The sequence below is a fragment of the Scyliorhinus torazame genome, chromosome 5, assembly GCF_047496885.1.
Source record: "Scyliorhinus torazame isolate Kashiwa2021f chromosome 5, sScyTor2.1, whole genome shotgun sequence".
NCBI lineage: Eukaryota > Metazoa > Chordata > Chondrichthyes > Carcharhiniformes > Scyliorhinidae > Scyliorhinus > Scyliorhinus torazame.
The window spans coordinates 153,203,915-153,330,573 of record NC_092711.1 but is presented as its reverse complement, the minus strand read 5'-3'; the positions used below and the strand labels follow the sequence as shown (position 1 = coordinate 153,330,573).

Below are 126,659 nucleotides of genomic sequence, written 5' to 3'. Positions count from 1 at the left end.
TGGAATGCCTGATGTATTATTGAGCAATTCCTGTAGCTCTCTGCATGGCTTGTCGGATCACCTTCCCTGGGGTTTCGCCAATATACATCCAGTTATCCCACCAGGCACCAGACGAGTATCCGGACATCTTCCCGGACAGGTGGAATTCTCCCAGTTAATGCATCTGTAACTTGCAAACAGAAACTGTGATTACTTTCACAAATCAAGCCTCCAGAGATTATCTCTGTCTCTGGTATAATTAAGCACCACTGTGTGAGGCCCAACTGGACGGTTTTAAATGCCTCCTTTGATGGCTAAAGGTCAACAGTCACTTTCCTGTTGTTTGTTCGAGGCTCTAGGGTCCGACAGGCATCCATTATAAAATGTTCCGATTCTGAGCAGCAGTCCACAGTGGTCACATGTGCCAGTCCCTCCTTGGAGGTAACACACCCATTGGATCCAATTCAGTAAACCCCACCACTTTTCTCTGTCCCCAGTGATTCAAATCTGTAACTATCCTCAAAGATCCTGTTTGTTATACTCACCTGTGGAACCGTCATGATAAATTTTATAGCTCCTTTCACTGGGCCTCCACCTGGTCGATTGACCTCCAATTCATGTCCGTCTCGGTGAATATTAAGAAAATTGAATGGATACAAGAAGCCAAATACATGCCGGGGAATAGGTCAGAATTTGAATCCTCAATATCAGATAGTGCACCCATTATCAGGTCCCGGGCCAGGTCCCATTATCAGATCCCGGGCCAGGTCCCCATTATCAGGTCTCGTGCCAGGTCCCATTATCAGGTAATGGGCCAGGTTATCGCAAGCCTTCCCTTGGCCTGATTCTCAGTAGCTTCAATTATCCCCCTTGCTGCTCGGTTAAGTGTTTGTAAGAGCCCCTCACCCTGTAAATCTATGGCGGTCAGTGTACACTCGGTCCCATAAGCCCCATTTTGTAGCCCCTTTCCTACTTCTCTGGAGACCCAGGACGAGTAACTGTCCAGTTCAGACAGTTGTCCTGAATTGACTATTGTGTTTGCACTTCCATATAATCCCCCAATATCACCCAGTATACTCCTTTTGTTTCTAATTTGGGACTCAGGAGCAATCCTATGGGTATAATCATCAATGAGCTCCTGGAGCTGGGCTCAGCCCATTTTATAGCATTGGGGTGGTCACTGCACTTGGAATGTAAAATCTCTAATAACCCAGAAACATTGTAAGTTACCTCGAAGGACACTATTGTCACATCATGTCGCAAAATCTTAGCCTCCCCAATTCTAGCTAACCCATCGGAGCAGTGGGGTGGGGGTGTCTTCCGTTTTTGGACACTGAGTAGGTTTCTGATAACCACAGGTGCTAAAATTATAAGACTATAAGGCCATAAGGCATAGGAGCAGAATTGGGCCATTCGGCCCATCGCGTCTGCTCTGCTATTCAATCACGGCAGATATTTGTCTTATCCCCGTTCTCTTGCCTTCTCCCTATAACCCCTGATCCTCTTATTAACATCTGACATCAACACAATCAAGTCCGTCAACTACATGAATACACAATTCTTTACAATAACAACAATTGTACCTGGCTTCCCACACAAAAGGGGGAAGATGAATCCAATCAGCAATCACATTAATACCAGATGTCAGGATCTCTTGAATTCTAATATAATCCGAATCATTATAAGCACAGCAGTGGGACCATCTTCTGAAGCCCGTGGAATGATTATATATATTTTTAATGTCAAAACTGTTGCCTGTATCTTTCGCATCGGTCATATTGAAACCCTCGAGTGGCTGATTATTAAGCCACCATCCCAGTTCTTGATTGTTCTGCCCTAAACTGTCAGCCACTCATTTGTCCCTCTCCACCCAGGATTGCTGAGTCGGATTGGGGATCCCTGGTTTGGGTAGGACGATGTCTTTCACGCCAGTGTTGGTTGTGGACCCTCCATGGACCCCTGGCAGAGTCACTGCCTTAGTTCTGTGGCTGTTCAATGTTACCCCTATCCAATATCCAGATGTTGGGTTTCTTGATCCACTCTCCTGCTCCTCCGGCTGGTAGCTGAACATCTGGGATGCAGACAGGTGTTGTTCTTTACGTTCACTATCAGTGCCTTCCATAATCTCACAAATGTCACCAAAGTAAATAGAAACCTGTAAAAACATTAACATTGGTCTCCCCAGTTGGGAGGTTGTTGGTTTATTAGAATCGTTCCACCGACGACCCATCTTTGTATCAGCACATACGTATCACCTGTCAATATTACTCTATATGGTCCATGCCATCCCGGTTGAAAGCCGCTACGCTCTGGTCCTACCTTTACCTTCACCCTATCGCCAACCTGTGGTATTTTTGATCTTTCAAATTGCTGATCTTGCTCCAAGTCCTGCACTGCCTGTCGATCTCTGACTTCTTTCTTAATCAAGTGTAACTACTTGCTCAATTCTCTCTCATACTCTCGGATCCTATCTCAAAGTGGCTTCGCCATCAGTTCCTCTGGAAATGATTCCCTCAGGCAGTTGCATGGCTCGGCCAGTCATCAACTCAAAGGGTGTGAATCTAGTTCTCCGCTTCGGGGTGGCCCGTAGAAGCATCAGAATTCCCGGTAAGACCCAGCCTTCCCCGGTCTCCTGAATTGCCTTTGTTATTGATGTTTTAAGAGTCCGGTTCATTCGCTCAACCATTCTGGAGCTTTGCAGGTGATAAGGCTGATGACATTTCTGCCTAATCCCCATTTGTTTACACACTTCCTTGATAACTTCACCAGTAAAATGTGTCCCTTGATCAGAATCCATTTGAACAGTCACCCCCATCTTGGTATGGTTTCTTCTCGTAGTATTTCAGCTACGGTCATGGTGGAGCTGTCCCAACTGGGGAATGCTTATACCCACCTAGTAAATTGGTCTATAATTACTAAACAATACTTCTTGCCCTTTGAAAGGGTATTGTACCTATGAAATCGTTCTGTATCAGTTCCCAAGCTCCTCTGGGATGAGGCTGGTGGTGTCGCCTTATTTTTACTGCTATTCCGGGGTTGTACTGGGACAAGGTGATCCACTGTTAAGGCAAAATTCCGAATATCAACATAAAACAAACGAAACACGCAGATTCTCACAGCTCGTAAAATTTCACACAGCAGTTTTCTCTCACGGGTACAGATTCGGAAAGACACAAAACACTACAAGTTCACAAACTCTTGATTAAAATAATAAACAAGCTCCTCCATTCTCCTTCATTAAATAACTTCAATTATTCCAATGCCGATTTCATAGGCATCACTTATTCTTTGATGATTCAAAAGTATTCCCACCCAGACACATTACCACCTGCAAAATCTATTTTCTCTATCTGGGGGTGATTATGATAACACAATAACATTTTCACATTTGTTCCAATTTCCTCTAGAGCGTGCTCAAAATGTCGACTTTTAACTGATGTCATTGAGATTTCATAAATCCACAAACTTTATATCAAGTAATTTAGACAATAAGTTTCTGGGAAATTTAAAAACACATCAATTGACTGCTGAAATAGTTAAATTTTCTGCTACAATTTGTTTTCCTCTGTCCTGTTCTTTTCCTTTAAACCAATTTCAATTTAGTTACTTAACAAAGTTTGAAAGAAATCTTAACAGCTCATTTTTAACTTGTTTTGAAAAATTCAAATTGTGTCTCTGCCGAACTGCAGGCTTATATTTGACCTTGACTCAGAACTGAATCAAAGAATTGTTCAACACAAGCTTGTATGTCATTTACAACTTAATTCATTCTTGGATTTTATCAATTTATAGTAAAAGGCACTGTTTCAGCATTCCTTATCTGGCTCTATCCATGCAGTGCTTTCACCACCATTTGAAAAGGGGCTATCTGTCCTCGGGGTGGTGGTCGGCTGCCTCTCCCTCCAAGTCAGAATCAGTGTTATTGCTGGGAGGAATCAGTCAGCTGCACTGACCTGCACCACAGCGAGGGGAGCCGTGGTCCCCAATTTGGGTGGTCTCCACGGCCGCTAGACTGTCAACCATGGGATTTAAACTTTGTAGATGCATCAACTTTGTTGTTCGTACACTCAGAATGATGACTATGGCTTTCTTTGTCTTGTCACTGGTCTGAACCTCCCACCATTTCTTACTGTGCACTGGAGGGTTGGAAGGAATCCATCCCTGATTTTGCATTTTGCCGATCAACCTTCTCGACCATCGGGCAAGGTGTAGACAGAGACATAATCCCCTCACCTCCCCAAACTGCGGCAAACTCGACATCGGCTTTCTCAGCGCTCGCCCCCATCTCAAAATCCGGATTTCTGAGACGAACCTCGTGATTAATCCCGTCTGTGAGATTGTGGCCCTTACCCTCCCACAGTCCCCGAGACGTCGCCCTCACTCTCACAGTTGTCTGGCCCCTGGGTACAGATCCGCCTTTTACTCAGTGCTGACACAAGTCTGACAGTGGCCGGTCAGAGTACCGTCAAAGAGTAGATAATACTCACCAAACCGTAACTCTGCCTTCACAGCTTGCCTGGGCAGATCACATCATCAAAGCCATTTTGTTGTGAGAGATTCACACCGATTTGACTGTAGTTGTTGAAATTGAGTTCTTTCTGCTCTCAGCCTGGTCTCAGTCAAACGCTGAGTCGGATTCGTAGGTATCAATGTATTTTATTTTAACCAGCTTGCAAGCTACTCTCACCCTGACAAAGACCGGAGTCCACAGCCTCCGACTTCTCCAGAGTGAGCGAACAAAGAGAGACAAAGCATGCGTTTTCATATATATTCATGTAGCATCAAGTTTCACATACACACGTCCAAATAAGGTAATGGTAACAAATGCATGATTCTCATAGGTCTTTCTCACATATTCCTTGACCTGGCCATATAAGCTGATCTTCACAATTACCGATCCTGATAGGCCCACTCTACATTCCTCAGCCCTGGGTTCCCGGATTTCTGAGACGAACCTCATGATTAATCCCGTCTGCGAGATTGTGGCCCTTACCCTCCCACAGTCCCCGAGACATAGCCCTCACTCTCAGTTGTCTGGCCCCTGGGTACAGATCCGCCTTTTACTCAGTGCTGACACGAGTCTGACAGTGGCCGGTCAGAGTACCGTCAAAGAGTAGATAATACTCACCAAACCGTAACACAGCATCCTCTGCACAAAGAACCGGTCCTAATGGCTGCCCATCCCCCCCTCCTGGCTATGCTTTGCCCAGCCCCTTTGTTCACTCTCTGCATCCTGGATTAATGTCTAAAATGCACTATCCTAATCTTCTGCTCTCCTATATTAGGGTCTACCTCTACATATCCTAGCTGGGCATTCCAGTCTAGTAACCTTCTCTTTAGTTCAATTCCTCACAGTGTTCCTCACTCCCCAACTGACCAGGCAACACTTAGGGGGGATTTACTGACCACCCGCCCAATGTTTTACAGAGTTGGAGGAGGCCCGCCAACGGGATTACCAATCCCGCCGCTCTCAACCGGATTTCCCGGTGACAGCACTCCTCGTCACTGTGAAACCCATGCACCGGCGTGGGACCGGAATTTCCTGCCAGAGTGAACAGCCAGTAAATCCTGCCCATAGCTTCAGTTCAAGGACTTTATTACAGCTATAGCAAGAGAGCTAAGCACCCACTAGGTGGCTTACCAGCTCTCCAATCATAGAAAAAATAGAGTCATTATGGCTTTGCTCATCTTTCACGTAATTAACATACACCAATCAAAATACACTTATTTAAAAATTATCTATGTCCATTCACAACTAATAATTAGGATTATATAATGTATGAAATATTAGTACAATTACCAAATATAATTGGGGAACGTATATTTAATTATAATATCAGCAAGCACGTATTTGTCTTAATTTATCTGTTGACTGCTGAACATAAGTGAGATAAAGATCTGCCTGAGCTGTGGTGCCCCATACTCCCGTCCCATTATCCAGTGTTTCCATCAGGCACATGAGCTGAAATTGTGTGTGAGCTGTGTCTACAGCCTCGCTATAATTAATATATCAAGGATCCTTGGATTTATAGACTGTCTGAGCTGAAGCAACTGGTTTCTCATCATTAGTTTTCTATCTTTAAGAATTTACCAGCTGGCAAGCAGCAGTCTGTGCTGTTGCGGGAGTTTTAAACACGTTTCATCATGGAGGAAAGACTTTGTTTTTAAATATTTGTTAATCCCAGACACGAGTGCTTGCGTACGGGAAATCTGAAGTAAACACCTTTATCCATGAGTATCCAGGTTATAACAACCATCGAGCCTGGGCACTGGAAATTAGAGGTGATGAATTTGTTTTTATTCATACAAGTTAATATTCTAAAATAAAGATTGGAGAAAAAATCTGACACGTAAAAGGGATTCCAAGAAAACAATAAAAACAAACTCACACAGTTTAGGTGGTTTCTATGGATATAAGAGGAAAAGAAACAGACATTGACAGAAATCTGACAGCCAACAGCACTGTTGTTTGAATTTGGTCAATTCTGAGGTGTGATATTACATTTAGAAAGTTACTTTTAAAAGTTATGGTGTCAGCCTATTGAAGGGACACTAGTCTCCTCACTTTGCAACTGGTGGTACTGGAGTCCAAGTCATGAGGCGTGTGATTCATTGCACAAATTTCCTTAGTTTCCTGAGGAAGTATAGGCGCTGTTGTGCTTTCTTGGTGGTAGTGTCGACGTGGGTGGACCAGGACAGATCTTTGGGATGTGCACCCCTAGGAATTTGAAACTGCTAACCACGGCCCCGTTGATGCTGACAGGGGTGTGTACAGTACTTTGCTTCCTGAAGTCAATGACCAGCTCTTTAGTTTTGCTGGCATTGAGGGAGAGATTGTTGTCGCTGCACCACTCCACTAGGTTCGCTATCTTGCTCCTGTATTCTGACTCGTCGTTATTCGAGATCACTATGGTCATATCGTCAGCAAACTTGTAGATGGAGTTGGAACCAAGTTTTGCCACGCAGTCCTGTGTGTTCAGGGAGTAGAGTAGGGGGCTAAGTACGCAGCCTTGCGGGGCCCCGGTATTGAGGACTATTATGGAGGAGGTGTTGTTGTTCATTCTTACTGATTGTGGTTTGTTGGTCAGAAAATCGAGGATCCAGTTGCAGAGTGGGGAGCCAAGTCCTAGGTTTAGAGCTATGATATGAGCTTGGATGGGATTATGGTGTTGAAGGCGGAGCTGTAGTCAATAAATAGGAGTCTGATGTAGGCGTCCTTGTTGTCGAGATGCTCTAGGGATGAGTGTAGGGCCAGGGAAATGGTGTCTGCTGTGGACCGGTTACGACGGTATGCTAATTGCAGTGGATCAAGGCATTCTGGGAGTATGGAGGTGATGCGCTTCATGATCAACCTCTCGAAACACTTCATTACGACTGAAGTAAGGGCCACCTGACGGTAGTCATTGAGGCACGTTGCATGGTTCTTCTTTGGCACCGGTATGATGATGGTCATCTTGAAGCAGGTGGGGACCTCGGAGTGGAGTAGGGACAGGTTAAAGATATCCGCGAACACCTCTGCCAGCTGGTCCGCGCAGGCTCTGAGTGCACGACCAGGGATCCCGTCCGGGCCCATCGCCTTCCGAGGGTTCACTTTCAGGAAGGCCAATATGACTTCGGAAGCTGTGATGGTGGGTAATGGGTGAGTTATGGGCTGCTGGGGCACTCGACAGCAGATTGTTGGTTACCTGCTCGAACCGAGCATAGAATGCATTGAGTTCATCAGGGAGAGGCCGTATTGCAGTCCCAGGCTCAAAGAGCATCAGCCTACCAGAAGCAAAAGTGTGAAACTGGCCAGTCCAGCAGAAAGAAACCCTCCAACCCTCCCACTTCACAAAGTGTCAGAATGAACATGGTTCAGTCCTGGATGTGATTAACAGCAGCAATAACAGCAGAGTCCAACACCGATCATCAATTGTGAACTCGCTGATGTCTCAGCAGATGTGTTGACCGAGAGAATTTCTTCTCACACAAAGAGCAGCTGAACGGCCTCTCCCCAGTGTGAATTCGCTGGTGTTTCTGCAGGCTGGATAACTGAGAGAATCGCTTCTCACAGTCTGAGCAGGTGAATGGTCTCTCCCCAGTGTGAACTCGCTGGTGTGTCTGCAGATTGGGTAGCTGAGTAAATCTCTTTCCACAGTCAGAACAGATGAACGGCCTCTCCCCAGTGTGAACTTGTCGGTGTGTCTGCAGGTGGGATGACCGAGTGAATCCTTTCCCACACACAGGGCAGATGAACGGCTTCTCTCCAGTGTGAACCCGCTGGTGTCTCTGCAGGTGGGATGGCCGTTTAAACCTCTTTGTGCAGTGAGAGCAGTTGAACGGTTTCTCCTCAGTGTGAATGCACTGGTGGGACATCAGTTCCTGAGACCTTTTGAAACGGCTCCCACAATCAGAGCATTTAAAGGGTCTCTCATTGGTGTGAATGGCATTGTGGCTCAGCAGGTTGGGTAACTGAGTGAATCCTTTCCCACAAACAGAGCAGGTGAAAGACCTCTCCCCAGTGTGAACTCGCTGGTGTCTCTGCAGGTGGGATAACCGAGTGAATCCCTTCTCACACTGAGTGCAGGTGAACGGTCTCTCCCCAGTGTGAACTCGCTGGTGTCTCTGCAGGTGGGATGAGTGACTGAATTTCTTCCCACACTGACAGCAGGTGAACGGTCTCTCCCCAGTGTGAACTCGCTGGTGTCTCTGCAGGCTGGATATTTCACAGAATCCCTTCCCACACACAGAGCAGGTGAACGGCCTCTCTCCTGTGTGACCGCGTTGATGAATTTCCAGCACAGATAGGTACCTGAATCCCTTATCACAGTCCCCGCATTTCCACTGATTCTTCATGATGCTGCTGTCCTTGTGTTTCTCCAGGTTTAACACAGAACAAGTGCGTAATGATTTTTGAGGCTGTGTCACAAGATAAAGTTCTTTCCACATACAATAGACTGGAACTCTCTCACCTGAGGAAATGCTTCTCGGTGCTATTCCAATCACACTGCTGTTTACAGCCTTTTGAAGCCAACAGAACAAGAGAGATATTTCTCCTTCTAGATTCAAAGGCCAAAGACATTCACGTCCCGACGAATTCAGTGACTGTCAGATTGTGACGTTTTGTTTGAGATTTCTGTCTGTAAATCTTCACCTTATATCCTGGTGTTGTAAGACTTCTTATTATATCCTGGAAAAGGAGTTTACAAAAGTCATCTTTGCCAATACAGAATAGAAATTCAGGATGGACAATTCTAGTTTCTCTGGAACATTGTTTCCTCTCTCATTCCCCAAAAGTGTTTAAAGCATGCTCATTGAAATTCAGGAGGTGGATGGGCGGCTTTGGAACACTTTGTGGATCCGCAAAACCCTATGAATAATTGTTAGCTCCCTGGTTCGACCCTGCGGGATTTCTCCCTCCCGGGACCAGGCCCAGGTTAACGGCCGCCATCTTGATTGGGCGGGCAGAGGATGGGGGAGGGGCGGATACAATGAGGATAAGCCGCGCCCTTCTTCACTCTGATTGGCTGGAGAACCTCCCGTCTGTCTCAGTCCTCCAGACCCGCCCCTCCGTCCTATTGATTTGCAATGGGGACACAATCAACCGGAATAGGGCCCGCCCCCCATTCACTCTGATTGGCTGGAGGACCACCCGTCTGTCTCAACCCTCCAGGCCCGTCCCTCCGTCCTATTGGTTTGTATTAGGGAAGGGGAACAATCAACCGGGATAGGACCCGCCTCCTATTCACTCTGATTGCTGGAGGACCTGGGTTCTCTGGCTCTGCCCCTCCACCCTAATGATCCGGAGTGGGAAAGGGAAACATCCAATCAGGAAAGACAGCGTTCCTTTTTCACTCTGATTGGCTGGAGGACCATTAGACTGCGTCAGTCCTCCAGGTCCCGCCTCCTGTCCCCATTATTCCGGATGGGGGAAGGGGGGACGATAACTCAGAGGTTCCACTTTGGACTGAAATCAATGCGGATTCTGATCTCTGTGAAGGACTGAAACCCTGGGAGGTGGGCGGGGAGATATACAGAAACACCGGCTGGAGGCCATAGCCTCCAACGCCCCACACACACTTAGACTAATTGATTTTGTCAGTCTGCAGACAGGAACTGGAGTACTGAACCCAGACAGAGGAGAGAGATAAAATTGGGAGTGGAAGAAAGGAATGGTGAAGATGGTGAGATGGGTTTGGATTTCAGCCCAGGTAACAAAGGATCATAAGAATTAGGAGCAGAAGTAGGCAATTCAACCCTTTGAGCCTTCTCCGCCATTCAATCAGATCATGGCTGATCTCTTGGTCTCAAATTCATCTCCCTACCTGTTCCCCATATCCCTTTAACCAGTTTTTATCGTAATCATATCTATCTCCCTATTGAAACCAAGTACTGATTCGGATTCTACCACACTATGGGGCAGCGGGTTCCACAAATTCATCACCCTCTGTGACAAGTAGTTCCTCCTCATCTCAATTTTAAATCTACCACCTTTCAACCTATATCTGTGACCTCTTGTTCAAGATTGCCCCACAAAGGGGAACAGTTAGTCTACATTTACTTTATCAATCCCTTTTAGTATTTTATGCACCTCGATCAGATCCCCTCTCCATCTACTAAACTCCAGCGAGTACAAACCCAAACTGTTTCATCTCCTCATACCCATTCATCCCTGGAGTCAATCTGGTGAACCTCCTCTGAACTGCTTCTAATGCCACCACATCCTACCTCAAATAAGGAGATTAAAACTGGGCACAATACTCTAGATGTGATCTTACCAACATCACAACACTTCTCTACTTTTTTACTCCAGTCCTTTTGCAATAAACGTTAACATTCCATTTGTCTTCCTTATTACATTCTGTACCTGCATACAGACTTTCTGCGATTCATGAACAAAGACACCCAGATCCCTCTGCCCAGATGCATTTTGAATCTGCTTTCCATTTAGATAATAATTTGCCTGACTATTATTTTGGCCAAAATGGATAACCTGACAGTGCTGAGGACCTGGGTCTGATCCCGGACCCGGGTCACTGCCGTGTGGAGTTTGCCCATTCTCCCCGTGTCTGCTTGGGTCTCACCCCCACAACCCAAAGATATGCAGAGTAGGTGGATTTGCCATGCTAAATTCCCCCTTAATTGGAAACAAATAATTGGCTACTCTTAAATTTTTTTTAAAAATGAATAACCTCACACTTATCCACATTAAACTCAATCTGCCAAATGTTGGCCTAATATCCTAGTCTATCTACATCTGTCTGTAAAATATGTATCTCCTCTTCACTGCCTGCTTTCCCACCTATTTTAGTATCATTTGCAAATTCTGTTATGTTATACTCTGTCCCTGCTTGCAGATCACTTATATAGGTTATAAACAGTTGAGGTCCAAGATCTGAACCCTATGGCACCCCATTAGTTACAGTTCACCAGCCAGAGAAGGACCCACTTAACCCCACCCTCTGAGGAGGGAGAGTGTGTGGAACAGAGATTTACAGCTTTGAGGTGGAAAGAATGGCCCATAGAAACTGGAATTATTTGTTCTAAGTTTCGATCTGGGACTGACAGTGATAATTCTCGTAAACTAATTTTTCAGGATATTACAAGGGGAGGATTTACAAATGAGAATCTCAAATCAAACTTCACATCAAGATTTAACAGATTCATGATGTGGAGATGCCGGCGTTGGACTGGGGTGAGCACAGTAAAAAGTCTTACAACACCAGGTTAAAATCCAACAGGTTTGTTTCAAATCACTACACAACCCTGCCATGACAATCTCTGCAAGACGTGCCAGATCATCGATATGGGTGCCACCATTACACGCAAGAACACAACTCACCCAGGTACGCGGTACATACTCGTGCGACTCGGCCAACATCGTCTCCCTCGTACGCTGCAGGAAAGGATGTCCCGAAGCGTGGTACATTGGCGAGACCAGGCAGACGCTGCGACAACAGATGAACGGACATCGCGCCACAATCGCCAGGCAGGAATGTTCCCTTCCAGTCGGGAAACACTTCAGCAGTCAAGGGCATTCAGCCTCTGATCTCCAGGTAAGCGTTCTCCAAGGCGATCTTCAGGACGCGCGACAATGCAAAATCGCCGAGCAGAAACTTATAGCCAAGTTCTGTACACATGAGTACGGCCTCAACTGGGACCTTGGATTCATGTCGCATTACATTCATCCCCCACTATCTGGCCTGGGCTTGCAAAATCCTACCAACTGTCCTGGCTTGAGTCAATTCACACCTCTTTAACTTGGCGTTACCCCTCTCTCTGGATCTGTAAAGACTTTACCTGCAAATGTTCGCATTCAAAGTATCGCCTTGCATCTTTGTCTGTATATATGTTTCTGGAATATACCTCTTCATTCACCTGAGAAAGGAGCAGTGCCCCGAAAGCTAATGATCTGAAACAAACTTGTTGGACTTTAACCTGGTGTTGTAAGACTTCTTACTGTATCCACCAGGAAAGCAGTGCACCAACTCCACCAGACACGGGGGACCTTCTACTAACATGGGAAAAGGCTGGCCATGTACTGGCTCACCAGCTAAGAAAGTAGGCAGCCACGAGAGAGATAGCTCAGGTGAGGAACAGCAGAGGCAATCTGGTAATTAGCAAAAAGAGGTCAACCGAGTGTTCGAGAGCTTTTACTGAGGACTGTACACCTCCGAACCCCCGACGGGGACATGGGGATGAAACGGTTTCTTGATGGACTCAACATGCCAGTCATGGGGAACGATAGTTGGGAGAGAGTTGGAAGCACCAACAGGACTAGGATAGATCATAGAGAACTTCAGCTCCATGCAGGCTGGGAAGGCACCGGGACCCAATGGGTTCCTAGCAGACTTCTTTAGGAAATTGGCACCAGCCCTGGCCCCACACCTACAGGACATATTCGCAGGCTTGCTAGTGAGGGGCTCCTTGCCTCCTACACTAACACAGCCCTTGATATTGCTGATACCCAAAAAAGACAAAGACCTAACAGAATGTGGATCATACAGACCCATTTTGCTGCTTAATGTAGACGCGAAAATACTCGCGAAGGTCCTGGCCAAGTGATTGGAGAACTGCGTACCAGAGGTGGTCGCAGAGGATCAGGCGACTGATGAATGTAATAATGACCCCTCACAGGGAGAGAACACCAGAGGTGATCATCTCCCTGGAGACAGAAAAGGTCTTCGACAGAGTCAAATGGAAGTACCTCATAGAGGTACTGGAGCAGCTTGGACTGGGGGTAGGGTTCACCTCATGGGCGAAGCTCTTGTACAACGCCCCCAAGGTGAGCATTTGGACCAACACCACTAGCAACATATTTCCAGCTACACAGGGTGTGTGTGTGTACCATACACGGCTGCCACTGAGAGTTGGTGTTGGAGGGAGTGTTTAAGGTGTTGGATGGAATGCCTATTTCTCCTGCCAATCAAGTGGTCTACTTTGGCCCAGTGGCATCGAGGCTGTTGGGTGATATTGTGGCTGCACACATCCAGGGAAGTAGAGAGTATTCCATCACACTCCTGAATTGTATTTTGTGGATCATGGACAGGCGTTGGGGCGTCAGGAGATGCATTATTCACCACAGAATTCCCAGCCTCTAACCATACAGGTTAACTGGTCCTCACTAACATCTCACCTGAAAAATGGTAACACCAACACAGCAGCACTACCTCAGTATTGCACTGCAGTGTCAGCCCTGAGTTTTGTTCTCCAGTCCTGAATGGGGAGATGAGCCCAGAACCTTGGAACTCAGAGGTAGGAATGTAACCCACTGAGTTCTGGCTGACAGTGAAGGTGAATGAGACTGGGAGGAACCATGTGTGAAGCATCAAAGCCAGGTGGCCCGAATGGCATGTTTCTTCAATATCTATTCTATGTCATTTCAATCAATGAAACATTTCAGAATTGGAATTGCCAAATCCACACCTGGGATTTGTTTGTGTGCGATGCTGAACGCGAACTATTTTGTAAAATAATTTCAGCTGAGAGTCCCTGAATGAATAAGGAGAGGTTCTTAAAGATACACTGTTAACCCGGCAAATCAGAGTTCCAACTATCCCACATCAAGGACATGATACAGGGAGTTCAATCCAAATCTGGTTCATTGGACCTAAATCCAGAACATTAAACTACAGCCCAGTTACAGTGGTCTCTAACATCAGTGAAAATTAGCCCCAACCTTTCAAATGAATAAGGTTTGGTCCTGAACACCAGCAACAACAGCAGAAACCTTCTCCCTCTTAACCAATAAATCTCTGTCACCCACACACTCCCTATTGATTGCAACACTAATTCATCCCACTATGTTATCTTGCTTTTCCCCAATTCTCCTCCCCTAAAGGTGCTGAATCTCGGGTTCAGTTTCACATTCACCCATTGACCTCCCCAATATGTCACCCAGGTGTCTAAATCTTTACACCTGTAGTTGAGAAACTGTTTTGCTAAGGCTCATGAACCAATCCAGTGACCACCCATATGTACGTTGTGTCAGAGTGATGTCATCCCCATCTTTTCATTCCAGTCCCAGGAGACTGGGCTCCAGGTGAGAAATGGCGGCCATGCCTCCCACAATGCCCCCCGCTGGGCATACCTCTCTATCCGCCGCACGGGCAGGCAGCCCAGGACTGCGCATGTCGAAAGTAGAGGGGAAGCTGCGCATGTGCAGGACAGTCCTAATCCCATTGGCCAAATGGTCCGCGTTCCATGGGGTCAAAGGTTCATCCAGCGCCACGTGACAAGCGCCATTGTTTACAGACAGCCAGCAACCAATGGAAAATATTGGAGGACCGGATGGAGTCTGGTCCTCCAGCCAATCAGAGCGCAGGCATTGTTTGCATGCAGATTGACCTACACACAAACTGAAACCTCCTCCTGTCTCCAACATCTGTGAGTAAAGCACTTTCTTTTTTTTCCCCCCTTCCATTCCTTTTCTCATTCTGGCCTTCAATTGGTCACGTGCAGCAACTGAATAAAAAGGGAGTGAATCAAGTCTGTATATTAATCACATTTTTAGTTCAGTAATATAGTCATATCTGTCTGGCAGCCTGCATTTAAATTTTCATGTTTCTGTGCCCAGGACAGGAAGTAGGGAGCAGGGATCTGTCACTCAGCCTGAATCAGCACCTTCAGGAGAATTGGGAGGGTGAATATTAGATACAGCAGAGTGAGAATGGAGGGAGTGTGTGTGGGATGGAGATTTACAGATTTGGGGGAATGAGGGAGGGAAAAATGTTCCAGAGAAACTAGAATTGTCTGTTCTGAATTTCTATCCTGCACTGAAAGTGATAACTTTTGTAAATTGTTTTTCCAGGATATTAGAAGAGGAGGAATTACATACAGAAATCTCAAATGTAATGTCTCAGTCTGATAGACTCACTTGTTTCCTTGAGACCGGAATATCATCGGCCTTTGAAGCGGGAAGGAGAAATGTTTTCTGTTCTGTCTGCTTCAAAAGATTTTAATCATCAGTGTGACTGGAAAAGCACCGAGATTCACCCACCCAAGTGAGAGTGTTCCAGTGCACTGACTGTGGAAAGAGCTTTATCGAATTAAAAAGCAGAAGAAATTTATCACATCCTTCACAGCGGGGAGAGACCGTACATGTGTTTTGTGTGTGGATGACGTTTGAACTGATTGTCCAACCTGCAGAATCACAAATGCATCCACATCATGAAGAACCCGTGCAAATGTGGTGGCTGGGAAGGGTTTCAGATCTCCACCTGTGCTGGAAACGCATCGTCGCATTCACACCAGAGCGAGGCCATTTACCTGCTCTCTATGTGGGAAGGGATTCACAGCCCCATCTAAGCTGGAGATTCTTCGCCACAGTCACACTGGGGAGAGGCCGTTCACCTGTCCTGAATGTGGGAAGGGATCAGTCATTCATCCAACTTACTGACACAGTGACAAATTCATACTGGGGAGAGGCTCTTCACCTGCACTGGTTGTGGGAAGGGATTCACTCGTTCAACTCATCTGCAGAGACACCAGCGAGTTCACACTGGTGAGAGGCTATTCACCTGCTCCAGTTGTGGGAAGAGATTCAGGAATTCTTCCAACTTAGTGACACAACAGCAGGTACACACTAAGGAGAGGCCATCCGCCTGCTCTGAGTGTGGGAAGAGATTCTGTGATGCACCGGCCCTGCGGACACCAGCGAGTTCACACTGGGAAGAGGCCATTCACCTGCTCCGTGTGTGGGCAGCGATTCACTCATTCATCCAGCCTGCTGGTGCACCACGTCACACTAATGAGTGCGGGGGCGAGGGGCGCAAGCTGGAGGCTGGCCTAAGAAGGGTGATGGTTAATCGGCCGGGGTGGGGGGGTGGGGGGAGGTGCCTCTTGGTCAGGCTGATCACGTGGAAGGTTAAAGAGCTGAATGGGCCTGTTAAGAGGGCTCGCGTGTTCGCGTATTTGAGGGGATTGAAGACGAGCGTGGCAATGCTACACCTGAAGGTAACAGATCAGACTAGATTGAGGCAGGAGTGGGTCGGGCAGGTATTTCACTCGGGGTTGGACTCTAAGACTAGGGGGGGTCACGATCCTGATTAATAAACGGGTGTCATTTGAGGCGGGGAAAATAATTGCGGATCTGGGGTGCAGGTATATCATGGTCAGCGGGAAGCTGGAGGGGACACCGGTGGTGCTCGTGAATGTCTACGGACCAAACTGGGATGATGCGGAGTTTATAAGACGGATGTTAGGGAAGATCCCAGACCTGGATTCACACAAGCTGATCATGGGGGGTGGGCGGGGGACTTTAATACGGTCATTAACCCAAGGTTGGACCGGTGGAGCTCAAAGACAGGGAGAGTGCCAGCAATGGCGAAGGAACTAAAGGGGTTCATGGAGCAGACGGGGGGGGTGGAGGGTAGACCCATGGAGATTTGATCGGCCAAGAGCGAAGGAGTTTTCTTCCTTTTCGCATGTGCATAAAGTATACACCCGGATCGATTTTTTAATGTTGATCAGGGCTTTACTGGCGGGGGTGGTTGATACCGAGTATTCGGCGATTGCTGTGTTGGACCATGCCACACATTGGGTGGATCCAAGGAGGGGGGCCAGCGACCGCAATGGAGATTGGACGTATGACTGTTATTGGATGAGGGGGTGTCCAGGCGTGTGAGGGTGTCCATCCAGAACTATCTGGAAATAAATGACACGGGGTTAGTCTCGGCAGCAATGGTTTGGGAAGCGCTGGAGGCAGTTGTTAGAGGGGAGTTAATATCAATACGGGTCCATAGGGAGAAGTTGAAGAGAGCACAGATAGATAGGTTGGTTGGGGAAATACTCCAGGAGACAGGAGATATGCGAAGGCCCCGGAGGCAGGGTTATTGAAGGAGCGGCGGAAGCTACAGATGGAGTTTGGTCTGTTGTCTATGGGGAAGGCGGTGGAGCAGCTGAGGAACGCGAGGGGGGCGGTATATGAGTATGGAGAGAAGGCCAGCAGAATGCTTCCACACCAGCAAAGGAAAAGGGAGGCGGCCAGGGAGACAGGAAGAGTGAAGGACAGAGCTGGGAATGCTTGGACACTTGCTGCTGATAATTCAACGTGGGCAAGTGCGAGGTCTTGCACTTTGGAAAAAAGAATAGAGGCATGGACTATTTTCTAAACGGTGACAAAATTCATAATGCTGAAGTGCAAAGGGACTTGGGAGTCCTAGTCCAGGATTCTCTAAAGGTAAACTTGCAGGTTGAGTCCGTAATTAAGAAAGCAAATGCAATGTTGTCATTCATCTCAAGAGGCTTGGAATATAAAAGCAGGGATGTACTTCTGAAGCTTTATAAAGCATTAGTTAGGCCCCATTTAGAATACTGTGAGCAATTTTGAGCCCCACACCTCAGGAAGGACATACTGGCACTGGAGCGGGTCCAGCGGAGATTCACACGGATGATCCCAGGAATGGTAGGCCTAACATACGATGAACGTCTGAGGATCCTGGGATTATATTCATTGGAGTTTAGGAGGTTGAGGGGAGATCTAATAGAAACTTACAAGATAATGAATGGCTTAGATAGGGTGGATGTAGGGAAGTTGTTTCCATTAGCAGGGGAGACTAGGACCCGGGGGCACAGCCTTAGAACAAAAGGAAGTCACTTTAGAACAGAGATGAGGAGAAATTTCTTCAGCCAGAGAGTGGTGGGTCTGTGGAATTCATTGCCACAGAGGGCGGTGGAGGCCGGGACGTTGAGTGTCTTTAAGACAGAAGTTGATAAATTCTTGATTTCTCGAGGAATTAAGGGCTATGGAGAGAGAGCGGGTAAATGGAGTTGAAATCAGCCATGATTGAATGGCGGAGTGGACTCGATGGGCCGAATGGCCTTACTTCCGCTCCTATGTCTTATGGTCTTTTGGTCTTATGGATGAATGGGGTGTTTAAGGAGTTTTATAGCCGGCTATACGAGTCAGAACGCCCAGCTGGGGTACAGGGGATGAGGCAGTTCCTGGGTGAGTTGCAGTTTCCGAAGGTGGAGGAAGGGTTGGTGGAGGGGTTGGGAGCCTCGATCGGGATTGAAGAAGTAGCAGAGGGGCTGGAGGCTTTGCAGTCGGGCAAGGCCCTTTGGCCGGACGGCTACCCAGTGGAATTTTACAAAAAGTTCTCCAAGATGCTGGGCCCACTGTTGGTGAGGACATTTAATGAGGCAAGGGAGCAGGTGGTTCTTCCCCCAACAATGTCACAGGTCTCGATCTCACTGATCCTGAAGCGGGAGAAGGACCCTGAGCTATGTGGGTCATACAGGCCAATCTCCCTATTGAATGTTGACGCTAAACTGTTGGCTAAAATATTGGCCTCAAGGATAGAGGATTGTATCCCTGAGGTGATAGGGGAAGACCAGACGGGGTTTGTTAAGGGCAGGCAGCTAACGGCCAACGTTAGAAGGCTCTTAAACGTGACCATGATGCCCCCAGAGGGGAGGGAGGTGGAAGTAGTGGTTGCAATGGAACTATTTGTGGAAGGTGTTGGGGCGGTTCGGGTTTGGGCAGGGCTTTATTGATTCAGTCCGGTTGTTGTACCAGGCACCGGTAGCGAGTGTCCGAATGAATCGGTTGATGTCAGACTATTTTAAATTGCATCGGGGGACTGGGCAGGGATGCCCCCGCTCCCCACTGCTGTTCGCTCTGGCCATTGGCGATGGGGCTAGAAGCTTCAAGGGACTGGACGGGGTTGGTCTGAGAGGTGGTAGAACTCAGGGTTTTGCAACACGCCGATGACCTGCTCCGGTATATTTCCGACCCGGTACGGGGGATGGGAGAGATTATGAGGATTTTAGGGGGATTTGGATGGTTTTCAGGGTACAAATTGAATATAGGATAAAGTGAGATGTTTGCGATCCAGGCCAGGGGGCAGGAGAAGAGATTGGGAGAGATGCTGTTCACAGTGGTGGGAGGGAGTTTTCATTATTTAGGAATGCAGGTGGGCTGGGGGTTGTTACATAAACTAAATTTGACCCGGCTAGGAGAGCAGACGAAGGAGGACTTCCAAAGGTGGGACATGCTCCCGCTGTCCCTGCGGGGAGAGTACAGACCGTGAAAATGACGGTCCTCCCGAGATTTCTGTTTGTTTTTCAGTGCCTCCCCATCTTTATCCCGAGGGCCTTTTTTAAACAAGTAAACAAGGTGATTTTGGGTTTTGTGTGGGCGGGTAAAATCCCGCAAGTGAAGTAAGTGTTGTTGGAGCGCAGTCGGGAAGGTGGATTGGTGCTGCCGAACTTTAGCAACTATTACTGGGCGGCAAATATAGCCATGATTAGGAAGTGGGTAGTGGGGGGGGAAAGAGTTTGGGGGCATTGTTAACGGCACCTCTGCCCTTCACGCCAGCCTGGTACTCCACAAGCGCAGTGGTAGTGGCGGCCTGAGAGTCTGGGGGCAGTGGAGGAAGAATATGGGAGTGGAGGGAGCATCGGTCTGGGCTCCAATTGTAACAATCATCGGTTTGTACCAGGAAGGCTGGATGGAGGGTGGGGGTTTGGAGATGGCAGAGAGCACGGATTGAGAGGATGGGAGATGTATTTATAGATGGGAGCTTCCCCTGTTTGAAGGATTTGAGGAGCAATTTGAACTGCCAGCAGGAAATGGATTCAGATATCTGCAGGTGCGGGATTTTTTGCGAAGACAGGTTTCGACCTTTCTGCTCCGAGCGCCACGGGGGATACAGGACAGGGTAGTTTCCAGAATGGGGGTGGGAGACGAGAAGGTTTCGAATATTTATAAAGAACTCATGGAGTCGGAGGAAACGCAGACGGAGGAGCTAAAGCGCAAGTGGGAAGACGAGCTCGGCGGTCTTTGCACAATGTTTATATTTGGATTTGTCCTGCTTTCTGTTATTATTGTAAAATTATAAATGCCTCAATAAAATGTTTTTAAAAAAAACACAAGACTCTTTAAATGCCCTGATTGTGGGAAAGGCTTCAAAACCGCTCCGGTTCTGAGGGTCCACCAGCACATTAACACCGACAAGAAACCATTTAGCTGCTCTCACTGCGCAAAGAGATTGAAAATGTCGTCCAGCATTCTGAGTTCACACCGGGGAGAGCCTGTTCACCTGCACTGAGTGTGGGAAGGGATTCACTCACTCACACCACCTGCTGACGCACCAGCGAGTTCACAAGTGATGACAATGGTTGGATTCAGATGCGTTTCTGCTTTCAATTGGAGAGACTGGAGCTGATGAAATTTCTCTCTTTAGTGTGTAGGTTCATGAGGGCAGAGAATGGAGCCACTCGGGACCAGGCCATGCTGGCTCTGTGTAGAGCAAACCAGTCAGTTCTATTTCGCCGTTCTATCCCTATATCCCTGCAGGTTTATTTCCCTAAAGTATTGATCCAAATTCCATTTCTAACCATCCTGTCATCGAGGCTTCTCCCGGCCTCATAGGAAATGGGTCCCAGCTCATTACCACTCGGTTTAAATGCACACGAAGCTCAGAGTGCACAGGAGGCCATTCTGCCCAACCGGCTCATGCTTTTGCCGAGCTATCCAATTAAAACCATCACCCTGCAATTTTCCTGTCCGTTCAAGAATCTGTCCAGTTCCCTTTTGAAAGACAACAGTTGAAACTGCTTCTTGTGCTGTTTTCAGGCGCACATTCCAAATCACAACAACTCGCTGTGTTTTTAATCAAATCATTCAGGACACAGTGTTTGGATCTTCACAAGAGTTTTCAAAATGGTGACAAATATATGGGTATCACAGAAATTGAAGATTGAATTTTTATTAATCATCTTGATGAAGGAATTGAGTGTAATATATCTAAATTCCTGGACAATTTAAAATTTTGCACAGGACGTCCTAAAATGTTTCACAGCCAATGAAGTGTAATCACCGTTGTAATTTAGCAAACTGTATGTAGGCTTCGGTAATCAATTTTAGTTTTAAAATTAATCACTTTAATAACGTATTCGCTGTCATAAATAACAAGGTCAAGGAAGATAACAGAGATGAATGTGTATTTTAAAAAATAACATTGCATCTAAATGTTCCTAGAAACAGCAGAGCCACCAGATATCTGAACTAAGAGAATATTTTCTAATTTTAATAAACTTCATGACATCATATTCTGTCAAAGTCTGCGTCAAGATTAAGGCTAATTTCTGAATCCACTCAAGATTAGTAAGAAAGCAAGCTATTGTTTTCCACAAATTGTCTTTTTGAAACATCGGATCTTATATGAACCAAATGTGTTAATTGAAGATTAGTGTATCAATTAACTACTAGTCAACTCATCGCCGCTCATGGCTGTGCTGCCTCTATTGTGCCTGTAATGAAGCAGGATGGGACTATACGCATTTACGGAGATTTTAAAACAACCATCAATCTGGTTTTATGTGCGGATCAATACCTGCTACTGCTGATTGAGGTTTTGTTCACCGGCCTAGCAGGAGGATAGAAATTCAGTAAAATTGACCTATCGCAGGCTTAACTGCAAATTAATGTTGAGGCTGAATCTCCACATTTGCTCACCATTCTAACAGAAGGCAGCGAAGAAGATGGAGGCTTTCATGGAGGATCCATGACCAATGAATGTAACACAGTTAAGATCATTCCTCAGGTTAATTAACCAATATGAGAAATTTGATTCATAACCCTGCTTATACCATGACCTCAACCATGGTGTTACACATTGACTTTGCAGGGCCATACGAGGGGCACATGTTCATGGTTGTCATAGATACACATTCTAAATGGCCTGAGGTGGCCCTAATGAAATCAACAACTGCGGAACAAACCATTGAAAATCCCGATGCGATTTTCCCGCCAGATTTGGGAAACCAGAACAAATTGTGAGTGATAACAGTCCACAATTCACAGCTCAAGAGTTTGAGAACTATCTAAAGATGAGTGGTATCCAACACACAAAATCAGCACCTTACCACCCATCCACAAATGGTTCAGCTGAAAGGTTTGCCCAGTCCTTGAAGATGCACTGAAAACCTTCAAGGACCAAGGTTCATTAAATTGCCGTCTAAACATTTTCTTGGCGACGTCTCGCAATACCACACACACGACCACTCAGAGTTCCCCAGCTTTACTACTACTGAAGAGGAAGCTGAGAACGACATCTGATCAACATTTCCCCTGGAGACATCTGGGACAGTGGAACACAATCAGCAGTCACAAACCTGAAGAAGAGAAGGGAATCCCAAAAGGTGCTTTTTTGGACAAGGAGAGCAGGTTTTGGTGTGCAGCTGCACCACCAGCGAGAAGAGGGTCCCTGTAACTGTGTTGTCCAAAACTAGCCCTGTCTCCTACACTGTGCAAACTGAAGATGAGCGAGTGTGGAGACGACACAGATCAGTTGTTAGTGACACGCATCAATGTGCCAGTACCGTGTGTGCCAGAACTACCTCAGGATGAACCGCCATCCATACTACCTGATCATGTGGCTGCGACTTCTGGTCAATCCGCAGAAACCGAGATTGCTGAAGAACCCCTTGCTGCTCCTAATCTTCTGTCTGCAAAAGAGACTATAACACCTTCCAGGGGAGGGACATCTTCTGAAGCCCCGTAGAGGACATCCAAGGTCAAGAAGAACCAAATCCCTTAAGTGAGCAGGCAACCAGTGCAGAATAGACACCCGCCCGATTGTCTTTCCTATTGACTGTATAATTCTTTGCCTGCCCTTGTGTATATGTTTTGATGATGTAAATGTAGTTTTTTTGATTTGATTTGATTTATTATTGTCACATGTATTAGAATAAAGTGAAAAATATTGTTTTTTGCATGCAGTACAAACAATGCATACCGTAACTATGGAAGGAAGGAGAGACTGTAGAATATGATGTTACGTTATAGCAAGGTGTAGAGAAAAGATCAACTTAATACAGTGATTGAGGCTTTCTTAACCGGCCGAATTTTAGGGGGGTCGGTTCTATTCGGTTTTGTCCCGGGTGTTCAGAGGTTCACTGAAGGGGCTCAGCCAAACATGACCTCCGAAAAAGAGGAAAGAGAAAGGGAAGTGGAATGAGTCGGGTTCTGGGATAAATACATTCTGCATCCCACAACCAAACTGTGGAGCAGCTCCCTCAATAAGTTCACAGCTGATCTGATTGTAACCTCAACTCCACATTCCCACTGACCCCCTGATAACCTTTCACTCCCTTGCTTATCAAGAATCTATCCAGCACTGCCTTCAAAATGGTCAAATCTAGGATTTTGATTCTCACCAGCTGATTATGGGAGGGGGTGGTGCGGATTTCAATTGTGTAAGGGAGCCAAGGTTGGATAGGTTCAGCCTTAATTTTCACAGTAACTTCATTGCAGCATTAATGTCAGCCTACTTGTGACACTAATAAGACAAAGGAGCCGAATTAGGCCACTCGGCCCATCGAGTCTGCTCCGCCATTCAATCATGGCTGATATTTTCTCATCCCCATTCTCCTGCCTTCTCCCCATAACCCCTGATCCCCTTATTAATCAAGAACCTATCTATCTCTGTCTTAAAGACACTCAGTGATTTGGCCTTGATCGTAATGTCCAATTAAATCCGCTACCTTGATGGCGGGGCTTGACCCTACCAGCCATGTCGTTAGTGTACGAGGCACGTGGGCCTTCCCAAATGAGGAAAACTTAAATGCGGCAAAGAGTTCCACAGATTCACCACCCTCAGGCTGAAAAAATTCCTCCTCACATTTGTTTTAAAAGATCCTCCCTTTAGTCTGAGATTGTGTCCTCTGGTTCTAGTTTTTCCTCCAAGTGGAAACATCCTCTCCATGTCCACTCTATCCAGGCCTCGCAGTATCCTGAAAGTTTCAATAAGATCCCCCTCTGATCCTTCTAAACTCCAACGAGTACAGACCCAGAGTCCTCAACCGTTCCTCATACGACAAATAAAGGGTTGAACAAGTTTAATGGGCCAAATGGCCGACTGCAGCTCCTATTTGTTATGGTCTCTGTGTCCAGGACAGGAAGCAGTGAGCAGGGATCTGTCAATCAGCCTGAATCAGCACCTACAGGAGAATTGGGAGGGTGAATATTAGATACAGTGAATGGAGGGAGAGTGTGTGGGATGGAGATTTACAGCTTTTGGGGAATGAGAGAGGAAAGAATGTTCCAGAGAAACTAGAACTATCTGTTCTGAGTTTCTATCCTGTACTGACAGTGATGTATTTTGTAAATTATTTTTCCAGGATATTAGAAAAGGAGGAATTACAGACAGAAATCCCAAAAATCACATCTTGATCTGACAGTCACTTGTTTCTTTGGGAGACACGCACCCGAGTGAGAGTGTTCCAGAGCACTGACTGTGGAAAGAGCTTCAACCAGTTACAGAGCTTCACAGCGGGGAGGGACTGTACACGTGTTCTCTGTACGAGTAAGGCTTCAATTGTCTAACCTGGAGAGACACAAGGAGACCCAAAACATGGAGAAACAATGGAAATGCCGGGACTGTGGGAAGGATTCAAAGCTCCACCTGCACTGGAAGCTCGTCGGCGCATTCACACTGGGAGAGGCCATTCAGCTGCTCTCAGTGTGGGAAGAGATTCAATCAATCAGCCAGCCTGACGTCCCACCGGCGAGCTCACACGGAGGAGAAGCCGTTCACCTGCTCTCAGTGTGGGAAGGGATTCAGACATTTATCCACCCTGCGGAGACATCAGCCAGTTCACCCCGGGGAGTGAGCATTCACCTGCACTCAATGTGGGAAGGGATTCTGTGTTTCCTTGTACCTGCTGACACCAACAAGGTCACAAGTGATTACAGGGGTTGGATTCTGCTGTTATTGTTGCTACTCTCAATTACACCCAGAACAGCATTGTGTTCATTCTGTCAGTTGGTCAATGGGGAGGGTCGGAGGTTTCTTTCTGCTGGACTGGCCGGTCTCACGACTTTGCCTCCAGTGGGCTGATGCTCTTGAGCCTTGTGGCAAATACTTGGCTTCAAATTTCACCAGGATTACAGAGTGAAAGGGTGTTTGGAAGGTAGATGACAGATAGTTCCTGTTTCGGTTTGGAACCCCAATGCATGCAGTTCAGATGAAGATAGGCTTTGGTGGTTACATGGTTCTGTCTCAGAAGGAAACTGTCAAGCTATGAGGGCCAAGTTGATTGGGAACTTACAATAAAATGTGTAATGATACACAGGCAGTCGCATTTAAGGAATTATCACATATTTACATAAAATAGAGATTCCTTTAAGAAACAAAATCCAACAGGAAAAGTGACGCAACCGTGACTAACAAGAAAAATTAAAGATTCCATTAGGTCAAAGGAAGAGGCTCATTGATAGATTACAGATTTATTGCTTCACTGATTTATTGGTACCTTGAAGAATCAATGCAGTATAATTCTTAAATTCAGTATACATACAGACAGAAAATGGAACATCCACAAGGCAAAGTCATTGTTTCAGATAAAAATATGAGAATTGCTGTACAGCAACTTAATATGTGTCAGAATCCAACACGGTTTCTAGAAAAGTTGCATAAAAGCCCTCGTAGTGAATAAACCATTGTTCTACAAATACATGTAGTAATGAAAAAGTATTGCAGCCTTAGCAACAGAAACATTTACAAAATGTAGCAAAACCTCAGCAACAAGCAAGGTTAATGCAGAACACCTTATCTTCAGAGGATTGGTACACATGGCGGGAGCATGTAGACATTTAATTAATTTGATAGACATTAATGAATCTTAAGTAATGACCAATGCCTGGAAAACAAATCATGCTCCAAGTGACAGAGTTTTTTGAATAAATCAGGAAGCCTCAGCTGAGAATTTGAAACCAATAAGGGGTTAGACCATTGATAAGAATTTATTTAAGAATAAAGTTTCATGACTAAAGTTTATTCTGTATTCATGCTTTAAGAAATTCTGAACCATCTATTCATTTCCTAATATTTTCTGATGTTTTTGTTTAACTCTCTTTATTATGTTTTGATGTATTATTTGATCTGAATTTTGATTTATTTCTATGTAAGAGAATCAAGGTGGATAATTAGCAATAAAGTTGTATTTTTGGACACCTACAATCTACCAGATCTTGGGCTCATTTTTGAAGATAAAATAAAAGATCTTATCACTCATATAGTTGCCAAAATAAGTGTAACCCCGAGGATTGGAAACTTGTTCTAGAATTCGGCAAAGGAGGATCAAGAAACTCATAAAGAGAAAATAGAATATGAGAGCAAACAGGCTAGAAACATAAAAAAACGACTGGAAAAGTTCCTGCAAAATGTGAAAAGGAAAAGATTTGCAAAGACCAATGTGGGTCCATTCCAGGCAGAGACAGGAGAGTTTATAATGGGGAATAAGGAAATGACAAAGAAACTAAACAATGAGTGTCTGTCTTCATGGAGGAGGATACAGAAATCGTCCCAAAAACAGAGAACCAAGGGACCAGTGGGCACGAGGAACTGAAAGAGATTAGTATTAGTGAGAAAGTAGTACTGGAGAAATTAATGTGGTTGAAAGTTAATAAATCCACAAAGCTGATGCCCTACATCCCAGAGTGTTGAAAGAGGTGGCTGGAGAGATAGAGGATACATTGGTGATCATCTTTCACAATTCTATAGATTCTGGAATGGTTCCTGCAGATTGGAAGGTGGTAAATGTAACCCCGCTATTTAAGAGAGAGAAAGAAAACGGGTAACCACAGACCCATTAGCCTGACATCAGTAGGAGGGAAAATGCTACAATCTATTATAAAGGATGTAATAACATACGAATTAGGAGCAGGAGTAGGCCACTCGGCCCCTCGAGCCTGCTCCACCATTTAATAAGTTCCCGGCTGATCTGATTGCAACCTCAACTCCCACCACCCCCCGATAAGTTTGCTTATAAAGAATCTATTCAACTCCATCTTCAAAATATTCAAAGACTCTGCTTCCACTGCCCTTTGAGGAAGAGAGTTCCAAAGACTCCCAACTCTGACAGAAAAAAGTTCCCCTCTGCCATAAATGGGCAAGTATTACTTTTAAAGTGACTCCAATTTCTAGATTCTCCCACAAGAGGAAACATCCTTGCCACATCCACCCTGTCAAGGCCCCTCAGGATCTGATACGGTTCAATCATGTCACCTAAACTCCATCGGACACAAGCCCAGCCTGTCCAATCATTCCTCATAAGACCAGCCTCCAATTCCAGGTACGAGTCCAGTAAACATTCTCTGAACTGCTTCCAACACATTTACAGCATTCCTTAAATGAGAGCGATACTGTACACAGTGCTCCAGATGTGGACTCATCAATGTCTTGTATAACTGAAGCATAACATCCCTACTTTTGTATTCAATTCCCTTTTTGGGAGTCATGCTCTTGGACACCCAGATCCCTCTGAGTCTCAGAGCTCTACAATCTCTCACTATTCAGATCAGAAACTTTTTTATTCTTCTGGCAACATGGACAATTTCACATTTTCTCACATTATTCTCCATTTGGCATATCTTTTCCCACTCACGTAACCTACCTCTATCCATTGTTGTCTCCTTATGTCCTCTTCACAGTTTACTTTCCTACCTATCTTTATACCATCGGAGCAGGAGTTGGCCATTCAGCCCATCGAGCCTGCACCACCATTCAATACGATCATGGCTGATCATCCACTTCACGGTAGCACAGTTGCTTCACAGCTCCAGGGTCCAGGTTCGATTCCCGGCTTGGGTCACTGTCTGTGCGGAGTTTGCACTTTCTCCCTGGGTCTGCGTGGGTTTCCTCCGGGTGCTCCGGTTTCCTCCCACAGTCCAAAGATGTGCAGGTTAGGTGAATTGGCCATGCTAAAATGCCCTCAGTGTCCAAAAAGGTTGGGTGGGGTTACTGGGATAGGGTAGGGTGTGGACTTAGGTTGGGTGCTGTTTCCAAGGGCCGGTGCAGACTCAATGGGCCGAATGGCCTCCTTCTGCACTGTAAATTCTATGATTCAATGTCTTTTTCCCTACACTATCTCCATATCCATTTGTGTTATTGATATTTAGAAATCTGTCAGTTGACTTCCGGGTGCGGCGATGACCAGCTAAGTCGCACGTTTCGGCAGCTCCTGGTGGAACGGACTTTTGGGCTCTTAATGAGAGCCCCAATGGCAATTTTAATGGCTAAAAGCACTGTGCGGTAAACCAGAAGGGAATCCCCCCTGGACACGGATGGAAAAAGGAGAGGAAAGTGGCCGGATTGCGGTGGATCCTTTAGAGCAGCGGCAAGGAAGGCAAGCAAAAACCAAGATGGCGTCTGAAGGTGGCAGTTTAATATGGGGCCCTGAACAACACGAGTTCTTGAAGCGCTGCGTGGAAGAACTTAAAAAGGAGATGAAGAAGGAGCTGTTGGCCCCGATATTACAGGCGATTGAAGGGCTAAAGAATGAGCAAAAGACCCAGGAGCAGGAGCTTCGGCTCGTGAAGGCAAAGGCTGCCGAGAACGAGGACGATATACAGGGACTGGTGGTGAAGACGGAGATGCACGAGGCACACCATAAAAGGTGTGTGGAAAGGCTGGAGGTGCTGGAGAATAATGCGAGGAGGAAGAATTTAAGGATTCTTGGTCTTCCCGAGGGTGCAGAGGGGGCGGACGTCGGGGCATATGTGAGCACGATGCTTCACTCGTTAATGGGATCGGAGGCCCCGACGGGTCCGTTGGAGGTGGAGGTAGCATATCGAGTTACGGCGCGAAGACCGAGGGCTGGAGAAATTCCCCGAGCCATAGTGGTGAGATTTCTCCGATATAAGGACAGAGAGATGGTCCTCAGATGGGCAAAGAGAACTCGGAGCAGTAGGTGGGAGAACGCGGTGATCCGCGTATATCAGGATTGGAGTGCGGAGGTGGCGAGAAGGAGGGCGAGATTTAATCGGGCCAAGGCGGTGCTTCATAAAAGTAAGGTCAAATTTGGAATGCTGCAGCCGGCAAGACTGTGGGTCACATATCAAGGGAAACACCACTACTTTGAAACGGCGGATGAGGCATGGACATTTATTGTCGAAGAGAAATTGGAATAAGTGGGTTATATAAAAAAAAAGACGTTTGAGACAAAGTGGTGGGGCGAATATGGGGGGCGAAGAGGGGGGAAAAAGGGGGGAGAGGAGAGATGATTTTTAAGTTGTTAATCCTGCGACCCGGTAACCTTTCTCTCTTCCCCTTGTTGTGGGGGAGGGAGGGAGGGAGGTGGAGGAGCTGGGGGCGTCGGCCATTGGGGTGGGGCCAAAAGGGAAGCGCGGGCTCTGTTCCCGCGCTATGATAATTATGGCGGGAAGCAGGAAGGAGGGGGCGTCGCACAGTGCGAGCCGAGGTCACGGGGGAAGCCGATGTCGGCCAGAGTTTGCTGACGTCTGGGAGCAACATGAGGGGTGCAACTACGCTAGTGGGGGATCTCGTGGGGGGGGGGGGGGGGGGGGGTTAACTGGGTTGCTGCTGCTGGGGAGAAGGGGGAGCCGGTATGGGGTGGGGGGGGGGCGCCACCTGGGGGGACGACACAGCTACGTGGGAACCGGGTGAGTAGCTGGTTAAAAAAAAACGGGATGGCTGGTCGACAAGGGGCGGGGGTAAAGAGCCCCCCAACCCGGCTGATCACGTGGAATGTGAGAGGGCTGAACGGGCCGATAAAGAGGGCACAGGTACTCGCACACCTAAAGAAACTTAAGGCAGATGTGGTTATGCTACAGGAGACGCATTTGAAACTGATAGACCAGGTCAGACTACGCAAAGGATGGGTGGGGCAGGTGTTTCATTCGGGGCTAGATGCGAAAAACAGGGGGGTGGCTATACTAGTGGGGAAGCGGGTAATGTTTGAGGCAAAGACCATAGTGGCGGATAGTGGGGGCAGATACGTGATGGTGAGTGGCAAATTGCAGGGGGAGGCGGTGGTCTTAGTGAACGTAAATGCCCCGAATTGGGATGATGCCAACTTTATGAGGCGCATGCTAGGACGTATCCAGGACCTAGAGGCGGGGAAGCTGGTAATGGGTGGAGATTTTAACACGGTGTTGGAACCAGGGCTGGACAGATCGAGGTCCAGGACCGGAAGGAGGCCGGCAGCAGCTAGGGTGCTTAAGGACTTTATGGAGCAGATGGGAGTAGACCCCTGGAGATTTAGTAGACCTAGGAGTAAGGAGTTTTCGTTTTTCTCCTATGTCCACAAAGTTTATTCACGGATAGACTTTTTGTTTTGGGAAGGGCGCTGATCCCGAAGGTGACGGGGACGGAGTATACGGCTATAGCTATTTCGGATCACGCTCCACATTGGGTGGACTTGGAGATAGGGGAGGAAAAAGAACAGCGTCCACTCTGGACAATGGACATGGGACTATTGGCAGACGAGGGGGTGTGCTTAAGGGTGAGGGGGTGTATTGAAAGGTACTTGGAACTCAATGGGGAGGTCCAGATGGGAGTGGTCTGGGAGGCGCTGAATGCAGTGGTTAGAGGGGAGCTGATATCAATCAAGGCACATAAAGGAAAGCAGGAGGGTAGGGAACGGGAGCGGTTGCTGAAAGAACTTCTGAGGGTGGACAGGCAATATGCGGAGGCACCGGAGGAGGGACTATACAGGGAAAGGCAAAGGCTACATGTAGAATTTGATTTGCTGACTACGGGTAATGCAGAGGCACAGTGGAGGAAGGCACAGGGAGTACAGTACGAATATGGGGAGAAGGCGAGCAGGTTGCTGGCCCACCAACTGAGGAAAAGGGGAGCAGCGAGGGAGATAGGGGGAGTGAGAGATGAGGAGGGAGAGATGGAGCGGGGAGCGGAGAGAGTGAATGGAGTGTTCAAGGCATTCTATGAAAGATTATATGAAGCTCACCCCCGGGTGGGAAGGAGAGAATGATGTGTTTTCTGGACCAGCTGGAATTTCCTAAGGTGGAGGAGCAGGAGAGGATGGGACTGGGAGCACAGATTGAAACGGAGGAAGTAGTGAAAGGAATTAGGAGCATGCAGGCGGGGAAGGCCCCGGGACCAGACGGATTCCCAGTTGAATTTTATAGGAAATATGTGGACTTGCTGGCCCCGCTACTGATGAGAACCTTTAATGAGGCGAGGGAAAGGGGGCAGCTGCCCCCGACTATGTCAGAGGCAACGATATCGCTCCTCCTAAAGAAGGAAAAAGACCCGCTGCAATGCGGGTCCTATAGGCCTATTTCCCTCCTGAACGTGGACGCTAAGGTTCTGGCCAAAGTAATGGCAATGAGGATAGAGGATTGTGTCCCGGGGGTGGTCCATGAGGACCAAACTGGGTTTGTGAAGGGGAGACAGCTGAATACGAATATACGGAGGCTGCTAGGGGTAATGATGATGCCCCCACCAGAGGGGGAAGCGGAGATAGTGGTGGCGATGGATGCCGAGAAAGCATTTGATAGAGTGGAGTGGGATTATTTGTGGGAGGTGCTGAGGAGATTCGGCTTTGGGGATGGGTATATTAGATGGGTACAGCTGCTGTATAGGGCCCCGATGGCGAGCGTAGTCACGAATGGACGGGGGTCTGAATATTTTCGGCTCCATAGAGGGACGAGGCAGGGATGTCCTCTGTCCCCATTATTGTTTGCACTGGCAATTGAGCCCCTGGCAATAGCATTGAGGGGTTCCAGGAAGTGGAGGGGAGTACTCAGGGGAGGAGACGAACACCGGGTATCTCTGTATGCGGACGATTTGTTGTTATATGTGGCGGACCCGGCGGAGGGGATGCCAGAGATAATGCGGATACTTGGGGAGTTTGGAGTTTTTTCAGGGTATAAATTGAACATGGGGAAAAGTGAGTTGTTTGTATTGCATCCAGGGGAGCAGAGCAGAGAAATAGAGGACTTGCCGTTGAGGAAGGTAACAAGGGACTTTCGGTACTTGGGGATCCAGATAGCCAAGAATTGGGGTACATTGCATAGGCTAAATTTAACGCGGTTGATGGAGCAGATGGAGGAGGACTTTAAGAGATGGGACATGGTGTCCCTGTCACTGGCAGGGAGGGTGCAGGCGGTTAAAATGGTGGTCCTCCCGAGATTCCTTTTTGTGTTTCAGTGCCTCCCAGTGGTGGTCACAAAGGCTTTTTTAAAAAGAATTGAGAAGAGTATTATGAGTTTTGTGTGGGCCGGGAAGACCCCGAGAGTGAGGAGGGGATTTTTGCAGCGTAGTAGGGATGGGGGGGGCTGGCACTACCGAGCCTAAGTGAGTACTACTGAGCCGCCAATATCTCAATGGTGTGTAAGTGGATGGGAGAAGAGGAGGGAGCGACGTGGAAGAGATTGGAGAGGGCGTCCTGCAGGGGTACTAGCCTACAAGCTATGGTGATGGCACCGTTGCCGTTCTCACCGAAGAAATACACCACAAGCCCGGTGGTGGTGGCTACACTGAAAATTTGGGGGCAGTGCAGACGGCATAGGGGAAAGACGGGAGCCTCGGTGCGGTCCCCGATAAGAAATAACCATAGGTTTGTTCCGGGGAGAATGGATGGGGGATTTGGAGCATGGCAAAGAGTAGGGGTAACACAATTGAGAGATCTGTTCGTAGATGGGATGTTTGCGAGTCTGGGAGCGCTGACGGAAAAATATGGGTTGCCCCAAGGGAATGCATTTCGGTATATGCAACTGAGGGCTTTTGCGAGGCAACAGGTGAGGGAATTCCCGCAGCTCCCGATGCAGGAGGTGCAGGATAGAGTGATCTCAGAGACATGGGTGGGGGACGGTAAGGTGTCAGACATATATAGGGAAATGAGGGACGAGGGGGAGATCATGGTGGAAAATATGAGCTGAAAGGGAAATGGGAAGAAGAGCTGGGGGAGGAGATTGAGGAGGGGCTGTGAGCTGATGCCCTAAGTAGGGTAAACTCATCGTCCTCGTGTGCCAGGCTAAGCCTGATACAATTTAAGGTGTTACACAGGGCGCATATGACTGGAGCACGGCTCAGTAAATTTTTTGGAGTAGAGGATAGGTGTGCGAGATGCTCGAGAATCCCAGCGAATCATACCCACATGTTCTGGTCATGCCCGGCACTACAGGGGTTCTGGGTGGGGGTGGCAAAGGTGCTTTCGAAGGTGGTGGGGGTCCAGGTCGAACCAAGCTGGGGGCTGGCTATATTTGGGGTTGCAGAAGAGCCGGGAGTGCAGGAGGCGAAAGAGGCTGATGTTTTAGCCTTTGCGTCCCTAGTAGCCCGGCGCAGGATATTGTTAATGTGGAAGGAAGCCAAGCCCCCGGGTGTGGAGACCTGGATAAACAACATGGCAGGGTTTATAAAGTTGGAACGGATTAAGTTCGTTCTAAGGGGGTCGGCTCAAGGGTTCACCAGGCGGTGGCAACCGTTCGTCGAATACCTCACAGAAAGATAGAGGGAATGGAAAAGAACAAGACAGCAGCGGCAACCCGGGGGGGGTGGGGGGGGGGGATTAGAAGGACTCTCAGGGATGTTATTGTATATGTATAGGTATTTGGTATATGTAATTGTATATTGGATGGTTGGATTGTATTTTTGGAGAGTATTTATAGTGGACAAGGCAGTTGCCATTTAGTTTTGTTTTTGATTTTGTTCATATATTATTTATTTATTTGTTTAAAACTGGCCATGGTTATTTATATTGTTTTATTGATGTATAAAGGAAACACTATGTACTGTTATGTTTGGCCAAAAAATCTTGAATAAAATATATCTTTAAAAAAAAAATCTGTCAGTTGGGTGGCACGGTTGCCCACTGGTTAGCACTGTTGCCTCACGGCACCAAGAACCTGAGTTCGATCCTGGCCCCGGGTCACTGTCCATGTGGAGTTTGCACATTTTCCTAGTGCCTTGTGGGTCTCAGATCCACAACCGAACTTGTTGTGCAGCATTGGTGAATTGGCCTCGCTCCACTGCCCCTTAATTAGAAAAAAATAATTTATTAAACAAAGAAACAGAAATCTGTCAGTCTCTGCTTTAAACACACTCAGTGACTGAGCTTCCACAGCCCTCTGGGGTAGAGAATTCCAAAGATTCACAACCCCCTGAGTAAAGAAATGTCTCCTCAGAGACCGGTCCTAAGTGGCTTCTCCCTTAGTTTGAAATTGTGTCCCCTGGTTCCAGACTCTCCAACTCGGGGAAACATCTCACCTGCACCCACCCTGTCTACTCCTTTATGGATTTTGTAAGTTTCAAAGAAATCCCCTCTCATTCCTTGAAACTCTAGAGAAAAGAGGCCTAGTTTCCCCAATCTCTCTTCCTGGGACAGTCCTGCCAAATCCAGAACAAGTCTGGTGAAACTTTGTTGCTGTTCCTCTGTGGCAATACATTTCCTAAGGTAAGGGGAGTAAAACTGCACACATTACTCCAGCTGTGGTCTAAGCATTTCATAATGATCAATGTCAAGGCCACTGGATGGTATTCACTGAGGCACATTGCCTGGTTCTTCTTTGGCACCGGTATGATGGTGGTCTTCTTAAAGCAGGTGGGAATCTCAGAACAGAGTAGGGAGAGGTTGAGGATGTCCGCGAACACACCCGCCAGTTGGTCCGCGCAGGATCTGAGTGCATGGCAGGGACTCCAGTCAGGACCTGTCGCTTTCCGAGGGTTCACTTTCAAGAAGGCCAATCTGACTTTGTACGCTGGGACGGTGGGCATGGGTGTGCCCAAGGCTGCTGGGGCAGATGACAAAGGTTTGTCGGTTTCCTGCTCGAAATAAGCATAGAATGCATTGAGTTTGTCGGGAAGGAGTGCGCTGTTGCTAAAGGTTCTACTTGGCTTTGCTTTTTAGCGCATTATGTAGTTTAAGCCTTGCCACAATCGATGAGAGTCCATGATTCTAGCTCAGTCTGGACAACTCTTCTGTTGTCTCTTGGCATCCCTGTTGGCTTTGATGAGGTCGTACCTAGATTTTTTTGTATAATTCAGGGTTGCCTGACTTGAGTGCCTCAGACGTGGCCTTCAGTCAGGAGTGAATCTCCCGATTAAACCATAGTTTCTGGCTGGGTAACGTATGCACTACCTTCTTTGACACACAATCTTCTACACACTTGCTGATGAACTCTGTGATGGTGCTGGCATACTCGTTTAGGTTGGCTGCTGAGTTCTTAAATATGGACCAGTCGCGTAGGAGCTCTTCAGTTGCCTCGGACCAGCATTTGCACAACCTTCTTAACCGGATTCTCCCGCTTAAGTTTCTGCTTGTACACCGGGAGAAGGAGTGCCGTCTTGTGGTCCGATTTTCCGAAGTGCAGCCAGGGGATGGATCATCAGGTACCCTTGATGTTTGTGTAGCAGTGGTCAAGGATGTTGGGGTCCCTGTTGGGACAGGAGATGTCTTGGTGGAATTTTGGCAGTACACTCGAGGTTGGCCTGGTTGAAGTCTCCGGCCACGATGAACAAGGCCTCCGGGTATTCTGCTTCATTGTTATTTATAGCGGTTAGAATTCATCAAGTGCCTTCTTCACTTCCACCTGGGGTGGAATGTAGACCGCCTTGATGATGGCAGAGGTGAACTCCGTGGAAGGTAGTATGGGCGGCACTTCACAGTCGGGTATTCCAGGTCAGGGGAGCAGTAGTTTGCCAGGGTCGCCACATCCGAGCACCAGGAGTTGACGAGGAGACAAACCCCTCCACCCACTCCAGGTTCAGTCCTGGATGTGATTAACAGCAGGAATAACAGCAGAATCTAACCCATCATCACTTGTGAACCCTTTGGTGTCTCAGCATGTTGGACGACTGAGTGAATCCCTCCCCACAGTGAGAGCAGGTGAATGGCTTCTTTCCAGTGTGAACTCGCTGGTGTCTCCTCAATGTGGATGATGTTTGAAACCTCTTTGTGCACTGAGAGCAGCTGAACGGTCTCTCCTCAGTGTGAATGCACTGGTGTTCCATCAGTACCCAAGAGCTTTGAAACCCACTCCCACAGTCGGAGCATTTAAAGGGTCTCTCATTGCTGTGAGTGACATTATGGCTCAGCAAGTGATGACCGAGTGAATCTTTTCCCAGTCGGAGAGGTGAACGGGCTCTCCCCGGTGTGACCTCGCTCGTGTTTCATCAGGTTGGATGAGGTTCTAAAGCTCTTTGTGCAGTGAGAGCAGCTGAACGGTCTCTCCTCAGAGTGAACGCGCTGGTGGGACATCAGTCGCTGAGAGCTTTTGAAACCCCTCCTGCAGTCAGAGCATTTAAAGGGCCTGCTCTTGGTGTGAGTGACATTGTGGCTACGCAGGCCGGATAACTGAGTGAATCCCATATCACACACAGAGCAGATGAACGGCTTCTCCCCGGTGTGAACTCGCTGGTGTGCCTGCAAGTTGGATAACTGAGTGAATCCCTTATCACACACAGTGCAGGTGAATGGCCTCTCTCCAGTGTGAACTCGCTGGTGGCTCTGCAGGTTGGCTAAGTGAGTGAATCCCTTATCACACACAGTGCAGGTGAATGGCCTCTCCCCAGTGTGAACTCCCTGGTGCCTCTGCAGGTTGGATAAGTGAGTGAATCCCTTATCACACACAGTGCAGGTGAATGGCCTCTCCCCGGTGTGAACTCTCTGGTGTCTCTGCAGGTGGGCTAACTGAGTGAATCCCTTCCCACAGTCGGAGCATGTGAACGGCCTCTCCCCAGTGTGAACTCGTTCGTGTCTCCGCAGGTGGCCAATGTCAGTGAATCCCTTTTCACACTGAGAGCAGGTGAAAGGCCTCTCTCCAGTGTGACTGCGTTGATGCCTTGCCAGCTCGCACGGGGCTGTGAATTCCATCCCACACACAAAACAGGTGAACGGCCTCTCTACAGTGTGACTGCATTGATGCCTTTCCAGCCCGTACGGGCCTTTGAATCCCTTCCCACAATCCTCACATTTCCATGGTTTCTCCATGGTCCAGGTGATCTTGCGTCTCACCGTGTTGGACGGTCAGTTGAATCCTCGTCCACACACATAACACCTATACAGTCTCTCCCTGCTGTGAATGGTGTAGTATTTTTTCAGGCTGTGTCACTGGTTAAAGCTCTTTCCACAGTCAGTGCTCTGTAACAATCTCACACGGGTGTGTGTGTGTGCCTCGGTGCTTTTCCAGACACACTGATGTTTAAAATCTCTTGAAGCAGACAGAATAGACAAACATTTCTCCTTCTAGACTCAAAGGCCGATGATCCCAAGAATTGAGTGACTCAGTCAGTTCTTGATGTGAAATTTAGTTTGAGATCTCGTCCTCAAACTCCCCTCGTTCAAACTTCCTGCAAACAGATTTTACAATAGTAATCATTGTTAGTACAGGATAGAAACTCAGAACAGACAATTCTAGTTTCTATCGAACATTCTTTCCTCTCTCTTTCCCTAAAATGTTCTAAATCTCCACCCCACACACTCTCCCTCCATTCTCCCTCTGCTGTATCTAATATTCACCCTCCTAATTCTCCTGAAGGTGCTGATTCAGGCTGATTGACAGATCCAAGCTCACTGCTTCCTGTCCTGGACACAGAGACCTGAAAATCTTCATGCAGGTTGCCAGACAGATATATGTATATATTACTGGATGAAAAATGTGTGTAATATACAGACTGTATTCACTTACTTTCCCTCCCAATTTTCCTGACGGTGCTGATCAACAAATCTAAACTCACTAAAACCTGTACAAGAGTACAGAATCTCCATACAAGTACATTTACTGATTAGAGATAGGGAAATTCTGAGGAAGAATTTTATTTAGTCATGGAGTAGTTATGACAGGGAACTCACTGCCCACAAGCGTTGTGGAAGTCGAGATGATCAATAATTTAAAATAAAATAGGATGGTTACTTGAAGAAAATAAACTTGCAGGGGAACAGGGATATCGAGGGGGAATGGGACTGACTGGATTGCTGTACAGAGACTCAGCATTGACTTGAGTTACCAAATGGATTCTGTCAGTGCTGCAATGACTGTATGACTGGAAATATATAATGTAGGTACAGTACTATTTACAAAACTAGAAATAATAATAGATGTATTTTATTACAGAACCACCAATAATATATATAATACATACCATATAACACTAGACACATCTCTGTCCGATATTAAATTTTTAAAAATTAATTTACGGGATGTGGACAATGCTAGTCAGGCCAGCATTTATTGCCCATCCCCAGTTGGCCTTCCGAAGTAGTGGTGAGCTGCCTTCTTGAACTGCTGAAGTCCTTGAGGTGTTGGTACATCCCCTGTGCTGTTTTTTTTTTAAATTTGTTTTTTATATATTTAAAGTACCCAATTCATTTTTTTCCAATTAAGGGGCAATTTAGCGTGGCCAATCCACCTACCCTGCATGTCTTTGGGTTGTGGGGGTGAAACCCACACAAACACGGGGAGAGTGTGCAAACTACACACGGACAGTGACCCAGAGCCGGGATCGAACCTGGGACCTCGGCGCCGTGAAGCAGCAGCGATAACCACTGCTCCACCATGCTGCCCTACATCCCCTGTGCTGTTAGGAAGGGAATTCCAGGATGTTGCCCCAGGGACAGTATATTTCCAAGTCAGGGTGGTGTGTAACTTGGAAGCAAACCTCCAGGTGGTGGGGTTCCCAGGTATCTGCTGCTCTTGTCCTTCTAGATGGTAATGGTTGTGGGTTTGGAAGATGCTGTCTGAGGAACCGTTATGAGTTACTGCAGTATACCTTGTAGATGGTATACACAGCTGCTACAGTTTGTCCGTGGTGGAAAGTTTGAATGTTTGTGGAAGGCGACGCAATCAATCAGACTGCTTTGTCCTGGATAGTGTTGAGATTTTCGAGTGTTGTTGGAGCTGCACTCATCCAGCAAAGTGGAGCGTATTCCATTACACTCCTGACTTGTGCTTGTAGATGTCTGGTAGACAAGCTTTGAGGCATCAGGTGGTGTGTTACTCACCGGAGGATTCCCAGCCTTTGACGTGCCCTGGGAGTTACAGTATTAATATGGCTAGTCCAGTTCAGTTTCTGATCAATGGTAACCCCCAGGATGTTGGTTGTGGGGGATTCAGCGATGGAAATGCCACTGAATGTCAAGGGGCAGTGGTTAGATCCTCTCTTGTAGGAGATGGTCATTGCCTGGCACTTGTGTAGCACAAATGTAACTTGCCACTTATTAGGCAAAGCCTGGTTATTGTCCAGGTCTTACTGAACGTGGACATGGACTGCTTCATTATCTGAGGAGTTGAGAATGGTGCTGATCATTTGTGCAGTCATCCACAAACATCACCACTTCTCACCTTATAATGGAAGGAAGATCATTGATGAAGCAGCTGAAGATGGTTGGGCTGAGGAAACTGTCCTGAGGAACTCCTGCAGTGACGTCCTGGAACTGAGATGATTCACCTCCAATCACCACAACCATCTTCCTTTATGCCAGGTATGACTCCAGCTAGTGGAGTGCTATCCCCGATTCCCATTGGCTCCAGTTTAGCTAGGGCTCCTTGATGCCATACTCAGTCAAATGCTGCCTTGATGTCAAGGGCAGTTACTCTCACCTCACTTCAGGCATTCAGCTCTTTCGGCCAAGTTTCAACTAAGGCTTTAATGAGATCAGGAGCTGAGTGGCCCTGGTGTAACCCAAACTGAACGTCCAGGAGCAGGTTATTGCAGAATAAGTGCTGCTTAATAGCAACTTTGATGACTCCTTCCATCACTTTGCTGATGATGGACAGTGGACCCACAGAGAAGTAATTGGCCGAGTTGGATTTGCTCTATTTACTGTCCCCTTATATCAGTCGTCTCCTGGGGAAAACAGCCCTTTAATTGTGAACATTAAGAAAGAGATCGTCCTTTTAGCCAGACAAATAAATGTGTCAAGCTGAGGGAGGAAAGGATGTCAATGTCTTTAAGAGAGTGAGAGACATGGACCAAGCTTTGCAGAGTCTGCACCCTCCCTGGATTCACTTCCTTTCCCTTCAGTTGCTGCAAGTGACCAATTGAAGGGGAGAATGAGAAAAGAAATGGAAAGGGGGAGAAAAGAAAGTATTTTACTCACAGATGTTGCAGACAGGAGGAAGGTACAGTCTGTGTGCAGCTCAAGCTCATTCAGGGTTGGGGGAACAACAGCTTTGCTCGGCAGAAACCTCCATGTCCAGCTTCCGCATTGAGACAATGGGGGAGCTCTGATTGGCGGAGAAACAGAGTACTTCCGGTTCTCCAATCTTCCATTGGGCACAAGTCAGCGGTAAAGTCAGAGGTAGTGAGCTCACCTTGCACATGCGCAGATTCCCCTCTCCCTGAGACATGCGCAGTCCTGAGATGGTGGCTCGTTCTGGCCGCAGTTGTCAGCCGGTTGCCTGGAAACCGTCTTGACGATGTGCTGGGGGAGGGAGAACAAAGGGTGGGGGCGAGGTTCCCGTGTCCTCGCGCCGGGCGGGTGCGCTCAAATGCAGTGACGTCACTGCGGAACGGATTTATTCCTATTGGCTGATTTAGAGGACGAGCTCCTTTGTGATGTCACAATGTGGAGGTTGGACAATGAGTTCCAGACTAAAACCTCCTCCTCTGGGCAACATCTGGGAGGAAATCAATGTCTCCCCTTTCATAAAGTCATAAGTTAATAAGATATAGGAGCAGAATTAGGCCATTTGGCCCATCGAGTCTGCTCTGCCATTCTATCATGGCTGTTCTCATCCTGGCTTTAATTCCACCGTACTGCCAGTTCCCCACTACCCTTGAACCCATTACCAATTAAAAATCTGTATTCCAAAATCTGGATTTAGCCCTTTACATAAAGTGTGTGACATTCATGGAAGCTTGCCAACTGGAGTGTTATTCTCAGTTAAATTCAGCCCTCAGCTCCATCGCTGTCTGTCATTGACATGAGCAATAGAGAGACAGAAAGGTGCCCGAGGCTCAAATGGGAAGTCAAACCTTGTGACTCGAAACCAACACCTCAACATTTGTCAGTCAAATCCATGTTATTTATACTGGGGTTTTTATTATATTTAGGCACTGGAGGCAAAGGGTGGGGGTTTTAAAGGGTAACTTTCACTTTCTAACTTTGTATTGTCTATAATGTCAGCCGTGGCTCAGTCACCTCGGAGTCAGAAGGTTGTAGGTTCAAGTCCCAATCCAGGGACCTGAGGACAAAAATCACATCCAACATTCCTCCTCGCAGCACTGAGGGAGTGCTGCACTGTCAGAACAGCCTTCTTTCAAATAAATGGAATGAAATGAAAATTGCTTATTGTCACAAGTAGACTTCAAATGAAGTTACTGTGAAAAGCCCCGAGTCGCCACATTCCGGCACCTGTTCGGGGAGGCTGGTGTGGGAATTGAACCGTGCTGCTGGCCTGCCTTGGTCTGCTTTCAAAGCCAGCGATTTAGCCCAGTGCTAAACCAGCCCCTAAATTTTTTTTATTTTTTTTAAATGTATTTTATGCCAAACATGCGTAAAAACAGCAACATTTACAACGACGCACTCCACATCCTCACAGTCCACAGTTTGCACAGTTTCCCCCCGTTTTACCCCCTCCCCTCACGATGAACAGTTCCTCAAACATTGTCATCAACAACCCCCGCCGTGTCTCGAGAACCCTCCGCCGACCCCCTCATCTCAAATTTAACTCTTTTCCAACCGGAGAAAGTCGCACAGGCCCTCCAGCCAGGCCGCAAAACCAGCCCCTAATAATAAGATTCTAAACGGAGGCCCTCTCTGTCACTATCAGGTGGATGTAAAGATCCCACAGCGGAGAGGGAGAGGCTGGTGGGAGAGATACTTAGGGTAGACAGGAAGTACACAGAGGGCACTGAGTGGGGGCTGCAAAAGGAGCGCCGGAGATTACAGGCGGAGTTCGATTTGCTGACCACTGGTAAGGCGGAGGCAAAGTTAAGGAAAGTGAAAGGGGCAGTTTATGAGTATGGGGAGAAAGCAAGTAGGATGCTGGCGCACCAACTTCACAGGAGAGATGGGGCCAGGGAGATCGGGGGAGTGAGGGATAAGGAAGGTAATACGGTCTTGGGCCCAGAGAAGGTCAATGAAGTCTTTAAGGAGTTTTACTGTAAACTGTACGAGTCAGAACCCCCGAGGGGAGGGGAAGGGATAAAGCAATTTATGGATCGATTGAGGTTCTCAAGGGTGGATGAGGAGCGGGTGGAGGACTGGGGGTCCCGATTGAGTTGGAGGAGATGGTTAAGGGCCTAGCAAGTAGGCAGTCGGGCATGGCCCCGGGTCCGGACGGCTTTCCTGTAGAATTTTATAAGAAATTCTCGGAGCTACTGAGCCCACTCCTGCTAAGAACCTTTAACGAGGCAAAGGAGCGAGGAACCCTCCCACCAACGATGTCGCAGGCACTGATCTCGCTCATTTTGAAGAGGGGGAAGGATCCGCTTCAATGTGGGTCCTTCAGACCGACATCCCTCCTGAATGTGGATGCCAAACTGCTCGCAAAAACGTTGTCTTCCAGAATAGAGGACTGTGTCCGGGAGTGATTGAGGAGGACCAGGCGGGTTTCGTCAATGGCAGGCAATTGAACACAAATGTGAGGAGGCTCCTGAATATTATTATGATGGCCACAGAAGGAGGGGACGCAGAAGTAATGGCTGCAATGGACGCAGAGAAAGCCTTTGACAGGGTGGAGTGGGAGTACCTGTGGGAAGTGTTAGGTAAGTTGTATATTTCGGACCCGCCAGAGGGGATGGGGGAGGTCATGCGGATCCTAAGGGACTTTGGGAGCTTCACAGGGTACAAGTTGAACGTGGGGAAAAGTGAGCTGTTTGTAATCCATGCTAGGGGTCAGGAGGAGAGACTGGGGGAGCTCCCGCTCAAGATGGTGGAGGGAAGCTTTCGTTACCTAGGTATACAGGTGGCTAGGAACTGGGATGCCTTGCACAGGCTCAATCTATCTCGGCTTGTTGAGCAGGTGGAGGGAGACTTTAAAAGGTGGGACATGCTCCCGCTTTCCCTGGCGGGAAGGGTGCAGACTGTGAAGATGACGCTTCGCACCAGATTCCTGTTCGTTTTTCAGTGCCATCCCATCTTCATCCCCAAATCCTTCTTCAAGCGGGTGAACAGGATTATCAGGGGATTTGTGTGGGCAAACAAGACCCCGCAAGTTAAAAGACTTGTTTTGGAGCGCAGCACGCGGGCGGGGGGGGGGGGTTGGCACTGCCGAACTTCTGTGGCTACTATTGGGGTGCTAATGTGGCCATGATTAGGAAATGGGTAGTGGAGGAGGAGTCGGCTTGGGGGCGGGTAGAGGCGGCACCATGCAAAGGCACCAGCCTAGCGGCACTAGTAATGGCACCGCTGCTGCTCTCGCTGGCATGATACACCACGAGCCCGGTGGTGACGGTGGCGCTGAGGGTCTAGGGTCAGTATAGAAGGCACAGGAAGGAGGAGGGGGCCTCAGTGTGGATCCCGATACGGAACAACCATAAATTTGCTCCGGGCTTGATAGACGGGGGGTTTCAAGGCTGGCATAGGGCAGGCATTAGAAGGATGGGAGACCTGTTTATAGATGGGACTTCCCTAGCTTGAAGGCTCAGGAGGAGAAGTTCAGCCTACCCCCCGGGAATTGCCTTCAGATACCTCAAAGTCCGCGACTTTCTCAAAAGACAGGTGGGGACATTTCCGTTGCTACCTCCTTGAAGGATACAGGACAGGGTGGTGTCTGGCATCTGGGTAGGAGAGGGGTAGGTGTCAAACATCTACCAGGAGCTGCAGGAGGCGGAGGAAGCCTCAGTGGAGGAACTGAAGGGCAAGTAGGAGGAGGAGCTAGGTGAGGAGCTAGAAGAGGGCCTGTGGGCTGATGCCCTGGGCAGGGTGAATTCTTCCTCATCATGTGCCAGGCTCCGCTTAATTCAGTTTAAGGTGGTACACCGGGCTTACATGACGATGGGAGAATGAGCAAGTTCTTTGGGGTGGAGGACAGGTGTGCGAGGTGTTCAGGGAGTCCGACGAACCATGTCCATATGTTCTGGGCATGCCCGGCGCTTAAAGAATTCTGGCGAGGCTTTGCGAGGGCTATGTCCAGGACTTTGGACACGCGGGTGAAGCCGAGTCCAACAATAGCGATCTTTGGGGTGTCAGAGGATCCGGGAGTGCAGGAAGCAAAAGAGGCCGAGTTGTTGGCCTTTGCCTCCCTGGTAACCCCGGGACGGATCTTGTTAATGTGGAGGGACTCGAAACCCCCGAGCGTGGAGACCTGGGTTAGTGATATGGCGAGGTTCCTCAGCCTGGAGCGAATAAAGTTTGCCTTGAGAGGGTCCTTGCTTGGGGTTCTCCCGGCGGTGGCAACCGTCCCTTGACTTTCTAGGGGAGCGGTAAGTGTCAGCAGCAGCAATCGGGGGGGGGGGGGGGGGCTCAGGTGGGGGAACTTCTATTTAATGTATATTTTATTTTTGTATAATGATAACAGCCACCTGGTTTGTTTGTTATTAAATATTTTTTGTTTATTTTTCTGTTATTAGTGATGTAAAAATTTGTTTGAAAAAAGCTTGAATAAAAGAACAATTTAAAAAAACCATTCTATTAGCTTTCCTAGTTACTTGCTGTACCTATCGACACGTCTTTTGTGGTTGATACCCAGATCCCTCTGAGTCTCGGAGCTATGCAATCTCTCACCATTTCGATCATAAGCTTTTTTTATTCTTTCTGCCAAAATGGACAATTTCACATTTCCCCCATTAAACTCCATTTGCTGCGCACATGAAGGAGACACATCCTGAGTGAGACAAACAAAGAACAAACAAAGAACAAAGAAATGTACAGCACAGGAACAGGCCCTTCGGCCCTCCAAGCCCGTGCCGACCATACTGCCCGACTAAACTACAATCTTCTACACTTCCTGGGTCCGTATCCTTCTATTCCCATCCTATTCATATATTTGTCAAGATGCCCCTTAAATGTCCCTATCGTCCCTGCTTCCACTTCCTCCTCCGGTAGTGAGTTCCAGGCACCCACTACCCTCTGCATAAAAAACTTGCCTCGTACATCTAGTCTAAACCTTGCCCCTCTCACCTTAAACCTATGCCCCCTAGTAATTGACCCCTCTACCCTGGGGAAAAGCCTCTGACTATCCAAAACAGCCAGAGTGGGAATTGGATCTTGGTTATTTGGTGCAGTGAGGTAATTCGGTGCAGAGTGGGAGAAGGTGCTTTTTCCTGACCGTTTTGTTTTCTTTCTTCTGGCCTGTAACTGTTAATCTGCAGGGAGAGAACCAGAGAGCATCCTGGGAAGGTAAGTGATTTTTATTACCTTTTCAAATTGTGTGTGTGTGGGGGGGGGATGGGGGAACTGAAGTGACATCACAGTAAAGCTGTGACCTAGATTGGCTGGTTGGGAATCTGTTAAATTTGGGGGAAAAAAATAATATTGCAAAACAAATATAATTGATGAACTAGATAGTGGAGTAACTAAACCGGAGGGCAGAGATCGGTATTTAGCATTTAATTTTACAGTAATAATCTAGCGTCAGGGCCATATAGTTAATTGTAACTCAATCTAACAATAATTCAAGTGTTTATTTTAAATTAATTAACTCGTGCTTAAATGTCACTCAGCGGGGTGCAGTGCTCCAACTGTGAGATGTGGCAGATCTGTGACGCTTCCAGCATTCCGGTTGACTACATCTGCAGCAAGTGTAGCCAATGGCAGCTCCTCACAGACCGTGTGGTTCAATTGGAGCAGCAGTTGGATGTACTTAGAAGCATGCAGGTGGCGGAAAGCGTCATAGATAGGAGTTATAGAGATGTGGTCACACCCAAGGTGTAGGCAGAGAGATGGGTGACCACCAAGAGGGGCAGGCAGTCAGTGCAGGAATCCCCTGTGGTTGTCCCCCTCTCGAACAGGTATACCACTTTGGATACTGTTGGGGGGGAATAGCCTATCAGGGGATAACAGCAACAGCCAGAGCAGTGGCACCACGGCTGGCTCTGACGTTCAGCGGGGAGGGTCAAAGCGCAGAAGAACAATAGTCACAGGGGATTCTATAGTCAGGGGCACAGATAGGCGCTTCTGTGGATGTGAAAGAGACTTCAAGATGGAATGTTGCCTCCCTGGTGCCAGGGTCCAGGATGTCTCAGAATGGGTAGCGGGCATCCTGAAGGGCGAGGGCAAACAGGCAGAGGTCGTGGTACATATTGGTACTAACAACATAGAGGAAGGGGGATGAGGTCCTGCAGCAGAAGTTCAGGGAGCTCGGCAGAAAGTTAAATGACAGGACCTCTAGGGTTGTAATCTCGGGATTACTCCCTGTGCCACGTGCCAGTGAAGCGAGAAATAGGAAGATAGAGCAGCTAAACACGTGGCCAAACAGCTGGAGTAGGAGGGAGGGTTTCAATTATCTGGACTACTGGGAGCTCTTCCGGGGCAGGTGTGACCTGTACAAGAAGGATGGGTGGCATCTAAACTGGAAAGTCATAAATATCCTGGCTGCGAGGTTTGCTAGTGTCACACGGGAGGGTTTAAACTAGTATGGCAGGGGGGTGGGTACCGGATCAATAGGTCAGAAGGTGAAAAAATTGAGGGAGAACTAGGGAATAGGACCAGGATGGTGCTGAGGATGAGCAGACAGGGAGATGTTGCTGAAAACAGCGGGACTGGTGGCCTGAAGAGCATATGTTTTAATGCAAGAAGTATAACAGATAAGGCAGGTGAACTTAGAGCTTGGATTCGTACTTGGAACTATGATGTTGTTGCCATTACAGAGACCTGGTTGAGGAAGGACAGGGTTGGCAGCTAAACGTTCCAGGGTTTAGATGTTTCAGGCGAGATAGAGGGGGGATGTAAAAAGGGTGGTGGAGTTGCGCTACTGGTTCAGGAGAATATCACAGCTGTACTACGAAAGGACACCTCAGAGGGCAGCAAGGCTGTATGGGTAGAGATCAGGAATAAGAAGGGTGCAGTCACAATGTTGGGGGTTTACTACAGGCCACCCAACAGCCAACGGGAGTTAGAGGAGCAGACAGGTCGACAGATTGTGGAAAGGAGTAAAAGCAACAGGGTTGTTGTGATGGGAGACTTTAACTTCCCCAATATTGACTGGGACTCACTTTGTGCTAGGGGCTTGGACGGGGCAGGGTTTGTAAGGAGCATCCAGGAGGGCTTCTTAAAACAATATGTAGATAGTCCAATTAGGGAAGGGACTGTACTGGATCTGGTATTGGGGAATGAGCGCGGCCAGATGGTAGAAGTTTCAGTAGGGGAGCATTTCGGGAACAGTGACCACAATTCTGTAACTTTTAAAGTGCTGGTGAACAAGTATAAGAGTGGTCCTCGGGTGAATGTGCTAAATTGGGGGAAGGCTAATTATAACAATATTAGGCGGGAACTGAAGAACATAGATTGGGGGGCGGATGTTTGAGGGTAAATCAACATCTGACATGTGGGAGGCTTTCAAATGTCAGTTGAAAGGAATTCAGGACCGGCATGTTCCTGTGCGGAAGAAGGATAAATATGGCAAATTTCGGGAACCTTGGAAAACGAGAGATATTGTAGGCCTCAGGGAGGCATTTGTCAGGGCTAGAAGGCTGGGAACAGACGAAGCCTGTGTGGAATATAAGGAAAGTAGGAAGGAACTTAAGCAAGGAGTCAGGAGGGCTAAAAGGAGTCACGAAAAGTAATTAGCAAAAAGGGTTAAGGAAAATTCCAAGGCTTTTTACACGTACATAAAAAGCAAGAGGTTAGCCAGGGAAAGGGTTGGTCCACTGAAGGACAGGGGAGGGAATCCATGTGTGGAGCCAGAGGAAATGGGCGAGGTACTAAATGAATATTTTGCATCAGTATTCACCAAAGAGAAGGAATTGGTGGATGTTGAGTCTGGAAAAGGGTGTGTTGATAGCCTGGGTCACATTGAGATCCAAAAAGACAAGGTGTTGGGCATCTTGAAAAATATTAAAGTCCCCAGGGTCTGATGGGATCTACCCTAGAATACTGAAGGAGGCAAGAGAGTAAATTGCTGAGGCCTTGATAGAAACCTGTGGATCCTCACTGTCTTCAGGTGATGTCCCGGAGGACTGGAGCACAGCCAATGTTGTTCCTTTGTTTAAGAAGGGTAGCAAGGATAATCCAGGGAATTAAGGCCCGTGAGCCTTATGTCAGTGATAGGGAAATTACTGGAGAGAATTCTTCGAGACAGGATCTACTCCCATTTGGAAGCAAATGGACGTATTAGCGAGAAGCAGCACTGTTTTGTGAAGGTGAGGTCGTGTCTCACTAACTTGATAGAGTTTTTCGAGGAGGTCACAAAGATGATTGATGCAGGTAGGGCAGTGGATGGTGTCTATATGGACTTAAGTAAGGCCTTTGACAAGGTCCCTCATGGCAGACTGGTACAAAAGGTGAAGTCACACGGGATCAGAGGTGAGCTGGCAAGATGGATACATCTTGTATCCATGATACATGATCCGTGAACTGGCTAGGTCATAGAAGTCAGAGAGTAGCAATGGAAGGGTGCTTTTCTCTTTGGAGAGCTGTGACTAGTGATGTTCCGCAGGGATCAGAGCTGGGACTTTTATATATAAATTATTTGGAAGAAAATGTAACTGGTCTGATTAGTAAGTTTGTGGGCGATACAAAGGTTGGTAGAATTGCAGATAGCGATGAGGACTGTCAGAGGATACAACAGGATTTAGATTGTTTTGAAACTTGGGCGGAGAGATGGCAGATGGCGTTTAATCCGGACAAATGTGAGGTAATGCATTTTGGATGGTCTAATACAGGTAGGAATATACAGTGAATGGTAGAACCCTTAAGAGTATTGACAGTCAGAGAGATCTAGGTGTACAGGTCCTCAGGTCACTGAAAGGGACAACACAGGTGGAGAAGGTAGACAAGAAGGCATACGGCATGCTTGCCTTCATTGGCCGGGCATTGAGTATAAAAATTGGCAAGTCATGTTGCAGCTGTATAGAACCTTAGTTAGGCCACACTTGGAGTAGTGTTCAATTCTGGTCGCCACACTATCAGAAGGATGTGGAGGCTTTAGAGAAGGTGCAGAAGAGATTTACCAGGATATTGCCTGGTATGGAGGGCATTAGCTATGAGAAGTTGAATAAACTCGGTTTGTTCTCACTGGAACGATGGAGGTTGAGGGGCGACCTGATAGAGGTCTACAAAATTATGAGGGACATAGACAGGGTGGATAGTCAGAGGCATTTTCCCAGGATAGAGGGGTCAATTACCAAGGGGCATAGGTTTAAGGTGCAAGGGGCAAGGTTTAGAGGAGATGTACGAGGCAAGTATTTTTTTTTTTTTTTTTTACACAGAAGGTAGTGGGTGCCTGGAACTCACTGCCGGAGGAGGTGATGGAAGCAGGGATGATAGTGACGTTTAAGGGGCATCCGGACCTGGAAGTGTAGAAGATTTTAGTTTAGACGGGCAGCATGGTCGGCACAGGCTTGGAGGGCTGAAGGCCCTGTTCCTGTGCTGTACTTTTCTTTGTTCTTCTTTTCCCACTCGCTTAACCTATCTGTATCCCTTTGTAGTCTCCATGTCCTCTTCACAATTTACTTTCCTACCTATCTGTGTATCATTGGAACATAGGAGCAGAGGTTGGCCATTCAGCCCGTCGAGCCTGCTCCACCATTCAACACGATCATGGCTGATCATCCCCTTCAATGCCTTGTTCCCCCACACTATCCCCATATCCCTTTGTGTTATTGATATTTAGAAATCTGTCAGTCTCTGCTTTACACACACTCAATGACTCAGCTTCCACAGCCCTCTGGGGTAGAGAATTACAAAGATTCACATCGCTCTGAGTAAAGAAATGTCTCCTCCGAGACCAGTCCTAAGTGGCTTCCCCCTTATTTTGAAACTGTGCCCCTTGGTTCCAGACTCCCCAGCCAGGGGGACATCTCACCTACATCTCTCCTGCCTATTCCTTTAAGTATTGTATAAGTTTCAATAAGATAACCTCTCATTCTTCAAAATTCTGGAGACTGGACACCCTGTTTCCCCAATCTCTCTTCATAGGACCGTCCTACCATCCCTGGAACAAGTCTGTTGAACCTTCATTACCCTCCCTCTGCAGCAATAATACCTTTCCTAAGGTAAAGGGAGTAAAACTGCACACAGTACTTCAGCTGTGGTCTCACCAAGGTTCTGTACTATTGAAGCAAGTCTTCACTACTCCTGTGCTCAATTCCTCTTGTGATAAAGGCCAACATCCCACGAGCCTTCCTAATAGCTTGATGCACCTGTATGTTAGCCTTCAGTGACCTATTACCAGGATGCCCTGGTCCATTCACACCCAGGTCCCTTTACCACAATACCATTCGCGTTAACTGCATACGAGGCTCAGATTGCACAGAGTGAGACCATTCGGCCGATTGTGCTAATTCCAGATCTGTTAAAGAGCCAACAAATTAATCCCACTGTCCAGAAATTTTCTTTTCTTTTCAAGGATCTGTCCAATTCCCTTTTGAAAGAAATAGTTGAATCCGTTTCTTGCGCCCTTTTCAGGTAATGCTCGCCTTATCACAACAACTCGCCTGTGTTTTAAAAACAAATTATTCAGGCTATAGTGTGTTTAGATTTTCATTGAGAATTTCAGAGAGAATCAAAATATTGCTCAAAATTAAAGCTCAATCTTCATCAATCATTTTGAGGAGGGGACCAACTGTAATATATCCCAAGTATGAGGAAATTCTTTTTAAAAATCCTTTTCTATAACATCACAAAACCTCCAAAAGATTGAGATATATTGTTATGTGTACTGAGGTACAGTAAAATGTATTGTTCTGCGTACAGTGCAGGGAGATCGTTCCAAAGGTCAAAAACATAGGACATACAATAAATACACAATGTGAATATAGACATCAGGTGAAGCTTAATGAGTGCAGTGCTAAGTGTAGTCATTGTGTACAAAACTGTAGGTAGGACTGGGAAATCCATTACATTTTATAATTCCATCACTTTTCCACCATATTTATGGTTTGAGTAACAAGGTCAAGGAAGCTACTTTAAACTCTAACATGTAGCTTCCTTTTTGAACAGATTATCTAACATTTCTTTGTTAATCACATATTGATTTCATATTAGAAGCCAGTCACAAAACAGTTGATTATTCAACAATGAACTTTGATTAAGTTATAATTTGCGAAACAATGTAATAGATAGTATTGTAATGGCTGAATTGTTCTTTCATAAATTAAGATTGTACAAACCCAAATGTTTCTAAACAGCAGAGCTAGCAGAAATTGTTTATACAAAGAAAGTATTTTGATAAATGGCAGGCTTTCATATTCTACCCACGCCTGGCTCAAGAATAAGCTTATTATTCAACCTGATCAAGATTAGTAAAAAAGAAAGCTATTGCCTTCCACAAACTGTCTTTTTAAACCACTGTATCTTGTATTAACCAAGTGTATGAATTAGATTACTGTATTAATTAGAATTAGCTACCAGCCAGTAGCAGTAATACCTACTGAGGTTTAATCGAATTGCAACTAATGATCCATCATGAATCAGTAGTTATAGTGAAAGACTGAAAGTCTTTTTAAATTTGCTGGAAAAATGCACAGCAATATGCTGTGCATGTGAAGAATGTGAAATGAAGATAAATGTACTGGCAAGAGAAACCTTCAAGCTCAGATTAGCCTCAACATTTGAAACTGTCTGAATAAGGGATTGTATAGAATCAGATAAAGGGATAGTATGAAACAGTTCTATTGTATTCCTGTCTAAGATAATGAGAGTAAGCAGTATAAGTAATTGGGGATCCAATTCAATTAATCTAGTGACCAAATGTCATGTTACAACAGGCCCAACTCTGACGTGAGGTAATGGTCACTTTGGGGATAAAAGTTGAGGTTCCGAAGGTCTTGTTGGCCAAGACTGAAGACTCCCGAGGCCGAGTTCCAAGGAAGTTACTGTCAAAGAGGGAGCCAGACTCCCAAGGCTGCATTCCACAAGAATTACTGTCAAAGAAGGAGCGAGAGAGGGTTACGCTTCTACTGACTGATCACCCACATGAAGTTGTAAAAGTCAATGTCTTAAAGTTGTTCAGTAAACCTTCTTCATTAAATAAACTTTTAAAATTTACTATCCAGAGGATTCTGCCTTTGCCTTAATTGGTTAAAGTCTTGTCTGAACCAAAGTGAATTTATTAAATGGTAAATTGGGGGTGTCTGAAGGCAATTAAGTTCCAGATAACAAGATCAGATAACAGAAATCATCAATTTTAAAACTTGCATTTCGATAGCGTCTTTCACAACCACAGGATGTCCTAAAGTGTTTTACAGCCAATTAAGTACTTTTGAAGTCACTGTTGTAATATCGGAAACGCGGCAACCAATTTACACACAGCAAGATCCCACACACAGCAATGTGATAATGAGCAGATGTTGATTGAGGGATAAATATTGACCAGGACACCGGGGATAACTCCCCTGCTCTTCTTCAAAATAGTGGCTGTGGGAACTTTTACATCCACCTGAAAGGGGCAGACAGGGCCTCAGTTTCACATCTTATTTGAGAGAAGGCTGTTCTGACAGGGCAGCATTCCCTCAGTGCTGGGACGAGGAATGTTGGAGCTGTTTTTTGTCCACAGGTCCCTAACTGGGTCTTAACCTTCTGACTCAGAGGTGATAGTGCTGCCCCCTGAGCCATGACTGACACTAGTTAGAAAGGAAAAGTTATACTTTAGAAGCTTCCACCTTGTGCCTCCAGTGCCTAAATCTAACAACGAAAAACCCAGTATAAATAACATATATTTCACTGACAAATGTTTAAGTGTTGATTTGGAGCCACAAGTTTTAACTTCCCACTTGCTCCTCGGGCACCTTTCTGTCTCTGTTGTTCATATCAATGACAGCCGGGCGACAGAGCTGAGGGCTGAATTTAGCTGAGAATAACGGGGCCTGTGTCCCAGTTGGAAAACTGCCATGGGCGTAGCACTAATAGAGAGAAAGGAAGGTGCTGGAGGACCTTTTGGGAAATGGACCTCCAACCAATTGTTACATCGGTCACTATTCCGATCCCAGACCAGACCCCAACAGTGGCTGAGATACTGGACCAAAACCCCAATATTTCAGTTTATTTGTGTGACTGTGCGGAAAGAATGATTCACTCCAGGAGTGATCGCATGAAGAAATAGGGCTTGGTTATTTTTAAAATAAAACTTTTTTGTGGCTACAATATTAAACTTTTTAACTTCACACCCAAAAACAACAGCTTACAATTACACATTTAAACATTACTACTCAATCTCCCATTAAACAACAGGAAAAGAAAGATACAGCTCTCAATCTATCTTACTGTGGGAGAATTGTGGACCCAGAATTGAATTTCGCTCTCCAAATCTTTCTCCACAAATTGCTCTCTAAAGATTCTTAAAATGTCTTTCTGCCTTCCTTGGTTGCACGCAGCAATGACCTCATCTCCCCAAGCTGGAAAACAATATGATCTCTGCCGGCTGCAAAGAACATTAATTCCACAAGAACTTTCCCAGTCAACCCACAGTCCATTAGCCCAGACTGAAAAACACATTCCTTTGTCAATTTCATCTTCTGGCTGCTAAAAACACCCAGGCCCTGCAAAACAGGAGCCTTCTTTCAAATAAAAACAGGACCACTGCAGTGAATCACACTCTAACCCCACGCTTTTAACCCTGCAAATTGCCCAATACATTGAAAATTGCATTTTCTAAAATCTTCCAATCGTCACACCCCCCGTTAAAAAAAAAATGAACCAGCAATGTCCACAGAGGGCTTTATTTTTCTGAAAACTTTTTAAATTTTAAACATTTCTTATTACATGCAACTTATACTCTATAATATCATTTTACATTTTTCAACAGGCAAACATACACGTGAGTGTAGTGAGTATAGTCCATTTTAGTCTCACATGTCACAGTCGCAAGCATAAATTTACCCACTCCTAGATTTCCAAAGACTGGGACGCTCTCCAAGATTACACAAGAAAAGCTTCAACAATTCACTGATATGGAGTTGCCTGGCTCTGACAGCAGAATTCTTCACTTGATGGTCAGACAGGTTGCTATCGATGCTGCAGCATTCATCATCTGTTCTTCACATTTATCAGCTGCTTTGTATTCTGTGTCTGTCGAGGACGAAGGGCCTGTTCTGTGCTGTATTTTCTATGTTCTATATGTTCTATGATAGCCAAAAATAATTGGCAATAGATGCAGATGAGGTGTTTCCCCTGGTTGGAGAGTCTAGAACCAGGGGACACAATTTCAAAATAAGTCACTTAGGACCGGTCTCGGAGGAGACATTTCTTTTCTCCGAGGGTTGTGAATGTTTGGAATTTTCTACCCCAGAGGGCTGTGGAAGCTCAGTCATTGAGTGTGTTTAAAGCAGAGACACAGATTTCTAAATTTGGATTTCTAAAAATTTCTAAATTGTGGGTTTCACCCCCACAACTCTAAAATGTGTAGGGTAGGTGAATTGGCCACACTAAATTGCCCCTTAATTGGAAAACAATAATTGAGTACTCGAAATTTATAAAAAACAAAAATAAAATCCACCTACACTGAACATCTTTGGATTGTGGGGGCGAAGCCCAGGCAGACACGGGGAGAATGTGCAAACTTAACTCGGACAGTGACCCATGGCCGGGATCGAACCTGGGACCTCGGTGCCGTGAGGCAGCTGTGCTAACCACCGCACCACTGTGCTGCCCTATCCTCCAACCATCATTGACCAACTTTCGGAATGAATTAAATGAAGTCCTGGATGTAATTGAGAGCAGAAACAGTAACAGCAGAATTCAACCCCTGGAATCACTTGTGAACCTGTTGGTGTCTCAGCAGGCGCGATGAAACACAAAATCCCTTCCCACACTGAGAGCAGGTAAATGGCTTCTCCTCAGTGTGAACCTGTTGGTGCATCTGCAGGTTGAATGACTGAGTGAATGCCTTCCCACACTGAGAGCAGGTGAATGGCTTCTCCCCAGTGTGAATTCGCTGGTGTGACTTCAGGCTGGATGATTGAGTGAATCCCTTCCCACACTGAGAGCAGATGAACGGCCTCTCCCCAGTGTGAACTCGCTGATGTTTCTTCAGGCTGGCTAACTCACTGAATTCCTTCCCACATTGAGAACAGGTGAACGGCCTCTCCCCAGTGTGAAATCGCTGGTGTGTCTGCAGGCTGTGTAACCAAGTGAATCCCTTCTCACACTGAGAGCAGGTGAACGGCCTCTCCCCAGTGTGAATCCTTCGATGAGCTTCCAGCACAGATGGGACTCTGAATCCCTTCCCACAGTCCCCACATTTCCACGGTTTCTCCATGTTTTGGGTCGCCTCGTGTCTCTCCAGGTCGGATGATCAGTTGAAGCCTCGTCCACACACAGAACACGTGTACGGTCTCTCCCCACTGTGAATGGTGTGATGTTTTTTCAGGCTGTGTAACTGGTTAAATCTCTTTCCACAGTCAGTGCTCTGGGGAACACTCTCACTCGGGTGTGTGTGTCTCGGTGCTTTTCCAGTCACATTGATGTTTAAACTTTGTTGAAGCCAACAGATCGGACAAACATTTCTTTTCTAGATTTAATGGCCGCTGAACCGAGTGACTTTGTCAGATCTAGACGTGATGTTTGAGATTTCTGTCTGTAAATCCTATGCTTTTAACATCCTGCAAAATGAGTTCACACAATACATCATTGTCAGTACAGGATAGAAATTCAGATTATTTTAATTTTTCTGGAACATTCTTTCCTCTCTCATTCCCCAAAAAGTGTAAATCTCCATCCCACACACTCTCCCTCCATTCTCACTCTGCTGTATCTAATCTTCACCCTCCCAATTTTCCTGAAGGTGCTGATTCAGGCTGATTGACAGATCCGTGCTCACTGCTTCCTGTCCTGAACACAGAGATCATAACAAACAGGAGCTGCAGTCGGCCATTAAGCCCATCGAGCCTGCTCAGCCATTCAATGGGATAATTGGCCGATCTACCTCAGCACCATTTTCCCACACTATTCCCCATATCCCTCCATATCTTCAATATCTAGCAACCTGTCAATCTATGTCTTGGAAATACTTGAAAACTGAGGCTCCACAGTCCTCTGGGGTAGAGAATTCCAAAGCTTCACCACATTGTCTTCACATTTGATGGGAGCAGCATGGTGGCACAGTGGTTAGCCCTGCTGCCTCTCAGCGCGAAGGACCCGGGTTTGATCCCGGCCCCGGGTCACTGTCCATGTGGAATCTGCACATTCTCCCCTTGTCTGCGTGGATCTCACCCCCACAACCCAAAAGGTGTGCAGGGTATGTGAATTGGCCATGCTAAATTGCCCCTTAATTGGAAAAAAAAAAAAGAATTGGGTACTCGACCTTTATTTATTTTTAAAATTCATTTACGGGATTTGGGCGTCGCTGGTGAGGCCAGTATTTGTTACCCATCCCTAGTTGCCCTTCAGAAGGTGGTGGTGAGTTGCCTTCTTGCACACCCACTGTGCTGTTACGGAGGGAGTTCCAGGATGTTGCTGCAGTGACAGTGAAGGAACAGCGATATATTTCCAAGTTGGTCTATTGAGTCCCCTTGGATCTATTGTGGTTTTGATTCTTTTGTATTTTTGTTATTATGGGAGGGTTTATGTGTTGTTGACTTTATCCTACCCTGGTACAGACGGGGCTTTTATCTGTGAAAGGAGCAGTTTGAGGAAACTTTGGTGCCTCTGGTGTAAAGTGAGTTGGAGGAGGGGGTAATGGCACTTCCAGTTTCCACCCCTCTATCACTTTCACCCAGTCCATCTCAGACACTTCACTTCCTTGACCTTTCTGTCTCCATTTCCGGGAATAGACTATCTACTAACATCCATTACAAGCCCACTGACTCCCATAGCTATCTGGACTACAGCTCTTCGTACCCTACATCCTGTAAGGACTCCATCCCTTTCTCTCAGCTCCTTCGCCTCCGTCGCATTTGTTCCGATGATGCCACTTTCCAAAGTGGTGCTTTGAAAATGTGTTCCTTCTTCCTCAACCGTGATTTCCCACCTACAGTTTTTGACAGGGACCTCAACAGTGTGCGGCCCATCTCCCGTGCCACTTCCCTCGCCCCCTGCCCTTTCTCCCAGAACAAGGATAGAGTCCCCCTCATTTGCACATTTCACACCACCAGCCTCCGTATGTAAAGCATAATCCTCCACATTTTCGCCAACTTCAGCATGATGCCATCACTAAACACATCTTTCCTTCACTCCCACTGTCAGCATTCCGCAGAGACCGTTCCCTTCGGGATAATCTAGTCCACTCCTCCACCATACCCAACACCTCTCCCATCACCCATGGCACCTTCCCATGCAATTACAGAAGGTGTAACATCTGCCCCTTTACCTCTTCCATGCTTAACATCCCAGGCATAAAACACTCATTCCAGGTTAAGCAGTGTTTCACTTGCCCCTCTTTCAATTTAGTCTATTGCATTTGCAGTTCCCAATGTGGTCTCCTCTATATCGGAGGGACCAAACGTAGACTGGGTGATTGCTTTGCTGAGCACCTTTGGTCTGTGCGCATTCAGAACCCTGACCTTCCCGGAGCTTGCCATTTTAGCACAAGACCCTGCTCCCATGCCCACATTTCTGTCCTTGGCCTGATGCAATGTTCCAGAGAAGCTCAATGTATCCTGGAGGAACAGCATCTCATCTTCCGGTTAGGGATGCTACAGCCTTCCGGTCTCAACATCGAATTCAGCAACTTCAGATGATTAGCTCTATCTTTTCATTACATTTCATTTTAACTGTCTTTTAATTTTTCTTTCTTTCTTGACATATAATTTTCCTCCCCAATCTTATCCCCATTTTCCTTACCTTTTCTCCCCTTTGCTTCCCTCTTCCCCTCATTTTACCGATTTCCCACCCATGACCCCCTTCTCCCCACATCTGTATCTGTCGCATCTTACCCTCTGATTTTAGTTTCTCTGCTGTTTGACCTTAAACACCTTTTATTCTCTCTAGGGACTGCTATTTGCACTCTTTTTTGATTTGTTTCTGTGGCTATGACTCAGCTTTTATTCCCTCACCCTACAGTATAAATATTTCCCACTTTCTATACCCTTTATCTTTGACAAAGGGTCACCTGGACTCGAAATGTCAGCTCTTTTCTCTCCTTACAGGTGCTGCCAGACCTGCTGAGATTTTCCAGCATTTCTTTTCTGGAAATATATAACGTAGCTACAGTCCTATATTACACAACTAGAAATAATAATAAATGTGCTTTATTACAGAACCATTAATAATATATCTAATCTGCACCATATACAAACACCAGACATATCTCTATCCTACATTAATTTACTGTCCCCTTAAATGTCAGCCATCTCCTGGGGAAAGCAGCCCTTTGATTGTGAACATTGGGAAAGAGACCATCCTTTTAGCCAGACAAATCAATGTGTCAAGCTGAAGGAGCAAAGGATGTCAATGTCTTTAAGAGAGAGAGAGACCTGGGCCAAGCTTTCCAGAGTCTGCACCCTCCCTGGATTCACTTCCTTTCCCTTCAGTTGCTGCAAGTGACCAATTGAAGGTCCGAATGAGAAAAGAAATGGAAAGGGCGAGAAAAGAAAGTGTTTTACTCACAGATGTTGGGCGCACTGTCTGAAGCTGAAACTTCATTCACACAAAGCTGGAGACCAGACTCCTTCCGGTCCTCCAATCGTTCCATTGGATGCTGGCCGCCTGAAGACAATGGGCAACGGATGTCACGTGGTCATGGGCGCCCGTTTGACCTTAATGGGAAGAATCGTTCCTGCGCACGCGTATCTTCTCCTCTCCTTTGAACATGCGCAGTCCCTGGACGCCCCCGCGCGGTGGATGGAGCGGTTCCCCGGCGAGGGGCACTATGGGAGATTCAGCCGCCATTAACCATCTCCAAACCAATCTCCAATCCCCTGATACTGGGATGAAAAGTGGGGGTGAAGGGCAGTGCCCCCATTCTGGACACAAAGTACATGTGGGGAGTCACTGGATTTTATTGTGACGCCCCTTAGCACAATTTCTTGTTAACTTCAGGTGTAAAGATTTAGACATATTGGGGAGAGCAATCGGTGAGTGTGAAACTGAAGCCGAGAGTCAGCACCTTCAGGGGAGGAGAATTGGGGGGAAAGCAGGAGGAGGATATTGAGAAGAATTAGTGTTACAATTAATAGGGAGAGAGTGTGTGGATGCAGAGTCAGAGTCAGAGAGAAGTAGCATTTTCTGTCACATGATCATGAGCTTGGACAATTTTATCAAATCATTTGTAAAACTTGGATTTACAATGTCCCTGTGAAACACCTTGAGAAATTGAATTATATTAAATGTGCTGTATAAATGCAAATTACTGTGTTATTGAAGGCTGACACTTGAGCTCCTCCATTACCCTGAACACCTGCTAGACGGTCATGAACAGTCTGTTTAACCATCTTATTCACACAGATCAGCCCAGCCCACCCATTCTCAGTGAATCTGCTGTTCTCAGGCTCCCTTGCAACTCTATCCCTACTCTCACTGCGCTGAGCTCAAGTGTGAACAAAGCATTTTTGTCTTCAGATTTTTAGTGTGAGAGGTTAAACCTATCAGGAGACGATGAATAGGTTGGGTCGCTGCTCTCATCAAATTACAAGGCTGAGGGGCTAATGGAGGGCTGTAAATTATGAAAGATTTTGATAAACATGGAGAATGTTTTCATTTGTAAGGTGAAGAGCAAAACGAGAGACTATCAATGTGAGACAATCTAATCAGGAATTCAAGAGAACCTTCTTCCCCAGAGAGTGGTGGGAATGTAGAACTCGCTACCACAGGGATTGGTGGAGGTGAATAACATCGATATATTTATGGGGAACCTGGATGAACACACGAGGGAGAAATGAACAGACGGATGCACTGATAGAGTCAGATGGGAAAGCATGAGAGGAAGCTCAAGTGAAGTCTAAACACTGGCATGGATTGATTGGGCTGTTTCTATGTTGTATATTCAATGTAATTTAGCCTGGTATTGCCTTTAACTCTCACATAGTCGATTCCAGGTTAAAGAGAAACAGTTTCATTCCCAGAAAAACATTTCAGCTCATTGTTTCCAGCTATTGTCCAATCAGTGCCTCTTGTCAGTCAGATGTCCGTGTGAAGAGTCAAGGTATTCAATTCAACTACAAAGATCTCCTGTAATTTGTACCAATATATCTTTGAAGAGCAGATTTTTTTTTAAATGGGCTGGATCAGTTAAATTTAATAGGTTTCAATCAATTCTTAAAAGTGCTTAATTATCCGTTTTACTCAAATCGGAGAGTTTGTTTTATACACGACAAAGCAGACACTGGATCATCACCCCATTCACCATCTACAAGCAGCACGGTAGCAGTGGTTAGCACCATTGCGTCACAGTGCCAGGGACCCGGGTTCGATTCCTGGCTTGGGTTACTGTCTGTGAGGCGTCTGCACGTTCACCTCATGTCAGTGTAGGTTTCCTCCGGGTGCGCTGGTTTCCTCCCACGAGCCCTGAAAGATGTGCTGTTCCCATACCAGCCTCCCCGAACAGGCGCCGGAATGTGGCGACTAGGGGCTTTTCACAGTAACTTCATTTGAAGCCTACTTGTGACAATAAGCGATTTTCATTTTCATTTCATTTCATGTTAGGTGAATTGGACATTCTGAATTTACCCTCAATGTACCCGAACAAGTGCCGGAGTGTGGCGACGAGGGGATTTTCGCAGTAACTTAATTGCAGTGTTAATGTGAGCCTCCTTGTGACATTCATAAAGATTATTATTGTAAAGAAGTTCTGCATCGACTTATCAAGCATCCTTTGACGGCAGCATCCAAACAGGGTTACACCCATTTTCCAACATTAGAGGTCGCTGTGGCTGTTGGATAGAATCAATGTGGGAGCTTTAGTGAACTAGTCTGCCCAGGGTCTATTTCTAAAAACTCATCACAACATATTGCCTAGTTAGCCACTAACTGACAGAATTATTGTTACATTTCAGGATGCTCTCCTCCTTCTGGGTGGGTAGGTTTCGGAGGACGACCTGCCTCCTGCACGGTTCGCGTTATTTGGCTGTGGTTCCCCTCCCCCAGTCTCACTTCACCAGCTTCTGTCCCTCATCGACCCAACCCTGTGCAAAGAGCAGCAAAGACAGGAGCACGGAGTCGAGGTGTAGATCAGCCAGGAACTGACTGAGTGGAGAGTCCCTAACAAATCTTCCCGTTTATTTGTGTTTTAATGGGGACTGGGACCAGTTCTAATGTTTGTCTGCCTGTCTCTCACTCAAAGATTTTAAAGTGTTCACATAAAACTTGAGCATCTCAGATACACACCAAACCCATTGAATGTCCTCATTTTATTGACCTGATCCAGGTTCGACTTCTTTATCAACTAAACACCTTATTATCTTTCAGGTCTTAATAATAAACAGCAGATGTGCCAGATTAAACTGGATTTCCTTTGGTTCCTCCCACCTTTCCCAGATATCAAAAGGAAATTGGATGGGGACTTGAGGGCAATAAACTCACAGGGGTACGAGGTTAGAAGGTGCGAATGGGACTGAATGGATGATTTACACCGGGTTAGCATGGACCCGATGGGTAGAATGGCCTCCTCCACTGCCCTAATGACTCTCTGTCCCTTGTTACCATCCCTGTAGAGATTGATAACTTATTAAATGAAAGGAATCTCCAATGGAGAGAAAACCAAAGGACAAAATTTCACATTTTCAAACTTTCACTCTAACAAACCAACTAAAATCGACACAAACATGAATTAACATGGACTGGATATTTCACAGAACAAGATAAATTTCACTTTAATAGTCAGTACAACAAAGATACATCTCACGTTGTTCTGAGCCCTCACATTACTTCCTGTAGAAATGTTGCACCATGGACAATCTCACAGTCTTCCCAATCTCCCTCAGCAATGTCGGATCCCTCACTTCCCACCCAATGGACTTGGCCTTCGAGTCACTTCCACCAACAGCCGAATTCTATCCAAGGTCCGTGAATATTGTGAACACCAACAAACTGCACGTCTGTAAATGCTCTCTCTTTCGAATTGTGACTTTCTTATGTCCCCAGAAACTCAATTTTTGGATCTCTTTAAACAGTATGGTTGGATTTCGCATAACTGAAATAGAAGCAAGTGGTGTTTTCCGATCCACAACCCCCTGCTCTCCTAGCCTTTAGCTAGCTGTCCTTTCCAACTGTGTAACAGACGATGTAATACAGTCCCTGCTGTATTCTCAGTGCACTGCTTCAACACCCGGACTTGTTGGAAGCTCCATGCTCTGTTTTGAACTGCAGGTTATCTTCTTAACTCTTCTTACCCCCCCCCCCCCCCCAGCAACTGAACCTGCTTTAGTAGGATGGAACGTGTAACTGAATATACAATTATCTGTCTATTTACTCTCAGCTTCATCAGCTTTTCATTCCCAGAACAACCTCAGGTCACATGGTCATTTCTTGGATCTGATGGCCTCAGAACCAGGAAATCAATTCCTTTCCTTCAGAAGAATCTCCAGTTTCACTTTGGGTCTTAAAGGGGTCATTGCACAAATTTTCCCAAAGTACCTGGGTCATCACATGCCTGCCCATCCCCAAGGAATAAAGCTTCTGAAGTAAGCATGTTTTCAGAATCCTTTCATACTACAACACATTTGAACATTATAAACACTGTAACAAGGACCTTATTACACATTGTACAGATCATGGTTTCTCTTTTTCCCATTTTACAATGAAACACAGCACCTTGGCAAAACTATCAGCTTAACCCTGAACAAAACTAACCCAATGTGACAATGAGGTTTAAAAGTTCAGCTTGCTCGAGAGTCCCAGATCTCTTGTCAACAAGAGTCCATTTTACTATTGGTTGAACCTTCCCAAGAGATCTTCTTTCCCAAGTCACGCAGTCTTTCCAGTTTTCCCATGTCCATGTCCTTGGTTAAGGGATAGGATTTGTGACAACTTCAAAGGTTTTCCATATCTGAGGTCTGATTAACTTGGTCAGGAACCGCACTGCTGATTGCCGGCGATCCATCTGGATTTTGGGAGCTGCCTGTGAGGAATTGGACTTGGTGAGAAAATTCCATCATGTTGCTTTTTCCCTCCGAGTTAAGCAATTTATGTGGACAGTGGGATCTGTGTACACAGCGGGATACAGTCGGGAGGGAGTGACTCTGGGAGTTCTCAACATCGACTCTGGACCCCAAGAGGTCTCGTGATATCAGGGAAAATATGGGTAAGGAAACCTCCTGCTGATTATCGCCTACCGTCCCATCCCGCTGGTTAATCAATATTCCTTAATGCTGAACATCACTTTGAGTCAAGGACACAGAATGTATTCTGGGTGGGGGATTCCAATGTCCATCACTGGCTCAGTAGCTTCACTACTAAGCAAGCTGGCTGAGTACTAAAGGACACAGCTGCTCGACTGGGCCCGGCGAGGGAAGTAACAAGAGGGAAAACCTCCTGAGCTTCATCTTCACCAACCTGCCTATCACAACTAGATCTGTCCGTAACAGCATTGGGAGGAGTGATCACCACACAGTTCTTGAGCAAAGTATGATCTTCACATGGAGAATAATGCCCCCCCCCTCCCCGTATCGTGTTGTATGGCACTACCACTGTGCTACGTGGGATAGATTTCAAACAGATTGAGCAACTCTCAACTGGGCATCCATGAGATGCTGTGGACCATCAGCAGCAGAATTGAATTAAATCGCAATCTGCAATCTCGTGGCCGGGTATATCTCCACTCTACCATTACAATCAAGCCAGGGGATCAACCCGGTTCAATGAAGAGTGCAAGAGGGGATACTCGGAACAGCACCAGCCATACCTGAACATGAGGTGACAATCTGGTGAAGCGATAACAGAGGATGACTTACCTGCCAAACAGCAAAAGCAAACTGTTACAGAAAGGGCAAAGAGATCCCACAACCAAGGGATCAGATCTAAGCTCTGCAGTCCTGTCACAACCACTACGAATGGTGATGGACAATTTAACAACGAGCAGGAAGATGAGGCTGCACAAATACCCCCATCCTCAATGATGAGGGAGCCCAGCACTTCAATATCAAAGACAAGGCTGAATAATTATCTATAATCTTCAGCCAGAGGTGCGGGGTGGATGATCCATCTCGACCTCCTCCTGAGGTCCCAAACATCAAAGACGGCAATCTTCAGTCAATTCGATTCACTCAGAAGCTGAACTGAACCATCCATATCAATACTGTGGCTACAAGAGTAGGTCAGAGGCTGAGAATCCTGCAGCGAGGAACTCACCTCCTCACTTTCCAAACCCTGTCCACCATCTGCAAAGAACAGGTCAGGGGTGTGATGGATTATTCTCACTGTCTGGATGAGTGCGGCTCCATCAATATTCAGGAAGCGTGACACCATCCACTATAAAGCAGACCACTTGATTGGGACCCCATCCAACAGCTTCAACACTCACTCCCTCCACCACCATCACACAGTGGCAGCAGTGTGTGTTCCACCGACAAGATTCACTGCAGGAATTCACCATGGCTCTATCACCAGCATCTTCCAAACCCACGGCCTCTGCCACCTCGAGAAGGACAAGAGCTACTGACACACGGGAACCCCATCATCCGCAAATTCCCCTCTGAGCCCTACATCATCCTGACTTGGAAGCAAATCGCCGTTTTTCACTGTTGCTAGGTGAAAATCCTCGAGCATTATTAAGGAAGTAATATCAGGACATTTGGAAAGTCAAAACACAATCCATCAGAGTCAGCATGGTTTTATGAAGGGTACATCATGTTTGACTAATTTGCTCGAGGTCTCCAAAGATGTAAGAAGCCAAGTGAAGAATGGGGGTCCTGTAGATGGACTTCCAGAAGACATTTGATAAGGTGCCGTGAAGAAGGTTAATGAACAAGGTTCGATCACACAGGATTAGGGGTAATTTATTAGCTTGGATAGAAGATTGGCTGACGGACAGAAGACAGAAAATTAGGATGAATGTGTCTTTTTCTGGGTGGCAAGATGTAACTGGTGGAGTGCCACAGGGTTCAGTCCTTGGGCCCCAACTATTTACAAGTTATATAAATGACTGAGACAGAGTTAGATGGTTCTGTAGCCAAATTTGCAGATGACACTAAAATAGGTGGGACAGTAATTTGCAATGAGGAAATAAGAACCTTAAAAATGGATATAGATAGGTTGGGAGAGTGGCCAAAATGTGGCAGATGGAGTTTAATGTGGATAAGTGTGAGGTCATCCATTTTGGTCAGAAAAATGGAAACGCAACTTATTATCTAAATGGAGAGAGACTTCGGGGTGCTCCGATGTAGAGGGATCTGGATGTCCTCATTAATGAGTCACAGAAAACTAGCATGCAGGTACAGGAGGTAGCATAGAAAGCCAATGGAATGTTGGCATTTACAGCTAAAGGCACAGAGCATAAAGGTAAGGAAGTGTTGTTGCAATTATACAAGGCATTGGTGAGACCGCACCTGGAGTATTGTGCACAGTTTTGGTCCCTTATTTGAGGAAAGATGTAGTGGCACTGGAGACAGCTCAGAGGATGTTCCTAGGAACATAGAAATTAGGAGTAAGCAATTCAGCCCTTCGAGCCTGCTCCACCTTTCAATCAGATCATGGTTGATCTCTCCCTATCTCAAATCCACTTCATTACCTTTTCCCCAGATCCATTTAACCTGTTTTTAAAATCAGAAATATATCTATCTGCTTCTTGAAACCATTGATTGATGAAGTTTCCACTGCACTATGGGGCAGCGAGTTCCACAAATTCACCATCCTCTGCGAGAGGTTGTTCCTCCTCATCTCAGTTCCAAATCTACCGACTCTCAACCTATATCTGTCTTCAATTGGTGACTTGCAGCATCCGAAGGAAAAGAAAGTGAATCCAGGGAAGGTGCAGACCCTCAGTGATTCTGTTCTGATACTGTACAAGTATTGAGGATTTCTGTTGTTCAGTGGAGAAGGCTTACTCCCCGCCGGCATAATCATTAAATGTTTGACGTTTGGAGAAGACCCAAAAGGGTGATTCTTTCAGATTCATTCCCGCTAACAGGAGATTTTCAGGTTTGGAAAGAAAGGAATCAGCATGGATCTGTCAATCAGTCTGAATCAACACCTTCAGGAGAATTGGGAGGGTGAATATTAGACACAGCAGAGTGAGAATGGAGGGGGAGTGTGTGGGATGGAGATCTACAGATTTTCAGGAGCGAGAGAGGAAAGAATGTTCCAGAGAAACTAGAATTGTTTGTTCTGAATTTCTATCCTGTACTGACAGTGATGTCTTTTGTAAACTCCTTTTACTGCCTATTAGAATGTGAGATCTATAGACAGAAATCTCACACTAAATGTCACGTCAAGATCTGACAGTCACTCAATTCACCGGGACCTGAATATCATCGGCTTTTGAACCTCGAAGGAGAAGTGCTTGTTCAGTCGGCTTAAACAGATTTTTAGCATCAGTGTGACTGGAAAAGCACCAAAACACACACACCCGAGTGAGAGTGTTCCAGTGCACTGACTGTGGAAAGAACTTTAACCAGTTACACTGCCTAAAAAAAACATAACACCATTCACAGCGGGGAGAGACCGTACACACGTTCTGTGTGTGGACGAGTCTTCAACTCATCATCAATCTTTGATGGTAACAAGGACACATGCACCATGAAGAAACCGTGGAAATGTGGTGACTGTGGGAAAGGATTCCAGTCCCCATCTGCACTTGAAACCGTCGACGCAGTCACACTGGGTAGAGGCCGTTCACCTACTCGGAGTGTCGGAAGGGATTCAGTGATTCTTCCAACCTGCTGTCGCACCAGCGAGTTCACACTCGGGAAAGGCTATCCAACTGCTCAGAGTGTGGGAAGGGATTCACTCGTTCATCTTCTCTGCTGCGACACCAGCGAGTTCACACCGGGGAGAGGCCATTCACCTGCTCTGAGTGTGGGAAGGGATTCAGTCGGTTGTCCCAACTGCAGACACACCAGCGAGTTCACTCTGGGGAGAGACCATTCACCTACTCTGTCTGTGAGAAGGGATTCACTGATTCATCCTACCTGTTGGTACACCAGCAGGTTCACACCGGGGAGAGGCCATTCATCTGCTCCGAATGTGGAAAGGGGTTCACTGATTCATCCGCCCTGCAGAAGCACCGGCGAGTTCACACCGGGTGGAGGCTGTTCACCTGCTGTGACTGTGGGAAAGGATTCGCTCAGTCTTCCCAACTACTGACTCACCAGCAGGTTCACACAGGGGAGAGACCGTTCACCTGCTCTGAGTGTGGGAAGGGATTCACTCAGTTGTCCAACCTGCTGAGGCACCAATGTGTTCACAAGTGATTAAAGGGGTTGGATTCTGTTTTTATTGCTGCTGTTAATCACATCCATGATTGAATTGTAACATAGAATCTCTACAGTGCAGGAGGCCATTCAGCCCATCGAGTCTACCCGACCTTTGGAAAGAGTACCCCACCGAGGCCCACGCCCGACCCTTATTCCTGTAACCCAATAACCTCACCTAACCTCTTTTGGACACTTAGGGACAATTTAGCACGGCCAATCCACCTAACCTGCACATCTTTGGTCTGTGGAAGGAAACCGGAGCACCCGCAGGAAACCCACGAAGATATGGGGACAAAGTGCAAACTTCACACAGTTACCTGTGAATGGAATTGAACCCCGGTCCCTGGCACTGTGATACAGGAGTATGAACCACTGTGCCATCCCTGTGCCATTGTGCCACTCCAAACATAAAGGATTAATAGCTGGGATGCGCTAATGTATGAGACGGATGATGATGTACCTGTGGCATCAGCCAGTCGTCTGTTAAACTCAGAGGTTGGAATCCTGCCTCTGAGCAGCATGACTGCTCTGTAACCTGTTCACATATCGTATTAATAAACTATTTTCAAGCAGATATCAGAATATGACCATAGTTTGTGCAAGAACCGAGGCCCTTGCCTGTAGTCCAATGTAGAAGGACACATCAAACAACATGGTGGCAGTGATGAAGATGTTGATGTAGAAAACATTTTGGTCATATCGAAGAAGGAGACTAACTGGAGAGAGAGGTAATACCCTACCTGGTGAGCAGTCCTTGTCCTTGTCCTGAAGGTGGAGATGCCGGTGTTGGACTGGGGTGGGCACAGTAAGAAATCTTAACAACACCAGATTAAAGTCCGAAAGGTTTGTTTCAAATCACTAACTTTTAAAAAAATATATATTTTTTCCTTTTCTGAGTTACCAAGCCAGGGCTAAGAGTGTGGGTCAGGGGCGAACCCCTAATCCAGCTCCTCGCCTGCTCCAAAAAACGAATTCAAATTGAATCCAATTCATGGTCCCCACAAGAGAGACATACCAGATCTGAGCCAAAGGCTCAATCTACAGACACTTGATCTTAGCCAAAAGGCCGAGAAGCGATACAAATCACTAGCTTTTGGAGCACAGCTCCTTCACTCACACTCACCTGAGGAAGAAGCTGTGCTCCGAAAGCTAGTGATTCAAAACAAACCTGTTGGTCTTTAACCTGGTGTTGTAAGATTTCTTGTCTTGGAGGAGGAGGTTCACTGGAGGGAGAGGTAATGATGACCCTCCCTGCTGAGCAGTCCCTGTCCTTGTCCTAAAGGAGGAGGTTCACTGGAGAGAGAGGTAATGATGACCCTCCCTGCTGAGCAGTCCCTGTCCTTGTCCTGAAGGAGGGGGTTCACTGGAGGGAGAGGTAATGATGACCCTCCCTGCTGAGCAGTCCCTGTCCTTGTCCTGAAGGAGGAGGTTCACTGGAGGGAGAGGTAATGATGACCCTCCCTGCTGAGCAGTCCCTGTTCTTGTCCTGAAGGAGGAGGTTCACTGGAGGGAGAGGTAATGATGACCCTCCCTGCTGAGCAGTCCCTGTCCTTGTCCTGAAGGAGGAGGTTCATTGGAGGGAGAGGTAATGATGACCCTCCCTGCTGAGCAGTCCCTGTCCTTGTCCTAAAGGAGGAGGTTCATTGGAGGGAGAGGTAATGATGACCCTCCCTGCTGAGCAGTCCCTGTCCTTGTCCTGAAGGAGGAGGTTCACTGGAGGGAGAGGTAATGATGACCCTCCCTGCTGAGCAGTCCCTGTCCTTGTCCTGAAGGAGGAGGTTCACTGGAGGGAGAGGTAATGATGACCCTCCCTGCTGAGCAGTCCCTGTCCTTGCCCCACCCACAGAGAGGCCAGCAGTGCAGGTTGTGGAAACACCATTTTCTCTGGTACCGAGCTACATCAGGTCATCACGAAATGCAGCAAAAGCTTCAAGTCAGCACCTTTCTTGTCTGTTACTGGACCGACTGCAGCAACGTTCTCAAAGGCAGGTGTGCAGGCGGCACTGCAGACTTTGTGTACATTCTCAAAACTGTTGACACATATTAAAGACAACTATAGAATCCCTGGTCAATATATTTTGGGGGTTGGGGGGGGGTGGGGGGGGGGGAGAGATGCAGTATAACGGGTTAACAGATGTCACAATTACTTTATGATAATATAATACTTGTCACAAGTAGGCTTCAATGAAGTTACTGTGAAAAGCCCCTCATCGCCACATTCCGGCGCCTGTTCGGGGCGGCCAGTACGGGAATTGAACCCGCGCTGTTGGCATTGTTCTGCATTCAAGTCAGCTATTTAGCCCACTGTGCTAAACCAGCCCCATGACGTGGATGCTGATTTATTAACATGTGTTAGACTCTCAAGGGAGGGTTGAAATCGTGCCGAGGAGTAACATGCCTACTCTGTAACTGGTTTAGATGTAGAACTAATAAACAAGTGTTAAACAGACACCGGAGTAAGTCCATAGCCTAAGAACCAAGTCCCATGTCTAGAGTCCAATCTAAAAGGACACATCTCAGAATAGGGATGTTTGGTTTATCATAGAATTTACAGTGTAGAAGGAGGCCATTCGGCCCATCAAGTCTGCACCGGCTCTTGGAAAGAGCACCCTACCCAAGGTCAACACCCACACCCTATCCCCATAACCCAGCAACCCCACCCAACACTAAGGGCAATTTTGGACACTAAGGGCAATTTATCATGGCCAATCTACCTAACCTACACATCTTTGGACTGTGGGAGGAAACCGGAGCACCCGGAGGAAACCCACGCACACACGGGGAGGATGTGCAGACTCCACACAGACAGTGACCCAAGCCGGAATTGAACCTGGGACCCTGGAGCTGTGACGCAATTGTGCTATCCACAATGCCGCCGTGCTGCGTTTGTGTTTCCTGTCTGCAAAAACCTATCTGCTCATCGCCTGGGAAAGGAGATTACAAAGGACATCGCTGTAAGGAAAAGGCAGAAATCCAGAACTGGCAATTCTAGTCATCAGAAAACATCCTTTTCCCTCTCAAACCATAAATCATTGTTCCCCCGCACAGTCCCTATTGATTGTAACCCTAATGCATTTCCGCCCATCACACTGCCATGGGCACCTCACTAACAGAGACACAGGAAGGTGCTGGAGGATGGACTGGGAAAGTGGTCTCCACCAATCAGGGCACGAGGGGGAGGGGTTAGGGGGTTATTGGGGCTGATGGAGCCGTGCCCACAGGGTTCAGTATCCATGTCCAAAGCAGGGAGTCACGGGAACAGGGTACAGAGGAACCAAAGAGAAACAATTTGGATCCTGAACATTGTGAACATCCTTTACTCTGGTTGTCTTTGATCCTCAAGTCATTTTGTCTTTCTCACCTTGTTTGTTTCATTAATTAACATTTATTATAAAAATGTTGAATTTTTTCAGACTTTATGATTAGATTGATGCACTTTAGGGAAAGTGGGTGAGAGGGGTTGACAGGCTCTTTTTAAAAATAAATTTAGAGTACCGAATTATTTTTTATCCAATTAAGGGGCAATTTAGCATAGCCAATCCACCTACCCCGCACATCTTTGGGTGTGGGGGTGAGACCCATGCAGACACGGGGAGAATGTGCAAACTCCACACAGACAGTGACCTGGGGCTGGGATCGAACCCGGGGCCTCAGCGCCATGAGGCAGCAGTGCTAACCACTGTGCCATCGTGCCGTCCCTGACAGACTCTTTTACCAGAAAGTGAGTCCGTCCAAGGTAATTGGCAAAGGAGCCAGAGGGAGAGATGAGATTTTATTTTTGACACAGCGATGTTAAACAATGGGGGAGTCAATCCACCCTTTATCCCCCTTTCCCAAATTCGGGAATGATTCACAGTGATAACCCTTATTGGTGACCGTGGTTAGATTTTATTCCGTATAAACAAGAGCTGACACAAGCTAATGTCTGAGCAGTAATATCAAAGTGCAGCAGCATTCCCATTACATTCTGGGTAGAAGCACCATCTCCAGGTAAATGCTCCCTGCTCTGCCCCAGATGCCATGGTCCCAGTCAGTGGAATGTGTAAAACCTCAACTATTCTCTGTGCTCGGGGAATCCCTTCTTATACTTTATTACATCACAAAGTCTATGGAGACCGATTTAACCCAATCATTGCTGAGCTAACATTTGAAGAGACCAATTACAAAACCTGTCAGTGAACCATCTGTACCCGCCCAAGCCACATCAAACTCTCAAACAATTGTCTTCCCCACGCTCCGTCCCCGGTACAGGGAGTCAGCATTCCCATGCCAAGCAGTGAAAACATGGTGGCCTTGACACCCAGGTGTTGTCTAGGATTCCAGGCACTCTTGTTTTCTCTGTCCTCTGGGAGCTGTTTATCTCCATGTTCCCACACAGCAAGTCGTCTGTTCTCAGCTCTGCTCGATTTCTGCTGGAGTTTGGTCCCTTTTACACCTTTCGGATCAATAAAACATTTGGTCAGTGAAGACCCAAACCACAATTTCCCATCATGTCACCTGTCAACCATCCTTACCCAGAACGTAATCACAACAGGAATAAAAACAGGAGAAATGTAACAATCAAATTCAAAATAAATCCAGCCAGTCATAGAATTTAATTTAATGTTCACTAATTAGCAAGAAAACCCGAAGCAGGGAGTCCTCCAGGATTCTTACAGTCCACATCTTAAGGGAGAGGAGTACTCTCTCTCCGATCCCTCACTCAATTTCACTCCGTTGTCTTCCAGTTCTGTTCTGGCTCCGCCTGCGGTAACATCTACTCGATCTTTTCTTCTCCTGAAGGAGCGTCGTGAGTTCTAGGTTACTGGTACAGTGGGACAGATGTTTCAAGGAGCAGATCAAACATGGATATAAAAGATTCTCCAGCTCTCTCTTTAGCCCCGTCCAACTTGTAGACAGTTTTTACTTAGTATTATTTCTCCCAAGTCCATTACTGGCCCAATCAGATTTTTAAATAAAACAATACATATAGTGACGGGATGTGGGCGTTGCTGGCTCGACCCAGCATTTATTGACCATCCCTAGTTGCCTTTGAGAAGGTTCTGGTGAGCTGCCTTCTTGAACCACTGCAGTCCATGTGGTATTGGTACATCCACTATGCTATTAGCGACTGAAGGAACAGCAATACATTTACAGATCAGGTTGGTGTGTGGCTTGGAGAGGAATATCCAAGTGGTGTTGTTCCTGTGTGTCTGCTGTCCTTGTCGCAGATGGTAATGGTCATGGGTTTGGGAGGTACTGCCTGAGGAACCTCGGTGAGTTCCTGCTGTGCATCTTGTAGATGGTACACACACTGCTGCTACTGTGCCTTGGTGGTGGAGGGAGTGAATGTTTGTGGGTGGGGTGCCAATGAAACAAACTGCATTGTCCTGGATGGTGCCGAGCTTCTTTAATTTTGGAGATGCACTCATCCAGGTAACTGGAGAGTGATCCATCACACTCCGGACCTCTAGATAATGGACAGGCTTTCAGGAGTTAGGAGGTGAGTGACTCACAGCAGGATTCCCAGCCTCTGACCCACTCTTGTAGCCAAATAATTATATGGCTAGTCCAGTTCAGTTTCTGGTCAATGGTAACCCCCAAGATGTTGATAGTGGGGTATTTAGCAATGGTAATGCCATTGAATGTCATGGGGAGGTGGTTAGATTCTCTCATGAGGGAGGTGGTCATTGCCTGGCATTTGTGTGGCTCAAAGTTACTTGCAGGACTGCAGAGCTCAGATCAGATACATTGGTTGTTAAATTGTTTAGCTCTGTTTATCGATTGCTGCTTTTGATGTTTGGCATGCAAATAGTCCGGTTTCATTCATAATATCACTCCTGCCTCACTGTGCCAAGGACCCGGATTCAATTCCAGCCTTGGGTGACTGTCTGTGTGGAGTTTGCACATTCTCCCCGTGTTTGCATGGGTTTCTTCCATCGCTCTGGAGTCCTCCCACAGTCCAAAGATATACAGGTTAAGTGGGTTTATGGGGATATGGCGGGGGGAATAGACTGAGGTAGCTGCTCTTGGTACGGTTGGTGCAGACTCGATGGGCCGAATGGTCCCCTTCTATATTGTAGAATTCCATTCTATGGAATAAACATCCTTGCAGATTCTTACAGCTTTGTGCTGGGCCATTTCAGAGTCAACCACATTGCTGTGGATCTGGAGTCACATGTAGTCCAGACCAGGAAAGGAGCCAGATTTCCGTCCCGAAAGGGAATTAGTAAACGAGATGGTTTTTTTCACCAACAATGGGCAAGATCATTACACTTTTAGTTCGCGTTTTTAATATATGTATTTTATTCCAAACACAATCAATTATACAAATAAACAACAATCAAATACCATTGGCTTTCAAACAGTTTGTCATTTCCCTTTTTCATCCCTAAACTACCGCAACATCCCTTTCCCAACTGACCCCCACCCCCCCACCCATGGCGACAAACATCCTTAAATAGAGACAGAAAGACCCTCCGTCTTACATAGAACCCTCTTCACCCTCGGAGAACGTACTTATTCTTCTCCAACTGCAGAAATTCTGCCAAATCTCCCAACCATGCCGATATCTTCGGTGGGGCGACCGACCTCCAATCCAGTGAGATTTTCCGCCAGGCAATCAGAGTGGTGAAGACCCCCTTCCCTTCCAGCAGCTCTGGCAGATCTGAAACACCAGAAAGCCCAACCAAAGAGCACGGCATCATCGTCACCCCCACAATTTCGGCAGGGTCTCGTAAATCAATGGCCAGAATCCCCCAACTTCGGGCACACCCAAAACATGTGAACATGATTGACAGGCTCCCTCCTGTACCTCTCACATCTGTCCTCAACCTCAGGGAAGAATCCACCCATATGAGCCAGAGTCACAAATGCAAAAAACATAACATTTACAAAACTTGTATACACGTCAAGACAGAACAGGTCCCACCATTAGTCCTCCCCTAACCCATGCTCCTTGACAAATGTGAGGTTATCCATTTTGGTAGGAATAATAGCAAAAGGGATTATTATTTAAATGATAAAATATTAAAACATGTCGCTGTGCAGAGAGACCTCGGTGTGCCAGTGCATGAGTCGCAGAAAGTTGGTTTACAGGTGCAACAGGTGATTGGGAAGGCAAATGGAGGTTTGTCCTTCATTGCTAGAGGGATGGGGTTTAAGACTAGGGAGGTTATGCTGCAATTGTATAAGGTGTTAGTGAGGCCACACCTGAAGTATTGTGTTCAGTTTTGGTCTCAATGGACAATAGAACATTATGTTGCGCCGACCTGTGAAACCAATCTAAAGCCCATCTACACTATTCCATTATCATCCATATGTTTATCCAATGACCATTTAAATGCCCTTAATATTGGCGAGTTCACAACTGTTGCAGGCAGGGCATTCCACGCCCCTACTCTCTGAGTAAAGAACCTGCCTCTGACATCTGTCCTATATCTATCTCCCCTCAATTTAAAGCTATGTCCACCTTCACCCTCAGCACCTTGCAGGCCTCTCCCAGCATCACTATCTCTGCCTCCAGCAACACGATCTGATCACTGTGATCCAACACTGTCCTTTTCACCTCTCGGATCATTGCACCTCCACCAGCTCCAAAGTCCCATGAAGAGGGACTACTGCTTCCTCGATCGCTCTGGACCAGTTCTCTTGCATCTCTTTCCGATGCTGCCGAAACACCGTCCAACTCCGTCATACTCTCAATTGCTGCACCACACAGATCCTCCATCTCAAGCCAAGGTTTTACTCGACTTTTGCCGGGTGTTGTAACCTGCTGATATTCCACTTGAGAAGAAACCAACTCCCTCCACTTATTCTGCACTTTTTACAAACTAAGTCCCGATTAATCAGGCAGAAAGGGCCAAAACCCAAGCTTCCAAGCAGGAGCCACGTTGTGTGCGGCCGATAAACTCAGGGCCTCCACTGGAAGTCATTCCAGGACATTTTTGTCATTTAATCTCACCAATCCATGACTTTCCCTTTTGTTCTGTCTGACCCTCCCCCTTTCTCACCAGCATCAAACCCATCACATTTCTCCCTCTCTTTAGTTCTGAGGTAGAGTTACATTGGATGTGAAACGTTAACTTTGTTTCTCTCTCACAGGTGCTGCCAGACCTGCTGCGTTTTTCCAGTTCTTTCTGTATTTATTTTACATCTGTCTGTAGTGGGGAAAAACACTATTTATTATTCAGGATAAAATAAATGTCCCGCATCAGCCTTTGTGGATCATTTCAGTGGAAATGTGCTCTCTCAGGCTCAAAGAGCATCAGCCCACTGGAAGCAAAGTTGTGAGACCGGCCAGTCCAGCAGAAAGAAACCCTCCGACCCTCCCACTTCACCAAGTGTCAGAATGAACATGGTTCAGTCCAGGATGTGATTAACAGCAGCAATCGGATTGTATTGGATTTGTTTATCGTCACGTGTACCGATGTACAGTGAAAAGTATTTTTCTGCGAGCAGTTCAAACAGATCATTTTGTACATGAAAAGAAAATACATAATAGGGCAACACAAGGTACACAATGTAAATACATAGACACCAGCATCAGGTGAAGCATACAGGGTGTAGTATTAATCAGATCAGTCCATAAGAGGGTCATTTAGGAGTCTGGTAACAGTGGGGAAGAAGCCGTTTTTGAATCTGTTCGTGCGTGTTCTCAGACTTTTGTATCTCCTGCCCGATGGAAGAAGTTGGAAGAGTGAGTAAGCCGGGTGGGAGGGGCCTTTGATTATGCTGCCTGCTTTCCCCAGGCAGCGGGAGGTGTAGATGGAGTCAATGGATGGGAGGCAGGTTTGTGTGATGGACTGGGCAGTGTTCATGACTCTCTGAAGTTTCTTGCGGTCTTGGGCCGAGTAGTTGCCATACCAGGCTGTGATGCAATCAGATAGGATCTTTTCTATAGGACATCTGTAAAGGTTGGTAAGAGTCAATGTGGATGTGCCGAATTTCCTTAGGTTCCTGAGGAAGTATAGGCGCTGTTGTGCTTACAGCAGAAGGCAACCCCTGTCATCACTCGTGAACTTGCTGGTGCCTCAGCAGGTATGTTGACCGAGTGAATCCCTTCTCACACACTGTGCAGGTGAATGGCCTCTCCCCGGTGTGAATTCGCTGGTGTGTCTGCAGCGTGGCTAAGTGACTGAATCCCTTCCCACAGTCAGAGCAGGTGAACGGCCTCTCCCCAGTGTGAACTCGCTGATGTGCCTGCAGATTGGGTAGCTGAGTGAATTCCTTTCCACAGTCAGAGCAGGTGAACGGCTTCTCCCCAGTGTGAACTCGCTGGTGTACCTGTAGGTGGGATAACCGAGTGAATGCTGTCCCACAGTCAGAGCAGATGAATGGCCTCTCCCCAGAGTGAACTCGCTCGTGTCTCTGCAGATGGGATAACCGAGTGAATCCTGTCCCACAGTCAGAGCAGGTGAACGGCCTCTCCCCAGTGTGAACTCGCTTGTGTCTCCGCAGGTTGCTTATGTCAGTGAATCCCTTTCCGGACTGAGAGCAGGTGAACAGCCTCTCCCCAGTGTGCATGAGCTGGTGCGTCAGCAAATGGGATGAGGTTCGAAACATCTTTGTGCAGTGAGAGCAGCTGAACGGTCTCTCCCCAGGTGTGAATTTGTTGGTGGGTCAGCAGTTGGGATGAAGAACTGAACCCCTTCCCACACGTGGAGCAGGTGAATGGCTTCTCCCTGACGTGGACTGGCTGGTGCCTGTGCAGGTTGGATAACAGAGCAAATCCCTTCCCACAAGTGGAGCAGGTGAACGGCCTCTCCCCAGTGTGAATGCGACAATGTTTTTCCAGTACAGATGGGGCACTGAATCCCTTCCCGCAGTCCCCGCATTTCCACCGTTTCTCCATGGTCCAGTCACACTGATGTTTAAAACTTTCTGAAGCAGAAAGAATAGATAAACCTTTATCCTTCTCGATTCAAAGGCCTATGGTATTCAAGTGTTGGTGAATTGAGTGATTGTCAAATCGAGACGTGACGTTTGAGATTTCGGTCTGTAATTCTTCCTCTTCTAACATCCTGTAAAAGGAGTTTATAAAAGACATCACTGTCAGTACTGGATAGAAATTCAAAACAGATATTTCTGGTTTCCATGGAATATTCTTTCCTTTCTCATTCCCCAAAAGCTGTAAATCCCCATCCCACACACTCTCCCTCCATTCTCACTCTGCTGTATCTAATATTCACCCTCCCAATTCTCCCGAAGGAGCTGATTCAGGCTGATTGACAGATCCCTGTTCACTGCTTCCTGTCCTGGACACAGAGAGATGAAAATCTTTGTGCAGGCTGCCAGCCTAATGGAAATATGTAACAGGATTAAAATTGTGGTTAATGTACAGGATTGTTTCAGTTGGTTAAGATACAGGGGGGTTGTGATTGATCACGAACTTGAAGCCAGTGAGGGTCCTCAAGCAGAGATGATCAATAATTTCTAACTGAAATTGGATGGATGCTGCAGGGTTACAGCATGCAACCCACTCCAGACTGACAGAATTGGTCGACATCAACTCGAGTTGTCCAATGGGCTCCTTCTGTGCCATAATGACGCTATGATTGGAAATCTGTTGGGTGAAAATATTCACGAATAGACCTTTCTGGTGAGCAAGAGAAGCAATTTATTGTTACAGAGCTCTGGGAGAAGAGTCCCAGACCCCGCAGTCTCTGGAAACATCTTCTTGTTCAAGCCAGGGCTTACGCTGGTTTAATATAGTTTCAAAAAGCGGAATTAGTGTGTAGCCAATCGATTCCCCTATTAACACATTCAGATCACATTTCTCCAATCAATTCCTTACACATTAGGTTACATTGTTCCAATTAGCTCTTTACATTCGTGATTACATATTGGTCATGGTGTCTCAGGTAGTGATGCATAAAGAGGGCCTCTTCCTCTTTTGGTCACTATTTTGAGTTTGGTCACTCGCTCCTGTGGTTGTGGAGCAATGGGTCAGTTACATATACAGGATGCACCTGGTCAGGGGACACTTATTTTCCTCAAAGTTTGTATTCAGCAGAATTCAGTGTTCATACATTCAAAGGTGACAGGGTGCGTATTTTACAGCCTTTGGGGCATGCGGCTTCAGATGTTCCATATCTACACCTTACCTGTAGCTCATCGACTACCCTTCACCTGAAGTCCTCCACATATCACTCGACATTTCTGTTGCCTTTGTCGTTGCCAGGTGCACATATCGGCGTCTGTCGCTGCGCTAGCAACAGGCATCATCTGAGCCACCATGACTTTACAGCAAGTATTAAAACATCCAATAACTAAACAACATATTACAAGGATTATGACACGCCCATGTGTCAGGTATGATCCCCAGGATCCTTCCAGTAACCAATCTAACCATCCATTCCCCGGTGATTCATATAACTTCTTAACCTCCTGGCGGATATGATCCGCAAGGTTAGTGATGTGCTCTGAGCTGTCAGGAATATCGGTACAACACTCGGAGCCAATCATGGTACAAGTCCCACCCTCACTCAGCAGGAGTAATCTAGGGCCATTCGGTTTTGCAGGGTCACTGTCCTTATTGCTACCATATCGGTGCTTATATCGATCAGTGTCTCGGTAGTATCGTTTGCCACTTCTTCCAGAATTTTAGCGACTTTTCGTAGTTCTTTTATGGCGAAGGCCACTCCTATGGGGGGGTGGGGAGAGAGAAAGTAAAATTCCAAAGTATCGCTGTGTCTCTGTTATCTCTCTTTTTGTAATGTCTGGGTTCTCTCTCAGGGTTCCTATGTGGTGTACATAAGGAACAACATATCCTAAGTAGCAAGATTCTGTCCACTTACTAGTGAGCCATGGGTAAGCTTTGTGTCCACAAATAAAGTAAGTACAATTGTATGCTGTGTATCGCATCGGATTAGTTCCCATTGTCACTACCCAGGTCCACTCTCTTGCCCTGGGTATGTGTTATTGGGCAACCCTTTCAGCTATGCATATCCCTTGGCGATGCCATATGTCAATCGGCATGTGCTGTGTCCCACACTAATCTCCGCAGGTCGTCCCGTTGGGGTTCTTTGCAGACACAACACCTCATTAGTCCACCTTATTCGCCTCATATCAGTGATTGCGAACCATGGTGGAGCTTGGGTGAAATTATACCGGGGTTGGTAAAACCCGGTGAACACCACTGAGAGATGGAACCCTGCTTTCTTCCATTGTTCTAGATGTATGGCGTACATATCTATCCCCGAGACATCTTTCGTCGATTTCCCCCGCGTCGCGTTCTGCTTAATTATTCACGCTGCCGCCTCCGTTATATTAAAGAGCACTGATCTCAGGGGTATTCCCCCTTTTGCATGGATTGGCACATGGGCACACACCCAACAGCTAGAGACATCTATGCCTTTCGCATATGCACATGACATGTACAAGTAGGTATTTACATGCAAGTCCCGTTAATTCTGCGTTGGGAGTCTACTCCCGGCTACTACCATCAAACATATTATCATTATTACAGCAAACGTCATGAGTCTTCTGCAGTTTTTGGAATTTTGGTTGTGTGGAGTTCCCTGATTTGAACATAAATGCATATTTTTACTCGGTATACTTTTAATTGTGTCCAATGTTTCTATCGTCCCATACCCTTTATGTCCACACATACACAGGTATCCCCACTGATCAGGACTTGGTGTGGTCCCGTCCATCTGGGGGCGATCCCAGGCTTTACAGGTAGCACCTTTACCATCACCTTCGTCCCTGGTGTCGGGACATCAGGGAATGTGGTCCAGAAAAAGTTCCAGATTTCTATCCTTCGTCTCCTGCCCAGTCCACACTTGCCTTTAACTGACTACTGAACTCTAATATGTATCTACGCGTCCTGTCCCTTAATCAGACTATTTCTTCTCCCCCTGTTATTATCCCCTGTGCAGTTGCATAGCTCGTCCCGTCATCACCTCATAGGGTGATAATCCAGTTGTTCGGTTTGGGCTCGCCATTAACTTCATTCGGACAGTGGGCAGCACATCTATCCTTGCTGCTGTTTCTCCCCTAGTGCCTTTGTCAGGTCAGTTTTTAGAGTCCTATTCATCCGCTCTACCATTCCTGAGCTTTGGGGATGGTAAGGGATGTGGAATTTTTGTTTGATCCTCATCCACTCACATGTTTTCTTCATTACTCTTCCAGTAAAGTGCATTCCTTGGTCCAAATCTAGTTGCAAGGGTACCCCCCTAGCGAGGAATCACGTCCTCAGCTAATATTCGTGCCACGGTTATGGCCGTGCAGTCGCGGGTTGAGAATGCCTCCACCCATCTGGTAAGTTGGTCAATTATTACTAGGCAGTATCGTTTCCCCGGCTCGGGGGTTGTGATCTGGTAGAATCAATTTGGTCTTGGCTGATGTGCCACCCAGATCTTTACGGGGCGCCCCGGGTTGTACTGCGCACATGGGATGCATCTCTGACAGTGCTTAGCTATATCTCTCCCCATTCCTGGCCACCACCATTCCTTTCCGATTAAGTGTATCATGGTCTCTCTTCCTGAGTGGTCCATTCCATGGTGTAATTCAAGGAGGGTCTGCCTGATGTAGGCAGGATCAATTACTTTTCCATCCTTCCTCCAGATCCCTTCCTTATCTGGCTTCCCCCCTATTTTTATCCCCTTCCTCCTTTTCTTCCCTTGATATATCTTTGTGTAATTGTGCAAGACTGATGTTTTCCACCTGGGCACTTATGATGGGAATATCGTGTTCCAGGGCAATTTGGGCTGCCTTGTCTGCTGCTTCATTACCTTTTTGTTGGGGTGTCTCTACCTTCTGGTGGGCCTTAATGTTAATCACTGCTACCTGTCTCAGTAACCTTGTGGGTTCCAATAAGGCTTCTATACGCTGTTGCTGTTTTATCCTATCACCTCCAGAAGTGACAAAGCCCCTCCTATGCCGTCATATAGTTGTGCACAACCCCAAAAACATACCTACTATCTGTGTATACGTTCACCGTCTTCCCTTTAGACATGATCAGGGCCTGAGTGAAAGCCACCAATTCAGCCACCCCTCTGACAGTGCTTCTTCCAGCCTTCCCAAGAGGACTGTTCTTAATTTGTCATCTTCTACTGCCCATCCAGTTCGTGGGGACCGTTGACATATTTTCTAGATCCATCTACATCCAGGTGAGTTCTGGGGTTTCTAGAGGGTCTTCTTCCACTATCGTTCCACTTACCTCCTCATCTATCTTGAGTATACATGGGACTCTCCTGTGTATATGATTCAATCTGCAGGGTTTCCCCGGTGTCCTTTATGATGACCACTGATCTATCATTGGGAATGAAGTAAGAAGTCTTACAACACCAAGTTAAAGTCCAACAGGTTTGTTTCGAATCACAGCTCCTTCCTCAGGTGAAGGAACTGAACTTTCCTCAGCTGAAGGTGAAGTTTCACCTGAGGAAGAAGCTGTGCTCCGAAAGCTAGTTGGACTTTAATCAGGGGTTGTAAGATTTCTTACTGTGCCCACCCCAGTCCAACGCCGGCATCTCTACATCATTAGGAATTAAGACCGTTTCCCAGTGGGCCTGTCGTAGGTTTGAGACTGATCTGAGCTTACTGTTGTTCAACATTTCTACAATGGTATGCCTGGTGTGTAAGATGATATCGCCGCTCATTACTGTAGGTTCGCTGACCCTGACCGCCCATGCTGCGCAGTCCAGAGCTGCCACGCAGCGAGACAAGCCCGCCAGTGCGGGCGGCTGTCTTGTTGAGTAATATGCCACTGGTCTTCGCCTGTCCCCGTGGACTTCGGTCACTACTGCGGCATGGAACTCACCTTCGTTCCTGCAATGTATGTAGGTCGGCTTTCTCAGGTCTGGTGGACCGAGGCCGGGGGCTGAAGTCAATGCTGGTTTTAACTTCCCGTGTGCTTCTTCCTGTTCCGGTCCCCAGTCTATGGAGCAGACAGATTCCTATTGGCTGATTGCGGCAGGGCTCCACTGTGACGTCACAATACGGAAGTGCCATAACGAGCCTGAGTTATTCCTATTGGCTGAGTGATCTACTGTGACGTCTAAAGTACAGTAGTGACATCATGAGCTTCAGAGTGATTTCTATTCAGAGTGATTCACACAGGACTGCATTGTGACGTCACAGGAATGGAGGGGCGTTCGCAGTCAGTTTGGGACAAATTGCTGCAGATTGGAAATGAGCTCAGTGCGTCCGGCGGTGAAAGCCACGCCCACCATCACGTGGGGTCCGAATCCACCCCCTATTGGCTACAGGAACAATGGAAACCTGGGGAGGACCGGAAATACGCTGGGTCTGCAGCAAATCAGGGTCCGGTCTTTGTGTTAATGGCTGCACGGAGCTTCCTCCACTGGTCTGCCCAGCAAAGCTGCTGCTCCTCTGTCTGAGTGAATATCGAGCTTCACACAGACTGAAACTTCCTCCTGTCTCCAACATCTGGGAGTAAAACACTTTCTTTTCTCCCCCTTTCCATTTCTTTTCAAATTCTGACCTTCAATTGATTTTTTAAAAAAATTTAAAGTACCCAGTTTTTTCTTCATTCCAATTAAGGGGCAATTTGGCATGGCCATTTCACCTACCCTGCACATCTTTGGGTTGTGGGGGTGAGACCCACGCAGACATGGGGAGAATGTGCAAACCCCACACAGATAGTGACCTGAGGCCAGGATCGAACCTGGGACCTCAGCGCTGTGAGGCAACAATGCGAACCACTGTCACCCCTAACCTTCAATTGTTGACTTATTTAATTGTTGACTTATTTAAATCCCCAGGCCTCCATGGGATTGAAGAGGATCTGACAAATTTCAAATCTTCTCTGGTCACAGGAGTGGAGCTGGAGGACAGATAATGTGGTTCCATTATTCAGGAAGAGAAGTAAGAAAATACCAGGAAATTACAGACCAGTGAGTCTAACTTCAGTGTGTGGAGATGCCGGTGTTGGACTGGGGTGAGCACAGTAAGAAGTCTTACAACACCAGGTTAAAGTCCAATAGATTTGTTTTTGAATCACTAGTTTTCGGAGCACTGCTCCTTCCTCCGGTAAATGAAGAGGTAGGTTCCAGAAACATATATTTAGACAAAGTCAAAGATGCAATACGATGCTTTGAATACGAGTCTTTGCAAGTAATTAAGTCTGCAGGTCTAGACGGAGAAACTGGGGAGAGGGAGAATCACAGATTAAAGAGGTGTAAATTGTCTCGAGCCAGGACAGTTGGTAGGATTTGGATTTTGGTCTAACATCAGTGGTCGGTAAACTTTTGGAAAAAACTCTGTGGGGCAGAATTGATCAAGGATAGTCAACATGGTTTTGTCAGGGGGAGATCGGGTCTTTCAAATTTGATCTGAATTTTTTGAGGAGGTGACTAGGTGATGAAGGCTGTACGGTTTAAGTGGACTTCTGTGGGCTTTTGATAAAGTCTGACACGGAAGACTAGGGAGGAAGATAAAAGCCCTGGGGATACAGGGCAATTTGTCAAATTGAATCCAAAATTGGCTTTGTGGCAGGAGGCAGAGGGTGATGGTCGTAGGTTGTCTTTGTCACTGGAAGTCTGTGTCCAGTGATATTCCGATGGGATCAGTACTGGGTCCCTTGTTGTTTGTAGTGTACATTAATGATCAGTTGTGAATGTTGAAGTAAGTAATAAAAGGCCACTACCTTGAGTAAGACTCTTGACCGATCCCCTCACGGTGTATTTAATCTTTTCAGTATAAAAATCCATTAGATCCCCACACCATGCTGGGGCACTTGGTGGGGTTGGAGACCTCCACCCGAGCAGGACTCGCCTCTGGCCAATCAACAAGGGGAAGGCAAGGACATCTGCCTCCGCTCCCTCGTCGGCAGCCCCAGCGAGTCCGACACCCCAAGTAAGGCAACCAAAGGACAGGGCTCCAGTTCGATATTGATAATCGCCGACATGGTATTGAAGAAGAAGACCTGAAAGCTCACTAGTTTGGGACAGGACCAGGACATGTGTGTGTGTGGTTGGCCGGCCGGACCTCTGGAACACCGCTCACACCTATTGTCCACATCTGGGGAAAAACTGCTCATCCTCTCCTTGGTTAGGTGTCCCCTAAACACTGCCTTGAGCTGGACCAAGCCCAGTCTCGCACTCGAGGACGTGGAGTTCACCCTCCCAAGGACTTCACTCCACACCCCATCATCTCCTACAGGCCCCACATCCTCATCTCACTTCACTTTCACTCCATCCACTGAGCTTCCTTCCTCTGAAAGGATCCGCCCATAGATTCCAGATGTGTTAACCTCCTCCGATCCCGCAAGTAAAAGGGTCCTTTCCATTAGAGATGCTGGCAGAGCTTGCCCTTGTTTCTCAAAGAACTTCCCAACTTGTTTCTCAAACTCCGAGGCCAGTGCCCCCACCAGCATATCCACCGTGATAGGAACGGCTGCACCCACTGGAGTCAATTCCACCAACCTCCCTCCTGGTGAGCCACACGGACCCACCAAATCCGTCGAAGGGTTTCCTCTCGTAACTTTCTTCCCACCAGACCTTTTTGAAATTTTCAGCATGATTTTGTCGACGGGTTCACTGAACCTTTAGCTTGACCCAAGTTTGTCCACCCAAATTCCCCGGGAACTGGGCAAAAAGGACAAAAAAAAACATCCACCCTGGCGGTGCCGCCTAGTGTGTGACCTTCTCCAACATACAGCCAACGGGGATCTGATAGGAAGCAGTGAGCGTGAATCTGTCAATCAGCCTGAATCAGCACCTTCAGGAGAATTGGGAGGGTGAATATTAGATACAGCAGAGTGAGAATGGAGGTAGTGTGTGGGATGGAGATTTACAGCTTGTGGGGAATGAGAGAGGAAAGAATGTTCCACAGAAACTAGAATTGTCTGTTCTGAATTTCTATCCTGTACTGACAGTGATGTCTTTTGTAAACTCCTTGTCCAGGATATTTGACAGTGAGGATTTATAGAAAGAAATCTCAAACCAAATGTCACATCAAGATCTGACCGAGTCACTCGGTTCATTAGGTCCTGAATATCATCGGCCTTTGAATCTGGAAAGAGAAATGTTTCCCTGATTTGTCAGCTTCAAATGATTTTAACCATCAGCGTGACTGGAAAAGCACCAAGACACACACACCCGAGTGAGAGTGTTCCAGAGCACTGACTGTGGAAACAGCTTTAACCAGTTACACAGCCTGAAAAAACATCACACCATTCACAGCGGGGAGAGACCGTACACGTGTTCTGTTTCAACTGATTGTCCGACCTGGAGAGACACGAGAAGACCCAAAACATGGAGAAACCGTGGAAATGTGGGGACTGTGGGAAGGGATTCAGGGCCCCATCAAAGCTCGAAGCTCATAGACGCATTCACAGTGGGGAGAGGCCATTCACCTGCTCTCAGTGTGGAAAGGGATTCATTCAATTATCCAACCTGCAGAGATATCAGCGGGTTAACACTGGGGCGAAGCCGTTTACCTGTTCTCAGTTTGGGAAAAGATTCACTCTGTTATCCAGCCTGAAGTCACACCAGCGAGTTCACACAGGGGAGACACCGCTCACCTGCTCTGTGTGGGAAGAGATTCACTCACTTATCCAGCATGCGGAGACATCAGCGAGTTCACACTGGGGAGAGGCCATTCACCTGCTCTGACTGTGGAAAGGAATTCTCTCGACTATCCCACCTGCAAACACACCAGCAAATTCACACTGGGGAAAAGCCATTTAGTTGCTCTCAATGTGGGAAACGATTCAATAATTCATCCGCCCTGCGGAAACATCAGTGAGTTCACACCGGGGAGAGGCTGTTCACCTGCTCTGTGTGTGGGCGCGGATTCACTCAGTTATCCATCCTGCAGACACACCAGCAAGTACACACTGGGGAGAGGCCATTCACCTGCTCTGACTGTGGGCAGAAATTCTCTCGGTTATCCAGCCTGCAGAGACACCAGCGAGTTCACACTGGGGAGAAGCTATTCACCTGCTCTGACTGTGGGAAGGGATTTACTCAGTTATCCACACTGCGAGTACACCAGCGAGTTCACACTGGAGAGAGGCCCTTCACCTGCTCAGTGTGTGGGAAAGGATTCAGTCAGTCATCAGACCTGCTGAGACACCAGCGAGTTCACAAGTGATGACAGGGTTGGATTCTGCTGTTATTGCTGCTGTTAATCACACCCAGGACTGAACCATGTTGATTCTGACACATGGTGCAGTGGGAGGGTGGGAGGGTTTCTTTCTGCTGGATTGGCCATGACTCTGCTTCCAGTGGGCTGATGATCATTGAGCCTGGGAGAGCACATTTCCACTGAAATAATCCACAAAAGCTGATGGAAGGACATTTATTTTATCATGCAAAGTAAATGTTTTTCCTACCACTACAGGCAGATCTAATATAAATACATTTGTCTCTTTGGGAAGGATGCATCATCAATGTGTGCACACTCTCCCCGTGTCTGCGTGGGTTTCCTCCGGGTGCTCCGGTTTCCTCCCACAAGTCCCGAAAGGCATACTGTTAGGTAATTTGGACATTCTGAATTTTCCCTCCGTGTACCTGAACAGGCGCTGGAGTGTGGCGACTGGGGGATTTTCACAATAACTTCATTGCAGTGTTAATGTAAGCCTACATGTGACAATAATAAAGATTATTATTATACCGTCTGCCTCTGTTATCCTTTACCTGGGCTATTTCCCTCGTGGCTGCCTTCTTTCTCAGCTGGTGAACCAGCAGGCGGCTAGCCCTCTCCGTGCTCCTAAAAGGTCCCCCGTGTCTGGCGGAGTTGGTCACTGCCTTCCTGGTGGGGAGCAGGTGAAAGTTCTTTTGCAGCTTCTTCCTCTCCAGCAGAAGCTCTATGGCCAGGACCTCGGAGTATCGTCTGTCAACCTCCAGAATGGAGTTGATCAGTTGCTGCCTAACCGCTCTCTCTTCCCTGTCTCTGCGAGCCTTTTGGTGATTATTTCTCCCCTAATCACAGCCTTCAGTGCCTCCCAGAACGTGGAAGGTGAGACTTCCCCGTTCTGGTTGTTAGTGATGTACTAGCCGATGGCCGGTGATGTTTTCTGGCAGAAGACCTTGTCGGCCAAGAGGGTCGTGTCCAACCTCCATGTGGGGCATTGGGTTTGTCCCGTCTCCAACCTCACATCCATGTAATGTGGAGCGTGGTCTGAGATTACAATCATGGATTATTCCACTCTGACTATTTCTGGAAGCACCGATTTCCCCACAACAAAGAAGCCGATGTGAGTGTAGACCTTGTGCACTGGTGAGAAGAACGGGAATTCCTTCTCATCCGGGTGTAAGAATCGCCAGGGATCCACTGCCCCCATCTGCTCCATGAACCGCCAGGAATCCACTGCCCCGCCTGCTCCATGAATCGCCAGGAATCCACTGCCCCGTCTGCTCCATGAACCGCCAGGAATCCACTGTCCCGTCTGCTCCATGAACCGCCAGGGATCTACTGCCCCCATCTGCTCCATGAACCGCCAGGGATCCACTGCCCCGTCTGCTCCATGAACCGCCAGGAATCCACTGCCCCGCTCTGCTCCATGAACGTTCCCAGTTCCCTCGCCTTGCCTGTCATTTTCCCTGTTCTGGGATAGTTTTCATCCCAGCCCTGTAATCATTCACTTCCACAACTTGAAAGACCACCAGTAGGTCCCAGAGACGGGTAAGGGACCTGGCTCCATGAGGGAGTGAGGATTTCCTTCTTCCAAGACTTTTCGGCAGCGAAGAAAACAAAGCATCGAGGCTTTGATGAAGTTCGAAGGGAACTCAAGGCTGTGGGTCTGAATTATGTCGCTTTATCCTGTGACCTGAAAATTGTATCCGACAACTCTGTAAGTTTTTTGATAATCCGACTACTGCCTTGCCGTTCGTTAAATTCAGAATGGCAAGGATTTGGAGGGATGGTTTGCAGCTCGGACTAAGTCGGGCTCTAATCCGGACTCTTTCCTCATCATGGTGTTGGTGTCTGAATTTGTTATCTTTTATCCCGTTGAAGGGAGTTGTTATTCTGTGAGCGCCGATTGAATGTCTTCTTCTTCTCATAGAATTTACAGTGCAGAAGGAGGCCTTTTGGCCCATCGAGTCTGCACCGGCTCTTGGAAAGAGCACCCTACCCAAGGTCAACACCTCCACATAACCCAGTATCCCCACCCAACACTAAGGGCAATTTTGGACACTAAGGGCAATTTATCATGGCCAATCCACCTAACCTGCACATCTTTGGACTGTGGGAGAAAACCGGAGCACCCGGAGGAAACCCACGCACACACAGGGAGGATGTGCAGACTCCACACAGACAGTGACCCAAGCCGGAATCGAACCTGGGACCCTGGAACTGTGAAGCAATTTTGCTATCCACAATGCTACCGTGCTGCCCTTTGAGTGTTACAGGGACTCGTATTATCTTATCTCAGTTATGGTAGATGTGTCGTGTGCTTATTATCTGTCGTCTTTCTTCTATTATCCGAGCGTTAATCATGGCAGAACCGAATGGTGCCATTGCCGAAGGGTGGGAGTTGATGGATGCAGGTTTTCACGGGTGGGTCCAAAATGTGGGAGGGACATTCAATCCCGATTCCCTTGTTGGCCCTTCTTTTCATCTCCTTATTTCGGAGAAAGTATCCTCAGGGTAACGACAGTCTGGCCGTGGGGTTAATCCTCCGGGTACTCAGTCTTATTGAGGAATGTCCCCTTGGATCTATTGTGGTCGTGATTCTTTTGTATTTTTGTTATTATGGGAGGGTTTACGTGTTGTTGACTTTATCCAACTCTGGTACAGACAGGGCTTTTATCCGTGAAAGGAGCATTTTGGGGAGACTTTGGTGCCTCTGGTGTAAAGCGAGTTGGAGGAGGATGTAATGGCGCACGCCCGATTGTGGTGTGAAAATCTGTTCCTGTTCTCTCTGTCGCATAACTAATGGCAGCAGTTAATCTGCAAATTTTCTCAGAGAATGGCATCCATCACCCTATCAGAAGGAAAATGATTGTCTCCTTTCTTAAGGAGAAAGTTGACATAGCTTTATTCCAGGAAATGCATCTAGATTAAACTCAACTGGGGTCGACACGGTGGTTAGCACTGCTGCCTCACAGCTCCAGGGACCCAGGTTCAATTCCAGTCTCAGGTGACTGGCTGTGTGGAGTTTGCATATTCTCCCAGTGTCTTTGTGGATTTCCTCCGCGGTCTCCGGTTTCCTCCCACAGTCCAAAGATGTGCAGATTAGGTGGATTGGCCATGCTCAATTGCCCCTTAGTGTTCAAAAAAGTTGGGTAGGGTTACTAGGTGACTCGGATAGGCTGGAGGCATGGGCCTAAGGAGAATACTCTTTCAAAGGCAGGTGCAGACTTGATGGGCCAAATGGCCTCCTTCTGCACTGTAGGGATTCTGTGATGAAGACTACTTTAAATTGAGGCGGGATTGGGTGAGGCAGGTTTTTTTCACCTCTTTTTCATCACGTCGCAAGGGTGTGGCAATCCCTATTAATAAAAATATCCCTTTTAAAGTTGAAACCTGCACCAAGGACAAAGCAGATAGATATGTGATCATTAGAGGTTCGGTGCATGGAGATGTTGTTTCAATAATGAATGTTTATGGATCCCCGAATTACTCCCGGAGTTAATTACGAAGGCTTTTGTGGATTTCGCAGTTAGCTTCAACTAACATTTTTGTGATTGGCGACTTCAACTGCCACTTAAATCCGCTGGTAAATGAGCTCCCGGTTACGAAGAACCCCCCACGCTTCAAGCTAGGGCGTAGCCTCGGCTTGTGAGGAGCTGGGTTGTGTGGATGTTTGGAGAACTTTGCACTCGAGGGGCGGAGATTTAACCTTCTTTCCAGCCCCACATTAATGTCATACTAGAATCGATGATTTTTTTTGTGCCAAGGACGATCCTACACCTGGTATCCTCCTGCACCACAGGAAACACCGCACCCCCACCCCCCATTTTTCTGGAGCTTCTGCTCGAGGGCTCACCCCCGGTCGAGAAAGTGGAGGTTTGATGACTTCCTGATAAGAGGTACTTCATTTACTACACATTTTAAGGAAGAGTTTGAGTTCTTCCTTTTCTTTAACTTGGCCCCTGGTATTTCCCCCTCCAGCCGTGTGAAGTTCATGACGGGGGGGGGGGGGGGATGATCATTTCTTACACTGCTAATAAAAGGTGCAGGTGCTGGAGAACCAGCGGCTTCTGGAGGTTTGTTTGGCGAAGGCCGAGGAGAATTATAAGATTATCCCTAGTAACCTCTGCTGAGGAGGTTAATGCAGCAGACTCCCTATTTACTCAGCAGGATGCGAAAAGGAGTTTGGGAATAAACTGAGCAAATACAAAGGCTGACTTTGGAGCGGATTTCTCTTTGTGGCTTGCTGGAGGGAAAAGGGTCACAAAGACAGACATACATAGAATTTACAGTGCAGGAGGCCATTCGGCCCATCGAGACTGCACCGGCTCTTGGAAAGATCACCCTTCCCAAGGTCAACACCTCCACCCGATCCCCATAACCCAGTAACCCCACCCAACACTAAGGGCAATTTTGGACACTAAGGGCAATTTGTCATGGGTGGCCAATTGACCTAACCTGCACATCTTTGGACTGTGGGAGGAAACCAGAACACCCGGAGGAAACCCACGCAGACACGGGGAGGATGTGCAGACTCCGCACAGTGACCCAAACCGGAATCGAACTTGGGACCCTGGAGCTATGACGCAATTGTGCTATCCACAATGCTACCGTGCTGCCCCTAAGACGGAGGAAATAAACAGGAATTTCGGGAATTCTATGCAGGATTATACAAGTCTGAGCAGTCTGGTGATGTGTTGGCGGGTGTGGAGCATTATTTCTGTTTCTTGTGACCATCCTTTTAGCCAAATAAATGTGTCAAGCTGAGGGAGCAAAGGAGTCAATGTCTTTCAGAGAGAGACCTGGGCCAAGCTTTGCAGAGTCTGCACCCTCCCTGGATTCACTTCCTTTCCCTTCAGTTGCTGCAAGTTACCAAATGAAGGTCAGAATGAGAAAATAAATGGAAAGGAGGAGAAAATAAAGTGTTTTACTCACAGATGTTGGAAACAGCAGGAACTTGTGAAGTTCAATCCATCAGTCACACAAAGCCCGCGCTGATTAGCTGGAGGACCAGAGTCCTTCCGGTCCTCCAACTTTCCATTGGTCAATAACCCAGGATGCGCGCTATTCTTTGCACATGCGCAGTTTCCCCTCTCCTTTAGACATGCGCAGCCGTGGACGGGGGGCGGGAAGATCACCGATTGGCTCCCCGCTCTGGCCGGAGCCGGTTTTTTTTCTCCCTTGTTCAGTGGGGGGCGAAACAACGGGTGGGGGCGGGGAGCGCCGGGCCTGCGCACAGGAACCCGGTGACGGCAGCGCGGAATAGGGTAATTCCTATTAGCTGATTCAGGCAGGGCCCCATTATGATGTCGCAACGGAAGTGAAGGTGAAACCTCCTCCTGTCTCCAACATCTGTGAGTAAAACACTTTCTTTTCTCATTCTGACCTTCAATTGGTCACTTGCAGCAACTGAAGGGAAAGGAAGTGAATCCAGGGAGGGTGCAGACTCTGCAAAGCTTGGCCCAGGTCTCTCTCTCTGAAAGACATTGATATCCTTTGTTCCCTCAGCTTGACACATTTATTTGTCTGGCTAAAAGGATGGCCTCTTTCCCAATGTTCACAATTAAAGGGGTGGTTTCCCCAAGAGATGGCTGACATTTAAGGGACAGTAAATTATTATCTCGTATTTTTAAATGGTACAAATTAGATATATTATTTATGGTTCTGTAATAAAATACATTTATTATTTCCAGTTGTAAACAGTCCAACTAGGGAAGAGGCGGTACTGGACCTGGTATTGGGGAATGAGCCCGGCCAGGTGGTAGATGTTTCAGTAGGGGAGCATTTCGGTAACAGTGACCACAATTCAGTAAGTTTTAAAGTACTGGTGGACAAGGATAAGAGTGGTCCGAGGATGAATGTGCTAAATTGGGGGAAGGCTAATTATAACAATATTCGGCGGGAACTGAAGAGCATAGATTGGGGGCGGATGTTTGAGGGCAAATCAACATCTGACATGTGGGAGGCTTTCAAGTGTCAGTTGATAGGAATACAGGACAGGCATGTTCCTGTGAGGAAGAAAGACAAATACGGCAATTTTCGGGAACCTTGGATGACAAATGATATTGTAGGCCTCGTCAAAAAGAAAAAGGAGGCATTTGTCAGGGCTAAAAGGCTGGGAACAGACGAAGCCTGTGTGGCATATAAGGAAAGTAGGAAGGAACTTAAGCAGGGAGTCAGGAGGGCTAGAAGGGGTCATGAAAAGTCATTGGCAAATAGGGTTAAGGAAAATCCCAAGGCTTTTTACACTTACATAAAAAGCAAGAGGGTAGCCAGGGAAAGGGTTGGCCCACTGAAGGATAGGCAAGGGAATCTATGTGTGGAGCCAGAGGAAATGGGCGAGGTACTAAATGAATACTTTGCATCAGTATTCACCAAAGAGAAGGAATTGGTAGATGTTGAGTCTGGAGAAGGGGGTGTAGATAGCCTGGGTCACATTGTGATCCAAAAAGACGAGGTGTTGGGTGTCTTAAAAAATATTAAGGTAGATAAGTCCCCAGGGCCAGATGGGATCTACCCCAGAATACTGAAGGAGGCTGGAGAGGAAATTGCTGAGGCCTTGACAGAAATCTTTGGATCCTCGCTGTCTTCAGGGGATGTCCCGGAGGACTGGAGAATAGCCAATGTTGTTCCTCTGTTTAAGAAGGGTGGCAGGGATAATCCCGGGAACTACAGGCCGGTGAGCCTTACTTCAGTGGTAGGGAAATTACTGGAGAGAATTCTTCGAGACAGGATCTACTCCCATTTGGAAGCAAATGGACGTATTAGTGAGAGGCAGCACGGTTTTGTGAAGGGGAGGTCGTGTCTCACTAACTTGATAGAGTTTTTCGAGGAGGTCACTAAGATGATTGATGCAGGTAGGGCAGTAGATGTTGTCTATATGGACTTCAGTAAGGCCTTTGACAAGGTCCCTCATGGTAGACTAGTACAAAAGGTGAAGTCACACGGGATCAGGGGTGAACTGGCAAGGTGGATACAGAACTGGCTAGGCCATAGAAGGCAGAGGGTAGCAATGGAGGGATGCTTTTCTAATTGGAGGGCTGTGACCAGTGGTGTTCCACAGGGATCAGTGCTGGGACCTTTGCTCTTTGTAGTATATATAAATGATTTGGAGGAAAATGTAACTGGTCTGATTAGTAAGTTTGCAGACGACACAAAGGTTGGTGGAATTGCGGATAGCGATGAGGACTGTCTGAGGATACAGCAGGATTTAGATTGTCTGGAGACTTGGGCGGAGAGATGGCAGATGGAGTTTAACCTGGACAAATGTGAGGTAATGCATTTTGGAAGGGCTAATGCAGGTAGGGAATATACAGTGAATGGTAGAACCCTCAAGAGTATTGAAAGTCAAAGAGATCTAGGAGTACAGGTCCACAGATCACTGAAAGGGGCTACACAGGTGGAGAAGGTAGTCAAGAAGGCATACGGCATGCTTGCCTTCATTGGCCGGGGCATTGAGTATAAGAATTGGCAAGTCATGTTGCAGCTGTATAGAACCTTAGTTAGGCCACACTTGGAGTATAGTGTTCAATTATGGTCGCCACACTACCAGAAGGATGTGGAGGCTTTAGAGAGGGTGCAGAAGAGATTTACCAGAATGTTGCCTGGTATGGAGGGCATAAGCTATGAGGAGCGATTGAATAAACTCGGTTTGTTCTCACTGGAACGAAGGAGGTTGAGGGGCGACCTGATAGAGGTATACAAAATTATGAGGGGCATAGACAGAGTGGATAGTCAGAGGCTTTTCCCCAGGGTAGAGGGGTCAATTACTAGGGGGCATAGGTTTAAGGTGAGAGGGGCAAAGTTTAGAGTAGATGTACGAGGCAAGTTTTTTACGCAGAGGGTAGTGGGTGCCTGGAACTCACTACCGGAGGAGGTAGTGGAGGCAGGGACGATAGGGACATTTAAGGGGCATCTTGACAAATATATGAATAGGATGGGAATAGAAGGATACGGACCCAGGAAGTGTAGAAGATTGTAGTTTAGTCGGGCAGTATGGTCGGCACGGGCTTGGAGGGCCGAAGGGCCTATTCCTGTGCTGTACATTTCTTTGTTCTTTGTTCTTTGTTCTTTGTGTAATATTGTACTGTTGCTATTTATATATTTCCAGTCATCTCTTCCCTCAGAGGGTTGTTCGTCTCTGGATTTCTCTTCCACGGGCAGCACGGTAGCAATGTGGATAGCACAATTGTTTCACAGCTCCAGGGTCCCAGGTTCGATTCCGGCTTGGATCACTGTCTGTGCGGAGTCTGCACATCCTCCCTGTGTGGGAGTGGGTTTCCTCCGGGTGCTCCCGTTTCCTCCCACAGCCCAAAGATGTGCAGGTTAGGTGGATTGGCTATGCGAAATTGCCCTTAGTGTCCAAAATTGCCCTTAGTGTTGGGTGGGGTTGCTGGGATGTGGGGATAGGGTGGAGGTGTTGACCTTGGGTGGGGTGGTCTTTCCAGGGGCCGGTGCAGACTCGATGGGCCGAATGGCCTCCTTCTGCACTGTAAATTCTATGAATAAAAGGGGCCAGTGGAGTCTGGGAGTCACTGAATATTGTCAAGGATGAGTTGGACAGATTTTTGATATTTCTTTTGTTATGTTTTTTTTTACTATAAATACAGAATAACAGAAATATTGATGGAAAATGGGTATAGTGTAGAACAACTGATACTGCCACATAAATACAAGCAACACATTGAGAATTAATTTGTAGCAGGATATTTTAGGGACCAGAGCCGCTATTTGAAACACCCGATCAATTGAACAACCAGCTAACAGGTTAACATAGTGAGTGGGGAAAGAGGGTAAGATTATAGAAAAACAGAAGGATAACAATGCACACCCCAAAACCTTACAAAACAGACTAACAGCATAGTCAAATTAAAATAACATAAATGACACAGAATCTCTATAGTGCAGAAGGAGGCCATTCGCTTCTTCAAGTCTGCACTGACGCTCAGAAAAAGCACTCACCGAGGCAGACTCCCCACCCTATCCCCATAATCCGGTACATTGATCATCGTCAACCCACCTAACCTAACACCTTTGGACACTAAGGGGCAATTTAGCATGACCAAGCCACTTAACCGGCACATCTTTGGCCTGTGGGGGGAAACCGGAGCACCCGGAGGAAACCCACGCAGACACAGTCCACATACATAGCCACTCAAGGAATCAAACCTGGGTCCCTGGCTGTTTTGCGGCAACAATGCTAACCACTGTGCCTCACTGTGCCCTACTCTGGGCTCAGTTGAATTGAAAGCCCTGGAGGAGCAAGTCAGTCAAATTGGAGCATATGTATTTGAGATAGGGGGTCTCATAATTTAACAACTGCATCAGACTTAGAATGAAGTACAGACATTAAAAATTCCAATGGGATACATTCTGGCAATGGCTCAGTGGCCAACAGCAAAAGGGACAGAGGGCTGCCCTGTCTCGTCTCTCTCTCTCGACACCCTTAAACCGCTGCCGGTCGGTGATATAACAATTGGATCCACTCAATATAATCCTCACCCAACCCGAAGACTCACAGCGGATACACCAGATAATTCCACTCAACTCGAGCAAAAGCTTTCTCTGCATCGAAGGAGATCACCAGCCCATCCAATGCTGGGGGATCCAACTCCCGTATCAGCCTCCCCGAACAGGCGCCGGAATGTGGCGACTAGGGACTTTTGTCCCTAGTCATTTGAAGCCTACTTGTGACAATAAGCGATTTTCATTTCATTTCAATGCATGTTTCTGAAAAGTCGGAATCACATTCAGCAACCTTCCAACATTGTTACTGGAAACTCTTCCCCGTATAAACCCAGTCTGGTCCTCCCGCACGATTGTCGGAAGGATGTCCTCCAGCCTTATCGCCAAAACATAAGATCGCAGTTTCAAGTCAACATTCAAAAGAGAGGGAACTTGTGACGGGGATGTGCTGAGTAGTCACACATCAGGTGGCTCTCCTCCATACAACAGAAAAATAGGCACTGTCGGCCGAATTTAGCCGCAAAATCAGAGTTAAACATCCCCTCATCCTCAACAATAGTGCGGACAACAAAATGCAAGGAAGCAACAGCTCGAAAGGCTGCAGGGTCACAGACACTGTGGCAAGGGAGAGGAGTGGCGAGCAAGTGGGTTGGCGACCCCATGAGGCGAGCGGTCTCCAGTCTTCCCGAGAGAAAGAGACCGGCGACCCAGAAAACAAGCCCCCCACCCCCAGGCAATGGATGGAGGATGTTCCTAACCAGGGAACTAAATGCAATGAAGGATGACATTAAGGCTGAGTTAAGCGTGACGGTCAAGCTGGCGGAGGTGCTAGCCGCCATGCAGAAGGTGCTCAATGGCATGTGGAGGAAACTGGAAGCCCAGTTCGAGAGCTGGAAAAGGTCGAGGACCAGTAGAATCGGTCAAGGAGGCAGAACATTCGGATAGTGAGCCTGCCAGAGGGGATCGAGGGCAGGGACCCAATCGACTACGTGGCCCAAATGCTGGACAACCTGGCTGGGAATGCCAGCTTCCCCAAACCGCCAGAGATCGACAGGGCTCACAGGTCGCTCCGACTGAGTCACCTCGCAATGAACAGGGGAGCCAGCTCATAGGAGGGAGGGGGCGAGGGCAGCAGACCACAGGAGAGGGTGAGGAGGGGGCAGCAGGGACACAAGCAGAGCGGGTGTAGGAGGGGGTCAGATCAATCCTGGGTGGGGGGGCCACACACCAGCGGGAAAGCTAGTGCCAGGAAGTACGGGAGAGAACGGGACCGCGGCACATCTCCCACTGGGAAGAGAGCATCTGGGAGGTGGGGCAGATAGAGGAGGGGGTTATGGTGGGATTGGAGGTAGATAGAAGGGGGGATACAGTGGGGTGGGGTGGGGTGGGGAAGAGATAGAAGAGGGGAGATACGGTGGGTGGGGGGGAGATAGAAGAGGGGGGCTACAGGTGGGGGGGGGAGATAGAAGAGGGGGGCTACAGGTGGGGTGGGGAGGAGATAGAAGAGGGGGGCTACAGGTGGGGTGGGGAGGAGATAGAAGAGGGGGGCTACAGGTGGGGGGGGGAGATGGAAGAGGGGGGCTACAGGTGGGGGGGGAGATGGAAGAGGGGGGCTACAGGTGGGGTGGGGAGGAGATAGAAGAGGGGGGATTCAGTGGGGTGGGGGGGGAGATAGAAGAGGAGGGATAAGGTCTGATCATGAGAGGGGGAACTTCACAACTGTTCACGGGATCCATTGACTGATAGATCAATCCCAAACCAGGGAAAATGACAGGGCTGGCAAGGGAACTGGGAACGTTCATGGAGCAGATGGGGGCAGTGGATCCCTGGCGGTTCTTGCACCCAGATGAGAAGGAATTCTCGTTCTTCTCACCAGAACACAAGGTCTACACTCGCATCGGCTTCTTTGTTGTGGGGAAATCGGTGCTTCCAGAAATAGTCAGAGCGGAATAATCCATGATTGTAATCTCAGACCACGCTCCACATTACATGGATGTGAGGTTGGAGACGGGACAAACCCAATGCCCCACATGGAGGTTGGACACGACCCTCTTGGCCGACGAGGTCTTCTGCCAGAAAACATCACCGGCCATCGGCAAGTCCATCACCAACAACCAGAACGGGGAAGTCTCACCTTCCACGTTCTGGGAGGCACTGAAGGCTGTGATTAGGGGATAAATAATCGCCAAAAGGCTCATAGAGACAGGGAAGAGAGAGCGGTGAGGCAGCAACTGATCAACTCCAGTCTGGAGGTTGACAGACGATACTCCGAGGCCCTGACCATAGAGCTTCTGCTGGAGAGGAAGAAGCTGCAAAAGAACTTTCACCTGCTCCCCACCAGGAAGGCAGTGACCAACTCCGCCAGGCACGAGGGACCTTTTATGAGCACGGAGAGGGCTCGCCGCCTGCTGGTTCACCAGTTGAGAAAGAAGGCAGCCACGAGGGAAATAGCCCAGGTAAAGGATAACAGAGGCAGACTGGTATAATAATAACCTTTATTATTGTCACATGTAGGCTTACATTAACACTTCAATGAAGTTATTGTGAAAATCCTCAAGTCGCCACACTCCGGCACCTGTTAAGGTACACTGAGGGAGAATTCAGAATGTCCAAATTACCTAACAGTATGCCTTTCGGGACTTGTGAGAGGAAACCGGAGCTCCCGGAGGGAACCCACGCAGACTTGGGGAGAACGTGTAGACTCCACATAGATAGTGGCCCAAGCCGGGAATCGAACCTGGGACCCTGGCACTGTGAAGCAAAATTGCTGACCACTGTGCTACCCAACCATAGCCGTCCCGTAGCCCAACCAAAAAAGGTCAACCAAGCATCCGAGGCCTTCTACCGGAGACTGTACACCTCCGAGGACTCCCCGCCAGCACCAGTCCAGTGGTGGGAGCTACCCTGAGAACCTGGAACCAGATGTGGCAGCATTTCAGTCTGACCGATGTGTCCATCATGGCCCCCATCTGCGGCAACCATAGGTTTGCATCAGCCATTCTTGACGCCACCTTCAAGAGTAAGAGACGGGACAGGGGAACACTGATGGTCAGGGACTTTTACACGGGAAATAGACTTGCGATCTTAGAGGAGCTGACGGAGAGACTGGACCTGCCAAACAGGGATGAGCTCCAGGTCAAAAACTTTCTCTGCAAGGAGACACCAGCACACCCAGGAACCCTGAGAAGCACAATGCAAGAGGAATTACGGGACGCAGACAGTGTGGGGAAGGGAAACTGTGGGGACCTGTACGGACAACTCTTAATAAGGATGCGCTCCTTACTTGACGAAACCCAGGAAAAATGGGCGGAAGAGCGAGGGACGGAAATAGGGTGGGGACTCTGGAGTGAAGCACTGAAAGGGACCAACTCCACCTTCTCCTCCGCAAGGCTAAGATTCATGCAGCTGAATGTTGTGCACAGAGCACACCTGACAAGAACTCGAATGAGCAGGTTCTTCCCGGAGATGGAGGACAAATGTGAATGGTGCCAGCGGGGCCCGGCAAACCATGCCCACATGTTGTGGGTATGTCCCAGACTTGTCGAATTCTGGACAGACTATTTATAGGCAATGTCCATGGTTATGAGGGTGGAGCCGTGCCCACAAATGGCAGTCTTCGGGGTATCGGACCAGCCAGAACTATTCATGGGGAAGAGGGTGGACGCCCTTGCCTTTGCTTCTCTAATCGGCCGCTGGAGAATCCTGCTCGGCTGGCAATTAGCAGCACCACCCACAGCTCAGACTGGCTGGCAGACCTATCGGAATTTCTCCACCTGGAGAAGAACAAGTTCACCGTCCGAGGGTCAGAGGATGGTTCCCACAAAGTGTGGAGGCCATTCACCAACTTGTTCCAGGACCTGTTTGAAGCCAGCGGCCAATGGAACACTGGGGAGGGAGGTGGGCGTACGGGAGCCAACGGGATCACAGGGAGCAGGCAGGAAAAGGGATGTGGGGAGGGTAGGGTGAGGCTACTGGGAAAAGGAGGGAGAGGCCAGAAACCAACTGACACAGAGACCAGAGAGCAGAGAACGAAAACAGAAGAAGAGGAACCCCCCCAAGGGAAGGTTTAAAACAGGACAGGGAGTGCGCGGGGTGGAAGGGGGAGGCCCATCAATGGGGGGTAAGGGAGGACACCGTCCACTTGTAAATAACAGATAACTCCCATTGTACAGTGAAGGGCCCAGGAAAGGACCCAGAAACGACGAGTGAAGGGGCGGAGGGGAGGGACGGGAGATGGGGGGACCGGCACAAAGGAAATTGAACATGCACATTGTAATCGGCAGAGTTACCCTGACTGCTTGGATAGTGTATAATAAGCATTGCCACAACCCTGCGACTCAATGGAAAAGAGGTGAAAAAACTGCCCCAACCAATCCCGCCTCAATTTAAAGTGTTCCTCATAATCCAGATGGATTTCCTGTAATAAAGCTATGTCGACTTTCTCCTTAAGAAAGGGAGAGGATCTTTTTCCTTCTGATAGGGTGATGGATGCCCCGTACATTCCCTGAGAAAATTTGCAGATTAACTGCCGCCATTAGTTAGGCGACAGAGAGACAGGAACAGATTTTCACACCACAATCGGGCGTGCGCCATTACCCCCTCCTCCAACTCACTTTACACCAGAGGCACCAAAGTTTCCCCAAACTGCTCCTTTCACGGATAAAAGCCCCGTCTGTACCAGAGTAGGATAAAGTCAACAACACATAAACCCTCCCATAATAACAAAAATACAAAAGAATCACCACCACAATAGATCCAAGGAGACATTCCTCAATAGGACTGAGGACCCGGAGGATTAACCCCACGGCCAGACTGTCGTTACCCTCAGGATACCTTCTCCAAAATGAGGAGAAGAAAAGTCACTTTTGTAAATTGTTTTTACAGGATATTAGAAGAGGAGGAATTACAGACCGAAATCTCAAACGTCACGTCTCAATCTGACTGAGTCCCTCAATTCCTTGTAACTGAATATCACCGGACTTTGAATCTAGAATGTTTGTCTTTTCTGTCTGCTTCAAAACATCAGTGTGACTGGAAAAGCCCCGAGACACACACACCCGAGTGAGAGTGTTCCAGAGCACTGACTGTGGAAAGAGCTTTAACCAGTTACACAGCCTGAAAAAACATCACACCATTCACAGCGGGGAAAGACCGTACACGTGTTCTGTGTGTGGACGAGGCTTCAACTGAGCGACAAACCTGGAGACACACAAGGACATCCCCACCCTGGAGAAACGGTGGAAATGTGGGGACTGTGGGAAGGGATTCAGGGCTCCATCTGTACTGGAAGCTCATCGGCACATTCACACCGGGGAGAGGCCGTTCATCTGCTCGGTGTGTGGGAAGGGATTCGGTCATTCATCCGGCCTGCGGATGCATCAGCAAATTCACACTGGGGAGAAGCCGTTCATCTGCTCGGTGTGTGGGAAGGGATTCAGTGATTCATCCAACCTGCGGATACATCAGCGAGTTCACACTGGGGAGAAGCCTTTCATCTGCTCTCAGTGTGAGAAGGGATTCACTCAGTTATCCAACCTGCGGAGACACCAGCGAGTTCACACTGGGGAGAGGCCGTTCACCTGCTCTGTGTGTGGGAAGGGATTCGGTCACTCATCTAACCTGCGGATACATGAGCGAATTCACACTGGGGAGAGGCCGTTCACCTGCACTCAGTGTGAGAAGGGATTCAGTCGGTTATCCGTCCTGCGGAGACACCAGCGAGTTCACACTGGGGAGAGGCCATTCATTTGCTCTGTGTGTGGGAAGGGATTCGGTGATCCATCCAACCTGTGGGTACACCAGCGAGTTCACACTGGGGAGAAGCCGTTCACCTGCTCTCAGTGTGAGAAGGGATTCACTCAATCATCCAGCCTGCTGACACACCAGCGAGTTCACACTGGGGAGAGGCCGTTCAGCTGCTCTCAGTGTGGAAAGGGATTCACTCGGTTATCCTACCTGCAGACACATCTGCGAGTTCACACAGGGGAGAAGGCATTTACCTGCTCTTAGTGAGAGAAGGGATTCAGATATGCAAACACCCTGCAGGAACACGAGTGAGTTCACACCTGGAAGAGGCCATTCACCTGCTCTGAGCAGGGGAGACATTCAATGATCCGTCCCAACTACGGAGACACTAGCAAGTTAATTCTGGGGAGAGACCATTCATCTGCTCTCAATGTGGGGAGGGGTTTTGTGATTCATCGTACCTGTTGTGACTCCAACAAGTTCACAATAAATTACAGATGTTGGCTCCGTTATTGTTTCTGCTCTCACTGACATCCAGGACTGCATTTTGTTCATTCTGACATCTGGTGAATGGTGATGATTGGAGGGTTTCTTTCTGCTGGACTGGCCGGTCTAACACCTCTGCCTCCGGTGGGCTGACCATTTTTGAGCCTCGTTGCGATTACCTGATTCCAAGTTTGACGAGGAGCACAGAATGAAAAGGTGCTTGCACGTTGGAAGATATTTAGTTCCCAAAGCAGCCATGTTGCCATGAAGATGGGCTATGGTGGTTACAGGGTTCTTTTGTCTAATTTATCTGGGTGTTTCTCGCAGAAGGAAACTGTCATGGTATGAGGGACAAGTTGTCTGTGGTAGATTGGGAAATTACAATAAACAAATCACTGAAAGTGGCAACGCAGGTGGATAAGGAGCTAAGAAGGCAGACGGCATGCTTGTCTTCATTGATCGGGGCATTGAGTATAAAAATTGGCAAGTCATGCTGCAGCTGTACAGAACCTTAGTTAGGCCACACGTGGAATATTGCCTACAATTCTGGTCACCACATTACCTAAAGGATGTGGAGGCTTTGGAGAGAGTACAGAGGAGGTTTACCAGGATGTTTCCTGGCCTGGAGGGTATTAGCTGTCAGGAGAGGTTGGATAAACTCGGATTGTATTCACGAGAGCGACGGAGTTGAGGGACGACCTGATAAAAGAGTGGATAGTCAGAAGCTTTTTCCCAGGTTGGAAAAGGCAATTACCAGGTGACATAGGTTTAAGGTGCGAGGGGCAAAGTTTAGAGGCGATGTGTGAGGGAAGTTTTTTTACACAGAGGGCGGTGAGTGCCTGGAACTCGCTGCCAGAGGAGGTGGTGGAAGCAGGTACGATAGTGACGTTTAAGAGGCATCTTGACGAATACCTGATTCGGATGGGAATAGACGGATACAGACCTTGGAAGCACAGAAGATTTTAGTTTATTTATTTTTCGATGTTTTTATTCTCCATTTTCACATTTTCCTTCAAAGTTTACACCCCACCCACAAACAGTAAACGGTAACAAATACGAAATCAATCCCTTTAACAATACCAACGATCCATTCCTCCCACCACCCCAAACAACAGCCCACCTGTCAATATATGCATCCAATAAAACAAATCCTCCCACGGTGGCAACAAAAAAACAAAGGAGAAAAAGAAAAAGGAGTCCGGGACCGCCCAGGATCACCATTAACCTATAGAGTCGTCCCCCCTTACACTCAACGCCATCCAACCTCTGAAAGAGTACCGTACATGATACCCAAGAGTTGTAAACACCCCCCAGTCTCCAACTCCTCCCCAGTCTCCAACTCCTCCCGTCCACTGCCTCCTGTAAAACTCCTCCCCGCAACCTCGGTTCCTTCCCCCCAACTTTCCACCGCGGCGAGACCACTCGGACCCTGTTCTGCCAGGCTCCGATGGCCGCAGCCCCTCCCCCCACCTCACTCCCGTTCACTGGCCGGCTTAAACTGGCCAGCGTGGAGGCCCCCACCCGGGTCCCTTTCCCCCTTGCCCGGCCCTAGGAAAACCCAGAAATCCCCTTTTAGCACAGAAACCCCGCATATCCACCTACACCCCAAAGAACCCTCATTACGACTGAAAGTCCCATTTCTTCTCTTGTCCAAACATATACAACATTGGCTCCTTTAGCCCATACACCCGCACGCAGTGAAACAAAAAAGAAGAAAATACAGTCCTGAGGTTACATCGTCCCCTGGCCATTTCTCAATTTCTCAGTTCTGCCACAGTCCTTCTGCCTTCGCAAACTCCTCCGCTGCTTCCGCCGTTCCAAAATAAAAGTCCTTGAGCTTGTAAGTCACCCCAGCTTCGCTGGATTATACAATGCCGCACTGCACCTTGCTAATGTACAGTGCCCTCTTCACCCGGTTGAAGGCAGCCCGCCTCCTCGCCAGCTCCACCGTAAAGTCCTGGTATACACGTATACCAGCTCCAGCCCACTGCACCACCCGCTTCTGCTTGGCCCAGTTCAGGACCTTCTCCTTCACACTGTACCTACGGAAGCACAGAGTCACTACCCTTGGCAGCTCACTCGCCTTTGGTACAGGCCTCCACGACTGATGAGCCCGATCCAGTTCATATCGGGAGGGATCCTCCCCCTCCCCCAATAGTTTCGCCAGCATCGCGGCAAAATACTCAGTTGGCCTCGGTCCTTCAACTCCTTCGGGCTGCCCCACAATCCTCAAATTCTGTCGCCTGGATCTGTTTTCCAGATCTTCCATTTTTCTTCACAGATTCTTGTTCGTGTCCAACACCTTCCGCATCTCCTTCCCCATCGAGGTAAGTTGATCACCGTGCTGCAATAATGTCTCCTCCACTTCCTTCAGCGCCTCCCCTTGCTCCCGCACCTCCGCCACTGCGCTCGCCACCGCCGTCGTCACCGTGGAAATCGCCTCCTCCACCAGCACACTCAAAACCTCTCTCATCTCCTTCCTCATTGTCTCCATGTATTTTGTAAACTGCCTTTCGAATTCCGCAGCCATCACCTTAGTTATTTCTTCAGCCGTAAGCAGTGCGGCCTCCCCTGGTGCTCCAGCCTCCATTTTCCTTGGTGACCCCGCGGTGACCTTTCCACTCCCTGACGGACCTTCAGCTGTTTTCTTTACGGCCGTTTCTTTGCTCCCCCTCGACATTGTTCTTCACTGTGCCTTCACTACCGCCTCTGTGCCTTCTCCCTGCTTTTGCCGCCTCCGTGGACCCTGGGACCGATCTTAAAGCCCCGAAAATGCTGTTCCCGAATGGGAGCCCTCCATTGTGCGGCTGCCTCCCGCCCGCCGTCACTGGAAGTCCAAGAAGGTTTTAGTTTAGACAGCTATCATGATCCGTGAAGGCTTGGTGGGTCGAAGGGCCTGTTCCTGTGCTGTACTGTCCTTTGTTCTTTGTATGACGACAGACAATAGACAGGCAACCACTCGCATTTTATTTACATAAAATATAGATTCCTTTAAGAAGCAAAAATTAAACAGCAAAAGTGAAGCTATCATAGCTAACAAGAAAAGTTAAAGATTCCATTAGATCAATGGAGGAGACTCAAAGTGGCCCAAATAGTAGTGAGTCTGAGGATTGGGAACTTGTTTTAGAATTCAGCAAAGGAGAACCAAGAAACTGATAAAGAGAAAATAGAATATGAGAGCAAACTGGGGAGAAACATAAAACACGACTTGAAAAGCTCCGAGAGGAATGTGAAAAGGAAAAGATTAGCAAAGACCAACGTGGGTCCATTCCAGACAGAGACAGGAGAGTTTATAATGGGGAATAAGGAAATGGCAGAGAAACTAAACAATGTTTGTCTGTCTTCACGGAGGAAGACACAGAAATTGTCTCAAAAACACGAGAGAACCAAGGAACTATTGAGCACGAGGGACTGAAAGAGATAGTGGATGCATTGATTGTAATTTTCCAAAAATCCTTGGATTCTGGAGAACTACCAGAGCATTGGAAAACTGCCAATGTGACAACCCCCCGATTCAGAATGGGAGGGAGGCAAAAACGAGACACTATAGGATGATCAGCCTAACATTTATTGTTGCAAAAAGTGTGGGAATCAATTATTCGGAAGTAATAGCAGCACATTGAGAAAATCATAATCTAATCAAGCAGAGTCAGCATGGCTTTGTGAAAGGGAAACCGTGTCTGACTAATTTATCAGAGTGTTTCGAGGAGGTTTCAACCAGTGGATAGAGGGGGACCAGTAGATATAATTTCATAGAATTTACAGTGCAGAAGGAGGCCATTCGGCCCATCGAGTCTGCACCGGCTCTTGGAAAGAGCACCCTATCCAAGGTCCACACCTCCACCCTATCCCCACAACCCAACAACCCCACCGAACACTAAGGGCAATTTTGGACACTAAGGGCAATTTATCATGGCCAATCCACCTAACCTGCACATCTTTGGATTGTGGCCGAAACCAGAGCACCCGGAGGAAACCCACGCATACACGGGGAGGATGTGCAGACTCCGCACAGACAGTGACCCAAGCCGGAATCGAACCTGGGACCCTGAGCTGTGAGCTGTGAAGCAATTGTGCTATCCACAAAAGGGGTTCTTTTTCAGGTTGGTGACCTGTAACCAGTGGGGTTCCACAGGGGTCAGTCCTGGGACCGCAACTGTGTACAATTTATATTAATGACTTGGAGGAAGGAAGCGAACGTACTGTGCCCAAATTTGCAGGTGACACATAAATAGATGGAAAGGCTAGTTGCGAGGGGGATACAAACAGTTTGCAAATAGATATTGAGAGGTTAAGCAAGTGGACAAAAAGTTGCCACATGGAGCATAATGTGGGAAATTGTGAAGTTCATTTTGGAAGGGAGAACAAAAGAACAGTATTATTTAAATGGAGAAAAACTGCAGAAAGCTGCAACACAAAGGGACTTGGGGAACTTGTGCACCAAACACAGAAAGCTAGCAGACAGGTGCAGCAGGTAATCAGGAAGGCTAATGGAATGTTGGCCCTGATTCCAAGGGGGTTGGAGTATAAGAGTCGGGAAGTCTTGCTGCAGCTGTACAAGGTGCTGGTGAGACCACATCTGGAGAACTGAGAGCAGTTTTGGTCCCCTTATTTAAGGAAAGATATTATTTCATTGGAGGCTGTTTAGAGAAGGTTCACTGTGATGATCCCCATTATGGGGGGATTGTCTTCGGGGCAAAGGTTTAACAGGTTTGGACTCTACTCATTGGAATTTAGAAGAATGAGAGGTGATCTCATTGAAACATCCAGGATTCTTAAGGGGTTTGACAGGGTAAATGCTGAGAGGATGTTTCCCTTCGTGGGAGAGTCTAGGACCAGAGGGCATAGTCTCAGAATAAAGAGATGTCAATTTAAGACTGAGATGAGGAGGAATTTCTTCTGAGAGTCTTTGGAACTGAGAGAGTTGTGGGGACAGAGTCCTTGTGTATATTTAAGGCTGAGATAGATTTTTTATCTCAATTTGTTTTTTTAAATGTAAATTTAGAGTGCCCAATTCATTTTTTTCCAATTAAGGGACAATTTAGCATGGCCAATCCGTCTACCCTGCACATCCTTGGGTTGTGGGGGCGAAACCCATGCAAACACTGGGAGAATGTGCAAACACCACATGGACCGTGACCCAGAGCCGGGATCGAACCTGGAACCTTGACGCCGTGAGGCAGCAGTGCTAACCACTGTGCCACCGTGCTGCCCGGCTGAGCTAGATTCTTGCTCAGTCAGGGAACCGAGGATTATGGGGAAAGGGCCGGAAAGTGAATGTGAGGAATGTTGGTTTCAGCCATGATCCTGTTGAAATGTGGTGCAGGCTGGAAGGGCCGAATGGCCTACTCCTATTCCTTATGGTCTTAGTGTGGTCTTATTCCCACCTACCCCTGATAAACTTTCACCCCCTTGATTTTCAAGAATCTATCCATCTTTGCCTCAAAAATATTCAAAGACTCTGCTTCCACTGCCCTTTGAGGAAGAGAGTTCCAAAGACTCCCAACCCTCTGAGAGATAAAGTTCTCCTCTGCCTTAAATGGACAAGTTATTACTTTTGAAGTGACTCCAATTTCTAGATTCTCCCACAAGAGGAAACATCCTTTCCACAGCCACCCTGTCAAGGTCCCTCAGCATCTTATACGGTTCAATCAAGTCACCAAACCTCCATCGGACACAAGCCCAGCCTGTCCAATCATTCCTCACAAGACCAGCCTCCAATTCCAGGTATGAGTCCAGTAAACCTTCCCTGAACTGCTTCCAACACATTTACATCATTCCTTAAATTAGAGTAATACTGTACACAGTGCTCCAGATATGGTCTCACCAATATAGTACATACAACATACAGTGCAGAAGGGGGCCATTCAGCCCATCGAGTCTGCACCGACCCACTTAAGCGCTATCCCCGTAACCCAATAAGCCCTCCTAAACTTTTTGATCCCTAAGGTCAATTTATCGTGGCCAACCACCTGACCTGCACACCTTTGGACTGAGAGGAACCTGGAGGAAACCCACGCAGACACGGGGAGAACGTGCAGACTCCACAGACAGTGATCCAGTGGGGAATCGATTCTCGGACCCTGGAGCTGTGAAGCCACAGTGGTATCCACTTGTGCTACTGTGTACAACTGAAGCATAACCTCCCTACTCTTGTCTTCAATTCCCCTCACAATGAACAATAACATTCTATTAGCTTTCCTAATTACTTGCTGTACCTGTATACTCGCCTTTTGTGATTCATGCTCGTGGACATCCAGATCCCTCTGAGTCTCGGATATCTGCAATCTCTCACCATTTAGATAATAAACTTTTTTATTCTTCTGCCCAACATGGACAATTACACATTTTCCTACATTATTCTCCATTTGGCAGATCTTGTTTCACTCATTTAACATCTACCTTTTTAACCTCCTTATGTCCTCTTCATAATTTACTTTCCTGCTTACTTTTGTATCATTGAAACATAGGAGCAGGAATTGGCCATTCAGCCCGTCGAGCCTGCTCCACCGTTCAATACGATCATGGCTGATCATCCACTTCAATGGCTTTTTCCCCACACTATCCCCATATCCCTTTGTGTTATTGGTATTTAGAAATCTGTCAGTCTCTGCTTTAAACACACTCAATGACTGAGCTCCCACAGCCCTCTGGGGTAGAGAATTCCAAAGATTCACAACTTGTAGATCTCTGTAGATCAAACCATTGCCCCGTCCTATTCCCGTATCCGTCAGTTTATTTCCCTGAAAAGCCCATCTAATTTCCTTTGGGAGACTTTCCATTATCTCTGCTTCTACCCGCATCGTAGGAAGTGGCTTCCAGGTATTTCCCACTTTCTTCAAATGCAAACGAGTCTCAGTGAGCACAGAAAGAGGCCATCCCGCCCATTGTTCCCATGCTAGCTCTTTGAATTAACTAATTAGTCCCATCGCCCGGCAAGTTTCTTTTCCTCCAGAATCTGTCCAGTTCCCTTGTGAAAGTTACAGTTGAATTTCCTTCCTGCACCATTGTGAGGCAGTGAATCCCAACAACTCGTTCTTTTTTAAATCTAATAATTTCACGATACACTGTGTTTGGATTTTCACAGGGGATTTGAAATGGAGAGAAAGACATGGTTGTTGCACAAAATCAAGACTCAGTCTTTATGAATGATCTTAGTGAGTGGGCAGAGTGTGAAATGTCCAGGTTTGCGGTGCCAAGATGCACACGTCCCAGGGCTGTGCCAGGGGGGGGCACCCTGCCCTATACCTGACCATTCGGGGGCCTCCATGGCCCGGGAACCCCTCCGGTACCGTGATGCCTGGCCCATGTCTGTGTGGGGCCAATACTCATCGGCGTCCATGTGACCGGCTATGGAGTCGCTTAAATCAAGCTTTGCCTTTAGATAGGGGGTCCTTCCCGTTAACGGGATGGAGATTGGCCTGAATCCGGCCAGTGGGAATAGGCCGGTTAGATCGGAAACCGTTTGCCTCTTGGTGCCCAATTTCAGACTCTCCTGTGATCTAACTGGCACACTTGGATTTGCGCCTTGCGCATCGTGGCCATTAGGTCGTGCCCTGATTCTCATTTGCTGTAAAAATGTCAAAGGTTAATTGCTGTGTATAAAGAAAGTGCAATAAGGACAAATGTACTGACAAGAGAGACCTTCAAGCTCTGATTAGCCTCAACATTTGAAACTGTATGAATAAGGGATTGTAGAGAATCAGATAAAGGGATAGTATGAAACAGTTCTATTGTATTCCTGTCTGAGATAATGAGAAGGTGTCAGGAATTGGGGATCCAATTAAATTAATCTAGTGACCAAATTGACCAATTATCATGTTACAACAGACCCAACTCTGACGTGAGGTAATGGTCACTTTGGGGATAAAAGTAGAGGTTCGGAAGATCTTCCTTGCTGGCCAAGTACTGAAGACTCCCGAGGTCGAGTTCCAAAGAAATTACTGTCAAAGAAGGAGCCAGACTCCCGAGGCTGAATTCTACAAGAATTACTGTCAAAGGAGCCAGAGAGGGTTACGCTTCTACAGACTGATCACCCACATGAAGTTGGAAAAGTCAATGTGTTACAAAGTTATTCAGTAAACTTTTTTCATTTAATAAACTTATTTTTAAATTTACTATCCAGAGAATTTTGATTTTGTCTTAATTGGTTAAAGTCTTGTCTGAACCAAAGTGAATTTATTAAATCGCAAGTTGGGTGTGGCTCAAATCAATTAAGTTCCAGATAACAAGATCAGATAACATAAACCTTCAATTAAAAAACTTACATGTCTATAGCGCCTTTCACAACCACAGAACGTCCCAAAGTGCTTTACAGCCAATGAAGTTCTTTTGAAGTGTAGTCACTGTTGTAATGTAGGAAGCGCAGCGGCCAATTTCCACACAGCAAGATCCCACACACCAAATGATAATGAGCAGATGATCTGGTTTTAGTGATGTTGATTGAGGGATAAATATTGACCGGGACACCGGGGATAACTCCTCTGCTCTTCTTCAAAGTGGGGGGGGGGGGGGGGCGGGGGAGGTGGGGTGTGGGGGGTGGGGGGGGGGGGGGGGTGGGGGGTGGGTGGGGGGGGGGTGGGGGGGCGGGCGGGGCGGGGGCAGGGGGAGACAGGGCCTCAGTTTAATATCTTATTTGAAAGAAAGCTGTTCTGACAGTGCAGCACTCACTCAGTGCTGGGACCAGGAATGTTGGAACTGGTTTTTGTCCACAGGTCCCTAACTGGGTCTTAACCTTCTGACCCAGAGGTGATAGTGCTGCCCCCTGAGCCATGGCGGACTCTAGTTAGAAAGGAAAAGTTATACTTTAAAACCCTCTACCCTTTGCCTCCGATGCCTAAATCTAATAATTAAAAACCCAGTATAAATAACATGGATTTCACTGACAAATGTTGAAGTATTGATTTTGAGCCACAAGTTTTAACTTCCCACTTGCTCCTCTGCACCTTTCTGTCTCTGTTGCTCATATCAATGACAGCCGGGCGACAGAGCTGAGGGATGAATTTAGCTGAGAATAACGGGGCCTGTGTCCCAGTTGGGAAACTGCCATGGGCGTCGCAGTAATAGAGAGACAGGAAGGTGCTGGAGGACTGACTGGAAAATGGGCCACCAACCAATTGTTACATCGGTCACTATTCCGATCCCAGACCAGACCCCAACAGTGGCTAGGATACTGGACCAAAACCCCAATATTTCAGTCTATTTGTGTGACTGTGCGGAAGGAATGATTCACTCCAGGAATGATCGCATGAAGAAATAGGGCTTGGTTATTTTTAAAATAAAACTTTATTGTGGCTACAATATTAAACTTTTTAACTTCACACCCAAAACAACAGCTTACAATTACCCATTTAAACATTACTACTCAATCTCCCATTAAACAACAGGAAAAGAAAGATACAGATCTCAATCTATCTCACTGTGGGAGAATTGTGGGCCCAAAATTGAACTTCTCTCTCCAAACCTTTCTCCAAAAACTGCTCTCTATAATTTTGCAGTGAATCACACTCTAACCCCACGCTTTTAACCCTTAAATTGCCCAATACATTTATAATCAAATTTTCCAAAAATCTTCCAATCGTCACACCTCCCCCTTCAAAAAAAATGAACCAGCGATGTACGCAGATGGCTTTATTTTTCTAAAAACTTTTAAAATTTTAAACATTTCTTATGATTACATGCAACTTGTACTCTATAATAACATTTTACATTTTTCAACAGGCAAACATACACACGAGTGTAGTCCATTTTAGTCTCACATGTCACAGTCGCGAGCATAAATTTACCCATTCCTAGATTTCCAAAGACCGGGGCAGCCTCCAAGATTACACAAGAAAAGCTTCAACAATTCAGTGATATGTAGTTGCCTGGCTCTGACAGCAGAATTCTTCTCTTGATGGTCAGACAGGTTGCTATCGATGCTGCAGCATTCATCATCTGTTCTTCACATTTATCAGCTGCTTTGTATTCTGTGTCTGTTGAGGATAGCCAAAAATAATTGGTAACAGGTGCAGGTGAGATGTTTCCCCCGTTTGGAGAGTCTAGAACCAGGGGACAGAATTTCAAAATAAGGGGGAAGCCATTTAGGACCAGTCTCAGAGGAGACATTTCTTTACTCAGAGGGTTGTGAATCTTTGGAATTCTCTACCCCAGAGGGCTGTGGAAGCTCAGTCATTGAGTGCGTTTAAAGCAGAGACACAGATTTCTAAATCCCAATAACATGAAATGAAACAAAAATCGCTTATTGTCACAAGTAGGCTTCAAATGAAGTTACTGTGAAAAGCCCCTAATCGCCACATTCTGGCGCCTGTTCGGGGAGGCTGGTACGGGGATGGAACCCTCGCTGCTGGCCTTATCCTGCTTTATGAGCCAGCTGTTTTAGCCCACTGTGCTAAACCAGCCCCTACACAAAGGGATATGGGGATAGTGTGGGGGGAAAGGCATTGAAGTGGATGATCAGCCATGATCGTATTGAATGGTGGAGCAGGTCGACGGGCTGAATAGCCAAGTCCTGCTCCTATGTTCCAATTGTAACAAAGATAGGAAGGAAAGTAAATTGTGAATGGGACATAAGGAGACTAAAGTGATATAGGTAGGTTAAGTGAGTGGGAAAAAATCTGCCAAATGGAGCATAATGAGGGAAAAATGTGAAATTGTCCATCTTGGTAGAAAGAATAAAAAAAGCTTATAATCTAAACGGTGAGAGATTGCAGAGCTCTGAGATTCAGAGGGATCTGGGTGTCCAAGAGCATGAATCACAAAAGGCGAGTATACAGGTACAGCAAGTAATTAGGAAAGCTAATAGAATGTTATTGTTTATTGTGGGGGAATTGAATACAAAAGTAGGGAGGTTATGCTTCAGTTACAAAGGATATTGGTGAGACCACATCTGGAGCACTGTGTACAGTATCGCTCTCATTTAAGGAATGATGTCAATGTGTTGGAAGCAGTTCAGAGAAGGTTTACTGGACTCGTACCTGGAATTGGAGGCTGGTCTTATGAGGAATGATTGGACGGGCTGGCCTTGTGTCCGGTGGAGTTTAGGTGACTTGATTGAACCGTAAAAGATCCTGAGGGGCCTTGACAGGGTGGATGTGGAAAGGATGTTTCCTCTTGTGGAAGAATCTAGAAATTGGAGTCACTTTAAAAGTAATAACTTGCCCATTTAAGGCAGAGGAGAACTTTTTTCTCTCTGAGGGTCGTGAGTCTTTGGAGCACTCTTCCTCAAAGGGCAGTGGAAGCAGAGTCTGTGAATATTTTGAAGGCAGAGCTGGATAGATTCTTGGTAAGCAAGAGGGTGAAAGGTTATCGGGAGGGTAGCGGGAATGTGGATTGGAAGTTACAATCAGAGCAGCCGTGAACTTATTGAATGGTGGAGCAGGCTCGAGGGGCCGAGTGGCCTACTCCTGCTCCTAAATCGTCTGTTATCACATCCTTTATAATAGATTGTAGCATTTTCCCTCCTACTGATGTCAGGCTAATGGGTCTGTGGTTCCCCGTTTTCTCTCTCCCTCCTTAAATAGTGGGGTTACATTTACCACCTTCCAATCTGCAGGAACCATTCCAGAATCTGTAGAATCTTTGAAAGATGATCACCAATGTATCCACTATCTCTACAGCCACATCTTTCAGCACTCTGGGATGTAGAGCATCAACTTTGTGGGATTTATTAACTTTCAACCCACATTAATTTCTCCAATACTACTTTGTCACTAATACTAATCTCTTTCAGTCCCTCTTGAATACCAGTTCCTTGGTTCCCTTGAGTTTTTGAACAATTTTCTGTATGTTCCTCCATGAAGCCAGACACACATTGTTTAGTTTCTCTGCCATTTTCTTATTCTCCATTATAAACTCTCCTGTCTCTGCCTGGAATGGACCCATGTTGGTCTTTGCTAATCTTTTCCTTTTCATATTCCTATCGGAGCTTTTCCAGTGGGTTTTTATGTTTCTCCCCAGTTTGCTCTCATATTCTATTTTTTCTTTATCAGTTTCTTTGTCCTCCTTTGCTGAATTCGAAACAAGTTCCCAATCCTCAGGCTTACTACTGTTTTGGCCACTTCAAGAGCCGCTTCCTTTGATCTAATGGGATCTTTAACTTTGATTTGTGATCCTTAAAGGAATCTTGTTGTATTCTGTAAAATGAAAGTCACCAAAGGACCATGGGCTGCTCTCCCCTTTGAGAGAGAGAGAGCTTACTGGTGATTACTTACTTGAGGGTCACCACACTTCAGGTGAGGGGCAATGTTGAGAAGGCAGGGCCTTCATCAATAACCTCTGTAGGGGAATTGAACCCATGCTGTTGGCGTCGCTCCGCATCATGAACCAGCCAACTGAGCTAACTGACCAGCTGGTAAATATGTCATATTTCCTTTAATATTAGCTAATCCCGGTTTCCCAATCCACCTCAAACAACTTGCCCCTCCGAGGGGGCTGTTTAGCACAGGGCTAAATCGCTGGCTTTGAAAGCAGGCCAAGGCAGGCCAGCAGCACAGTTCAATTCCCCTACCAGCCTCCCCGAACAGGCACCGGAATGTGGCGACTAGGGGCTTTTCACAGTAACTTCATTTGAAGCCTATTTGTGACAATAAGCAATTTTCTTTCATTTATTTCATACCCTCATAGTTTTCTTCTGTGAAGAACACCCAAATAAATTAAACAGAAAAAAACATATAACCACCACAGCCCATCTCCATGGCAAGGTGGCAAGCTTTGGGGGTTCCAAACAGAAATGGGAAGTAAATATCTTTAAACTTACAAACACTCTTTCAGTCTGTGATCCTCGTGAAATTTAGAACCAGGCAATTGCAACAAGTCTCAAAGAGCATCAGCCCACTGGAGGCAACCTCGTGAGACCGGCAGTCCAGCAGAAAGAAACCGTCTGACCATCCCCATTGGCCAACTGTCAGAATGAACAAAATGCAGTCCTGGATGTAATTGAAGCAGAAACAATAACAGAATCCAACCACTGTAATCAATTGTGAACTTGGCGAATCAGCAGCTGCGATGAATCACAGATTTCCTTCCCAGGCTGTGGGCACGAGTGGCCTTTATCCGGTGTGAAGTCGTTGTTGTGACCGCAGGCTGGATGAGTGAATAAATCCTTTCCCACACTGAGAGCAGGTGAACGGCCTCTCCCCAGTGTGAACTCGCTGATGTGACCATAGGCTGGTTGAAACATAGAATGCCTTCCCACACTGAGGGCATTTGCATGGCCTCTCCCCAGTGTGTATTCGCTCATGTGACTGCAGGGTGTCTGACCGAGTGAATCTCTTCCCACACTGAGAGCAGGTGTATGGCCTCTCCGCTGTGTGAACCCGCTGGTGTTTCTTCAATATGGATAGCTCAGTAAATCCCTTCCCACAAGCAGAGCAGGTGAATGGCCTCTCTCCAGTGTGAACTCGCTGGTGTTTCACTAGTACGGATGAAACACGGAATCCCTTCCCACACTGAGAGCAGGTGAACGGCCTCTCCCCAGTGTGAACTCGCTGATGTTTCTTCAGGCTGGATAACTCAGTGAATCCCTTCCCACACAGAGAGCAGGTGAATGGCTTCTCGCCAGTGTGAACCCGTTGGTGGCTTTTCAGCTGGGATAACTGAGTGAATCTCTTCCCACACTGAGAGCAGGTGAACAGTCGCTCCCCAGTGTGAATTAGCTGATGATTCCGCAGGTTGGATGAATCACTGAATCTCTTCCCACATTGAGAGCAGCTGAATGGCTTCTCGCCGGTGTGAATTCGCTGGTGTGCCCGCAGGTTGGATAACACAGCAAATCCCTTCCCACACACAGAGCAGGTAAAGGGCCTCTCCCCAGTGTGAATGCGTCGATGAGCTTCCAGCACAGATGGGGATCTGAATCCCTTCCCACAGTTCCCACATTTCCACGGTTTCTCCATGTTTTGGGTCTCCTCGTGTCTCTCCAGGTCAGACAATCAGTTGACGCCTCCTGCACAGAACACGTGTACGGTCTCTCCCCGCTGTGAATGGTGTGATTTTTTTTTCAGGCTGTGTAACTGGTTAAAGTGCTTTCCACAGTCAGTGCTCTGGAACACTCTCACTCGGGTCTGTGTGTGTCTCGGTGCTTTTCCAGTCACACTGATGGTTAAAATATTTTGAAGCCGACAGAACAGACAAACATTTCTCCTTCTAGATTCAAAGGCTGATGATATTCAGGTCCCAAGGAATAGAGTGACTCCGTCACATCGAGAGGTTACGTTTGAGATTTTTGTCTGTAATTCCTCCTCTTCTAATATCCTATAAAAGGAGTTTACAAAATGAGTTTACAAAAGTGTAGGATAGAAATTCATAACCGACAACTCTCGTTTCTATGGAACATTTTTTCCTCTCTCATTCCCCAATACCTAGTCGCCAGAAACTACCCCATACGTCGTCTTCAGGGAGCGGATTCGGAGGGGCGGAGTGACAGAGCTGTGAGCATTGGGAAAGAGACCATTCTTTTAGCCAGACAAATAAATGTGTCAAGCTGAGGGAGCAAAGGATGTCAATGTCTTTGAGAGAGAGAGAGAGAGAGACCTGGGCCAAGCTTTCCAGAGTCTGCACCCTCCCTGGATTCACTTCCTTTCCCTTCATTTGCTGCAAGTGACCAATTGAAGGTGAGAATGAGAAAATAAATGGAAAGGGGGAGAAAAGAAAGTGTTTTACTCACAGATGTTGGAGACGGGAGGTGTGAAGCTCAAGCTCATTCAGAGTGAGGAGCAGCAGCTTTGCTGGGCAGGAATGAGCAGGTTAACAAGCTCAATTTCCAAAGTCTGCAGGCAGACAATGAAGGAACTCTGATTGACTGGCGGAGAAGAAGCCTTCCGCTCCTCCCAGTTTGCCATTGGTCAATATCTCTGCATGAGGGTCAAGGGGCGGGGCCTCCCCGCACATGCGCACCAACCCGCCCCTTGAACATGCGCAGTCCCGGACCTGGGCGGAGATCACCGAGCGGCTTCTCGCTCTGGCGGGAGCCGTCAGCCGGTTGCCTGGAACCTTGTCTGGAGGAGACAAGGGGGAGGGGAAATAATGGGGGCGGGACAGCGCACTGGAACCCGCAGACGTCACCGTGGAGCAGAGTGATTTGTTATTGGTTGATTCAGGCAGGGCTCCATTGTGACGCCACAATTCAGAGATTGGACAATGAGTTTCGGACTAAAACTTCCTCCTCATCTGGGAGCTCAGTGTTTCCCCCTTTCCATTTCCTTTCTCATTCTGGGGGGACATTGGTGACTTGCAGCAACTGTAGGAAAGGAAGCGAATCCAGGGAGGGTGCAGACTCTGAAAAGGTTAGCGCAGGTCTCTCTCTGAAAGACAGTAACATCCTTTGCTCCCTCAGCTTGACACATTTATTTGTCTGGTTAAAAGAATGGTCTCTTTCATAATGTTCACATTAAAGGGGTTAAGCCATTTATTATTATTTCTTGTCTTCTGTGAATAAGTTCTCTATTTTATTACAGCACAGAAGGAGTCCATTCAGTCACTTGAGTCCATGCCGACTCTCTGCAGAACAATTCAGGCTGTCCCATTTCCCCTCGATATCACCATACCTCTGCAAGTTTATTTCCTTCACATGCCCTTCTACGTTCAGTTTCAAATAATCTTATCGTCTCAACTTGCACCACTAGGTAGTGAGTTCCAAGTCATCAGCACTCACTGCCGAAATAAACTTCTTCCCCACTGCCCCATATGTCTAATCATGGGTTAATATTAGATACAGCAGAATGAGAATGGAGGGAGAGTGTGTGGGGTGGAAATTTACAGCTTTAGGGGAATGAGGGAGGAAAAATATTCCATTGAAACTAGAATTGTCTTCTGAATTTCTATTTTATTTGACAGTGATGATATTTATAATCTCCTTTTACAGTATATTAGAAAGTGAGGATTTACAGACAGAAATCTGAAAGTAAATGGTGCACCTGGGTCTGACAAAGTCACTCGATTCCTTGGGACCTGAACATCATCGGACTTTGAATCTAGACGTAGAAATGTTTGTCTGTCTCAAGAGATTTTAAAGCACCAAGACACACAGACACCTGGGTAATTGCGTTCCAAGGAACTGACTGGAAAAAGCGTCAACCAATTACTTTGTTTTATAAATTTAGAATACCCAATGATTTTGTCCAATTAAGGGGCAATTTAGTGCGACCAATTGACCTAACCTGCACATCTTTGGGTTGTGGGGATGAGACCCACGCAGACATGGAGGCAATGTGCAACTCCACACAGACAAGGGGCCGGCATCGAACCCGGGTCCTCCGCACCCTAGGCAGCAGTGCTAATCACTGCACCACCGTCCGCCCTGCAGTTAACCAATTACACAGCCTGATAAAACATCGCACCATTCAGAGTGGAGAGAAATCCTGCACGTTTTTGCTGTGGACGAGGCTTCAACTGATTATGAAACCTGGAGAGTCTCAAGGACGCCTTCACCTGAAAATGTGGGCACTGTGGGAAAGGATTCAGATCCCCATCTGTGCTGGAAACTCATCAATGTCGTCACACTGGGGAGAGGCCACTCACCTGCTCTGTGTGTGGGAAGGGATTCACTCAGTCATCCCACCTGCTGCCACATCAAAGAGCTCACACTGGGGAGAAGCCATTCACCTGCTCTGAATGTGGGAAAGGATTCAGTAATTTATCCACCTTGCAGACACAGCAGTAAATTCACACTCGGGAGAGGCCTTTCAAATGCTCTGTATGTGGACAGGGTTTCACTGAGTCATTCAGCCCGATGATCGACCAGTGCGTTCACACTGGGGAGAAAGTGTTCACCAGGATGTGGTGTTCACCTGCTCTACTTGCTGAAAAGGGTTCCGTGATTCATATAGCCTTCCGACTCATCAGCGAGTTTATACCAGGGAGAGGCCATTCATCTGCTCCATTTGTGGGATCGGATTCACTCAATTATCCAGCCTGCTGACACTCCAATGCGTTCACACCGGGGAGAGACCGTTCATCTGTCTGACTGCGGGAAGGGATTCACTCGGTTGTGGGAAGCGACCTTTTGTGGATCAATTCAAAGGAGATGTACTCTCCCAGACTCAAAGCGCATCAGCCCACTGGAAGCAAGGTCGTGAGACCGGCCAGTCCAGCAGAAAGAAACTCTCTAACCGTCCAACCTCACCAAGTGTCAGAATGAACATGGTTCAGCCCTGGATGTGATTAACAGCAGCAATAACAGCAGAAGCCAATCCCTGTCATCACTTCTGAACACTCTGCTGTCTCAACAGGATGCATAGCAGAGTGAATCATTTTCCACAAATAGATCAGATGAACAACCTCTCTCTGCTGGCATGTCTTCCGGGTGGATGAATCACAGAATCCATTCCCACAATCAGAGCAAGTGAATGGCCTCTGCCCGATGTGGATTCATTGGTGCATCTGCAGTTTGGATAACTGAATAAATCCTTTCTCACACTCAGAGCAGCTGAACGGTCTCTCCTCAGTGTGAGTGCGCTGGTGGGACATCAGTTCTTAAGAACTTTTGAAGCCACTCCCACAGGCAGAGCATTTAAAGGGACTCTCATTGGTGTGAGTGACTTGGTGTATTCGCAGGTTAGAAGAACGAGTGAATCGCTTCCCACACACAGTGCAGGTGAAAGGCCTCTCCCCGGTATGAACCCGCTGGCGAGTCAGAAAATTGAATGACTCACTGAATCCCTTCCCACACTTCGGGCAGGTGAACGGTCTCTTTTCTGTGTGAACTCTCTCATGTGTCAGAAGGGTGGATGAATGTTTGAATCCCTTCCCACAGTCAGAGCACATGAACAGTTTGTCCCCAGTGTGAGCTCATTTGTGTCTCAGCATGTGGGATGACTGAGTGAATCCCTTCCCACACACAGAGCAGTTGTGGGAAACCAGCGGCCTGGGGGTCACATGCAGCCCATCTGGATTCTGAGCGCGGCCCACAATAAACATTTTGCTGACTGTTGCCCACAGGCAGGGTTGCCATATTCCACCGATTCCCATCCACATAGTTTTTTTCTACCGGTGTTACTGAAGTGATACATTGGACAGCTTATTTATGATGCAGAGCGAGGCCACCAGCACGTGTTCAAATCCCGTACTGGCTGAGGTTATTCATGAAGGCTTTGCCTTCTCAACCTTGGCCCTCACCTGAGGTATGGCGATCCTCAGTTAAATCACCATATCTCAGCTCTCCCTGTCAAAGGGGAAGGCAGCCTGTGGTCAACTGGCACTATGGCGACTTGACTTGACACATGTGAAGCGAGGGGAAGTGAAGTGAGGAGCATTCTGATTGCACAACATTGACTGTGAGCCGTGCACTCCCTCTGCATCCAAAGTGTAAATATTTTATTTTTAACATTTGCAGTTGATAGTTCAATTAAAATATAAATGAATTGAACTAAGCATTTTCTATAACTCGTTATGAAATATTTGGTGTGTATTAAATGTATTTAATCTGATAGATAGGTCACAGTTAGTGGATTTCAATCTTGCCGACACAGAGATGAATGAGGGTCACTCATGCGGCCCACTCACTAGCCGAGTCCTGTCTTCACTGATCTGAGGAGATATCCTTACTGTTCAGTAAACCTTACATGGAAAAGGCACAGATACAACTGTACATGGAGGAAGATAATGGTACCTGATGGCAGTGCTGGAGCAGTTTGTGATCGGCGTCCAATGCCACAACTACCTCTGTTTCCTTTCTTTCCGCCGGTGCCATAACAACGTTCAAAATCCTCCTAATGTTCGAAAACAGCTGCCTCCCTTTCACGAACCCCGTCTGATCCTCCCCTATTACCTTCGGAAGGCACTCCTCCAGCCTACCCGCCAGTACCTTCGCCAACACTTTTGCGTCCACATTCAGAAGTGATATGGGCCGATACGACCCACATTCCGTCGGATCCTTATCTTTTTTGGAACAGGGAAATCGATGCCTGCCCCAAGGTTTGTGGCAACACCCCCTTCCCTTTCGCCTCCTCAAACATCCCCACCATCAGGGGTGCCAACCTATCCTTAAATTTTTTATAATATTCCATGGGAAACCCATCCGGCCTGCCACCTTCCCCGACCTGCATCCTCCCAATCGCATCCTTTATCTCCTGCTCCATTATTGCTCCTTCTAATGTAGCCCTGTCCCCCTCCCCTAGCCTCGGGTGCTCCGGTCTCCTCCGAGTGGCTCTGACTTGTACAACCTCTCATAAAACTCCTCAAAAACCTTGTTAATCAGCACTGGGGCCACCACCAACTTCCCTGCCCTACCCTTCACCTGAAGAATTTCCTTGCCGCTGCCTCCCTCCGGAGCTGACCTGCTAACATATCTCCATGTTCATAAACTGCATTCCTTGCTCGTCTCAGTTGGCGCACCGCCTTCCTGGTGGACAGTCGGTCGAAGCTCACCTGTAGTTCCTTCCTCTTTTCCAGCTTTGCCGGGTCCCCATCCTCTGCATACCTCCTATCTACCTCCAACATCTCATCTATTACCCTCTGCCGCTCCAACCTCTCCTCCTTATCCACCCTAGCCTTAAACAAAATTACCTCACCTCTCACCCACCCGCCTTTAGAGCCTCCCAGGATGACTGCCTTCGACACCTCACCCGTACAATTGAAACCTACATATTCCTTAATTACCGTTTCAATTTTCTCACAGAATACTTGGTTCCCCAAAAGCCCCACATCCAGTTTCCACCCCGGTCTCTGCACTGCCCCCTTCTCCAGCACCATATCCACTCAATGTGGAGCGTGATCTGACACTGCAATTGCAGAGTATTCGGACCCCTTGACTCCAGCCAGCAAAGCCTTCCCCACCACAAAAAAGTCGATCCGCGAGTATACCTTATGGACCGCGGAGAAAAACGAATACTCCCATTCCCTTGGGTGCAGGAACCTCCAAGGGTCCACCCCTCCCCATTTCCACCATTAGCCCAGCCAGCGCCTTCGCCCGCCCCCCCCCCCCTCCCCCCCCCCCCCCCCCCCTCCCCTGATGGGACCAGCGAGCGCGGCCGTGATCTGTCCAACCTTGGCTCCTGCACCAGGTTCCAGTCCCCCCCCACAATCAGCTCATGCGTGTCTAAGTCGGGAATAGCCCCAACCACCTTCCTCACGAATCCCACATCATGCCAATTGGGACTGTATACACTTAACAGCGCCACTAATCTCCCCTCCAATGCCCCTGTCACAATCACATATCTACCCCCCTGATCTGCCACCACCTTCTCCATCTGGAAGCGTACCCTTTTGCTGACCAGCACCGCTACCCCTCGAGCCCTTCCATCAAATCCGGAGTGAAACACTTGGCTAACCCAGCCCTTTTTATGTCTCACCTGGTCCTTCACCCTCAAGTGAGTCTCCTGCAGCATTGCTACATCGGCTTTCAAACTTTTAAGATGTGCAAGCACCCTTGACCGGACCTCCTAGCCCTCTCACGTTCCACGTGATTATCCTTACTGGGGGTCTCTCACCCCCCCCACCTTTCTTATCCACCATCACCATACCACCGGGCCCTGCCCCATAAGCCTGACCCGCCCCTGTCCATTGTTAACATCGAACCCCTTCCCCCCTCCCAAGAACCCCCCCCTACAAAAACATCACCCAACATCCCTCCCTCCACCCCCTCTTGCTCGCCTCGTAGGCCCATTGAAGCCTGCTACCCAGGCTCCAACGTCCGCAGTCCTCCTCTCACCTCACTCCCATTCACTAACTGCCTCTAGTTAGCTAGCGCGGGTGGCTCCCCCCCCGCCAATACCTCTCGCCCCCTTCCACCCAGTCCCAGAGAAAGAAACACCAAAACAAACCCAACAATCCAACCCCTACAATTCACTAACATAACATTTAACCGTCGCAACACAGAACACCATTAACTGGAACTCTGCAACAATGCAAAGAGAAGTAAATTTCAAATTTCAATACAAATCAGTAAAAAGAAAGTTGTAACATTTGTACATTTTCCAGCCGCTCAAACACAGTCCACAGTCTCTCTTCCAGTTCCGCTCTTCACGTCTGTCCCAAGCTTTCTGCCCTCACGAACGCCTCAGCCGCCTCCGCTGTCTCAAAATAAAAGTCTTTGACTTTATATGTTACTCTCAACTTCGCCGGGTACACCACACCAAATCGCACCCCCTTCTTGTACAAAGCCGCCTTCACTCGCCCAAACGCCGCTCGTCTTTTTGCCAACTCCACTGTCCAATCCTGGTAGATCCGAACCGCAGTACCATCCCACAGCACCTCACGCTTCTGCTTCGCCCAGCTTGATACTTTCTCCTTCATGCAAAACTTATGGAAGCAGATAATTACTGCCCTTGGCGGCTCGTTCACTTTGGGCTTCGGCCTTAATGACCGATGAGCTCAGTCTAGCTCGTACAGGGTGGGGTTCTCACCCTCCCCCATCAGCTCCGCCAACTTCTTAGCAAAGTATTGCATTGGCCTTGGGCCCTCTGTCCCTTCGGGCAAGCCCACAATTCTCAAATTGTGCCGCCTTGAGCGGTTTTCCAAGTCTTCCAGCTTTGCTCGGAGCCCTCTGTTAACCTCCACCACCCTCCGCAGCTCGTCTCCCATCGAGGGGACCTGGTCGCTGTGTCGTGTCAGGGCCTCCTCCACCTCCTTCATCTTCTCGCCCGGCTCTCTCACCTCGGCCAATGCCTTTGCCACCTCCACCCTGATCGGGCCGATTGCCTCCTCCAACAATGACCTCACCACGACCGCCATCTCTTTCCTCAGGATCTCCATGTGCCTCACCAAACGTTTTTCCAGCTCCACCACCATCACCTCGGTCACCTTCTCCACCGTAAGTAGTGCGGTCCCACCTTGCAGTTCGGCTTCCGCCATCCTGTCAACACTTTTCTTTTGCTTGTCTTCTCCTTCGGCGGCGAACCCACGTTTCCTCCTTTCTTTGACGCTGCTTTTCGCATCTTTTAGCGGCTTATTGTTTTTTATCTTCTTTCTTTTCTCCTCTCTCCCCCTTCACCCTCCTGCTCTTCATCAATCTGACATTCTTCTTTTTTGAGAAAAAAAAACTTTTACCAAACTTCCATGGATCTTCTTTCTTTCTCCTCTACATTCACCTGGGACCAGGTTTCAAACCTTCTTCTTCCTAGGTGGGAGCCATCCGACGTGGAGCACCCTCCCTACATGGCGCTCGGGCCTGCCGCCTCGACCTCTTCGTAGCTCCGCCCCCCGCTGCTCCGACCTGCCGGGCCCGGCACCTCAGCCTCCGCCGCCCGACACCCGCGCGGGGTTCTTCGCCGGCTTTTAATCCGGCCCTGCTGGCTGCTCGTGGCGGCCCCAAAGGCCGACGATAGTCAGGGAGTGCGTGGAGTCTCGGGGATTTCCCCGAAATCGCCGCGAATCGCGGCCACCGGCGGGAGCTCTTTTTTTTGCAGCAGCCCTGCTCGCCCACCCCACCGGAAGTCCCTTGCAAGGCTCAACCTAACGCAGCTAAAAGTGGTACATAGAACCCACTTGACCAGAACCTGAATGGACAGGCTCTTCCCGGAGGTGGAGGATAGATGTGAACGGTGCCAAGGAGGTCCGGCCAACCACACCCACATGTTCTGGTCTTGCCCCAGACTTGCAGGGTACTGGACAGCCTTCTTAGAGGCAATGTCCAAAGTGGTGGGGATGAGGGTGGAGCCATGCCCGAAAGTGGCGGTTTTTGGGGTATCAGACCAGCCAGGTCTATTCCTGGGGAGGAGGGCGGACGCCCTTTCCTTTGCCTCCCTGATCGCCCGCCGGAGAATCCTGTTCGGCTGGCGGTCAGCAGCACCACCCAAAGCTGCAGACTGGCTGTCCGACCTATCGGAATCTCTCCAAATGGAGAAAATCAAATTCACTATCCGTGGGTCGGAAGAGGAATTCCACAAAACATGGGAGCCATTCACCCGACTGTTCCGAGACCTGTTTGTGGCCAACACATAAATAGATAAATAGCCAGTAGCCAGGGAGAATTAGCCAGGACAAAACAAAAAGAGGAAAGCGAGGGAGGGCCAGGGTGGGGTGGGGTGCAAGGTAAGGGAGCAAAATTCAGCAAGAAAGAATGGGGGGCAGCAGTGAAGAAGGGGGGGAAAGGTGGGAGGGGAGAGTCAGGGAGAGGGGAGCTGGGGGGAGGAGCGGCTGGGGGGAGGGAGGGGGAGCTGGGGTCAGGGAGAGAACTGGGGAGAGGGGGGGGGTCAGGGAGAGGGGAGCAGGAGTGGGGAGGGGAGTCAGGGAGAGAGGAGCTGGGGGGAGGGGGGGGGGGGCTGGAGGAGGGGTAGGGAGGATTGAATGCTGAGCCAGACGGTGACAGACTGTAAATAGAGAAACCATAAAGAAACCTTTGTGACTGTACAATACATGACAACGAAAGGCAATGTATACAATATTGAAAATGCCAATAAAAAGATTTTTTTTTTTAAAGATGGCAAGGAACAGGCTACAGATGAGTTAAAGAGAAACTATTTGTATCCAGAACATTGTGAACATCCGTTTACTCTGGTTGTCTTTGAGCCTCAAGTCATTCTCTGTTTTTTAACCATATTCTGTTTCATTCATAAACGTTTATCAGTAAAAATATTTGATTTTTCTTAACTTTTCATGATTAGATTGATGCACATTAGGGAAAGTGGGTGAGAGGTTGACAGGCTCTTTAACAGAAAGTGAGACCCTCTGTGGTAATTGTCAAAGGAGCCAGAGGGGGAGATGAGATTTTATTTTATTTATTGACACAGCGAGTTGTTCTGATCTGCCTGAAAGCAGATTCAATAGTATCTTTCCAAAGAGTAAATACTTGAAAGGGAAGAATTTGCAGGGCTGTGGGGAAAGGGCAGAGCAGTTGGATGAATGGCAGAGTCCTTTCAAAGAGATAGCAGGGGCACGATGGGCTGAATGGACTCCTCCTGCAGCCTGTGAATCTGAGCCTCCTGCTTTTGTGCAGGTTAAAAGGGACAGATTTCATTGCAGCCTCTTCCTTGTATATGTATTTAAAGAGACGGGTTTCTCTTTAGCTCTGAGTGACCGATATAACAATTGGTTGGAGGCCCATTTCCCAGTCAGTCCTCCAGCACCTTCCTGACTCTCTATTAGTGCGTCGCCCATGGCAGTTTCCCAACTGGGGCCCAGGACCCGTTATTCTCAGCTAAATTTAGCCCTCAGCTCCATCGCCTGCCTGTCATTGACATGAGCAACAGAGACAGAAAGGTCCCGAGGCTCAAATGGGAAGTCAAAACTTGTGGCTCTAAACCAAGACTTCAACATTTGTCAGTCAAATCCAGGTTATTTATACTGGGTTTTTATTATTAGATTTAGGCACTGGAGGGAAAGGGTGGGGGTTTTAAAGGGTAACTTTCCCTTTCTAACTTTATAATGTTACATCCAACATTCCTCGTCCCAGCACTGAGGAAGTCTGCACTGTCAGAACAGCCTTCTTTCAAATAAGATGTTAAACTGAGGCCCTGTCTGCCCCTCTCAGGTGGGTGTAAAAGTTCCCACAGTCACTATTTTGAA

At 47.4% G+C, this 126,659-nt stretch overlaps 2 protein-coding genes and 2 long non-coding RNA genes across 4 annotated transcripts; 1 reads left to right on the top strand and 3 right to left on the bottom strand.

Annotated features, from left to right (window-relative positions):
* Positions 1-4,619: 4,619 nt before the first annotated feature.
* LOC140422129 (uncharacterized) lies at positions 4,620-9,414 on the bottom strand. The gene has a single exon (XM_072507127.1). The coding sequence runs from the start codon at positions 8,905-8,907 to the stop codon at positions 7,888-7,890; it is 1,020 nt and encodes a 339-aa protein (XP_072363228.1). The 5' UTR covers positions 8,908-9,414; the 3' UTR covers positions 4,620-7,887.
* Positions 9,415-29,845: 20,431 nt separating this feature from the next.
* Positions 29,846-116,999, bottom strand: LOC140417983 (uncharacterized). The gene is made up of 4 exons (XM_072501414.1): positions 116,884-116,999; positions 115,271-116,471; positions 55,071-55,501; positions 29,846-37,012 (listed from the first exon to the last, which is right to left on the bottom strand). The coding sequence occupies exons 2-4, from the start codon at positions 116,111-116,113 to the stop codon at positions 36,256-36,258; spliced, it is 2,031 nt and encodes a 676-aa protein (XP_072357515.1). The 5' UTR covers positions 116,114-116,471; positions 116,884-116,999; the 3' UTR covers positions 29,846-36,255.
* LOC140422150 (uncharacterized) lies at positions 75,853-82,495 on the bottom strand. The gene is made up of 2 exons (XR_011947283.1): positions 82,240-82,495; positions 75,853-77,497 (listed from the first exon to the last, which is right to left on the bottom strand). It is a non-coding gene; the product is annotated as an uncharacterized lncRNA (long non-coding RNA).
* Positions 82,517-87,063, top strand: LOC140422154 (uncharacterized). The gene is made up of 3 exons (XR_011947287.1): positions 82,517-82,874; positions 83,258-83,379; positions 85,346-87,063. It is a non-coding gene; the product is annotated as an uncharacterized lncRNA (long non-coding RNA).
* Positions 117,000-126,659: the final 9,660 nt, after the last annotated feature.

What these genes read in the sequence shown, in the direction of transcription:
- LOC140422129 (XM_072507127.1), bottom strand. Translation starts at nt 8,907, where the DNA reads ATGTGGAAAGAACTTTATCTTGTGACACAGCCTCAAAAATCATTACGC.
- LOC140417983 (XM_072501414.1), bottom strand. Translation starts at nt 116,113, where the DNA reads ATGGAGAAACCGTGGAAATGTGGGAACTGTGGGAAGGGATTCAGATCC. An exon ending in AACAACGACTTCACACCGGA is followed by an intron (nt 55,502 to 115,270) that starts TAAAGGCCACTC and finishes AACTGATCATCC; the next exon opens with GACCTGGAGAGACACGAGGC. An exon ending in CAGTCATTCAACCTGCAGAT is followed by an intron (nt 37,013 to 55,070) that starts GCACCAACAGGT and finishes CGAGCTGGCAAG; the next exon opens with GCATCAACGCAGTCACACTG.